Here is a 144,179-nt window from a genome sequence, read left to right as displayed (position 1 = left end):
AGGACCGATTATTTTCTTCCGCGATATCGCGCACCACACGCCCGACTTCTGCGGGTGTAATTGTTTTTCGTGATAAACGTGGGGGATTTTCAGCGCTCCAAATTCTACTGTTTTGACCGTTTACGTAGCCATCCGAATGAAACCGTGCTTCATCTGTGAAAAGTAACGAATCCGTAACGTTAATTCCCTCGCGCAGAAATCGACGGAACCGTTGACAATATTGTAGCCGTTTTTCTTTGTCGGGCTCAAGAAGTCGATGAACCGTTTGAACGCGATAAGGTCGTAATTGTAATCGTTCGGTCGCCCGATGAACAGTCGATTTAGACAAATTAATTTCAGCAGACAAACGTCTGATCGATTTATTTGGCGAGGCGAGTAATCGGTCTTTGATTTCAGCGACTATCTGTATTCAACACCGGCGCAAATCTTTTGTGTTCCTTGTTATTAACAGAACCGGTCTCTCTAAATTTTGCGACTGACCTTAATTTTTGTTTTGTTTTGTTAGGAGCCGGTTTATCTGGGTACTTATGGCGAAACAAATCTTGCACTGCAACCGCCGATTTCGTACTGAAGTACGACTCGACAATGAAAACACGTTCATCTAACGAAAACACCATCTTGTCTCTAGCGATACACTGAACGTTATGATTGCATTATTGTTACTATCGGTAGTGTTCTTCTGCGACGCCGCGATGTTCAGATGTTGGACGAGTCCATTTCAGTAACGAGTAAGGGTAGTAAGCTTGACTTTTGAAATTTCATGGATGGGTTGCGTTTTATATGGGACACTCTGTATATGTATATATATTTCACCTTCCTGTGGACACGATAACTGCCGTTATATTCTGCCAATCAGTTTCAAATTTATACATAAAACATAACAACCCAAAATCTAGGTCGAGTTCGTTAATGGGCAAAAATGGACGATGGGGACGGAGTGTTCAACAAGAGGTTAATTAATTCATTATATTTTTTTACACGAAATTACAGAAGAAAAAAATGCTACTTTTATGGCACAGTGGTAAATATTTCCTTTTCAAATGGAAAGATTCTGTTTTGAATCCCGGTTAGATTTGATATGTATTTCATCGATTTATTTTTTAATTACTAATCACTTCCCTACAAACTAAAAATAAAAATTGGATACTCATTTTATTAATATAAATTTTGTAACGGGTAATTCAAACACTACTCCATTTTCAAAATGTTAAGGTTTAAAAAATTTTACAGAAATATGACAAAACACTGTTATCTTCCATTAAACGAGAAAATGAATGAAATATTCATTTTAATACATGCTGATAATAGGATAAGTGTTTATTTCACATATCCTTAAAAAAATCTATTTAATACCCACCCTTATATAAATATATATATATATATATATATATATATTTTTCGATGTTTTGTAGAAAAATTAAAGAATTTTTTGAACAAACGAATTTAAGAAAAATTGATTTCATCATTTTCAAAAGGTTTCACTTTAAGAGAATACAAGAGTGTAGTCTAAAAAAAAAGATAGACCTAAAACATATATATATATATATATATATATATATATTCTTAGAAAAATAAAAAGTTCTCTGTCAGACTGATTCGAATGTTTTTCGTTTCTTTCTTTATTGTATTTCCGAAAGTTTTGCTATTACAATGAACCTATTCGGATGTTTTTTTTTAATATGAAGAAAAATCATATGATTTTTTTATAGGTTTTCTTTTAGTTAATCAACTAAAAAAATTGTGTATATGGATGATTGTCTGATATTTCTTCTTTTTTTAAAGTTTTCGTTGTAATGATAAAGCGTAAAGACAATGAGACAAACAATTATCCGAACAGAGACAGCTATTAATTGTACAATCACTGTGTGTGTGTGTGTGTGTGTGTGTGTGTGTGTGTGTCTATTGTGTGTGTGTGTGTGTGTATGTATTATGTGTGTGTGTATGAGTGTATATATGTTTGTGTATATGTGTGCGTGGGTGTATATGTGCGTGCGTATATATATATAATAATATATATATATATGTGTGTGTGTGTGTGTGTGTGTGTGTGTGTGTGTGTGTGTGTGTGTGTGTGTGTGTGTGTTTGCGGCTGCGGTTGCTGTTGCTGTTAGCTATACTTATTAGCTGTAATTCATAATTTATTTTCATATGAGAGTCATTAAATAATTAAACACAAATAAAAGGTGCGAAGGTAAAGCAACTGGTAAGAGCATTATGATGTTTCAGAACAGTAACATGGTAATCTTGTGCCGATTTTTGATCAGCTGTTTGATTAAAATTGTTTTTTTTATAACCTCCCAACCTTTTTTTCCAATGGCAATCCTCCATCTGTTTTTCCTTTCTGAGGGTGAAAACGCGGTTAATATTTTCTTTCGTATGGTCATACAATTGCGGACCGCTGTTGTATCAACAGGAAGCTTAACCAAATCAAAAAGACCGAGCATCGGACTAGAAGCAGACGAAATCACCTCCTACCGATCAGCAGGAAAAACCACGATGACCATCTTCTGGGATGCAAAAGGCCCTGTTTTTGCCGTTTGCTAAAAGATCAATTAACAATGAACAGTGTATACTGCTTTGATATGCTTATCGACAAAGTGAAGCCAGCAGTATTGAAAGATGCACCGGGTCTTAGCGCAAAGGCATTATTCTGTTTCACGATAACGCCTAGCTGCATAGGTAACTCAACAAATCATCGAAAAATGTCATCTGCAAGTTAACACCTCACCTCTAACCCGATACATTCCTCGCTTGGCTTCATCCGTTTGGGGTTTCCTATTGTTTGATCCATTCAAGAAGGGGCTACGGTAAGAAGATTAATGACAATAACGAAGTCAAAGAAAATATACTAAATTGATTCCTTCTTCAAGGTAAAGATTTCTTTGCAGTAGTTTTAAAAAATGACTCAAATTATACAACGATCGGTAAGTGGATCATTCTTATTCGGTATTTAAAATTTGTCTACCTAAATCATAAAAAACGTAGAATTTTACATTCTGATTAAATATATTAAAATTTATACAATTTTCATTAAAAAAAATTATTCAACATCAAAATATGGCAAAATTAACAGATTTTTCTTTCCGCATTTTAAGTCCACATAACAAAGTTGTTGGTCTTATAAAGAAAATATTTTACCGATCGTTATATTTTATTAATTTATTTCTGTTTCTATTATTATTATTATTATTATACGTTTTTTACAGATCTTGTTGTTCATAGAGCAAGCACGTGATACAAAACAAGATGTAACTGCCTACGGATTCTTTACTGTAAATAACAAAACTATAATCGGGGTAAGTACGTTTATATGAATAAAGAACATTTCTAGACATCCTTACAAAAATTAATGTTTCATGCATATTAAAAGCATCTTTTAATTACCGTTCGACAAAAATTGAATGTAAACTCATATGTACGTATACAACAACGTTCCGCTTTCACCATTTTGTCCAAAATGACGGTTGTAAAATAGCCTGCTCATCGTATACGGGTAATTTGATTTGACTGCAAACCTATATTCACCGACATAATGATTTAGATAAAACAAATAATCTGTATATGAATTATTACAAGTAATTTATTTACGACGTGGAGGCGCATTATCCGAATTTATCTTTTGCATATTTCTCACATATACGAGGTATATGAGAAAAGTAACGAGGCTGACTTTTTACTTATCAAAGTTTTTAGTTTTTTCAAACAACAATATTATCCTCTTCAAAGTACTTCCCTTGGGCAGCTATACACTGCCGGAGTAGTTGTTCCCACTCCTAGTAGCAGCGCTGGAAGGCTTCAACTGGTAGGGCTGTTAACCGGTCGGTCACATCTTTTGAATGTTCTCCAGAGTTCTAAAATGACGTCCTTTTAAGACGCGTTTCAATCTCAGGAAAAGGAAAAAAGCCACAAGGACTCAAATCAGGTGAATAATGGATTGAGGAACCGAAGAAATGCGTTTTGAGGTCAAAAATTCCCTGATGGAAATGGACGTGTGACACGGGGCATTGTCATGATAAAGCATCCGCTTGTCTGCAATGTCTGGTCTCACGCCAATCACTCTTTTCCTGAGCCTTTCAATCACACCTTCGTAAAACACTTGGTTGACAACAGTTTGTCATGGAGGAATAAATTCTTTATGCACGATACCCCTACTGTCAAAAAAGCAAATCGGCATGGTTTTTCATCTTTGATTTGCTCATTCGACATTTTTTCGGTCGAGGAGATGACGGAGTGTGCCGCTCTTCGCTTTGCCGCTTTTTTGCAGGATCGTACTCAAATATCCAGGATTCATCACCTGTGATCACACGATTGAAGAATTCTTGATGGTAGTCAATCCTCTCAAGAAGATCAACGCACGCGTTTCTTCGATTGTCCTTCTGTTCCGTTGTGAGGTTTATCGGCACCGATTTCGTACAAACCTTTCGCATGTCCAAATCGTCTGTCAAAATTTAATTTACGGTGAAAGCGTTTAAATTTAACCGTTCCCTCATCATCTTATTGTAAAACGACAGTCTGATCTCACAAGAACCCTCACACGCTCAACGTTTTCGTCAGATTTTGAAGTCGAAGGTCTCCCTAAGCGAGGTTGATCTTCAACGTGTTCTCGGCCTTTCAAAAATGATTTGTGCCGGCGGAAAACTTGCGCTCTTGATAAGCGATGTTCCCCGTTGGTCTTTTTCAACTTTTCAAAGGTCACACTCGCGGATTTCCCAAGTTTAACACAAAACTTGATTACACAAGGTCGCTTTAAATTCCGACGCTCCATTTTCGTAACACACAAAAACACAACTTCACTGATGGCGCTGTCAAAAACAACGTGTTAGCTGAACGGAGTTGAAACTTGTAATGAGCATGTGGAAAGGATGAACAAACCGGTCAAGCACAAACCGATAGACACAACGTTGCCAGATCGCTCGCAGTGTTGACAATCTCATTACTTTTCTCACGCACCTTGTAAGCTATTTTTATTTCATACGATAACATTTTTATTGATCATTTTACGATCGGTTTTCACTGGGAAAACGATCGTTCAGTACTTGAATGATTCAGTAAAGTAAGATTACAGGAAGTGTAAGAAAAGGGATAGACTATACTCAATCACTGTAGCAGAAGATTTACGTGTTATTGCTTATGCAAATAAGCACGGAAATTGTTCTACAGGCAGAACCTGCATTCGTGAGTAGCAAAAGTAAGAAAACTATTGTCTCGTAACTAATAAAAACAAGAAAACATTTTGGCGGAAATATCATGAAGAAAATCTTGCAGTTCATTTAAGTAATGTTCGTCAGTTAGGATACGCGACTTCAATAGGTATGAGTCAGATGAAAGCCCTGAAAATTGCTGATGAATTTAATGTTGGTAGGGATTAATTTACAGCTGATCTTAATTTCTGGTTTTACCGATTTTTGCCTGAACAATTTTTCTAGTTGAAGAAAGACGACAATAGAACAGCGGCTACCAGAAGAATACGAAAATGAACTGTCGATGATTCAAAACTACGTCATATGTTCAGATATGAACTGCTAGTTACAAACAACAATGTTTTTAGGTGATGCTGAACTTAGTTTTTTCCCTTCCTTTTCGGAAGGGAAAAAACTACCCTCGTATGTAATATTTAAAAGGAAACATCTACCGAAAGGTAAAGATATTACATACAGCCGATATTATAAAGAATGAATGAATAATGAGTTAGTTCTGGACTGAATTAAATGCGTCGCTCAGGTGCTTTATTAGGAAAAAATCTTTCATACGTACAGTAGATATCTTTTAGGGTCATACGACTTAACCCACCGGGTTGGTCTAGTGGTTAACGCGTCTTCCCAAATCAGCTGATTTGGAAGTCGAGAGTTCCAGCGTTCAAGTCCTAGTAAAGCCGGCTATTTTACACGGACTTGAATACTAGATCATGGATACCGGTGTTCTTTGGCGGTCGGGTTTTAATTAACCACACATTTCAGGTACGGTCGAACCGAGAATGTACAAGACTTATACTTCATTTACACTCATATCATATTTACATATCATCCTCATTCATCCTCTTAAGTATTATCTAAACGATACTTACCGGAGGCTAAACATGAAAAAGAAAGAAAGGGTTATACGACTTATGATGTAAAGTGAAAAGTGATTGTTGAAATATATTTTTTAAAAGGAAAAACCATTTTCAGATGCATGTTCCTTTTTTAATCTGATTCAACGAGTTAATTTTCAACCTTAATTCTTTTTTTGTTACTTTTATATGTAATTATCTTATATCTATTATTTTTTTTCAGCTTATCGGCTTGATTACAACTTATTTCATATTTCGGAAACAAGGCTTAATCGTATAATTGTAGACCGTTAATAAAGAAGAAGGAATAAAATTAAGTCGGTAATTTATTTAACTCGTATTTACAGATATGCAAACAACTCTATTCACTTATCTTATTAAAAAAAAATTATTTTTAAAGTAGAAATTGTTATACAAAGTAAACGTGTGTCGAACTAATTATTAATTGGTTATTTCAAAAATATTCTCCATCGAAAAGAATTATTTTATAAGGCAAAAAAAAAAACCATTTCCATAGGTAATTCAGATATAATAAAACGTTTGACTAATGATAAATAGATATTTAAATAGAGATGTAAAAAAGAAAAAATTGTTATTGATTTTGTTACAGTTTTACCATTAGTTAAATATATTTATCGTTCGTAAAACCTTCAACTAAGAAAAGTTTTTTCTTCTATAATGTATGTTACCCGTACTAATTTTGTATTTTTTATAATTCACTCTATCTCTTTCTTGTTTTTTTTCCGGAATTATTATTATTTCTATTCTGAACTAGCAGATCCGGCAATGCTTTGCTACCGCTAGATTTGAGAATATATATATATATATTAAATGAACACAATTGAAAGTTTGATAAAACATTAACAAAATAAACATTACGGAACTTCTGTTTACCCTTTTCCCCGTTTTTCTTTTTTCCATTTTCCCCTTCATCCGTTTTACCTTTTTCGATTTTTCCCTTTCTCCCTTTTCCCCGCACGTAAATCGGTCTAGCGGTTTTTTAAGTCTATAGCGAACACACATATCGGAAACATTGAAATGGAATCGTAAAATATATAATATAGCGTGTGTTGCTTTTACGTCTAACAGATTTGGTGCATAGCAAATTTCAGACCGCGGAATATAAACTGATTTTTCTCCTGATTTCCAAACTTATCTCGATTAATTCTTCAGGTATTCAAGTGGATTCATATTATGTTTAATTCAATAATTACTTGATAATTTTAATATACACCTCATTAAGTTTATGTAAGTTTTCGATCGCTCTTTATTCCTATAACGTATTAGTACTAGATTCGCATTACGTAGTTTACGTCGAGAGGTTACGCACTTATTATTTTTTACGTATATCTTTGTAGAAGTGGATTACCATTTTACGTAGTGAATTTATCATGTAATCAAAATTATAATTACTTTTGTATAATAAAAAATAAAATGTATTTACATAAATTAAATGTAACTTATACTGAAAAATAAAATTTCTTTTGAAAACTTGAATAAATATTTTTTAAACAAAAATCTTTAAAATTTCAGTTTAATTATAGTTTAACGCCGTTTTTTTTTTGTCTTCAGTCATTTGACTGGTTTGATGCAGCTCTCCAAGATTCCCTATCTAGTGCTAGTCGTTTCATTTCAGTATACCCTCTACATCCTACATCCCTAACAATTTGTTTTACATATTCCAAACGTGGCCTGCCTACACAATTTTTCCCTTCTCCCTGTCCTTCCAATATTAAAGCGACTATTCCAGGACGCCTTAGTATGTGGCCTATAAGTCTGTCTCTTCTTTTAACTATATTTTTCCAAATGCTTCTTTCTTCATCTATTTGCCGCAATACCTCTTCATTTGTCACTTTATCCACCCATCATTTAACGCCGTATTTTTTAAATTTTCTTTAAAGTAATAATTCCATAACGGATGAATTGTTACATTAACAAATGATCTTAGCCCGGTGATCCTGTTGACCGCTAAACTATAATAAATTAGGGGATAAGACCGGAGCCGATAAGAACGAGTCCCGGCGGAGGTGGCCTTCAGATTACCTCCGTTTGAGGCAGGCAATTCAAGACCGAGTCCCGGCTCCCAGGGTGGGGTCGCTGGGCACGACTTGTCGGACCCGGTTGCTTTGCACCGGGGGTTAGAGGCAGGGCAAGGAAATTACCGGCGGGCCTGCCTATCGTGCTGAACTTACAGCCGGTAGGCGGGTTTGTTAAAGTAATATACACTCCCCCCGAGCTGTGTTTGTGCTTTACGCTGATCCGGCCCGGGGAAGGAGATGAAAAAAAAACTATAATTAATCGTGCTTTCACTATAGATGTTAGCATGAAAGTTGGTTTTTAAAATAGATGATTTTAAGTTTAACCTAAGTATTCTGAATGTATCTTTGATATTATTAAATCGATCTTATCTTCGTTATAAAAAAATATCGATAAAATTGTCCAGGATAATTAATAAAAATATTTTTTTTATATTTCACACGCATTAAATTACAAATCAAACAATATTAAAAGAGTTATGATTGTAGTTCTAGATGTAATCTAAATTCTAGATAAAGCAGTACCAATAAATTTGGGATAATAATTCCAGAATTCATTAATTTATTATAAATGAATCGTAACAAATTGTTTTTTTTTATCAAGCGTTAAGATTCATCCATCGAGTAGTAAGAAGGCATCCTATACCGTTAAGTGTTTTACGAAAAGAAAATTCAATAATAAAATTAAATGTAAAATTGTTTAGAAACACTATCGGCTTCATTTGCATTAATGTTTTGGGTGAGATATTAAGTTTTTACACTATTATAAAACTTAGCATATTTATTCATCATTTTGTGACAATACAAAATATTTTTCAGTATTCTTCTTTAGAAGACCGCTTTTAATAAATTACTTTTTAAACTATTTAGTTTTGTTTTTAAAACAAAAAAGTGTTGACCGATAAAAATCCTAGTTTTCCCGTGAAAAAGGTTAATTTTTTCCAGATAGACAACCTACTTATACTTTAATGTGCAGCTCCTCGATACTTCATTGTTATATTAACAATTTATCCTAACCCGGTTATCCTGTTTAATTAACATAGTAATAAAAAAAAATTAATAATTTCCATAAAAAATGTACGAAATTATGCTTACAGTTTTTGAATACATTTTCTTCACGTAAACACTGAATACACTGCATTTATTTAATTTATTTATAACAGTCTTTCTCAAAGTGGGCGATAACGCCCCCTTGGGGGCGTTTGAAACCTAGAGGGGGGCGTTAAGGGGCCCAGAAAAAATGGGGGGCGTTGATGTGGGTTAGGGGGGCGATGTATAATTTGTAGTATTTTAAATTTCACTAAAATTAAAACCCACCTACTACACAATAACGAATAATTCGTTTATATTTCTACCCTGTATGATGTTATAAAAAACTTAAAATACTTAACATAGATTTCGTAGCTATGACGGGGTGTCAAAAAGGCTTTATATCGTACTTAAAAAACAAAATTCCTGATTCGATTGCTGTACATTGCGTTATACATCGACAGCATTTAGTCGCTAGAAATTTAAGCGAACGACTATTTCAATCATTGCAACATGTCATCATAGCGGTCAATAAAATCCGAAACAACTCTTTAAATGACAGATTTTATTTAATCAGCTTTGTGTTGATAATAATGAAGATTTCAACAGATTGATCTTTCACACAGAAGTGCGTCGGCTATCAAAAGGAAATTGTCCGACTCGTTTTTACAATCTGTTTGACTCTGTCATAGAGTTCTTGGAAAACAAAGACACAGAATCGCGCGAAAACCTCATCGCATCAAAGAATGATATCGCATACCTGACAGACCTTTATACATCGCTTAATGATATGAATCTCCAACTTCAAGGCGATGACTTGAACTTAATAAAAACAAAAAATGTCGTCGCTGCTTTCGTAGCCGAGCTGCTCTTACACAAGAAGAATATCGGCAGACGTGAGTTCCATAATTTTCCCAATTTATCAGTATCCTGCAACAACGACGACTTGCTCGTCTACTGCCAACATTTGGAAATTTTCACAGTGATTTCATCGAAAGATTCCAGGACATTTTGAAATCGGAAATACCAGACCGGGTGTTAGATCCTTTTTCAAATGTCAACATAGCAATATCATCCCGGTTGGAAGAACTTATAGAACCGACAACGAACGAGGAAATAAAAGTCAAATACAAAAATGGCTACCGACAATTTTGGCTACAAAAGTCAATTCCGCAGTTGTACCCTGGATTGTGGTCTATCGTTGAACGATTTTTGATAGCATTCCCATCGTCATATTTGTGTGAACGTGGATTTAGCGCTGTGACAACGCTGCTTACTAAAAAGAGAAATCATTTGCAGGTTACCAAACGCGGCGACTTACGACTGTTTTTGAGTAAGATCGAACCTGATATCAACAAATTTATTAAATATCATCAAATTCATCCGTCTCATTAGATTAGTATAAAAACGAAAACCGATTACATATTTATATTGTTTCTTTTAATTTGATTAAAATATATTATTAATATTATAAAGTTGGGTTTTATTTGCTCTCACTGGTAAAAATTTTTAGTTTAGAATGTAAGTTTAAACATCAGAACCGACTAATATAACTAAATTAATTAAAGTAATGAAATTGTGGTTTTTAAGTTTTAGGGGTGTATAAAAAATGGGGGGCGCTGAAAAATAATTGATTTTCAAAGGGGGCGGTAAAAGAAATAAGTTTGATAATCACTGATTTATAGTATATGTGTGTCATTGAAGAGCGGTATGAATGTTTCATAATACTTTTATTAACAGTCAAAAATAAAGGGTTTATTAGGTTCAGACTCGCTCAACGTACACCTTAAATATTAAGCTAGTTGTTCAATTATCAGCAAGAAACAGTCAAAAATATAATTTCAGGTGGTTTGCAACAATACAAATAATATACTGGGTCTTCAGGCGTTAGCATATTCATGATGGATAATCGAGTAAGATCAGATCTGTATTAATAGAACTGATTACGAAGTAGAAGTGTTTAACGTTAAAGAAAAGGAATATTTAATAAAAACGGGTAATCTACCCCTCAAGGTAGTTTATTATCATGTCTTGGACTAAATTTTTCGTTAGAGTGAGAAAGAGAGAAAGGAAGAGCACATCTATTGATACAGAGATTAGAGGGATAATACATGGCAGTGTAATATGAACGAGTATATATAAATGTGTAAAGGGAAAATAATTATGAAGTCATGATATTTGAAAAACAAATATATGTTGATCTTCAGAGAAAAATTAACAATTAGGTTCAAACTTTGTTTTAAAATTTTAAATTATACTCGATTAAAATTAAATTCGATAAATTAAAAAATCGATTACTTTATTTACTTTGATTAAATTTAAATTATGTAACTTGACCGGATTAAACCAAAAGTAAATTTTAAGGAGTTCACGTTGTGCTATTTAAATTACTATTGCTCAGAGTAGTCTGTAAAACTTTACTAGCAAAAAAACCATATCGGATTACATAAGTATTTTATTATTTAATTTTGGAGAAACAACCGTGGTGGTTAGCACAGAAATAACCACGGTGGGGCAAGGTAGGGTGCTCTTCTACCCCCTGGCTCATTTAGTTAAACAAAAAATTATAATTAATATCAATAAGTTATAATAGTATTAACGCGGTAAGAAAGCATGTTTAAATCGTGGCGGGAGCGGTCTCTAGTGAACGAGTGGGGAATTGGCGGTTCAAGGTCTTGAAGATATAGAGAATGTTCGAGGATGGATTTAGCGGGAAATTTGTAGCAATCTAAAATGTTCAGGAAACGCGAAGTCTGTTTTTTGGTTTGTAATAATAGTGATTTAGATGTCGTCTTTATTATTGAAATTTTAAGAAAAATCATACGATACTAAATAAGGAAATAATAACAATATGCCCGCTCTAATAATTTTTAGTAACGATTGAAAATTGTAATCAGCTATTTTTTCAGTTCTCCTAATTAGATGATTTCGAATTTTGAAATGTTTGATTTTACAAATAGCTACATCTGCTAAATGCAAATAATGAAATACCATTTTACAGTTACCATACCGTTTAGTTTTATTAAAAAAATACCATCATTCAGTAACAGCCCTGCGGCAACGCAGTGCCAAATACCTGCAGAGACTTGAAAATCATGCAAACCACTTTGCAATTAATCTACTCGATAACAGCAAGGACGTCCAACGGTTGGGATGTGTCCATGCACTCGAATTAGGATCTGCGTAACAGTCTGAGTCTGACAGGTTTAGTAGTATGGTATTTAATTTCTTTGTTTTTGCAGTTTCTTTTGTTCTTTTTTTTCTTTTTACTCTGTTATTAATGTTTGTTTTTGTGGACGATGTGATGCTGACATTATTGTTTTGTGATTTATGACCGAGCTTGAAATTTCATATTGGACTAAGTTTACTTGCAACAATTTATTGTGTATTTCTTATTTTGGGGGGTTCCTTTAATGACCCTCTTTCACATGCTTTTGTCAGGAGACTTACTTATGTCTCCGGAGGAGAGCTGATTTTAATTATAATTGTTATTGAAGAAAAAAAAATCCAAAATAATAAAAAACATTAAAGTTCGATAACTAATAATGAACGGTTCAAAATTCATAATAATCCAAATTTTTGTTGTTATCAACTTCAATTACTACAAAAACTAAGGTTTTCAAAACACAATGTTGATATAGAAATTTTTAACTTTAAATCAAAACCAAATCGGTTCAGATTAATTTCATTCTGTGTACAGCTAACATTCTGCTAGATTTGACCATTCTACCATTTTGTTTGTGTTTTTTCTACATATTCACTTGTACACTTTTGTACAAATTGAAAAAAAAAATGGCATGTTAGATGGTTTTGAAACCCAATAAACCCGTATTTAGGTTAAGAATATTTTTCACGAACAAAAAACGAATTTTTACTGATTTTCAAAACGCTGTAATTTTGTGAAAAGTTATTATATGGAGACGATAAAAAAAAAAAAACATTTTTAAGGTTGAAGTTTCTAGTAGAGATTCCGTTCAGAATCTTAAATTCTTAATCGCTTTAATTTTTTGGGGAAGCATAGTAGTAGTAGTTATTTCCTGTTACGGAGACAGAAGAGGAAACAACCAGATACGCGAAAGCGATAGCGGCGGAGAAGAAAAATCGAAACAGAATTTTGGTGAAAAATCATGTGGAACTTCGCTACCATCTGGTTATTTTGTACAGAATCAAACGTATTTTGATATCCATGTTATCAAAGTTATAACTTTGCTACGGATGCTGGGCGATTAAAAATAAAATTCAAATACAGCTGGTTGGAGGATTATGCTCCTCAGCTGGCAAACTCCAAAAAATTAAAGGGCATCTTTTGCATTTACTGTGTGTTGTTTCCACCGACTAATGCGATTGATGTTTTGAGTCATTTCATAGTGAGCCCCATTATTCGCTATAAAGACATGCACGAATTCGTGGAATTTCATACATCTCGGTGATAGAAATCGGCGGCCACAGCACAAAATTGTTTTATTGAAAATATAGCCGTTGATGTACACCTGATTTCTGTCCACCAACATGAAATAGAAGCAAACAAGAAAATTGTTGCATCAATAATTTCGACTGTGATGTTTTTTTGTACACGTGACCTACCTTTATGGGGCAAAGAAAATCATGAAGGTGTTTTTGAAGATTTAATCAAATTCAAAATTGACGCTGGTGGCCACATTATATAAATAGCACATAGAAAAAGCCCCCTTGCCAACACGGATTCAAAATGAAATAATCTGCCTGTGTGGCGACCTCGTTAGAGACGAAATCACTACTGACGTAAAGAAAGCATGTGCTTACAGTATCCTGACGGACGAGAACAGTGAAATATCAGGGAAAGAACAACTTTCCATCGGGATTAAATTTTTTGACGAAGAAAAGATGATCGTGAGGAATTTTTAGGTTTTGTAGAGTCGACTGACATAGATGCAAAATCGGCAGCATCTGTAATTATCAACTTTGTAGAAAAAGGTAGGACAAAACGTGCGTCGGACAAGGATACGATGGGTGTTCCAGTATGACTGGAAAGGATGGTGGTGTCCAGATAATTATTCCAGAAAAGTATACGAGAGCGTTATACTTTAACTGTGCTAGTAACAACTGGACTTAGTTGTAAACGGCTTAAATGAAATATATAGCAGCGATACGAAATACGGTTTTCCACAATAAAAGAAATAAAAAGATTCTTCCGAGAATCGGCTCTTCTTCGAAAACATACACCGAATATGCTCTGTGAAACCCGTTAGCATCAAAAAAATAAAAATTTCGCCATATTCAATAAAAATTATGTGCTAATCGTTATAGCGCTTGAAAAACTATCAACAGACGGTAACAATGCTACGAGAAAAGCTGCTTTTCAAATGTATTATGCTGCTAAAAAATCAGAATTCATTGCAAGTGTTTGTCTCATAGCAGAATATTCGACACTCTTAAACCGGTGGCAAACACTCTTCAGTTAAAAAGTGTGAACTTATTTCAATGTGCAAATCACATAAAAAAATCACAGACATCATGAGAAAACACCTTAGATGTTGAAAGTGGATGTGTTAAAGCAAAGACTGCAACGATCGCCAAGCATCTTTGAACAGATTTCAATATGCGGCGGGTAAAAAATCAGCAGAAACATCGTGCGAATCTCCCAACCCAGACTGCTAGCTAGTTTTGCAGAAAATTTCTAACTATTCCGTACATGCATACATGCATACATACATTAATAAAATCTCTCGAACAGCGTTTTTCTGAGATGAACTTGCCCGCATTCTCATTGGTAACGCTTGATATGTTTAGTACAACCAATAGAAAGGAAAATATGTACCAAATACCGAACTGAAGGAGATAGAACTAGCTCGCTAGTTAAATAAACCCAATTGTTCTACCCAATCATATAACGTTCTCTACTTATCTCTCTTGCATAGTCCTACATAACGTGCAATATCGAAAGATCCGTCAGCACCATACGCGGGGTAAAAACTTGGTTACAATCGATAACGGAATATCGACTTTTCCATATTTGAATGATATGTCCGTAAAAAAACCAAAAAATAAATTTGAGAAAGAAATTTTGTCAAGATATAGCCAGAAACCTGAAAGGCTATTGCTGAAATAAGATTTAGACAGGTTTGAACAGTATTGCAATTAATTGTTTCGTTTCTTACTTTTATCCTCCCCCCCCCCCCCCCGACGCTAGGAGAACATTCTGGCTACGCCAATGTTAGTTAGTATCATTCACTAACCACAATTAAAAACACATACTGAGAACATATTAACTTGAAAACAAATACAATTTTTAGTGTAGCTTAAAAAGAAATAGATATGATCTGTTGTATAAGAAATTTTGTAAATACATCTTAAAATGAAACAAACAACTTTTTTGTTACCATAATTATTTTTAGTTTCTTTATTACCTCAAATTTAACTGAATAAAAAACCTATTTCTTTCCCAGTAAGTTTACATCAGGAATTTACTGTACCCTCCCAGCAAGTTTAAATCAGGAATTTACTGTACTCTCCCAGCAAGTTTACATCAGGAATTTACTACATACTCTATCTGAAATAAAATGAAATATGATCTTCCAGTTAAATTTTATCAGCTTTTATTATAAAAAAATTAAAACAGAGCATCTCGCTGTACGATATCACAAAGTAAATGAATTTTCAATTGCAATTTGAATATTTTAACGACTGGGAGAACCTGAAATTTTTCCCTATGCTCTATTAGACTGGGAATTGTATATTTGTTTTTTACACTATTAAGAACTACTCTGTACTGAAGAATAAACGATTTGATTTTGCTGAATGAAAACAATTTTAAAATATGAAAATTTTATCTAAATTTCATACGTGGATATAACTATAGTTCAAAGTTCGTTAGAAATTTAGATGTTACTGGATAAAACGAACGATTCATACTTCACAAACGATTCATATTTCACGAACGACTTATTCGTTCGAACAGTTTATCTAAAATTATATTTGTGTTCGAGGATGAAAAAGGAAAACATTGGGGTAAGAGCCGTGTTAAAAAGTGAACTCAAGAAACAGCTAAAAATATTTAGGATTTTCAAGCTGTTTGTTGTTAGTAGGCTAAATTCATGAACGTTACTTACTCGTAGTTACAGTTGGCAAAAACAGTTAACAAAATCTTGCGTAATGAAACAAACCGTATATAATAACCGTATGTAATATTTTCACGGCAGGCTACAGGCTCCCTTTTTTCTAGTATAAATAACAAACAATAAAAATCGCATAATTGAAATAAAATCGCATGAACAATACAAATACGGGGATAAAAGTCTGGTAAATAAAAACGTTTAACGTTCCAAGAAATCTTTCAAGTTCTGCATATTGATATGTCCTGCTACAGAAATAGAATTGTAAATCAAAGTACAAGTTGCTGTGTAAATCGTAAAATTACCCCCTCCAAAACTAGGAGTACGCATGCGTATTCACCAAGAACAAAATTCAGTCAGCTGCAGAGACGATACAGTCATGGTCATAATTATTGAAAAGTGCTTCTCCAGTTGCACGAATTTTAGGGGGCATATTTTCAATTTTATATAAAGATAATACATGTTATAAAATACACAATATAAACATAATTACACGGTAATTTGCGTCTGACTTGTTGTGCTGACGTTGATAGCGCAAACCCAGTTACGAAATAAAATGCGTACGCGCTTTTATTACTTTTCTTTCTTTCTTTCTTTTTTCTGTTTAGCCTCCGGAAATTACCGTTCAGGTTTTACTTCAGAGGATAAAGATGATATGTATGCATATAAAGGAAGTGAAGTCTTGTACAATCTCATTTCGACCGTTCCTGAGATGTGCGGTTAATTGAAACCCAACCTCCAAAGAACACAGGTATCCACGATCTAGTATTCAAATCCGTATAAAAGTAACTGTTTTTACTAGGACTTGAACGCTGGAACTCTCGACTTCCAAATCAGCTTATTTGGGAAGACGTATTCATCACTAAACCAACCCGGTGGGTTACAGTTTGTATACTGTGTCGATACAGTTTATGCAATTCGAAATTGGGGACGTTCAAGCGGTCTAGGAAGGCGATGGCTGATTAAAAATAGGTAAAAATTATGTTTTCCTGATATTTGAAACTAAAATTAAATACCTACTAACGAACAGCCGATCTCTATCTAGGTGTTATCCTCGATAAGAATCTTCTATTTAAGGAGCACTTTTAATATTCTGCCAAAAACAATCAATAAATTATTGCTATTATCAATAATTATTGTTTAATACATAGGAAGGAGTAAACAGGTTCATTAAGTAATTAAACCTTTAAAAGCTCTTAATGTGTTAATCCATAATATTTAAAAAATTGAATGAGGATAATGATTGCATTAAAACGAAACCCAAATGGAAGAATTATTTTATAAGTTATTATAATTAAAATTAATGTATTAAAAAGATGTTTATGTATCTATGTATGGAGATATTTTATGTCACTAGAAGCCTGCTGTATACAACATTAATACATAAATGACTAGAAAAGAAATCTTTTAACAATCCAATTTTATTATTTAATTTTGATCGCTGCTTCGAAACAATAAATTTCCGTGACATTCTCCAAAAAAAAATTGTGAAAATAGATATTACAGCTAATAACAAGTTTAGATCGTATTTTAACAGTAGGAAATTAATGTTTAACAATGGTCATTACGGTGAAAAGAGATCAGACAATTTCTTTGTAATAATCTATGACAAATCTTCTATCATACCAGAAAGCAGAATTAAGTTTTATGTAAGTTATAATAAATACTTAAGACCCTATTGAATGAAACGTAAAGGTAGCGGGAGTTTCACAAATTCTCCCTTCGAATCGCAGAGCCTGGATAGTGTCCCTTGCTGCTGTATGATTCTGTAATCGGGCGTGTTTAAGAGTTTATTTTTAATGACGGGTCTAAGTTTTAATGTTTTATTATATTTTATGGACGGATTTATTAGCATTCCATATGAGCTTGTACCAGCGAAACACCCTAATTATGATGCTTCCATGCCACTTTTACTGTTACTGACTATTAAAATAGAATTAAACAACATTCTTTTTATAGTGTTAAATTTCTGAATTATATAAATTAAGAATATTCTGCAGTCATTTAACATGTACAAATAATTTCAATTATGAAGATTTTAATTAACAAACGTGTAAAATAATTCTTTATCTTATATTGTTAGTCTTTATTGTATGTTTATTTTTCAGTATTATGGTAACTATGAAGATGGTGTGTGAATATTATATTCAATTGTGTACTTAGCCTTATCCTATACCTTTTATCACCGGGAATTGTTTAATTACAGTTTGTATACTTATTTCTTTTTCCTGTTTAGCCTCTGGTAATTATCTTTCAGATAATGCTTCAGAGGATGACATGTACGAGTGTAAATGAAGTGTAGCCTTGTACAGTTCGACTACTACTGAGGTGTGTGGTTAATTGAAGCCCAACCACCAAAGAACACCGGTATCCACGATCTAATATTCAAATCCGTGTAAAAATAACCGACTACTAGGACTTGAACGCTGGAACTCTCGACTTCCAAATCAGCTGATTTAGGAAGACGTGTTCACCACTACACCAACCCGGTGAATTATAGTTTGTATATACTGTGTGAAGAATTGAGAGGAGAGTGGAGGAAGTGTTAGGAGAAGACCAATTTGGTTTCAGGAAAAGTATAGGGACAAGGGAAGCAATTTTAGGCCTCAGATTAATAGTAGAAGGAAGATTAAAGAAAAACAAACCGACATACTTGGCGTTTATAGACCTAGAAAAGGCATTCGATAACGTAGACTGGAATAAAATGTTCAGCATTTAAAAAAAATTAAGGTTCAAATACAGAGATAGAAGAACAATTGCTAACATGTACAGGAACCAAACGACAACAGTAACAATCGAAGAACATAAGAAAGAAGCCGTAATAAGAAAGGGAATCCGACAAGGATGTTCCCTATCTCCGTTACTTTTTAATCTTTACATAGAACTAGCGGTTAATGATGTTAAAGAACAATTTAGATTCGGAGTAACAGTACAAGGTGAAAAGATAAAGATGCTACGATTTGCTGAAGATATAGTAATTTTAGCCGAGAGTAAAAAGGATTTAGAAGAAACAACAAACGGCATAGATGAAGTCCTACGCAAGAACTATCGCGTGAAAATAAACAAGAACAAAACAAAAGTAATGAAATGTAGTAGAAATAACAAAGATGGACCGCTGAATGTCAAAATAGGAGGAGAAAAGATTATGGAGGTAGAAGAATTTTGTTATTTGGGAAGTAGAATTACTAAAGATGAACGAAGTAGGAGCGATATAAAATGCCAAATAGCACAAGCTAAACGAGCCTTCAGTAAGAAATATAATTTGTTTACATAAAAAATTAATTTAAATGCCAGGAAAAGATTTTTGAAAGTGTATGTTTGGAGCGTCACTCTATATGGAAGTGAAACTTGGACGATCGAAGTATCTGAGAAGAAAGATTAAAAGCTTTTGAAATGCGGTGCTATAGGAGAATGTTAAAAATCAAATGGGTGGATAAAGTGACAAATGAAGAGGTATTGCGGCAAATAGATGAAGAAAGAAGCGTTTGGAAAAATATAGTTAAAAGAAGAGACAGACTTATAGGCCACATACTAAGGCATCCTGGAATAGTCGCTTTAATATTGGAAGGACAGGTAGAAGGAAAAAATTGTGTAGGCAGGCCACGTTTGGAATATGTAAAACAAATTGTTAGGGATGTAGGATGTAGAGGGTATACTGAAATGAAACAACTAGCACTAGATAGGGAATCTTGGAGAGCTGCATCAAACCAGTCAAATGACTGAAGACAAAAAAAATATATACTGTGTCGATACAGTTTATACAATTCGTTCTATAAGTGGGCGATAACGCCCACTAGTGGGGAATAAAGGCTTTCAAGGGGGTGGTAGAAGGACTATAGAAAATTGGGGGCGTTCAAGCGGTCTAGGAAGGCGATGGCTGATTAAAAATAGGTCAAAATTATGTTTTCCTGATATTTCAAACTAAAATTAAATACCTACTACATTAGTAAAAAATCTGATTTGGGCACCACATGACTTCATTGTACGCCTATTAAATTACGTATTATTTTTAAATTGAAAAGTACATAAAATTTTATTTCACAATCAGAAGTTAATCATTAATAAATCCCTTGTAAGATCCAAATATTTCATTAATTAAAATTTATTTGGATATAACTCTGGAACCAATGAAAATAAGTACAACTTCATATCACAATTCAAACTCAAATGTTTTTGAAGTTTTGGCTTTTTTGGACACTTTTGGTTCAGTTGCTATCAAAAAGGGAGTTGCACAACTAGATGTTACAACAGTCCTAAATCCAAAATTTCAACATCCTACGGTTAATTGTTTATGAGTTATGCGAAATACATACGTAACATACCGACGTATAGACGTCACGCCGAAATTAAAATTGATATTCCGTTGAAATGTATATTTCCATTGAAATATGAAAACCTAAATTTTTCGCGATCACAAAAGTTTTTCTTTGTGTTTCATCGAGCGCATGGAGGAAACTAATTTTTTCACCAAACTGCATTAAGATCGTTTAAAGGACTAGCTTTAATTTTTTTTTTGTATGTCTACGATTTTTCTGAACCAAAGTATGCAGTACTTCGGTTCAGAAAACTCTTTAAAGTGCAGCTTTAAAGAGAAAAGACCACTTTTGTTTTTAATCCTGGATATTCCCGATCTACGAAACGTGCTGATGATAAAAATAAATATGGAAGTTTAAAGGGTTTTGATCTAGCTTTAATGACAAATTGTGAGGTTTTTAATGTACCGTTGCAGTTTTGGCTTTGTTCATTTTATGCCGAGGTATTGATGCAACTCTATCACTCCACTCTCAGTTTCATCCATATATGTCAGGTTTTTTTTTTGGTTTTTTTTTGTCTTCAGTCATTTGACTGGTTTGATGCAGCTCTCCAAGATTCCCTATCTAGTGCTAGTCGTTTCATTTCAGTATACCCTCTACATCCTACATCCCTAACAATTGTTTTACATATTCCAAACGTGGCCTGCCCACACAATTTTTTTCCTTCTACCTATCCTTCCAATATTAAAGCGACTATTCCAGGATGCCTTAGTATGTGGCCTATAAGTCTGTCTCTTCTTTTAACTGTATTTTTCAAAACGCTTCTTTCTTCATCTATTTCCCGCAATACCTCTTCATTTGTCGCTTTATCCACCCGTCTGATTTTTAACATTCTCCTATAGCACCTCATTTCAAAAGCTTTTAATCTTTTCTTCTCAGATACTCCGATCGTCCAAGTTTCACTTCCATATAGAGCGACGCTCCAAACATACACTTTCAAAAATCTTTTCCTGATGTTTAAATTAATTTTTGATGTAAACAAATTATATTTCTTACTGAAGGTTCGTTTCGCCTGTGCTATAGTGCCTGTGCTATATTCGGCATTTTATATCGCTCCTGCTTCGTCCATCTTTAGTAATTCTACTTCCCAAATAACAAAATTCTTCTACCTCCATAATCTTTTCTCCTCCTATTTTCACATTCAGTGGTCCATCTAAGTTATTTCTACTACATTTCATTACTTTTGTTTTCAAATTTCATTACTTTTGTTTAAAAACAATTATTTTTATAAGCTTTTTTTTATTTAACTTGCTTTAGTTATAATCAAATCTTGCAACTGCTATTTCTTTTGATCTATCGTATGAAAATCTATGAAATTTGGTACACGTAATGTAACTTCGATGACAATACAATACTACGGTGTTCGAATTTGGATATGACCCACCCCCACCCCACCCGCCGCAGCACTACCACTGCGCTAAATTCATGTAGGTTGCTGAAAATTTTTATTTCGCATTAACTATCGTACGAAAATCAATGAAATTTGATTCACGTACGTAACTTCGATGACAATACAATGTCGGCATTTTGATATGATCCAATGATTTAATCTATATATATAAAAATGTTAAGTCCGTTTGTGTACGGCTTCAAAAACTAAAAATTTTGTGCACCAATTGAGTTCAAATTTTAGCACGATATATAACCCGCATTAAAGATTGTTTTCATCTATTTTTAATTTTAACATTTTTAATTTGGAATTGTAAACCAATCAGATCAATGCAAGATGGCCGCTGTCAAACACAACGACCAAATTTCTTTGAATTATATTTAACGGCTAAAACATCTGTATTTTACTAAAAAAAAAAGATTAACAAAAATTTTAGCACGATATATAACCCGATATAGCACGATATATAACAGTTTTTTTAATAAATAAGAGGCTAATAAATCAGATGGAAATGTAAACAAAGGAAAACCAATCAGATCAATGTAAGATGGCCGCTGTCAAACACAACGACCAATCACAAAGATCCCGTATGGCCGTTGCCAATGTAAACAAAATCACAACTGATTAAGTAACAAATGTCTTTGAATTATATTTAACAGCTAAAACATCTGTATTTTATTAAAAAAAAAAAACAAAAAAAAACACCAAAACAAAAAGAAAAGCCACCAAGAAGGATGACTAACAGTAAATAAATTAAAACACCCAACTTTCTTATAGCCCAGATAGACTTAAGACTATGCAGACAAAAAAAGTCGAAATAACCAAATACGCAGAAAATAATATCCCTATATATGACCAAAAAAATTCACAAATAGTAACACTGAAACCACACAACTAAGTATTCGTTTTTTTTTTTTTTTGTTTTTTCTAACCTCCGAAACCACAGTTATGCATTGCTTCAGATGATGATATGAATGATTTATACCGTATGAAAATGCCATGCCTGACCGGGATTCAGACTCGGAACTACCGGATTAAAGTCCGAGACGTTACCACTCGCGCCACGGAGGCCGGCAAACATATTCGTTAGGAGGCCGAATAAAAACACGACTTACCAATATGGCGTTATGTGTCAAACCAATTTTATACGGACTATAATTACTTTTAATACGTGAAACCCTTTGCAATGATCGAACATTAACTTAAACCTCTTCAAAAATGATTCCTTTTGAACTAAGCCGCATTTTGATATCATTGTTTTTCTACAACACGGCTGGAATTCTTTTAGTTTAATGATAAGAAGCGTTGTCGAAGACAACCAAATTCTCTTCCAAAGGACATAATACTCCGCTAAACTATTTCTAAATAATTCAAATTCGTGTAATTTTATTACATATCGCGTTTTTATCAAAATCTCACCTTTTTCTCAATCGACCTGAGGGGTTTTGTTTTCTTTGGAGACCGTAATTCATTAGTAGATTCGTACTCGAGAATCACGTTGTACACTGAAGCAGCACAACTTCTACTTACGTTAGCAGTTTATTAACATCTAAAAAATCAACGCCGTTTGATTATTCTGTAATTTATAAGCATTACTCTGCTTTAGTAAGCATTACTCTGCTTTAGTAAGCATTTAAAATGTGTTTTTTAAAATGCGAGCGCGAGAAAACAGTTTGTTTAACGGTCAGCTGTGTAGCAGTGACCGCGCCATCTGCCGGAAGCGAGGGGAACACTCACCATACAAGCTAACGACAACCGCAGTCACGTGTGAAACAATTCCTTTCCCAATTACATTGTTTATTAACAAAAAAAAAAACCTATCCACTTGCATCTGGTTCTTAGTCGATCGGGAATGCCAGCACCCACCCGAGCTGCGATCGCTTCAATGTGGATTTACGCCGTGAACAGAGTTACAACATCGGTGATCTTCAGTCAAATGTCCGATCAAACATTCCCAAATTAACGCGTGATCAGAAAGGCATTTATGATTGCATAATGCAAATGATAAATGACGGAGTCGGGGGGGACCTTCTTCTTGGATGGGCCAGAGGAACTGGGAAAACATTCCTCATTAGATTGATTCTAGCAACGGTTCGATCAAAAAATGACAATTATCCTGTTGCGGAATATTAATCGGCCAAAACTCTGCAACGGCACGCGACTTGCAGTTAAGAAATTGACGAATAACGTAGTGGAAGCAACGATTTTAACGTGGCCTTTCAAAGGTGAAGATATCCTCATTCCTCGAATAACCATAATCCCGACCGATACACCATTTTAATTTAAAAGATTGCAATTCCCAATTCGAGTGGCATTTGCAATCGCAATCGATAAAGCTCAAGGTCAATCTTTAGAATTGTGTGGTTTAGATTTAGATGCGGATTTTTTTTTGTTTAAAATTCCCAGTTTGATTTTATTCTAATTTTTTACTTTTTAGAGGGTTTTTCTAATTTGTTTCCTTTTTTTTATTAATGTTAATATTAATATTAGTTCGATAAAAGCTTTTTTTAAAAACTAATTTTTTATATGAAATCAAATATATTTTTGTATCATTTTATTGAATTATTATTTCTCGTAAACCTTTTTTTACCATCACAAGTTGACAATTGTAAATAAATCGATATATTTAAATTAAAAAAAGTTTAAAAAAAAGAAGATGAAGTCGGATTTGAACCGATGTGCCTTCCCCTTGTAAGATTCAAATATTTGATTAAAACTGGAACCGATGAAAATAAGCACCACTTATGATATATTGTTGAAAAGCTCTCGATGAGGGCTTACTGCAGTTAAGAAAAAGTCAAAAATCCAATTTTTTGGATTTGGGCTTTTTTGAACATTTTTGGCCAAGTCGATTGCAATCAAAAGGGGAGGTGCACAACTAGATTTTACAACAGCCCTAAATCCAGAATTTCAACATCCTACTGCTAATAGTTTTTGATTTACGCGAGATATATTCGTACGTACAGACCTCACGCCGAAGCTAGTCAAAATGGATTCAGAGATTATCCAAAATGGATATTTCCGTTGAAATCTGAAAACCGAAGTTTTTGGCGATCACATTATTTCCTTTACTTCGTACAAGTAAGTAAAAAACAGTAATCGGGTGAATGTCCCAAAGATAGAAATATGTTAGTCAAATTTGAAGAAAATCAGTTCGGTGAATATCGAAAAATAAGACAGAGAAAAATTGCGTAAAAGTATTTTTTTTTTTTTTGTCTAATTAACTAGTTTGACCTAAAACGTAAAGATTTAAAAAAATATCTGATACTCATTACATGATCCACCGTGCTTCCTCTTTAATATATCTAAACATTTAATATACTTATATCTTTATTCGCCGAGAAAATAAAATTGTAACCACTCGATGTATGTACTGGATGTTGTGTCATTGAATTAATTAATCTGCTATGCGAGCGTAGCAGGTTAATTAAAAAAAATGCAACTTAAGTTACCAAGAAAACAAATTTTGCATATTAAATCAACTATGACGTCAAAACTTCTGAAAAGTGCCGATTCGTTACTACAGTAACGAATTTTGCTGTTTCTAGCAAAAATAAGCTTACGATACATATATACTCCTACAAATTGCGATTGCGGATTTTTGAAAAAAATAATATTCTATTTAAGAAAATTTTCGCGTAATTATACAGTTAATTATTTTTCGATATTCTATATTGTTTACGTAAACTCGTGAGGCAAGAAAAGAGATTATTTTAAAACTACAAAAAATTATTGTCATTTGTTTTACTTTTGTGAAAATAAATTCATTAAATATCTGTTAAATTGTGCAAGAGTAAATGAAATAACTTTAACATTCAGTATCAGTGGTTTTAACAAAATTTACGAGGACTTTAAATACGGTGAAGGTCAAATTATGCACCAGAAAAACCCCTCACTTATATTGAATTCATTAGTCCCGATATAGACGCTGCTTATAAGGTAGATATATATATATATTTTTTTAGCAAAATTTATCGAAATTATTATTTTTATTAAATTAAAAAATAAATACGTTTTTAAAATTTGTTTTTCTAAAATTAAAGTAGATAATTAAAAGAAAAATCTATTAATATATTTCAGTTAAAATATTTTAAATAAATATATATTTTTAAAAAAATATTCAGCTATTTATATGCTGTAAATCAGTGGCTAAATGGACTGGCGGCAGAAGAATACAACGAGAGTACATTGAAGCCGGTGTATCGCTAAGATAAATAAAAAATATTTATAAAGTTTTCAGAATTAATTTTTTTACAATGAATCGGTCAGATAACCTCTCATAGTTCATCTAGTTCAACAAAATATGTACGTACCTATGTGTGTCGCACTGCTTTTGACCTTACATCTCAGCATTGATAAAACAGATTTTCTTCAAATTTGGCTCAAATATTTCTATATATGGGTCATTCATCCTATAATTTTTTTTTTTTTTTAAATTTGGAAGTGGATGGGGGATTTTGTAAAAAACGAATTTCGATCATCTTTGATGCATTTTAAAAAAACTTTATTAAAGCCAATTTCTTACATACAATATATATATATATATATATAAGCGTGACATATTTTCACGATTTTTACTTCGTACAGGTAAGTAATGTAATCGCGAAAAATTTTGGTCTTCAGATTTCAACGGAGATATCCATTTTGAACTCAAAAACGGTTAGCAGTAGGATGTTAAAATTATGGATTTATAACACTTTTGTAACATCTAGTTGCGCACCTCCCTTTTAGATTGCAATCGAAATTAAAATTAAAATTTAATTAATGAAATATTTGGATCTTAAAGGATTTGTTGTTTTTATTTTTTTTATTTAAAAATATTGATTTACTAAAAAAATATGAAAAAAAAAATTTAATAGGCATTGCATGCGTGTATATGTAATCAATTTGGTGAAACATCTGATTATTTAATATTAAATGAAAATTACAATTAAGAATTGTATTGTTTTTGTATTTTTTTTCTTAGCAAATTCAAAAATTTTATTCAATTTAAAGTTATTGTTGAACATTTTTAATATGCACGAGATTTCCGGTCTTTTTCCAAGATTTCCGTATAAATAAAAGTTAATAATAATTGACTAAGCCGTAATAAGAAAGGGAGTCCGACAAGGATGTTCCCTATCTCCGTTACTTTTTAATCTTTAAATGGAATTAGCGGTTAATGATGTTAAAGAACAATTTAGATTCGGAGTAACAGTACAAGGTGAAAAGTTAAAGATGATACGATTTGCTGATGATATAGTAATTCTAGCTGATACTAAAAAGGATTTAGAAGAAACAATGAACGGCATAGATGAAGTCCTACGCAAGAACTATAGCATGAAAATAAACAAGAAGAAAACAAAAGTAATGAAATGTAGTAGAAATAACAAAGATGGACCGCTGAATGTGAAAATAGGAGGAGAAAAGATTATGGAGGTAGAAGAATTTTGTTATTTGGGAAGTAAAATTACTAAAGATGGACGAAGCAGGCGCGATATAAAATGCCGAATAGCACAAGCTAAACGAGCCTTCAGTAAGAAATATAATTTGTTTACATCATAAATTAATTTAAACGTCAGGAGAAGATTTTTGAAAGCGTATGTTTGGAGCGTCGCTCTATATGGAAGTGAAACTTGGACGATCGAAGTATCTGAGAAGAAAAGATTAAAAGCTTTTGAAATGCGGTGCTATAGGAGAATGTTAAAAATCAAATGGGTGGATAAAGTGACAAATGAAGAGGTATTGCGGCAAATAGATGAAGAAAGAAGCGTTTGGAAAATATAGTTAAAAGAAGAGACAGACTTATAGGCCACATACTAAGGCATCCTGGAATAGTCGCTTTAATATTGGAAGGACAGGTAGAAGGGAAAAATTGTGTAGGCAGGCCACGTTTGGAATATGTAAAACAAATTGTTGGGGATGTAGGATGTAGAGGGTATACTGAAATGAAACGACTAGCACTAGATAGGGAATCTTGGAGAGCTGCATCAAACCAGTCAAATGACTGAAGACAAAAAAAAAAAAAAATTGAACTATTCTGTTTAGTGAACTCTTATACTCTATACGGTTACAAATATTAATTTTTGAACTTATGGTGTAGAATAACCAATTTTTATTAACGGATTATTTGGAAAAAAACAATTTATTTAAAGAGAAACCAAGGGATTTTTACTCTAACTAAAATTTCATTTAAAATTGTTAAATTAATAATTTCAGCAATCGTGTAACTGTCCACTTTTATTTCAGAATTGGAGGATCGTATCTCACTTTCAAATTAAATAAGTTTAAATGAAGTGCTGCAAAAAATGCAAAATGCATCAGATTTTTTATATTTCTTCTCCGATTATCATAGTAGTTTTGAGAATGGAGATACTCGGAATCGTGTCGACTACCAGTGTTAGAATGATAATGCTAGGACGCGCAGAATACAACGCTCAAATCTATTACAATATATACGTATAACATGCAGAACAATTTTTGAAGGTTTTTCTGTTAATCTTGAATAGTTTTATATATAGATTAATGTATATTTAGATAATACATAATAATATAACGTAATAAAAACTGTGTACGTGGTTGTATGACTGCCAGGCGTTGCCGAGAAACTGAGCATTAGCATAATTTTTCAAGTGCGTTGCAGGAATTAATTTGAAATAAATATATAAGTGGACGGGCTAAATCATAAGATTTTTTCTATATTTTTTAAAAATCTTGTCAAAAAATATATAAGCAAATTTTCTACTGATATTTGGCCTCAAGAATTTCCATTCGGATACTTTTTAAAGGATTTTTACTTCCTTGTATAAATTAAAAGATATATTGTGATCGCGAAAAATTTAGGTTTTCAAATTTCAACGGAAATATCCATTATGACGACCCTGAATCTATTTTGACTAATTTTGGCGTGACGTCTCTACGTACGAACGTACGTATCTAGCATAGCTCAAAAACGATTAGCTGTAGGATCTTGAAATTTTGGATTTAGGACTGCTGTAACATCTCAAACGTAACAAAAAATTCCCAAAATAAAAAAATTATGTGAATTTTGGACTTCTTAATTTCAGTAATAAGCCCTCATTGAGAGTTTTTCAACGATATATCATAAGTGGTACTTACTTTCATTGGTTCCAGAGTTATAGGCAAATAAAATTTTAATTAATGAAATATTTACTCTTACAAGGGAGGTAATCGAATCCGACTTTGTTTTAATTATAATTATTAAATATATTGATATATTAATAATTATTAACCTGCGATTGTAAAAAACCTGTACGATAAATATTTAAAAAAATATGAAAAAATATAACTAGTTATTAATTAAATAAAGTTTTATATACTTTTCATTTAAAAAAAATATGTATATGTAATTTAATAGGCGTACAAGGAAGATGTGGTGCTCTCAATCGCATTTTTTATTTTGTTATATTTCAAATGAGCCTCTGATGTATTGACATTCAATTTTGAATCTAAACTGTATAATTTATGATATGATTTTTACTGAAATGGAATCGTTTCATAAAATCTTTTGTTCGCTTCCGCTTTCAGAAACGAAAAACTAATTTATTCATGTTAAATTTATGGATCAAGGCCCTAAATAGAATATGTTATAAAGTTTGTTCTTTAGTGAATTTAAACGCAAGTATGTAATGTCATTCTGTACTTTTATAATAAAATCTTTCTACAATCACAGCGTTAATTTAGATTTATATTCGAATTATTAAATTACACGTAAAACTAGATTAAATAAGTAAATATAGAATCCAGTACATTTCTATGAAATGTTTTAAAGTTTTATTCCTGATTTATATTATATATTAATAATTTTAGTCTATTTTTGCCACGCGAGAGGAAAACAAACTTTTCGTGAAACGAGTTTTTATTGTGCGTTACAAAAAATGAGCGATACTAATTATGAACAACGTTGTGCAATCAAGTTTTGTGTTGCTACTGAAACGTTTCCAAAATTGAAAAGGGCGTATGGAGATGACTTCCTCTGCCCAAAAACTGCAGCCACCATTGATACAATCTAAAACGTTCGCCAAATTGTACTGGACGACCGGGGTTAGAGAGGTAGCAGAGGGTATGGGCATATCTAAAGGACGAATTTTGTCATATATTAACTGAAGAATTGAATATGCGAAACTATGTGCGCGTTTGCTCGCTTTGGGCCAAAAACGCAAACGAATGAACATTTCTAAGGCTCTGCCGGAACGGTTTCGGCAAAACTGTCGGATTTTTTCCTTCAACTCAGAACTGTAGATGAAACGTGGTTCCACCGCTACACTCCTGAGACGAAACGACAGTAAAAACGGTGGACTCCAAAGGGTGAATTTGCTCCGTAAAAGGCGAAGACCGTTCCATCGGCCGGGAAGGTGATGGCGACTTTTTTTGGGATAGTAACGGAATTTTGTTTATCGATTATCTTCAGAAAGGTAAACCAATAACGGGACAGTATTACGCATATTGACAAGCTGAAGGCAGAAATTGCTAAAAAAAGACCGCATTTGAAGAAATAAGTGATTTTTCATCAGGACAATAGGCATGCTCACACTTCGACATTCGCCGTGGCTAAAATTCACAAATTGGATTTTGAATCGGTCGACTACTACCCGTATTCACTAGATCTGGCCCCAAGTGACTTTTTCTTGTTTCCTAACCTTACAGTTTCGCTTGGAAGAACGAGATTTTCATCTGATGAGTCATCGCATACGTAAACGCCAATTTTGTGGAGAAAGACGCTACCTGGAAAATGGTGCAATAACCTACAGTCTTTGTGGTTCACATTTTGTAATTTGATGATCAAGATATAGACACCGTTTTTTTGTATTTTAGTTCCTTGTTTATGTAATCGAAAAATTATAGCGGTCACAATTATCGTTACTGTAACTCTTTGTCGATTAAAATACATACATTTTCACGTTTCATATTATTTTTACTGGTTATAAATATTTTTTTTCAGATCGATCTACTGAAAAAAGGATTCTCCTACGACAATATAATCAAAAAAAATCAAAAACTTATACGCAAGTTCATTGAATATACTTACATCTTATTCAATAATATATATTATTGAAATATTTAAATAATAAATTTAGTAATTATTGCAATTATTTATTATTCAAATAAACAAAACATTACTGTTAATTAGTCGAGTTTAGCGAGTCAAGCGAGCGTAGGTTAAGTTTGGTTGATTATATTTATTATGCTTATATTTTTAATATGTTAATATGGAGAATGTTTAAAATGACCAGTATATAAAACACATATCACATACAAATCATTATAAAACACATCAGAAAGTAACAATCTGGTTGTTACCGCAACCAATTAAAACGGCCAGTATGTTGTAACGGTGAAACATTCTAGTCCTATGTTATTTCCAGGTAATATGTATATATATATATAAAATATGATATCAATTTTTTAAAAATCATTATGCTTTTATGCATTTATATTTTACATTAAAATTTACTTATCAACTTTTGTTATAATTTACAGCATATTATGATAGTTTTCTGTCGACAAGTATGACTGGCACAATGTATATTTATGCCACAATATATCGTCAAAATAGAGAAATTTCTAGATCAACCGATTTTGATAGTAGTACTTCCAGAATACTGGACAGTACTACCGTCCAGTAGTACCGTAAGACCGTAAAACCCTAAGACATGTAAAAAAGGTTTTGAACGTTAAGGGAAATGTTGATTTTTTAAAATTTTTTGAAGCCGATCTTGAAATGAAGAATTAAAAAAAAAATATCACAAAAAATAACTATTTATTTTGTTGTTAATTTAATCAAAATTGTTATGAAGGGAAATTAATAAAATTACAGTAATTACTATTATCTCTTTTTTTAAACACACCCCATCTTTTCCTATCCATTTTCTAAAAATAATTTCTGAAAAGCCAGAATGAAATTAAAAGAAAAAAAATTAAATGAAATTATAAAAACCCACCGTCAAATATTTATATCGATCGTAATAAAAATTTAGAAAAACTATATTCATTCGCTTAAAGGTACGACAGAAAATCTAATTTAATTATAAAATACTACATAAAAGATTACAATTAATATCCTGTCCGAAAAATTATGTATCTATATATCTTTCAAAATGCTGCTTAACGTGAAATAACAGTTTTTACATATTACACAAAGGCACCCGCTGCTGTTACACTCTCAAAGTTAAGAGGATTAGATAAAAAAAAAATCCCTCTCGGTACGCCGGAAGGCGAAAATAGATTTCACCGGTGCTAAGTAGGGGATGCTGGCTTTTCTTCAGCGAAGGGCAGCCATCAGGATCATCTCGGTTTACCGTACAATATCTGGAAAAGCGGTGAGGTGCCCCGGCTTGATCGAGTTAAGGGCCCGACAATTAACTAGAGTATACGAGGGTATGCCGAAAGAAGAATCAAAATGTCGATCGTTGGATCGATGACAGGTATCGTGGGACGAAGCAACCGCAGGAGCGTGGATAGGGAGAAAACATGGAGAAGCAGACTACTTTCTGACCCGATTCCTCTCGGGTCATGGGGAATTTGCGTTTTACCTCAGTCGTTTCGATGTCTGTACTGTGAACAAGACACGACTGAATACACCTTCTACGCGTGCGTCAGGTGGACTGACACGAATAGGAGGTGTGGAACGGAAGAATTAACGTCAGACACAACGATCGATTTTATGCTTCAGGGACCCAGAGAGTGGGGGGCAGTACATCGACTAGTGGCCGGCATTCTGACGATCAAAGAGGTGGCAGGCAGAGAATGGGAAGATGAATATTTAAGTCAAGAAGCTGTTCCGTGTCCGGCAATAGGAATAAATAGCATAACTAGAGTACTTAGGTTTAATGTAATTTAATTTATAAGTGGCGCAGAAGAGAATGTAAATAAATGACAAACTGTAGACAACGAATTTAGGAGACAAAACTTCAAAAGATAAAATTTAACAGACAAAACTTAACACGGATAAAAAAATTAAAAAAATTAAAATTTCAAATTCAGTCGATGCGACAATGGTTGCGTGTGAAAATAGTTTCACACATCTAGCGTACGACAAGCCCCATCTTCTTATAATTCAAGTCTGTTTATTGTTAGCTCAAAAAATGAAAACTGATGTCGCAAATTTATTTCCGCTTCAAACCAAGAAGGTTGAACAAAGCGGACTTGAATTATAAGAAGATGGGGCTTGTTGTACGCTAGATGTGTGAAACTTTTTTCACACGCAACCATTGCAAAGGGGTGAGTTACCAAAAGCTGTGTAAATAAAATTTGATGACGAAACAGTAGTTACAAAAACGAAAGTTCAAGGCGGTTGTGTTCTAATTTGTTTCCTTTTTTTATTAACGTTAATATTAATATTAGTTAAATAAAAGTTTTTTTAAAAAATAATTTTTTATATGTAATCAAATATATTTTTGTAATTTTTTTTCGTTTTTTTTGTATTTTTTTTATTACATTTAATAATGATTAACAGTTTCATAAATGTTTTTCGCCCGCGCCCACATTGAGAATGCGGGCAATAAATGACTATAAATAAAGTTCTTCACGACGCAGCAATCAAATGAAAAAACAGTCGGATTCATTTTTTTACATTTCATACTGACTTTGTAATCGTTTTTCAGTCTATAAAATCTGTCTACAAAAGATAATATTGTAATCGCCTACAGCTTGTAGAGCAGAAAAATTTCCTTAAATCAATCTTTTAGTTTTTGATACACAGTTGTTTTATTTGAAAGATCATGAACAGTACTCATTACATCGACACCTTTTCTATCTTTACACCTGTATACTGCGATGCCACTGGAACATCACTAAATGAAAATTCAGCCCGGCTCATGGTCTTGTCATTTGGAAGAAAAGGCCTACCCTTTTCGGTAGGATTTATTGCCCCGCAAGCAAATATATGTAGATTCTAATTTTTTACATAATGGAATTGAACAGAAAAAATTATCCACGTATGAAGTTTAAGGAACTTTTTAAATACTACTCTTTATCCAAGGCCTATCTGGCCTATCTCCACCCAGAGATCTGAATAGGGGACTAGTTTACCTCCAGAACATTTTACCGAGGAAGCCGCCTCCATCATTGTTATACAAAAATGCAGAGAGCTACATTTTCTTGGAAAAAGAAGCAGCTGTAGTTTTCCATTGCTTTCAGCTGCGCAGTACTCAGAGTACGCAGAGGATTGAATGTAGTTGAAATGACCAAAGTCATCCTGACCTACACCCTAAAAACTACTTAAAGAGCTCTTTCAGGAATCATTCCTTAGTCTGGCTCTCAATAGATACCTCTCCGATACGGTTGCACCTTCGGTCCAGCTACTCTGTATCGCTGAGCACTCAAGCCCCCTCACCATCGACAAGGTCTCATGATTCATAGAGGGAGATACAACGTCTCAGGTTACCTAAACATCTCTTACTTAATTCGATTGAATTTTTGAAACTACAAAGTTTTGTTGAAAGGATTTATAAATATAATTAATCATTCGATTGAACTTAATAAACATCTAAGTTAAATGCTTTAAAGAAATTAAATCGGCATGTGTGCTTTGCTTTTATTAGTTCAATCGGTTTACAACCTCACCCCATAAGGGAAGACAACCAGCTTGTGACGATCCAGATCGCCACACCACCCCCCTCCATTCCAAGCCCTGATTGGCTTTACCAGAGAGGTCATCTTTGTTTGATTTTGATCCTGCCTGATCTTGATTGCGCCTGATCTTGACCCCACCACCCTGCTTATTTAGACCCCACATGATTTTAAACTTACCGCCCCGCTAGATCTTGACCCTGCCTGATCTTTAAGCTCGTCAACCTGCTTATTTTGACCCCAGACTGACCTTGACCCTGACTGACCCTTCCTGATCTTGACCCCGCGCCTAATCTTAACCTATACAACCCCGCCTGATCAAATCTCGCCACCCTGTCTGACCCTGGCTGATCTTGACCCCGACCTAATCTTAACTTCTTCCACCCCGCTCATTTTGAACCCCCCTTCTTTTAACCTCGCCATCCCACTGATCTAACCTGCCTATCTAGCCTCGCCATCCCGCTTGATCTTGACTCCACTATATTTTGCTGTAAGGTAGTGATGCAGTTGAATCTGATGATCGAATTCTGAAAAAAGAATAATAAAAACTATATATATATATATATATACACGAGACACACATACATATAATATATTGTAACATTTAAGCTCTATGATCGGCAATGTTTTATTAAATAAAGTTAGCTATCAAATAAGACATTAGAGAAGATAGTTTTTATTTTTGGAACGATTAGAAAGTTCTAGTAAGTTTTGTTTTACAATGTATTTGAATATCAATATTATTTTGGTAAGGTTTAGTTTAGCATACTTTTGAAAAAATACTGCAATAGTAAAAAGAGCAAAATCTGGTTAAAAATTAAAGTGACTGACCTTGACCCTGATTGACCCTTCCTGATCTTGACCCCGCGCCTAATCTTATCTTATACACCCCGCCTGATCTAATCTCGCCATCCTGTCTGATCTTGACCCTGACCTAATCTTAACCTCTTCCACCCCACTTATTTTGACCCCCTTATTTTAACCTCGCCATCCCCCTGATCTAACCTCGCCATCCCCCTGATCTAACCTCGCCATCCCGCTTGATTTCGACTCCACCATATTTTGCTGTAAGGTAGTGATGCAGTTGAATCTGATCAAATTCTGAAAAAAGAATAATAAAAACTATATATAATATATATACATACACAAGACACACACACACACACATAAGACACACATGCACACACAGAGTGTGTGTGTGTGTATGTGAGAGCAAGAACATATAATATATTGTAACATTTAAGCTCTATGATTGGTAATGTTATATTAAATAAAGTTAGCTATCAAGTAAAATATTAGAGAATATAGTTTTTATTTTTGAAACAATTTGAAAGTTCTAGTAAGTTTTGTTTTACAATGTATTTGAATATCAAAATTATTTTGGTAAGGTTTAGTTTAGCATACTTTTGAAAAAATATTCCAATAGGACAAAGAGCAAAGTCTGGTTAAAAATTAAAGTGACAGCTAAAGAAGAAGGCATTATGAACAGAAAGTCTGAGCCATGAATTTAAAAAAAAAGTATTTACAGAAGCCAATCATTATTTGCAAAGAATTATGTCATCATTAAATTCTAAGATTAATTTTATATTAAGAATGGGTTTTTTAATTACTCTCACAAAAGTTTCTTCTTATACCAACATATGTGCACACGGGCCACGAGTTCATGTTATTAAATAATTTAATAAATTGTATTATACCTGGTGAACAAAAAAAAAATATTGGGGGTTTTAATTTATTATAATATTACTTCTATGACATGTACAATGCTCCTCATTAGCATAACTCTGCCTGGGATCAATTGAATGACACTTCCCCAACTACTGGATTGGTCAGCATGGACCCAATTAACAAAACAAAATTTAATAACAGGTTACAACATTTTACTGTTTTAAAACAAAACACTACACAATGTATACGCAATAAATCTATTTGAAGCTAAGGAATAAAAAATAAAAATACTGAAAATGACAAAAGCATTATAGAAATCTTTCTCGAGCGAGTGATTGTGAATTTTACATTTTTTTTGTTAATAAAAAACACTGCGATAAATTTTTTTTCAACTACATTCATATCGTTTTTGGGGTGAAAATAAACAAACACCATTCATATTACCAAAGTCAGTATATCACAATCTAAAGCTACTACTGAAGTCATATCAATAAACTCCAAAAGAAAAACATCTTAGCATAAGACATAGCTCTTATGTCATAGGAGAATAGGAAGTGTTTGATTTAATATATATATATATATATATATATATATATATATATATCAATCACACATTCACAACAAATTCTCACCATCAAATTCACGGGTTTAATAGTTCAAGATAACTTGGAACAAATATTCAACTTAACATCATCACTGAGTAGTTTATACTAAATGCAGATTTTTGTTAAAATGCATCCACTGGTTGAGATGGGTAAAATAATGTGATAAATGTTTGTACAAATGGAGCTAGAGTGGGGAGGTCTTTTATTGACTGCACATTTGAGTATTGCCAGTCTGTGTCGTGCATTAGCTTTTGAACAAGGTTTTCTAATCGTATGTTGTTTGTTAAAATGCGGTTAACTGTTGAAGAAAGTGTATTTGTGATAGAAACTTAAATAATGTGTTATTCAGAAGGTAGTTAAAAAATTTTGTGAAAAAGATTTGGTGTAAAAAGAAACTGCCCGACACAGGTCAGTTTTAATGATGCAGGTAATATGTAACATTAAAGCGGCAGTTACAAGATCGCATAAACATTTGTAGATATTAAGCCAAGAAAAGAACATTTTACTTGGTTCAGCGCACACTGCAGTGAGGAGAATGATAAATGTTATTCATATCGAATGCAGGTTTTCCACGAGTTAATGCTGATTTTGCTAAAGGGGTACACATTGCTGTGAATGGTAACTTGATTAGAGGTAACATTAACATTTTAAATAAAATGTTTTTCACAGATGAAGCACGGTTTCACCTTGGCGAGTATGTTAACAGTTAGAAATACCTGATCGGGGTGAAAACCCGCACATTTTCTTTAAATCTTTCCTATACCCACAAATAATAAGCATATGTGTGTGGTTTCAAGGTAGCAAATTATAAACCCTCGTTTTTTTTAATGGATCTGCAGTCTACCTAGAAATTATCCAAAATTTCATTGTCTTACTCTAAGTGGATGGGCATGACTGCTGGTCATACAGTTCACTCTACTCTATATTAAGAGTGAGATTCTTTAAGATTTTTTTGGTGGAAGAATCATTTTTAAAAGGTTGTGGGCACCAAGATTCCCTGATATTGACTAATCCAAACTTCTTTCTGTGGAGTTAATCAAAATAAATTTTTTATAGGAGCAATTCACACACCTTGCAAGAAATTCAAGATAAGCATTACCAATGTCATCAGAAAATACACAGGGTGCAGCCAAAAACATGGTCAAATGTGCTTAACAAGTGCAAAGAAATGAGTGGATGGATATCATTTTCAACACCTTCTGTAAATTATGGCACCCTCTTTTATGTTTAATACTCTGCACATATAAATCCATTCTTTAACATGATCTGCAGAAAGTATGGAAAAATGAATAAAATAAACTAATTGTAGCATATCCCAGATTCTTCCTATAACTTCTGCCCCAATCTTAGTGACTAACAATATAATTAAATTTTATTTTTATTACATGAAAAATTGGTTCCTGTTGCTGCTGCTGCTGCTGTTGTCGTTGCTGTCTTCGTCATCATCGACGTGGTCATAGTTGCTATTGTTGTCATCTTCCTGATAACTGTATCTCTTGAAATTTATTTAGTGATTTTTGCATTTTATTCATCTGCTGAGATTGTGAAGAATTTTCAGCACTTATTATTGGAAATTTATCAATATTTGGAAGCCAATACAGCTGTTGTTCTTTTTTTTGGATAAAGTGGGAAATTCCTTGACTTTTGGAGCGACTATAGATATTTTTCCAGATGTAAACATTATAGATAAATTCACTGGTTTTGATGGTTTGAATGTTTTCAGTGGCTTCAATGGCCTCTGTGGTTGCAATGGCGGCTTCAATGGTTGCAATGGCCTCTGTGGTTGCAATGGCGGCTTCAATGGTTTCAATGGCCTCTGTGGTTGCAATGGCGGCTTCAATGGTTTCAATGGCCTCTGTGGTTGCAATGGCGGCCTCAATGGTTTCATTGGTTTTATTGGTTTAAATGTATTTTTTGGTAGTAATATTGATCTGTCATATTTTTTAATGTTCACTACTTGAAATGACAATGGCTGTAAAGCCCTTGAATGATATATCAGTAAAGTACTTTTACTACACAAACCACCACCTTTAGCACGTGGTCCGTTCGCACATGATTTTGAAGAAAGCCCTTGTGATTGTTGTACAGTTATCGATGAAGTTAATGGCCCTTTATTAGATGACCTATTTGCCACCGGAACAGGAGCACAACTGATATCCATTACTGATGGATCTGAAGGACATGAGCATGATGATTGTGGTGGTGAACACTGCGATATAATTTCTTTAGTTGGTTCTCTACCTTCTGGGCACGGATACAATTGTGACATACCCGTTGAAGGACACAGTAACTGTTGTGATATGTTTATCATTGTCGGCATTTGTCCACTCTGCTGCGATTGCTGAATTTGTAACGTGTTTTGCTGTATAAGCGGTGCTTTGGAATCTGCTAAGAAATGAAGCATCGATGAAGTTCTGGCTGATGATGATGTTCGAGTCTGAAAAGAGAAAAAAATTGTACATCTTCAAATTTATAAAAACAATAAATACTACAAACACATGCACGTGCACACGCACTCACAAAAAATGATTCACATAAAATGAAAAACTTTCAGGACATGTTCTGATGGTGAAAATAAAGAAATAACTACATAGAAACAGAGGTTTGGAAATTGTTCATTAAAGAGTATAGGCTTGTGAAAGATTTCATCTTTCAGTAAAGTTAAGCCACTGTAATTCTTGGGACTCAAATGAAGAGATGAATTTAGCGGTTGTATATGAAATCTGACCTCGATAATTGAAAAAAAAAGAATAGTTTCCAGAATTGCATTTTTATTCAATTTCAAGAAATCACTGGTAAAAGACAAAAGATCGGGGTCAAAAAACACACTATTTTATGTTTGGCATAAAATAACTGTTAAATAGATAATATATTAAACTTATTAAACAAAAGTTTTAGAGAATTTGATTCCAAAAAAATTTATCCTTCTTACTATTATAATATTTAATAACTGTTTTACCACAAAGTACATGTACATTATTACAATCAGAAAAAAATTTAAACAATTAATTTTTACACTGAGGTTTTCCTTGTCTTCACTATTAGTGGCAGAATATTGCAATATAATTGAGAAACCTTCATAACACCGATGCTGGAGTTAATGTCATAAAGCCATAGACGAGTATGTAAATTTCATTTATCGGAAACAAATATGATTTAATCAGCAAATCACTCAAAAATATAATTATATAACATACTATATAAACTTACTCTAACTATCCTAAGAATTTAATAAAATCAATGATTAAAAAATTCTTTAAGATCAGGTCACTTCACATTTTAAGCAAACATTTATGTACAAATATACATTCATAGAATATAAAAATATACTTTCTTTGGTAGTAAAAAAGATTATATATTTAAGGTCAAGCATTTTGACAAGAATGGGTCAGACACCAACGTGATTAATTCTTTAAAAATGAACAACTTTATTATTGAAATGAGAAAGTTAACAGAAAGGTAGGACGACAAGTGCCTAAACGTAGCCAGAAATAATCTTGAAAAATAGCATTAGTATATAGTGAGGATACTTGCTATAAAATCATACGGATTATTATATTTGTTTCTCACATGAATACCACCAGCTTTTTTTACTCTTAGTTTCTTGGAATTTGACCCCTTTTAATTTCACAACATGTAAGCAAAATGACATTTTCCATAATGTCTATAACACGGTAACTATCAGTGCTGACTATTGGAGAAACAATAAAATGTTTTAGCTAGTTTCATTGTAACATACCAAAACCGTTTTAGTGAAGTTAATTATTCTCTGTAATCAAGGTTTCACAGTAGACTAATTGCTACCAATTTATTGAATAATTTTGATTCTGTTAATGTAACACTTAATTCTTAAAATTTCATTATCAAAATGCTAAGAAGTTTGCACCTGCTTGTCATTCTCAGTATTTTTATTATTTCTTTGCTTTAAAAATAAATTAGTTACGTATAGTGGTTAGTTTATTTTTAGCATATTAATGTAAACATTGCTGTGCCTTACATTTAAATATATACTTGCCACCGATTCACTTTCATTTTCATTTTTACTTCCATTTTCATTTAAATCACTGATGCCTCCTGAGTTGTCACTACAATTTCCATTCTTAAAATAAAACAAAAAAAAATTATAACATAAAATGAATCATTAATTAAAGATTGAAATAAAATAATTGTTAAACTTTCGCCAGTTCATATACATGATACCTCTCTACATCTACATTCAAAGGTTAATGTTGACAAAAATTAACAAATAACTGGTTTCAGATAAGTTGCTGAATTATCTTGAGTTTAACTGTCCCTGTATAGGCCACTTTAAGGCTTCAGAAAATTATAGATAATTATAGATTGAAGCAGAGTAATCTGGTTTACTGATGAAAATGTTGTCTACTCAATACAAAGCTAAGCTATTAGGTAAGTGTAGTAGATTTGATGAGCTTACTTCAAATTATCACCAATGTCATCATCAGTGGATACATACTTATTTTTAGAGGAAAATTCTGCCTTTCCATTAAATTAAAAAAAAATCAGTTTGTAGAAAGAACTTGTGCCCAAAATTGTGACAACAAATTTTAACAGTTTAGATCACACACTATGCTGTTTATATATCAAATCCTTCAATTTCCAAAAATTGTATTTATAGAAAGCAGTAATTATTACTTGCCCTGAATTATATCATCCTTAAAATCGACATTCATATTTTTTAGGAACAATGGATTTTTGTAGTACTTTAAAAAAAATATCCTCTTAGCAACAACACATGTACAAACGGGCCACAGCCAATATTAAAACACGTAATATTTTGTATTATACCGAGTGAAAAGAAATTGGGGTTTTAATTTGTTACAATATCTCTTGGATGATATGTACAGTGCTGATTTAAGGTTGGAATAAAGAAGCAAAAAGCAAAGTGTTAGTTGCACACATGGACATAGATTGATTCTCTATCTTTCTGCTAGACTGCATTGTTAGCAAAGATGGTGCTTGAAAGCAAAATTAGAACAAAAAGCATTTTGTGTTACTCAGTATGATTACATATTTACTTAGTGAATCTATAATTTTAGTTCTAATTGCGTTCCATACAGTTTTAATTGTGATCCTGTGTCTGGCAATAACATTCGTCAATGACAGAATCAGTTTGAAACAATAGAATATCTGTGTAAAAGCAAAAGTACGGGACAATCGAAGGAATCTGAAGAAAATGTTAAACAAGTCATGGAGTCAGATAAAAGAAATTGGTTGTGATATTTTGGATACAATTACTGTTATTATAAATATTATAATATAATATATTATGTTATTATAAATATTATAATATAATATATTATAATATTATAAATATTATACATATTTTTAATCTTACATTTGCAAATAAACTTGCAGATTTAGTTCCATTTTTCACTTCAGCTCCACAATATATACAGTTGTTTCCTGTAGACGAACTGTCATTTCCATTCTTAAAATGAAAAAAAAAATTATGTAAATAAAAAATTTTTATAAACAAAATTAACAATTATTAAACTGAAATAAGGCGGTAAATGAAATATTCATACATCTAACCTACCAATTACTACCACTGATACTATATTTTTAATACAGAATGATTGCAAAGTCGCGCAACCCAAATTTTTCTGCTTCGTAAGAATATCAATTAAATTTGTAAAAGATATTTTAATTAGGGTAATTATTTATGACAATAGTGTATGGTAGCACTGCTGGATCATGGCCCCGGGGTAACAGTGGGCGTGGCACCAAGCAGTTTGTTTATTCCAAGCAGAAATTTGTTTTACGCAAGATTAATGCATCTTTATTGTTGCGAGTTACTGTCATAGGCACACTTTAAACGGCAAGGAGTGTGGTTGTTACAAGAGGGAAATTGAGATTTATTTCAACTCCCTTGACGGTTAGGTTCGGTCAGCTAAAAGCCCAGGGTGCCTATGCAGTCCAAATTGAATTAGGTGAAGTTGTCGAGAGATGGAGCCTCGATGTTCTGCAACACACGTACGTGGTCAGGGGTGATCTGCCAGGTTTTCCAGGTTGGAAGAAGTTTTTCATCGGTGACAGCAAGTCTGCCGTACTGTGCAGGAAGTCTTTAGACAGTATCTTCATACAGCAGGCCTCTGACACACATCCCATCATCAAGCTTGCCGTGGATGATCTGAATATTGCTGTCATTAGTTCGTACTTTCAGTACAGAGATCCCACCTGCACAGCATTTGGAATGACGGGATTGTTAGATTGGTAGCAGATGTCCTATTCTTATAGGAGTTGATGCAAATGCCAAATCGGCTCTTTGGCACAGTGAGATCACAGATGATGGTGGGGAATTGATCTAAGGTTTCATCACGCAGCATCATTTTGATGTCTTTAATACAGCCAGCGAATCGTCTACCTACATCAGTGCAGTTGGTTTGCAGAGGGCCTTCCATGGTACCAACATCAATGTTACCATGGGTAAGGATATCCCTGTTAGGATTCTTAACTGGTCTATAGTTGATGATTGCGAGAGTGATCATCAGCTAATAGTTTTTGAATTGGTAGGTGGGCTGCGTAATGTCTTTAGGGGGAACGTTCTTGTTCAGCAGGAGAGCTTCCTGCACAGGCATGCAAATTGGCCTAGGTTTTTAAACATTCTTGCGTCCAGGCTGCGAGTTTTTGCTTGAAGTCTGGATGAACACAAATCACAGAAAAACAATCAAAGCAATATTATATATAATGAAGATTGATGTATAAGAGATTTAGTTGCGATTGTTCAGAATTTAAATAACAATTATGATTTTTAATAATAATTATCCCAATATATTCTTTTCATATAACTAAAAATAAATATACCAAAAATGACAATAAAAGCATTTCTTTCTTGGGTGTGTAACAACAAATTTTATTTTTTCTTATTAATAAAGAATCCTGTGATAAATTGATTTTTTCAACACATTCATTTCTTTTTTGAGGTGAAAAGAAACAAATAGCATTCATATTACCAAAAAATAAATCACAATCTAAAGCTACTTTTTATTAAGTCATATCAAGTTCCAAAAGAAAATAATAAAGCTACTTATTAAGTCATATCAACAAGTTCCAAAAGAAAATAAACTTAACATTTTTTTGGGGAATCTTATAATTAAGACAGCTGCTTCACACAGTTGCCCATTTATAGGAGTAGCAACTTTTGGGTAGCACCTCGTGTGTGTATATATATATATATATATATATATATATATATATATATATATATATATATATACACACGAGGTGCTACCCAAAAGTTCGGGGAATTTTACCATAAAAATAAAATAGCTTACCATAACTTATTTCCACTGTCTCCTTCAAAGTAATCCCCCCTTGGACATTGATACAGTGATCCCAGCATATTTCCCATGATTCCATGCATCCCTGGAAGTCTGCAGGTATAAGTGTTCGAAGCACATTCTGCGTTTCTTCCTGAATCTCAATTGTTAAAAAGACGGTCTTTCAATTGAAATTTTATTTCCGGAAAGAGAAAAAAGTCACACTGGGCAAGGTCAGGCGAATAGAGTGGATGGGTAATCACTACCGTCTTTCTGGAAGCCAAGAAATTCCGAACAGCTAGCAATGTATACGCGGGCGCGTTGTCATGGTGCAGAATCCAACTGTTGTTACCCTACAGATCTGAATGTTTGCACCTAATGCTTTCACGTAACCGCTTCAAAGCTTCACAATAGAACATCCTACTGACAGTTTGACCAAGAGGAACAAATTCCTTATGGATAATGCCTTTGATGTCGGAAAATACAATCATCATGGACTTCAAGTTGCTGCAAACTTGGCGTGCTTTTTTTGGCCACGGTGAACTTGGCGACTTCCACTGCAACTACTGCTATTTAGTTTCAGGGTCATACCTGTACACACGTCTCATCACCGGTTATGATGTTGGAGATGAAGTTAGGGTCATCTCTTGTTGAATTTTTCAATTCACTACAGACAGCTACGCGATTTTGTTTCTGGTTACTGTTCAACAGTCTCAGTACGAATTCTGCAGCAATGCGTCTCATGTTCAAATTGTTCGACAACATGCATTGCACGGACCCATATGACATTTGTACAATTGCACAAACATCACGGATTGTTTGTCTACAATCTGCAACAATAGCCTCTCGCACTTTCGCGATGTTTTTTGGTGTTGTGCTTGTTGATGGTCTTCCTGAACGCTCATCGTCATCAACTGTCGTTCGTCCTCTTTGAATTGTTTGTACCACAACAAAGTTTTACTTTTACTCATAGCATTGTCACCAAATGCTTCCACAAACATGCGATGGGTTTCTGCACCAGTTTTTTTAAGCATAAAGCAAAATTTGATGCAGGTTCTTTGCTCTTTAAAGTCTGCTATTTAGAACTTCGCTGAAGCAGTAAAACAACGTTACACCACCGCACAAAAAAGTCAACAATGCAGCCTCTCACAGTCACAGCTGTTGTAACACTGATTCAAAAAGAATACAGTTAGCCACATCGTGCGGCAGCAGGTCGTACCAACAATGGTTCGCGTGCGAAATTCAAATTCCCCAAACTTTTGGATAGCACCTCGTGTGTGTGTGTGTGTGTATATATACATACATACATGAGGGACATTCAATAATTAAAAATACAAAATGATGTAGAAATAAACAGTTTGTACTCTTGTACTTTCATGACTTTAGGTTGGTATCAATGGAATGAGCTGAGAACAGCTGACGAATAAAAATTGCTTTGTTTATAATCTCAATATTGCATTTAATGATATCGTGTCTGCTTGAAGTTTCCACATTAGTTGAACAATATTCAGTGATCTGCTTTTTGCTAGGTGAAAAACCAGCTAAAATCTTTTCTCAAATGAATTTACAGTATGGTGAAAGTTGTATGAATCACAGAAATTATAAGTGGGTAGAACAGTTCAAAAATGATCAAACCTGTGACAAGCAACGTCCTGGCCGGCCAGTTGAAGTATCAACATCCTTGTAATATGTCTGGTCCTGAAGACCGACATATTACAGTTGAACATATAGCAAAAATAGTTGCAGTTGCAGAAAGTGTTAGCACAGTTCATAACACCAGCAAAACCAGTGCAAGGTGGGTCCCGAAAGAGTTAACGCAACAAAAGTAAACAAGACTCGAAGTGTGTACAGACTTGAAAGAACGCTATGAAAGGGAAGGTGACCCTTTTCTAAACATGATTTTAACAAGTGATGACAAAGCACGAAATGGACCAGCTCACCTGTCCAAAAGAAATTCAGAACCCAAGCATCAGCGGGGAAAAGTCATGTTGACAATCTTTTGGGATGTCCAAGGTGTCGTCTTTTGTGATTGTGGAAAATCAACATACAGTAAATAGTGTCTACTACTCAAGACATGTTGATGAAAAAAGTAAAGCCAGCAATGAGAGAAAAACATCGTGGATCTCAAAGAAAAGGCGTGATATATATATTGCTACATAACAATGCTCACCCTCACCCTGCCCAGCTGACCTGAGAAACCACTGGAAAAATGGGTTGGGAGATACTACCTCAACCTCCCTACAATCCAGATTTGGCTCCCTCGTATTTTCATTTGTTTGGTCCACTCAAGGAGGCACTACATGGAAAAAAGTTCAGAAACAATGAGGAGGTCAAAGAGTTTAGGGGAAAGTGGCTCAAAATAACAAAACAAAGACTTCTTTGCATCAGGTATTAAAAAAATTAGTTCATCGTTGAGACAAGTGTATTAATATTGGTGGGGATTATGTTGAGAAGTAAAAGTCTCATTTTGTAAAAATACAGTTTTTCTACATCAATTTTTTTAACATGAGTATGTTCTTATTTTATTTTTATTATTTGAAAAATTGGTTACCTGTTGTCTTTTTGTTAAACTGGATGTTGTCATCAATTGAGACTGATTTTGTGATTTTTGCATTTTATTTATTTGCAGAGACTGTGAAGAATTTTCACTACTCCTGTTTAATGTCATACGCTTAAGATCAAGGGAATCTTTCACATTCTTGAAATTGGGATTGATTATAAAAGAATCTAGTGTATCGGATGAAATTGTTCTAGATAAATTCAATGGTGTCAATGGTTTTTTTAGAAATAATATTGGTCTTTCTCCATTTTGATAAGAGTTATTTCCATTCTAAAAAATGAAACAAAAGACTATTACATAAGATATCAGTTAATGATTAAAAAAAAAATTAAACTAATTGATATTGATACAAACTATTACTTGTTAAAAAGAATCATAGAACTATGCTGTTTGAACAATTAGTTTTCTCTGTTTAACTTAATAAAAAATAATAAACAAGCACAAAATGAATATCAGAGTCGATAAAATTATAACATCAACCAGATCATTAATCAGCTTTGTGTAATAGTATTTTATTTTTCAAAAACTAACAGTTTTATTGTTAAATGAAAATTACATCCATATAGAAATTTACTAACTAAACACAACTGTAACTAAATATGCTTTCATTCTTTCTAGCGTATTAAAAAATTGTTAGGTTTATAAAACCTTACAGTTCCAGTAAGTTTTGTGTTAAAATACATTTTGAATATCAAAATTATTTCGGTGAAAACAGTTTTTCATATCGCTGAAAGAATATTACAATAAAACAAAGAACAAAGACTATGATTAAATAAAATTAATTAAAGATTAAATAAAGTGACAGCAAAATTATTAACAGCAAGTTTGGACCTTTAAGTTATTAGGGGCAGTCATTACTTGCAATGAATTAAGTCATTAAAATCTGAGATTTATATTTTTTTGTAGTAAGAATGGATTTCTAGCGCTTTAAAAATACATACTCTTAGAAGTTAAGCATGTACACATGCCACAGGTACATATTATTTCAAGTGAACAAAAAAAAAGTTACTATACTAAAATATTCATTTTATTTTAACAGATTTAATAGAGCAAAATAACTGGTTGTGATATTTTTCATATAATTAATATTATATGAATTTATTTTAATTTGCATTATATAAATTTTTTTAACTCTTACATTTGCAAATGAACTGGTAAATTTAGTTCCATTTTTCACTTCACTTCCACAAATTATACAATTGTTTCCTTTAGACCAACAGTCACTTCCATTCTGAAAATTAAACAAAAAAAAATTTGTACTAGATAAAAAATTTATCTAAAATTAATTAACAATTATTACACTAAAATAAAGCAATTAAATTAATATTCATATAATTGTAGCGTACCAGTTTTATTATACTGATACTATAATCTGAAGTTCAATTTGGCATTCAGTGATCAGTTATGTTGCTAACATTAATTGCTTGTGGTAAAAGTTAAATTACAAAAATAAAATTAACATGATTGCCACTACATCCACTAAATATTGCCTGATTGGTAATAATATTTTATCTGTCTGTTTATTAAGACCATCATTTCATTTAAAAATTAAGATGTTCATTATTTAATTAAATGGGTGAATGAAACAATAACTTATTAATTTAGAAAGAAATTCTTTAAAAAACTGAGGTAATTATGGAAGTTCTTTGTTACAATATGTAACAAAACTACTCCTAGCTGGAACGAACATTAAGATCACAGAAACATTGTCAAATCAGTATTTATAAATTTTAAAAAAATTTAGTACATGTCCTCATTTTTTTTTAATAATTATGATTTTTACTAACAGTAATCATGCCCTGAGGTAGATAATCCCCACTTCCAGAACGTATAATCTATGTTCCTTCTCTAGGGCAGTAACAGTTGTACATTAAGAACAATACATTTTGGTGGTTACTGGAGCTCTGAATATTTAACAAACATGTGATAATTATTTGTAACAATTATTCTGACCTATTTCCAACTTCATTATGATAGTAGTGGACTATACATGACAATTGTGTTTTTTAACTAAACGATTTTTGAACAGACTTATACCATCTTTAGAGCTGGCGATATGCTGATCAGGATCAACATGACTGCAGGTGTAACAGAAAGCCTTCCACTGTCCACATGCCCCCCTGCAATAGCAAGCATGTAATAAGATAGTGCCCATGTATGTCGATGCATGGGAGCCCTGAAATCTTCAGCGAATAGGGGCCTGGAGTCAGTGCAGAGATTACACATCTGTACTCAGCTAGGACATATGTCAATTTCTCCGGAGTACGAGGCCTCCGTGTTTATTAGCCCTGGAGTGGGAGTGAACCCGTGTCTAGCTTTGTTACAGAGGAGATCAATATTCATTCACGGTGTTTATGGGCACTTTCTTCAGAAGGTGCCCATAAACACCCTTGTTCAGAATCAGCCGATAGAATGGTTCAAGAAAATCTGCCGATTCTTGAGTGCCTGGGAGGTAAGGTGTGCTACTGGTTCTGTGAAGGAAATTTGCAAGACTTCTTACAGTATGTTAGTGAATAATATTCAATCTCAAAAAATTCAAAGTTTTAAAGAAGATCGGATTTCCCTGTGCTTGTGTAACCTCGTAGCACCTTAACTCATCACAAGGAGTTTGGAAGAAGGAATAGTGGAAGAATTGTCACGACAAGGAGTGACTCAATACCGCAGATTGACCATGAGCGGAAATGGTCAACCATTTCACCTCTTCCTTCTGCTTTGCTTGTGTTAAAATTCAACAAACCCTCTTTACCCAAGAAAATACATGGTGGTATACATTGTCATTTTGATATGCAAGCTTTCATTCTGCAACCCGTGCATTATTTAAAGAGTCAGTGTTTCAGACATTGGCAGTCAGATGTGATGGGTAAGAAATTTGCATTTGTGGGGCAGAAAGTCATGGAATGCAATCTGTGCAAAACTCCTCCAGTTTGTGACAACTGAAAAAGGAAACACCATTGTCGTTCAGGAAACTGTCCAAAATCAGTAGAATGAAATCTTTGAAAAAAAAATCAGTAAAACCTGTCAAGTTTTAGCCACCAATGGATACTCTACATAAGGATGTTAAGGAGACATCTGAGACAGCCAAAAACACCAGTAATTCAATCAGTCATAAGGCGAAGGAAGGTATGGCAATGGTACAGAAGTAACTTTGTGAAACGTAGGTCTAATTTGAACACAGAGACTGTTCAGCATAAAACTATGGAGACTCCAAAAGCACAGAGAGCTCAGATAGATAAAGTACTTCAGCAACACAAAATGTCTTCAGGAGTGCATCAAGTTTGGATTGTGAGACAACAATGCTAACCTCTCCATATAGGTTGGTATAACCTGATGCCAGCCACTAAACTTCCCTTGTATCAGAGATGGATGAAGATATCAACTCCGAGGCCTCAGACCCCTGTCATCAGACGCAGAGGCTGTTAAGAGAAAAGAAATAAGAAGGGATGACCCCTAAGGGAAAACCTAGGAAAATATACAATGAGATATGTTTTAAATCAAGATTTCCTAAAGTTTGTAACATTTTTATTAAAAAGAATGTTTTAATAGTTGTTAGTGCTTAATAACAAAGTAGAAAGTTTTTTTTTTTTTTGTTTGAGAAAACGGCTGAAGACCAAAGTAGCTGATATCCATAATCCACGGAAAAAACTAATAATCCCTATGTCATATTAGTTCATAATATAATTAACACAAAAGAAATTAGTAATACTATTGTTGTAAAAATAAATCTGTAACTTAAATGAATCTGTTAGAAAATAATACCAAAATGTATATGCAATAAATTTACTTGAAGCTGAAAAATAAAACAAATATATTAAAAATTACAATAAAACATAATAGGAATTGTTCTCTAGTTTGTAATAGTGAATCTTTACTTGCTTATTAATAAAGTATCTTGTGATTAATTAATTTTTTAACCACATTCATTTCTTTTTTCAGGTGAAAAGAAACAAATAGCATTCATATTATCAAAGCCAATACATCAAAATCTAAAGCTAATTGTCATAAGTCACATCAATAAGTTCTAAAAGAGAAACAATCTGTTTAATATTTTCTTGGGATGTATTTTGTCAAAGTTATCTTAGCATAAACACATACCTTGCACACAGCTGTCCAATTAGAGGACAATTGGCAGTGTTTGTGTGGGTTTATATAATAAGAAGAATCAAGATCAATCAAAAATATATAAATACTCCCTGTAATACACTTTAAATACATTACTCTAACATGGGTTGTAGAAAGTATAGAAAATGCCTGAATACATTTTCATTAATGACTAATATAAGCCAATTTGCCCAATAAAGCTCTCACAGAACATATGTTCTGGGTGAGCTCTTCTACATCCCATTTTTGCTGTATCTTTTGAACTAATGAGTTTCTGACAATTTGCCCCTTTGCTCTCACCTTAGTGACTAACGACATAATTAAATTTTATTTTTATTACTTGAAAAACTGGTTACCTGTTGTTGTTGACTTCCTGATAAAGTTGATGTTATTGTTTCAGACTGATTTTGTGATTTCTGCATACTGTCTGTCTCCTGAGATTGTAAAGAATTAGTACCACTTGTTTTTCTATGCATCATACGCACAAGATCCAAGGAATCTTTCACATTCTTGAATTTTGAATTCATTAGAAAAGAATTTAGAGTAACTGATGTAGACGCTCTAGATAAATTTGATGGTATTGAATTTTTTAGGAATGATATTGATCTGCTTTGTTTTTCATTGTTCACTGCTGGAAATGATAGTTGCCGTAAGCCTCTTGAATGATATGTGAATGAATTCATTTTAGCACGTGGTTGCTGAGTTGTCAAAGGTAACCTATTGGCCGAACAACAAGGTGACTTACACAATACTTTAGGAGTATCGACAGCTAGTGCACATCCACAATTTTTCACTGGTTCATTTACAACTTCAGGAGCATAGCTACAGTCCATGTACCCCATTACTGGTGGATCTGAAAGACATGAGCTACGTAGTGTTGGTGGTGATGGTGTTTGTAAACAGCACTCTGCCATTAAAATTTCTTTAGTAGGTGATCCATCTTGTTTGCATGGATACCTTTGTGACATACCTGTAGAAGAAGGATATAGTAACTCTTTTGACATTACTGTTGATGGCATCTGTTCATTCATAATTTGCTCTTGAGACACCGTTAACGGAGTACGAAATGAAACCTGTTGTGGTTGCTGCTTTTTCAACGTATTTTGCTGAACCTGTAATGCAGTAGAATTTGTTACAAAATAGGTTTTGATAAAGTTTCTCCAGCTAATAGCTGGAGAAGTAAGTATATACTTCTGTAAGGTAATCTTGTCAAGAAAATTAAATCTTCTAGTTACTACACAACTCTGAATTTAATTCAGTTATAAAATCTAATATTATATCAAAATTTTCTGAAATCCAGAAGTTTAATTAAATGATTCTATATAATTCTCGACAGTAGTATAGAAACCACAGGTGGTTCTGCATAAAAAACAGTCATCCTTACTTTCAGAGAAAGCTGGAACATCCAAGGGATACCATACTTTAAACTCCCTATTTCACCATATATTTTTCAACCATATCCACTCTTTTACTATGTAAATTTAACAACAAACGCACATTCATCATGGAAAATAAACTCTCAGGTTCTGCATCAGTTGCTGTATTTTGTTATTTAATGCAGGTTTTTTTTACATTCATCTCAACCGCTCTTTCAACATGTATTTTTTCAGTAAATTCACCTTTTACTATGTGAATTCCTCAATTAATGCACATTCATCATGTAAAATATACCCTCCAATTCTGCATCAATAGTCGTAGTTTGTTATTTAATTTTGTTTATTATAACATCTACTATAGATTGTTGGCATCATTATAATTAGTTTGAGATTCCTCGGCTGCAATCTGAACATTTTAATGATTCTTTATTGTATCAGTTTAAATCCGGTGCCAGAATACCAACTGCGGCTTTTTTATAAAATTAATTGCAAAATATTTCATATAAAGTAATTTTTTCACTACATTTTTTACAATAAACAGCAATCTTTAACTACATTTTCAGAGTTAATGATTCTTTAATGTATAATGTATTTTATTTATAACATACTATAGACTGTTGAGGACATCAATCATTACTCGGGGATTGCCTGCATTGTAGAAAGCTGCCAATTAAAATAATTACTTGTTTTTTATGAATTAACTTTTAATATTATACATATGTGACCTTGATCTATACGCCTAATATATACATTGAAAGCTAACATCAACGAGTTATGTTTATTAAAATCAACACTTCATTATATTAGATGTGGTAGAGCGAATATGATACGACACGTGTCATCCTCAGTACACAGTTCTGGACACAAAGAAAAAGTGTTCAGACAGCCAATTGCATTGCTCGAACGATTCTTAATGGGACCTTTCACCTATCTATTTACAAAGATGATAGAACAGTCCCTGGGACTGAATGAATTGCTGAATGACAGAGGAAAGGGTGGGGCGATCGAAACGCAAAAAAGTTTTGATAATATATATATATATATATAATCTAATTACTTGTTTTATTTTATCAGTTAATGGGGAATAAGCGACTATATTCTCGTACATTAATAAGCATTATGCTGTTGCATTAGGCTTGAAATTTTTTCGGTATCAATATTCTCAAATCAACAATACCTGTTTTTATAGAATCATCTTGTTGCAAATAATCCAACACGTATAATGGATAATTATTTTTGTAATCTGAAAATGTGTATGGCAATTCGATATTTTTATAATATGATTTTTGAAATTCTATAAACATATATACATCAACATCTGATTCCCTCGTAAATCTTCATATGAATACAGGGTTGAATTTAACATCACCATTTTAATACTTCTCATGTTACAAGAATCAAATTTTGATCCGTCTACAAGTTTTATCTTTCCTATTGGTTTGAAACCCTGCAATAACATAAGGCAGTTTGTCCAACTGCGTTTACATTTCATGTTATAAAATTTGTTTGAGGAACTACTGGATTATTCGTGAAGTTCCCAATTTCTAAATTCCATACTCACCTCTTAAATCTCTCAATTTAACTAATTCCAATTGATATTCAGGCGCTGCTTTTAAATACGGTACACTCCAAACAATTTCTGTTATTTCCAATTAGATCTATGATCTGTAACTGTAGCATATATCGCGTTTATGTCGTTATTACTTCGTTTCAACACTAATTCTTGTCTATTGTTTATGATTACTTTTTTATAATCTTCAACAAAACCCATCAACATTGATAATGGTATACAGAAAGTAAAATTACCATCATTGTTCGTGTAAATTTTATTTTCACCATTCAACCACCCAGCTCTTTCAGCCAATGAAAGTAAAGATTTTGTTATTGAAATCGCATTTTCATAATCGTTACACCCATGTTTATAGTGCCAGCTACTTCTTAACCATTTATAAGATACTTAATCTCATCAAATAAAAATGCACTGGCAAAATCTACTAAATCTGATGATTTTTTTCCCATTTCCGCCTACAAGTTTCCCCACAAATGATCAAAAAATAATCGCTGGGAACAGTATATACATCCGGCTGATTTACAGCGATTCTAATTTCTACACCCGTATCGAATTTATTTATATATGGATAGTGTTTGTGGTGTCATTTATATGTTAAAGATTTGTCTGGTAAAAAGTGGTTGTAGCGATAATCATACATGATTAATTTAGCCAAATCCATTATGATTAAACCTACATATAGGTTTAATATGGATTAAACCTAATGCAGGATAAATCCATATTTAACCTACATTAGATTGAAGAAAATAATTATATTTTCAACATTGATACTCCGCCATATAGTTTCCATAAATTTAATACTCTTGGACTTATGTGTAGTATTTTAAACGTATCTTTGTCATTACCTAAACACATATTGATTCGTTTTCTTAAAATTTTAATAGTTTTTCAATAAACACTGCTGATTAGTAGTTTATATACTTTTTTCAATCTTATGTCTTGTACCACACTACGTGTTGAAATTTTTCTCAACAATCTTTCAATCATGGAGATTGATTAAAACAAACAGCTCAATGTATTTTCAACAGCACTAACCCCTGTTGAAGGTATAATTTTAAATTTCTATAATGTAGGACATATTTGCTTTTATCATCTACAGTGCACAATAATTTTTTATACTCTACACGTTTGTCATCACTAACAAACGGAGAAATCATACTGTTGGGAATGGACTTTTTCTCTGGTGTGAGTTAATTTTTGTGTTCATGTAGGTTTTTTAACCTTCGGGACCACTATTAGATGTTGCTTCAGAGGATAAGATGAATGAAAATTTTTGTAGCATGTGAAAATGCCATGTCTGACCAGGATTCAAACCCGAGGCTCTGGATGAAAGACCGAAACGCTACTACCAGTCGCACCACAGAGGTCGACTTGCAGAGGTGTTTAGGATATGATTAATGAACTTCAAAAAAATATAATCCACCTTCGCATTATCTTTCACATCGTTTAATTTGTTTAGCAGATATATATTGATTGACCTGCAAAATAAACTGTTGCATCTATAAATTTTATTGTATTTTATTACTTTATATGAAATATTTTGTTGTTTGGTATTCGACTAGCTAACTTTAGATACATTAAGATTGCAGTTGTGGAATCCTGAACTAATGATGATGTTATCAACAGTATATAGTAGATGTTATAATAAAATACATTAAATAAACTATGAGTATTAATTGCAGAAGCCGAGGGTATATTTTCCTTTATTAACTGCATGGTGAAAGAGCAATTAAGGTAATGCAAAAAACATGTATTAAATAAATAACAAACACAGCAACTGATGCAGAACCCAAGGATATATTTCCATGATGAATATGTGTTTGTTATTTAATTTACATATCTCTTAATTCCACACTTCTATTTCTAATAATTTATAAACAGGTTAAAAGTTTTCATATACTTGTCATTCTCTACATTTTTATAACTTCTTTGCTTTAAAAAAAAAGTTACTTATAATATTTAGCTTATTGTTACCATATTAATCTAAACATTGTAGCGTCTTACCTTTAAATATGAATTTGCTGCCGATTTACATTCGTTTACATATCCATTTTCATACCCATTTCCATTTTCACACAAATCATAAACCTCTCTTGAGTTGCAACCACAATCTCCACTCTTAAATAAAACAAAAAAGAATTATATAAAATAAAATTATAAGAAATATTATAATTGTAATTTTTTTATTTTATTTTATATTTTTATAATTATTTCATAATATCTTAAGTTTAACTGTTCATGTGTATGAATTATTTGCAAGGTTCAAAAAATTATAGATTTTGGAGTAGAGTAATATGGTTTACAGATGAAAATGCTGTCATGCATGCCTACAAATTGTGGATGTCTGATGAGCTTCTCTCTGCCGGTTATCTAGGGATGGACTCAAAGAGGTATGGTTATTGGTACTTTTAGTTAACTTGCAACCAAGAACAATATCCAGGATCACTCAGTAAACTCAAAGTCAATTCTACAGGGATTTCTATTCGCCAACTAAGGAAGCTTGTCTCAAAAACTTGTCCATTGGTAAAGTAGATCAGGAATCCTAACTGAATCAAGGGAATATGGCAGGGCATAAAAAAACTTATATTTATATCCTCCAGTACTTATGTATATATATAAATGTATATGAGCAGTCCATTTACTTTGCAGAGTGGGACAAATAACATTATACTGAAAGTATAAAAAGGTTGAAAAGTCTAAATAAGCCTAAAGATGTAAAGTCTAAATGTAAGGAATTACAAAATGTGTAAAAATAAAAAAAAATTTGTTTTTCTGTCACGCAGAAAACTTTCTGAATGCTTCTCATAGAGATCATTTCATTAAAAAAAAAAATTTAATTATGTATAAAATAATACATAAGGTAAGAATACGGCTTACTTGACAATAAGTAACCAAGTATCCACCATAATCAAATCCTAGTGTAAACAAAATTAAACTTCTTACATTTTTAACACATTTAATAGTTGTTTAAAGTACCTGTAGTAAGTAACATCATTACAATTATCAGAAAAAAGTTTTTAACAATTACTGAATCTTTACACTTAACAAAAGAGCCAGGAAGTTTTCTTTGATTTTATTAATAGTAGTAGAATACAACAACATAACTGAGGAACCTTCATAATGTGCAATGCTGGAGCTAATGTGGGCCAGCAAAGTGAGGAGAGTTTTCTCCCTGATACTGGAGTCAGGATGTCCCAATTGCAAAAATTCTCTTAATTCCACACATCTATTTCTATTAATTTATAAACAGCTTAAAAGTTTTCATATACTTGCCTAATATTTAGCTTATTGTTACCATATTAATGTAAACATTGTGGCGTCTTACCTTTAAATATGAATTTGCTGCTGATTTACATTCATTTGCATTTCCATTTTCACACAAATCATAAATGTCTCTCGAGTTGCAACCACAATCTCCACTCTTAAAATAAAACAAAAAAGAATTATATAAGATAATATTATACGATAATTTTATAATTGTAATTTTTTTATTTTATTTTATATTTTTATAATTATTTCATAATATAATATTCATATTTCATAATATCTTAAGATTAACTGTTCATGTGTATGGATTTTTTTCAAGGTTCAGAATATTATAAATTTTGGAGTAGAGTAATATGGTTTACAGATGAAAATGCTGTCATGCATGCCTACAAATTGTGGATATCTGATGAGCTTCTCTCTGTCAGTTACCTAGGGATGCACTCAAAGAGGTATGGTTACTGGTACATTTTGTTAATTTGCAACCATGAACAATATCCAGGATCGCTCAGTAAACTCAAAGTCAATTCTACGGGATTTCTATTCGCCAACTAAGGAAGCTTGTCTCAAAAATTCTTAGAACTTAATAACCTTTCTTAGAACTTATGACACATAACCTTTCTGACACATTTATGGTATCAGTGACGGTAACAAACTTTCTTTTCTGAATGAAAGTTAAAATTATATTCTGAACGGATAACTTTGGGTAAGTCCAGTAACTAGAATATATAACCCAGGTTTAGTGACCATAGTCTAATAACCATGAAACAAATTTTCATAAAATGTGAGCCCCTGCACTCAGTGAATAATCTATTATAACCTACCAGAGGTCATACATATCTTATTCCTGAATTATTATAATGCATGAAATTACTCTTCCCTTCTTAATCAGTATCATGTTTTATTGCTTTTTCTGAAATAGAAATTTTTCTGTCATATTTCCTATCATACATTACTCTTTTAAGTTGTATATCACATTGAGGGGTAATAACCCAGAACCAGGTCATTATAAATATCCCATTTTCCAGAGAAAAAAATTTCTTCTTTTTATATTTGCTGCAGACACGCAACCAATCAACTATTACAACGTTCACAAGATATTTTATTGAAAATATTTGTAACAAAACTAATACATACGGATCACAAATTGCTGCCAAAGACCCAAAAAATCATGTATAATACACGCTTTAAAGAACTGACAGTAGTTGTACTACTACTACTACTACTACATATACTGGTCTTTTCTTTCCTACTGGAACGATAAAGGATAAACAACTTTCAAGACTATTACAAGATGCATCACTTATTTAATTGGTAATGTTTTTCCGGTTTATGAATCTCTATTGATTAATTATAATTATGGTATGTCTACAATTCATAAAAAAGGATACAATGTCACACATCATCTTCATAAAGTAATGCTTTAAACAATCATCTTTAAAGTAATGCATGAACAATAAAATGCTCGAGACTTACTGTTTTACTAAAGAACTTACTTCTACGGGGTGATGGTTTTATGGTGATTATGTATGCAAGTGCAGTAGAATATAGAAAAAACAAAAAAGATAACTACAGGATGACAATGTATTCTCTCATGGAACCACAGGCTAAAATTTAAGATTAATAATTGCAATGGAAAAAATTATAGATAGGTTACAGAACCTACCTGCAGTGAAGTTCAAAATGTAAGAAGACTAAACCGCAACATAATATGCTAATGGAATAATGACTAATAAATATAAAGTTGTAAGAAAAGTTAATCATATATACTCCAAAATAAAATTATATTTACTCAAAAATGGTATGGTCATTTTTTTACTTAAGTGTCATAAAAAACAACATACATCACTTCTAAGTGTGAACTACAGACTTTATGAAAGGTGTGGATTGTGGAGATCGTTATTTTCTTACTATCTAAAGGAACATAAAACACTTAATGTTAAGTAAAAAATGTTCCTTCACGTTCATCAGATTGTGCTGGTCAATACCCAGTACTTTATAAAAATACAAAAGAAATTTCACTATGATTTTTAGCTGGCTGCTGAATCGCTTCTTCCATTTGATAGTAATAGCAAGAGTCAATAACCTAACACACCACACTGCAGCACAGAGGACACTGCACTATAAAACCCAAAGAACATGATTAAATAAAAAAATAAAAAAAAGCAATGCAGGAAATGCTTTAATAAACAACAAAAGGCTTTTTATTGTTTATATAAAACCTGTAAAAACAAACCAGGGTTGTGCTCTGGTAAATATTTCAACAGCTGAGCCATTTTAGCTCTATATCTAAGCAATTATATTATTTTACTCAAGGGTACAAGCTAATAAACCTAATTTTTTTGCCTTTTTTGTCTGATGTTTTCCTTGCAATCTTTAAAATGGATGAATTGATTTTTATGAAATTATGTTGATACCAATTAATTTGAATTGATCAAGGAAGAGTACGGCTGGCTATCTAGGGACCTGTATTTCAAAATTATAATCAAGAGTAGAATCATTTCTTTAACGTTATTAGTAGGAATCATTTTCTACTGATGTACATATTTTCATATTCTCCCTTCTTAATTTTCTTCTTAATTAGTATTCCGTTGTAGCATAGCATTCACAAGCAACACTTTTCCGGGTGTTTTTTTAGCTTAAATTCATAAAAGGAATGGAAAATGTGAATTAGGGTATTATTAATCTTTTTAATACAAATGTTACAAGATACTTACACATCCACGTGAATTTACAAATCCATTTTCGGAATAAGATTTTTTTCCACCACATACTTGAAAACTTTGTCGAGTATGCGGTGGAAAAAAAAGTCCTCCATTTTGGTAAGAGTTACTGTCATTCTAAAAATGAAATCAAAGACTATTACATAAGATATGAGTTAATGGTAAAAAAAAATATAATCATAAAATTAATACCATTACTACTTTAAAAGAAATAGTAGAACTATACTCTTTGAACAGCAAGTTATCTCTGATAACTTTGATAAAAACATAAACAAACAAAAAATGAGTGAATGAAGTCAATAAATAAAAATGATTACACCAATTAAATCATTACTCAGCTGTGTTTAGTAATTATTTTACTTTTCCATAAAACTAAGTTTTATTGTGACATGAAAACTACATCCAGTGTTACACTGCACAAAGTTACTAAATAAATACAACTATAACCACTGGTATTTTATCATTTCTAGAGCTTTTGCTTTAAAAATATTTTAAGCTTTATAAAAATCTCACAAAATTTTTCTAAGACAATATCGATAAAAATATGTAGCAATATTATTAAACTTTTTTTTTCAGTTATGTTGCTTATATAACTTGAAGCACACTTGCAAGTTCCGTATATTCTTTAGTAATCTGGGATCAGATGTATCCCTGTCTGGGATCAGTCGAATGATATTTTCCCCAACTGCTGGATTGGTCAGCATGGACCCAATAACAGAGCTTGTTTTCAGTGGTCTCCAAGACATGCAGACCTCCACCCATTTGATTTTTTTTCTTTGGGGTTTTAATAAGGATGTTGTATATGTGCCTCTGCTACCTAATAAACCCATCCAATTTAGTTTTTTTGAAGTATTCAATGTGAGCACTTTTTATCACATGGCCCACATACTACTGATAGAAGAGTTTGTTCCATACTTTAGTCAGCATGTCTGGAGTAATAGAAACGACATCTGCTTCATCCTGAATTCCAAGTCAGATGGGTTTATTAGGTAGCAGAGGCACATATACAAGATCCTTATCACTTCAGACACGCTGAAAGTATGAAACAAACTCTCCTATCAGTAGTAATATGTGGGCTGCATGATAAAACGTGCTCACATTGAATAGTTACAAAAAACTTAAAGAGTTACTCTTTCATTTTACCTGTGATTTATTATTGTAAGTTAAGATTAGATATATTAAGTAGCTTTAAAACCCTGTTAATCTTTTTTCCACTCTGTATTACAGCCAGCATCTTAAAATTTCAGTATAAGTAAGTAGGCTCTTATACATTTTCTAATCTGTACTGACTCTTTAAACTTGCTTATGTTATATTGCCAGTCCTGATATCCTTTTACTCAAAATGTATTGTTTGAAATTACTGTACTAAAATATTCCTCTTCTTCATTTTAATAAATTTAGTGGAGACAAAAGAAATCTGTAGTGATATTTTGAATATAACTTATATAAATTTTTTTAAGTCTTACATTTGCAAATGAACTTCCAAATTTATTTCCAGTTTTCACTTCAACTCCACAAACTAAACAATATTTTTTTGCAGACAAACAGTCATTTCCATTCTGAAAATGAAACAGAACAAAAAATTTGTATTGTATAAAAAATTTATTTAAAATTAATTATTAGACTAAAATAAAGTGGTTAAATTAATATTCACATATTTGTAACCCAGTTATTATACTGATACTATAATATGAAATTCTATTTGGCCATTCAGTAATCGGTATTAATACTAACTACTTGGAATGAATGTTAAATTAGAAAAATAAAATGAATGCCATTACATCCACTATGTATCACATTAATAAATTTTATACTTCATTAACAGATAAATATAATTAAATAACAACTATAATTCTTAATAGTAATATTATAACAATTCATATAATTAACATTAACAGGTTATAAAGTATTTTTGTTGTAAAATAATCCATTAACTTAAAATGAAATTGTTAGAGAATACTACACAATGTATGTAAAATAAATTTACTTTAAGTTGGAGGACTAAATATATTAAAAATGACAATATTAGAAAACAGCAATCTTTCTTGAGCGTGTTAACAGCAAATTTTACTTTTTCTTACTAATGATTCCTGCAATAGATTAATTTTTTCAACCGCATTCATTTCTTTTTTGAAGTGGAAAGAAACAAATAGCAATATTATCAAAGCCAATACATCACATTCAAAAGCTACTTGTCATTAGGTCACATCAGTATGTTCCTAAAGAGAAAAAATTTATTTATTTAATATTTTCTTGTGTTGTGCACTTTGTCAAAGTTATCTTATTGTAAAGACGTAGTTGCACAGAGCTGTCCAGTTACAGGAGAATAGGGATTGTTTGTGTGCATGTATTTATATACTCATATATCAAGAATCATCAAAATCAATCAGAAATAGACAACAAAAACTCACTATCAAACTCATGTGCTTAATAGTCAAAGATAATTGTAATATACTTTTTTTAAATACATTTTTCAACACGGGCTACAGAAAGAATAGAAAATTGGGAAACGTGTCCAAATGCATTTTCAATAATAACCACTATATCCCGACTGCCAATAAAGCTCGCACAGAATAAATTTCTGGTTGTTTCTTTGGCCTCATATTAGTGAATTTTACCTTAATTAACTAAATCTATTTTTATTTCATGAAAAATTTGTTACCTGTTGTTGTCTTCTTGGTAAACTGGATGCTGCCATCGATTGAAACTGATTTTGTGATTTTTTCATACTATGTGCCTCCTGCATATCAGATACACACATCCTAGATAAATTTGATGGTATACAGTTTTTTAGTAATATTGATCTGTTTTGTTTTTGATTGTTCACTGCTGGAAATGAAAATTGCTGTAATGTACTTGAACCATATGCAAATGAATTCATTTTAGCACATCGTCCATTCATGCAATGCTTTGAACAAGGCCCTTGTGATGGTTGCCGAGTTTTCAAAGGTAACCATCTATCGGTTGAACAAGTTAGCTCACATGGTACTTTAGGACTGTGTGAGCAAACTTGTTCAACCTTGTTATTGACAGCTACTGCACATCCACAATTTTTCACAGGTTCATTTACAACTTCAGGAGCATAACTGCAGTCCATGCACTCCGTTACTGATGGATTTGGAAGACATGAGCAAGGTTGTGATGATGGTTGCTGTTGAGACACCATTAACGAAGAATGACATGAATTCTGTTGTGATTGTTGCATTTTTATCGTATTCTGCTGCACCTGAAATACAGAATTTGCTACAGAAAGAGGATTTGATAAGGTTTCTCTGGCTAATAGCTGGAAAAGTAAAATATACTTCTGTAAAATAATCTTGTCAAAAATAATTAATTCTTCTAGTTGTAAAAGTATAATAATGCTGTTGACTTCTACCAAACTCTGAATTTAATTCAGTTATAAAATTTAATATTTTATCAAAATCTGCTGAAATCCAGCAAGTATAAATTATATGATTCCATGTACTTGTTGCTCATAAGAAAAGTAGATCAGCAATACTAGCTGAATCAACTACACATAGCATTTCTGACCTTCTGTTTATATGAACGTTCTTCTTTACTACCACCATTTACTTTTTTCTTCATATTTAGCTGAAAGTTTGTTTCATTCTTTGTAAATCCTTCAGTACTTGTATCAAATTTTTTTTAAAACCATATTTAAAAGGAACCTTAACTACAAATTTACAAACAACAAACTAAACAAATTACATTCAAAAAAGGAATATGTGTGCCCCACACACACAAATACAGGAGATTATATATATATATATATATCCAAAGTAGGAGTTATGAAGAATGTAAACAAACTTACAGGCCATGTTGCAACAATTTCTACTAGTAAAAATAAAGAAGAAAGCTCATACAGAGGATCAGAAATGCTTTATAGTTGAGTATGGGCTTGCGAATAATTTCCCCCTGATTTGGCTTCTTCAGTAAAATTAAATCGGTCTGCAATTCTTGGTACCCTAATTATGGAATCAATTTGGTGGATTTATATAAATTCCAACCTGAAAAATTGAAAAAAAATAAACTCCAAAGTTGTATTTTTAGTCATTTTCATAAAATTTCAGGTTAAAGATAAAAGATTGGAGTCAAAAAACACTTATGTTTAGTGTAAAATAACCCTTTCAAATAGGTGATAAACACATTCAGCTTTAAAACAAGACTTGTAGAGAATTTGATTTTTAGTAAATTATATGAATAAAGTCCACAGAAACTATAACCCAATCTTTTGTCTTTTACCCCAGAGCGCTTTTACATGTGCCATATTTGACACCCATAAATTACTACCATTTCTCAAACCTGAAAAATTTGAATGCTGGTCGATTCAATTCAAAGATGAGGTGAAAGAGTCATCTTTGAAAAGCCTCTCTTTTTTAGCTAATGAATAAAAAGAATATGATAAGCGTCAAAATTTTATAAATGGTCATCTTTTATTATCATATAAATTTGATTTTGGAAACTGTTAACAAAATCCCATTTAGTTAAGTTGCTTTCCCCATGATAGTAATGGTTGGTGCTCATAAAACAGCAAGTTTCTCTCATCAACAGACCGAAGTTTTATTTGCAGAGCAAATATCAAATGTATTTCATATGATATGAATTGCAATTTACATTCAATGAAGAAAGCAGTTGAAAATTTCAAATTTCATTATTTCAAATAAACCTGACTTTGGTTTGTTGTTTAACTATTTACAGGTTATGCATTTTCATCGAACCAGATGTATGGGAAATTTAATCATTTGATGTCATCAAAGATTTTTCAATTTAGATTATGTACAGCAAACATGAGGTTGATGGTTACATTTGATTTTCTATGACCTCCTTTAGTACCCCACATTTCATACATCTCTATCCTTTTCCGTACAGTTTTACCTGTTCATGTGTTTTACTGCCGTAAGTATTACAATCTACATTAAGTGTTTCAAGCATCTGCTTCTAATTCTAAAATCTGTATTTGATAGCAGATTTTTTTTTATCTATCTTCCTTTTAAAGTCTATATTAAGTAATGAATTCTTTGCAATTTTATCTCCTAAATTACAAAAACACTTCCATTTCTGTTAATAGAATATTCTCCCGTCTAAATATATAATTCCTTATTAACTTTCTGCAGTCACCACAGTTTTATAAATTAAATATATAACAAAATAGAATTCATTCTTTTTTCTTAATTTCATTTATGGTAGTTAAATATTATTTTATACATAATGTGATTTAATCAATAACTCAAAAATAAAACTACATAGAAATATAATTATATAACATACTATCTGTTTAAGCTACATTATAACTTAACTTATAAGGCTATCGCTATCAGAAAATAATTTATCTGGATAAATATACTTCTAAACCCATCCTCAGAATTTAATAAAAACAATGATTAAAGAAAATCTTTTCCGATCAGGTTACTTCCCAAATTTTAAGCAAACAACATTTATGTACAAACATATTCATAGAGTATAAAAATAAACTTGGTGTAATAGTAAATATATACATATGTATTTATTATATTTTAGTAATAATAATATATACATATACTACACAAATTAAGAGGTAAAAATATTTTTAAAATTCTCATAGGAAATCAATATTCCTCTGATCACCAGTAGTTTTCCTTTTTCATTTATGTTAATAACCCTGCTTCTATTACATTTACCTAATCGTGAGCTCTAAACAATGATACTTTATGCAAATGCAAATTTTTTTTCGTAATACAGTTATGAATGATGATATTTTGGTTTGAAAAATTACAAGAATCAATAAATATAAACTGACTTCTGCTTTCACAGCTCACATACGTACATGTGTTGTTGATGAAAGAAATTAAAAATAGAGTTGGTGGAAGGGGATGGACATTCCCCTCGCCTAGGCATCTATGTGTCTCTGGTTAGCAATACCTATCCCAGGATAAGGTCAAAATGTCATAGCACAAGACACTACCATTAAATTTCTCACAAATTAGAGCATAAATACCTGCAAAATCTTGACTAGACTGCATATGCATTTTGGGGATATGACATTATCATGTACCAAAGTCTATAACCGGACCAGGAAATAAGTCAAATAGCCAGATGTAGAAAGAGTCACAATATTTAAGACAAGTGTATTAGATGGCAACATTCTTTATCAATCTGTGACCTCACTGAAGACAATCAGCACCTTATGGTTGATGAAATTTTTTTGGAAATGGCTACCAGCCAAAAAAGTACCCGTTCTATTACTACAAAGCATGTAGGGTCTGCGGACTTTGCAAGGTGAGTTTCAAGATTTTCGACCCAAAATCACAAACAGGCCTGGCAGAAAATTTGCTAAAGGCTCTTGAATCGATTTTGACAAAGTGAAATAAGTTAATGCAGAATGAAAATTTTTATAATCATGAAATTATGTAAACTACAAATCAAATTATTGAAACAGAAGAAATAAAAAAAAAATGTTATTCATTGTGATGTCATGCATCACAGATATATCTGAATTTGGTATTCCACCAAGTGGAAAATAAGAAAACCATTCCTTTGTCCAGGGACTACAGTTTTCTTATTTGGGGAATGCTTATAAGGTCAAACTAACAGGCTGAAGTAACTACAAGTAAAACCAGGCTTTAAATCCTTTTAAAATAGTAACAACATATATGTTGTAAATTTATATTGCAGTAAAGTCATATACACTAACAGTAAATAAAAGTGATCTTCAAAAGAGTTAGCATCCACTTTCGATCTGCTGAACAAGTACTGTAAAATTCTTCTAAAACAAATAGCGAGAGGTTATATGATTCCTCCTGGATCAGTCTAGGTTCAAATTTTCATTCAAAAGTGAAAAAAAATTTAAATTACTCCAACCTTGTTATTTTATGTCTAAGAAAAGATGTTTTCAGAAATTCATTTTACATATAAAAAAATTCAATTGTGATACATGTAAGCAACAAGTGCAACAGGGATCAGTCAGAGTTACTATGTCTGAAAGTAATGAATAGTTATTACAGAATAATAATGTCCCTCATTATTGCCAACAGTTAACAGAATGATGGCTTTAATTTTCACTTTTTCTAATAAACCTATCAGAAAATGTTTCTTGTTTTTGAGAATGGCTGTGTTAATTTTTTGAAATACAATATTAACACAGAGTACAAAGCTCGGGTCCACATGATCCCAGAAATCACAATTATTATTTTTTTCAATTATTCATTTTCAAAAGTTTTTAACCTTTTAGGTATTTTACAATTAAACATTAAGAACAGGATTCAATCACAATTGGCAAAAAGTATGTCATATTTTTTGTAATAAACAGTTTGAAGAGAAAGATTTCTTACCTGGGTCACGAAGGATCCAGGTCAGTAACCTTTCTTTCTTTTACCTGTTTAGCCTCCAGGAATTATCATTCAGGTATTACTTCAGAGGATGATATGTATGAGTGTGTAAATCAAGTGTAGTCTTGTACAGTCTCAGTTCGACGACCATTCCTGAGATGTGTGGTTAATTGAAACCCAACCATTGAAGAAAACCGTTATCCACGATCTAGTATTCAAATCCGTATAAAAGTAACTGCCTTTACTAGGACTTGAACGCTAGAACTCTCAACTTTCATATCAGCTGATTTGGGAAGACACTATTTCACTACTAGATCAACCAGGGGGGTTAACCTATAGAAATCTAGGTTCTTCTAGGATAATAGGCAAATAAATTTGATTTTAGGTTATGAAGTTACCTAACTTAGTTTGTTTTTAGGTTATCGGTTAACAGTTACTAGTGAGCATTTGTAGTGTCAACAGTACCTAATCTAAAATGAGTGAATTCAAAATATTTTGAAATATACAAGACAAAGTAATAATAACTACAATACGAAGTAATTTACAATACAAAGTAGCAATTCGGAAGTGATTAACATCGTTCGAAGTACCTTAAAGATTTAGGAATTAAACTATTAGAAGCAGCAATAAACCAAAGAGCCAAAGAAATTAAAAACACTGGAGGCAAAAATTACAGAAATCACATAATTCAAGCGATTGAAATGACAGGAAGAGAAATAACAATGAAAAATCTCATCACTTCCTTGTACGCCTATTAAATTGCATTACACTTAATAAAAAGTACATAAAATTTTAATTCATTAAAAACTTATATTTTTTCTTTTTTTTGTTGTTATTGAATCATTATTCATCGTAAAGATTTTTTTTAGTGGTTAATAAATAAATATATGTAAATTAAAAAAAGAAGTTAAAAATAAAAGGAGATGAAGTCTGATTCAAACCGATGTGCCCTCCCTAAAATCCAATATTTCATTAATTAAAATTTTATTTGGCTATAACTATAGGACCAGTGAAAAGTACCACTTATAACATATTGTTGAAAAGCTCTGAATGAGGGCTTATTACTGCAGTTGAGAAAAATACCAAAATCCATTTTTTTTTTTGGATTTGGGCTTTTTTTGACACTTTTGGTTCTGTCGATTGCAATCAAAAGGGGAGGTGTGCACAACTAGATGTTACAGCAGTCCCAAATCAAACATTTCACCATCCTACGGCTAATCATTTTTGAGTTATGCGAGATGTATACATAAGTATGTACAGATGCCATACCAAAACTAGTCAAAGTGGATTTAGGGATGGTCAAAATGGATATTTCTGTTAAAATCTGGAAACCGAAATTTTTCACGATCATAATACTTTACCTTGTACAAGGAAGTAATAAAAAAACAATGGATTGTGGATCACACAAATTTTCAATTTACTTGAAAATGAATTCCAAAAAATGGATTTACTACCAATAGGCAAAATAAAAATATCTTGAACTATAACTTCAAAATAAAACAAATTAAAACCCACAAAAACTGATAATAATATACCTATTGAAAAACTTATTCTTGTACAAGCGAAGTGCAAGACACAACCATAGAAAATGCTAGTAGCCATTTAGAACAATGAAATGCTGCCTATCCTTTGTTAAATACTAAGTACACATTGAAATTAATTATATTTTATCAGAATTTATACATAATGCTTAGTATAAGACTTGGAAGCCAGGTTTGAACAATACATACAGACCTTAGATTTAGACCTCCTACTTATCACGTTTCGCTCATTGTAATTAAAGAGGAGGGTAATTAAGGTTATTCATTTCATCTCAGGTGATGAACTGAAGAATGCAATGAGGTTGTGGATCAAGGAAAGCCTACCAGAATCCTTCATTGACAGAATGAAAAAACTGGTTCACCGGTCAGATGAAATGTGTTTCTGTAAATTGTGACTTCATGGAAAAAAAATCTAATTTTTTGAAGCAAAATAAAATGTACTATTATGCCATATTTGATTTATTTGCGATTTATGAGTGACTGTGTATTACATCTCTCATATCACCTAATTTCAATTTTATATATAGTTGTATCCACAACTCTATCAAATCATTGATGATAAGATTATATACAAAATCGATTTTTCATAATTATCAATTTAGGAATAAAATACTACACGAATAGATTTTCATATTTTCTCAATAATATAATATTATACAAATTATTGTGACTAGATCATAGATAATAATTATTTTTATAATTCAAATAATATAATATTATACAAATATATACTAATTTAATACACTGTTTAAACATGATTACAATGTATAATATATACCCTTGGAAATACTCTAAGCTAGTATATATAATGCTACAATTTTAAATTTAGATACTTTAATAAATTTTTTCCTACTTTGTCTGGAAGAAATATCTCTAAGAGTAATTTTATCCGTGATTATCCAAGAAATTTGTATTTGTTAATGAAATTTGTGTAGTAAATTATAAAATTTTTAAATATACGTATGACTGTGTCAATGTCTAAATTATGAATGAATACAATAAAATCTAAAATTTTGTTGTCTAGCAACAGTTCAATAATCTCATTTAATTATCTGTTTTATTATTTTTCAGAAACATTTTTATAACGTATATAATGCAGCATTTTTTGCGACCAAACATCCGTTTCTTCACTCCTACTAAATCATTTTCTCTCTCATTTCGGAAGTCTTGGACATCATCTGTATGGTCTCTAGTTTAACACCTTTTCTCCTACTTTAATATACCGGCACATTCTACGATGTGAATGTTTTTGGATTTCATTTTCTCCATATCAATTTCAAACTTATTAATTAGGTTATAAATATGTCAAACATCCATTTCCTTTACTCTCTACCTATCATACTGATTCCTACAACTCCTTTAAGTATATGTTTTCATTTTGTTATAGATGTATTTTGGTTAAGTGTATTTGTAGCTAACGAGTAGCACTCTTGACATTTTAAATTCAGTATTTTAACTCTTCTTTACTCTTTCCTGTGTTAAAAATTGTGTAATTCTGACATCGATTAACACATTATAGCGGTATTTTTTAACGCATGTAATTTTCATGCGTTACAAGTTCCCATTATCCAGTGTTCACGTTTCCACTGATGTGTTACAGAAACGATTATCTTGTAAAGTTTTGCCTCTTCTAACGATATCTGTCATTTATAGAAATATAAATACATGTAAAGGTCATAATTAACCGGCTCTGCATCCAATATGTTAACCTAAGATCCATCCTCCTTAATCAACAAATCCCTGTTCCATTGATGACGAAAAATATGCCATTCTTTTTTGTGCTGATCATAACTTTCTTAAGATTATAATTTACTTTGTCCTCATACTTAACAAAATGCATTGTTTATAATAGGTCATCACCCACCTTTATTTACTTCAACATTCTTTTACCACTTCACATAAGGTAAGGTTACCTTACCTTATGGTTAACATTATGTTAATGGTTAACATTACTATGGTAAACCCTGATGACAATGACAAACCAATCTTTTTGAAGCCAGTATATATCATTTATAAATGTTTTCAGAGCTTTTACTTAAATTCCACTGATATTATGGTTTCTAATAAATTTTCTACATTTAGTATAGAGTTACTGTAAAGCTAGTTATGTCAATTAACACTTAAGTAGGACTGGTTGTGGTTTAAATTTAAGAATCTTGCTATATTCATCCAGAATACCTTTCATATTATCGCCGAATGATTTTGAAGGCACATGGCACCTTAGAATGTCATGGTCGCCCTGAAAAGAGCTCTTCAGATTTTTGGAGTGGTGGCCCTAAAAAGGACCGTTAGTGTATGTTTGGTGGGGTAGCCCTGAAAAGGGCTGTCAGGTCTGTAAGCAGGTCTTCGATGAAGTCGGCTCTGCCTGGCGGGAGGTAGTCAGGGAATCTGTGGTGATGGTCCCCTGAGCCCTGCATAATCAGTTGCTGTGCCATTTGGTTTTTATATAATCGCCTATGAGTGGTGGGAGGGTAAATTATTTTCAATACAGATAAATTATGTAAAACACAAATAAAATACTAAAATGTGTTTTTTTTGGATTTTTTTTGTAAAGTAATAGGTGATTTCTGTTGTATTTTTGGCCATAGACTTAAAAAATTTTGGCTGTAGCCCAGATGTTTGGGTATTGCATCGGGCTATTGTATTACCTAATATATAAAAAAAGAATTTTAAACAAATGTACTATATTGTATCACTTTCAATGTATTTGCTTTGATAGGCTGGAAGGAAACAGTAAGTCATCTAGACACTCACCAGATAACCGATTATGAAAATTTAACTACATTATCTTTTAAGCACCAGTAAATAAGAAATATAAAGAACATTCCTAAAAATGTAACTTTGAACTAATGATACAGTAGGCCTATCATCTTCAATTTCCAACTTGTATGTGCAACTAATATTTATTGAAATTCGTTAATAAAAATTCTCATGTTTTGTATTAATGTAAACCTTGCAAAATGAGAATTAAAAACAATTTTCTAAATATTATACAAGAAATTAAGTGAATAAAAATAGTAATATGTGTATTATATTAAAAAATCATAACTGCCTACGATTTTTAATTAAATAATTAAATAAAATTAATTAATTAATTAATTTTTAATTCCATAATTCTTGGAGCCAGTACCATTAAAGCAGTGTGGGCTGGCAATTCACACAGCCATCCAACCTCCTAACCTGGATCAAAATCCCCAGATGCCCTGTTGACAAGATAGAAAGCTAAGCTACTGCAATCAGGATATTACTTAGGATCCCTACAATGGCTGACCCTCAACCGACCTGCTGCTGTCCCTGGACAGCCATTACCAGTAATGGTGCTGAGCAGAAGTTAGACTCACAGCACAGAAGTACAGGAATCACTGGAAAATAGTAATACTGTTAGCATCTTATTTTTTATTTATTCGTACGCATTTGTTATGTACGGCTGTTATACATAATTATGGTTTTATGTAAACACATTTTATGTTTTCTGGTGTAAGTATATATACCTCTGAAACATAAAGTGGAACACATTAAAAAAAAAAAAGTTTTGATGTGAAACATCATAACGAGAGCAGGAAGATGTAACAAATGGAGTAGGGCAGTTCTGATCCAGAGAGAACTTTAGTGTTTAAATGCTGTTCAGTTAATTTTATTTTGTTGTTTTCCACATATTTATTTTTTCCATGCTTTCATGAACTAGATCAATTATATCTGTTGTTCTACACTATGTACAAACATAATAATTTTTTCCAAATGTTGAAAATTTATTCATCTACGATATGATAGAACCAAATAACGTTTTTGGTATAAGGTATTTTTTTAAAAATTAATTATAACAATGAACTTGACTCTTCATTATAAACAAAAAAAAATTAAATAGTTCCCTGTAAACTGTATAATTTTAATCTATTCTTAGAATTCATAAAACTAAGTTAGGCCTTTTAATGACACTAGTTTTGCTGTTATAGGTTCAATACCAATGACGTTATGAATTCTCAAGCAAATCACATTTTTACCATTTCAACTCCTACGTCAGGGGTTGTAAATAACTATCGGGGTTAAAAAATTATGCTAAACATTACTCATATGTTGTAAACTCATGACAAGTTGTAACTGTTAGTCTTATATTTTAAAAAAATAAGTTTTAACATATACTATTCCCCCAATATGTTTTACTTGTACACAGGGTTAAATTTTGTTTCGATCCGACAAAGGGATACACCGAAAAGATTGTGTATTTTATATTTTCTAAAACTGTTTAACCATTAATAAACTGCAGAATCAGACCAAAGTATTTCTGTAAATGAGATCTTACTTGTATTTAGTTTTAGGACTTTATATACAAACTGGTAATAAAGGGGAGCACACATTGCTTCCTCCAAACACTAGGGTCTCCAGAAGGCAAATTCCTGTTAGGCTGAAAGGCGCTAGCACCGAAAGGACTCCAGAGGACAGAATGAAAGGTAATTATGCAGGGAGTACGAAGCTCATATACACCTAGTCTCCCACGATCAGCCCCAGTCAATTATTTATCATCGGTTTAAAGAACCAGAACGCAAATACAAAATCCGTCCATAAATAAAATACATAAAATCTATAATCGCACACTAAATAAATAATGACCCACCCGATAAAAGAATGACACACCAGCAAGGGATACTTGTCCAGGTTCTGCAATTAGTAGTGAAATAATAAACTCTCGCTAACCTTGCGTTCTGTTACAAACAGGTAAAAATCAGAACCTGATATCACACCAAATATCATTAAAAAGATTTTATAATATATGTGTGTGTGTAATATATATATATATATATGTGTGTGTGTGTGTGTGTGTGTATGTGTGTACGAGAGAGAGAGAGAGAGAGAGAGAGAGAGAGAGAGAGGGAGAGAGACAAAAATATAGTTAATGGAGACCACTGTAAAATATGATTGCCAGGATGCTCTTCATCGTCCAAAATAGTTTCAATGAAGTCATAATGTTTCTGTTCAATATGTTTGTGACCAATCACTGGAGGGATTTTTATCATCTGCTAGCAAACCAAAACAGCTTTTTAATGCCCCCTTTGATGTTAAACTCCAAGCTGACCCCCAGCTATCATTTTTTCAACTCCGGCAAACTGTAGACAAAAACCTTCAGTGTTAGAAGAAGGTGCGGGGATTGTGCTTCTGCGAATCTATTAATTATTCTCCTAATCTTGTAGCTGTTGAAAATATCTGCTGAGGTATTTCCAGCGATGGCATACTGGCAGAGACTGAATTGATGACTGTGTTGTGTTATCAAGCTAAGAGGGTCTAAAAGACAATCTCCAGTAAAGCCCATCATGGCTATGAACAGAGGGTTGGTATGGCAATCAGGATCATCACAAGACAGGTGTCTTCCCTTATGACTCTTTGCCGATCCCAATCGGTGTCTCCTCAGCCCCTATTACTAATTTTTATTTTGTTTTTACTTGGTAGAATATTATGTAAAGGTGCAGCCAATTGAATATAATTAAGGTATCCAGAATAAGGTAACCTGATACCAGATGGAGATGTAAAAGATAACATAAAACCGTTGTGGAAATTCCTAGATAATGAATTTTCTAAAACTTTTTTTTTAACCGATAAATTTTTCTCATTTGTTAATCAAATGTGAAAAATTTCAAAGAAAGTTAATTATCTTCTTACTAACATTATACAGAATTTTGTTTTACAAACTCTGTATATTAAATTAAATATAAATTAAATTCTATTAATATAAAAATCACGTAAACATTTTACCATAATTTTATTATCAAAGTACTATTACAGGATTCCATATCCTCAGTCATGATGAATCCATTTAATTGAACTGCATATTAAATAAAGATATTAAAAATGGTGAAATGTCTGTTACATTACTATAATGTTATAATGAAAATTGCATATTAATGTATTACATGAGTGCTGCTTCATTGTTTTTATAAGACCGTATTCTTTAAATACTGTCAGATGGTTTATCAAATTGAAATTTTGTTTTTTATTTATATAAATAATATTTTTCTAATATAATTAATTTTATGTCATTTTTATTAATTTCTAATATTTCAAAATTTGTATTTACATCGGAAATATTATGTTTATTGTTATCAGATAGTTTGCCATATTAGAAAAAACTAATTTATTAGTTTTAAAGGATCTTTTGTTTTTCCTTTATGAATATCACAATCATTTACATTTAATTTTATTAATTCCACACAAGTTGTTGATTTTATTATTATTATTTTGGGTTTTTTAAATATCTAATTATATGGTTATTAGGTTTGCATGCTGGTTTAAATACTTCTTTACTGTAAGTTTTAGTAATGTTTTCAATGATATAATTAATATATAAACACTTTATGTATATGATTTCACTTTTTTGTGTCTTGTATATAAGTATTATGTAACAAGACACACGTTGATTATTGTAATTGTTTATAAGGTAGTTATAATAATATAATATTATTAATTAAAGTAGTAACATATTCATTTTCAATCGCTATATGTTTTATGTTTATTTTGTTACTTAACATTTCTTTTTATTATATGGTTTATTTTAGTACTTCTAATTTTTAATATCTTTATTTAATATGCAGTTGAATTAAATGAATTCAACTGACTGAGGATAGAGAATCCTAAAAAGTTACTTTCATGATAAGATTAAGGTATGTCTTACCTCAATATTCTGTACTAGATGCGTTTTATGTTATTAGAATTTAAAATAAAATTTAACACTACAGAAAAATAATATGAATCTTAATATGAAAAGTATAAAAACCGTTTACCAACAAGTGTACCGAATTTGATAATGCTTCTTACCTTATGCTTATTATTTTTTTTCTAATAGCACTTTCATAGTTTTCCCTCATTATCGGTTAAACCTTTTCTTCCAAATCCATAATTACAGGAACTGACAGTGTAGTGAAGTAGTGAACTCCACTATTTTCAAAGAAAGCAACTCTGTATGTTACCTCTGATAAATCTGGTGCTTAACAGTTCAACAGAGCCAGAATAGAGAGCTGAAACAGATAGCCTGATAAAACAAAACAAAAATGATATAACAGATTAATACAGTATGTTTTGTTGTAAAACAATCAATTTTGTACACCATTTAAAATCAGTGGAGAAATGGTTCTCTACAGCACATGTAAACTAGCATTCACATTTAATTTTTAGAATGAAATATACAGAATCCTGTCTTTTCACAGTACAGGAGGGATTTTATCTAGAATAATGAAATGAGACTAAACCGAATAAGAAAGTATTTTTGGAAAATATGTGCCGTCAGTATTATGAGATATAAAAGTTTCAGGACATCTGCTTAGCACCTGTAAATAATTTTCACAGATTACAAAAAGGATATTGAAAATTATCTCAAAAATATTACATTTAAAAATTTTATTTTTTAAAAACATTCAATAATATTTTTTATAAAATATTAGTTGGTTGGTCATTTTATCTAGAATAATGAAATGAGACTAAACCGAATAAGAAAGTATTTTTGGAAAATATGTGCCGTCAGTATTATGAGATATAAAAGTTTCAGGACATCTGCTTAGCACCTGTAAATAATTTTCACAGATTACAAAAAGGATATTGAAAATTATCTCAAAAATATTACATTTAAAAATTTTATTTTTTAAAAACATTCAATAATATTTTTTATAAAATATTAGTTGGTTGGTCATTTATAGTTGGTTAAATGGAATATTACATTTTTATGTATATTTTTAAGACAACTTTCAAAATCTTACTGATTAAAGATATTCTTTACTTATTTTAAAATTTAAAAAAAAAATGAATTTTGCAGAAATTCAGAAATAAGAGAATAAAAGTACACAGAAAATTTGATTCAGTCTCTTGGGTACAAGAATAGAAAGTAACAAAAGTTGAGTTATAAAAGGAACCTCACCTAAATGAAAAGATAAGTAAGAGAGATGAAAAAGATGCATGATTGAGATAATACAAAATAATCATTTATGGAACTGTTAAAAAAATGGTAAAATTAAAAAAAAAGGAACAAATAAATACTATGAGCAGCATATTTGTAAATATTCTTATATCAAGTTTTCATGACATGTGAGAAATATGGCTTAAGTCTAAACACCAAAAAGAGTAAATACATGGTCGTCAGTAAAGATCAGGTGAGCGGAATCATTTCACAAGCCAAGTGTGAAGCTGTAAAGGATGAAAATTCTGATGAAAGATATAAAGTATTACCTGGAATACCAAAAATACATAACCTGATATACCTATGCGACCTTTAATTAATTTCACAACTGCCCCTTCTTACATCATCTCTCAAATAATAAATAAAATACTTAGAATCAAAATGAATTTGGATTATAAATATAACATAAAGAATGAATACAAACTTGTAAATAAATTAAAAGATTTAAAAATTGGGGATAACACCAGGATCGTTAGTTATGACATAAGTAACATGTACTCCTAGCATACCCATAAATGAAACAATCAACATAATAAAAAATAAATTAATACAAAATCATGAAGACCCTTTATTTATTGATAATATTATCGTTAATAAAAATATTTGCCAACAGAATTATTTTAAGTTTGATGATAAATTTTATACTCAAGAAAATACCTTACTAATGGGCTCTCCATTGTCAGCCATCATATCTGAGATTTGTTTTACAAAAAGTAAAATTGTTTATAGCATTACTTATGTTCATGATATTTCACTTTGAACTAGGTAAGTTGATGATATTTTTGTGGTCTGAAGACCATTATATAAAATGAACATTTAATAATTTTGAACAAGTTAAATTCTTACCATAATGAATTGAAATTTACTTTTGAAATTGATAAAAATAAGAGAATAAATCACGTAGATGACTGTATCGAAATAGATAATAGGAATAAAAATAATTTTAAATAACTTTGACCGATCATATTCATAAATATTTCCTAAAAAAAGATGTCTAAAAATTGAAGAAAATTGTCTAAAGAACAAATGATGCTAAACAAACAGGCTCATTTTTTCATAAATAGGCACAGCTTTGCATTGTTACTTTTGGGTGGCAGTATCTGAGGGATTAACTTCACAGTCATGTGAATGATGGATGCTCATGTGTATGGTTAACATTGTTTCTTGGTAAACCCAAAACCAGATTACAAAATTAATAAGTATTCACGGATGAGTTCCAAACTATTAACTAGACACAGACTGATTATAGGCAGTGATAGCAATGTCTATCTACAATGTTGTAATATGTAACCGAACATGTTTAAACATGACCGATTAGTTTAGACATGTGCAATTATGGTACTTGTGTATTATAATGGTGCCACAATATTTGGAAGGTTATAACCGGCACAACTGATGAGTTAAATAACTACATTCTACTTCTTAGGAACAAGACGATAAATTAAAAAATATTTGTTAAGTTAATGGTGAACTTAAGTAAAATGTGTGCGCTTAGAATTAGGGATCTTCCAGGGTATTCAATTTTAATTCAACAAATTTTCAAAAATTTTACTGCATCATTATTTTTGATTTTGATGATATTTGGTATCTGATAACTAACCACCTTGTAGTGGCTAAAGAATATTTTTTATATTTTTAAAAAATGTTTCTAGAGTAATAGACTATTTTCTAACTTGCAACAGGTAAAAACACATTTTTGTCACTTTCTCCATGAAACATTCTTTTATTTTACATCTTACAGAGGTCAAAAAGTGCTTTTTCGAAAGAGTAAAGTTGGAACTTCATCTTAATGTACTCAAAATTAATTTTGCTACATAACCAAATCTAGTAATGTTTAATGAAGTTACACGTCATTTACAAATTGTATTTTTTTTTTAAATTTTAGGCCCAGAATAAATGAAGGGCTAAGGGTAACAGGACTGTTTTTTACCTTTTAACTCTTAGGTACTAGCAGTACTTATAAAAAAAATTGGATTGTTACAGAGTGCCCTTCATTAAAAAGAAAATGGCAACCGATTCGTAAGATTTTTGTAAATGTCTCATTGTTGGTGCCCAAAAACCACAGGTGGGACAGAGGCAAAAATCTGAAATCTTTACAGCAGTAAGTACTTTTTATGTACTTGTTACTCAAACAGGTTGACGAGTAATGAAGCCATCAAAACCACTAAAAACAACATTCCTTCTAACTATTAACAATGTATCCAAAAAATTTTCAGCATGTATTTTTTCAGATAATAATGTAGGTCTACTATACAAAATATTTTGATATGACTATAATAGGGCTTATATTCTGGATGGTTTGTTACTTAAAGTATGACTCACAAACACAAAAGTAAATACACATGTATGGACATGAATGTTTGTGTAATCCTGAATGTAAACATTGTAGAAGGCTCAGTTACTGTTTTGATTTCAGTGTCATATCTTGTATTGTTGCTAGTGTTAATACTGTGGTTAAGTATTATTTAACCACTTATTTATAAATAGCAATGAACTTATTTATGCAATAAATTTTATTTTTAATTTTATTAATTTGAGAAACTTTTATTTTAGCTGTAGAAAAACTGGGATAAGACAAAGTGAGGTGCAATTGGTAGTTTTATAATTTATACTAACTGTATTGTTAATGTTAAGAACCCTTGCACTTTATAGAAATGGATTATGGAGTGTTCAATTGGCATTCACACTGAAACAATATGTCACAAATTGACTTACAACAGATCTTTAGTATTGCACAATATTCTAGAGTTTACTGAAGAGCAAATAACATTGATATCTTTAAGAAGTGGATGTACTGAAAAAAATATATGTGCTTTTCATAAAACAGATTATTTAGATAAATATTTTCATATCATATCTCTTTGACACTTTCAATAACCAAACCAAATTTAAAGTTAATTCCAGACAGAGCACTGTGTACAAAATGCTTAAACAAAATACAAAAATCACAAGACGATACAGAAAGCAAACCGGAATGTCAAGATATATTTGAGCCTCAATGTGTTATAATCAAGTCTGTGAATAAAGCTTGTTTAGCAGTTGGAATTTCCTCTCTTACAGTTCAAAAATTATCGAGTAGCACAAAGGAACCAATTTAAAACAATAGTAGAGTCAGTTCCCAGTAAATTAAACGATTCCTTTGATTTAAATATTTCTACAGAAGAAACCAGTTTAGTACCACAGAAGTATGCTGATTTAGGTAGGGAATATGAAAAATTAAACAATCATTATATAAAGGATAAATTGATAACAATTACATCAAAAAAAAGATAAAATTAATATTTTAAGTTTATTACCAAGCAGCTAGAACATACAAAAAATTCAAAATGAGTTTAGTGTTAGTATTTAGCCAGTTTCCAAACAATTAGTCAAAACAACTGGATATACACTGACTCATCTCTCTTTGGTAGCACTTTTAAAAGCTTTCTTTTTCTACATCTTATCCTTGCTGTCTATGTAAAAATGACTCCAATATAAAAAGAGTCAGTCAGTGAATCATTAATTTTTACAACAGGATAATTTTAAATATATTAAAAACAAATCTGGCTATGAAATCAAGCAGTTCACAAGACAAATGTACTCTGTTAACTGAAATGAGTCATTTCATAACAGATGTGTATTTAAGAAACAAAAAAAAATCACAATAACAGTTCAGCATTTGTTTCTATACTTTACAAAATTAAGTTCTGTAGACTATAATTATTGTAACTGAATCCTGTTGTCAATAAAATACTTTTTTTTAAATAAAAAAAAACAGCGTGATATAAGAATCATTTTTTATTCTAGGCCTAATAATACAACGGTAATGATCCGATACTTGTATCTGGAAACTTCAGACAAAAGACAGACACTACCACTATGACACAGAAATTCATGGCAGTTAAGATAGCAAATTAAAAAAAAGATAATACTGATTGTAGATTGGTGAAAAAGTGGTATATACAGTTTATCAGAAAAGGTACACGCTTAAGGATAAAAGAAGCGTTAAGAGGTATTATAGAAAAGATGAGAAAGGCAGAACTGGCTGATGGGAGATGTGACACAGGCTTAATGAATTTAAAGATGGAAGGAAAATCTTGGTTAAATATTTAAGAAAATGTTAATATCTTGAAAACCATGAGATATAACTTGCCAAAGAAAATAATAAACCTTGCTAAAGAGATGTAAGAGTGCAAGACATTCACCCAGGAAAGTTGACAGAGGTTTAGAGTAAATAAAGGTGTCATATTGCAGTGAGTACTTTCATTTTAAATATTTTTGATGGTAATTGATGATTTGCTGAGATAGGCGACTGATGATAAAAACAGTGGTGGGATTCATTCAAGAAAATTTACGATCTTGACTTTGCTCATTAGATATGTACACTACCACCTCATAATTTTGTTAATATGACACAGACAAAATAAATCAGTTTAGAAAAGGATTCCAGCTACCATATCATTAATTGAAGAAAAATCGTAAATCTTTATGTATAAATTTTGCACCAGGAGATTCTGTCATAGTTACCTGATTGAAAATGACAGGTCCCAATAAATTAGTACTCCACTGTTTTTATTAACTGCAAACACTTGTCATCCATTATCAAGAATTCAAGTTATTTAATGTTTGTGAATGTTGTAGACATTTTTTAATTGAATGATTATGCTTTGAGATTATGCAGATTGTATATTTAATTGGTGCATTAAAGGCGATTGATCTAGATATGAATAAGGGAAAATGTAATAATTACATTTTTCTTTGAAGAAGAGAATTATTCTCTTATTCACTCAACAAAAAAAAATCTACTTACCGTAGTTTTACAACTAATAACATCGTTCTAACTCATGTTGATAATGCAAGAGATTTTGGATTTATTTTTAAATTTTATTTCATTATTTATTTACAGATGTCTAGGCTTTAACATAAGGATGGGGTATACTTTTATAACATTCCCCCTTCTATACAAAATGTGATTGTCCAACATTGGTCTCAAATTTGCTTCAAACATGTTTACCATTGTACACTCTGACTTACCATATACTCAATGTTGGAGGCATTGCAAAGTCTCTTTTTCAAATGCAGTAGTCTTCACAATGAAAATTATACAACTGGCATCTTACCTTTTTCTTCATCTTATAATAAATATGATGAAGACAAGAGACCGTGGTAAAAACTGAATAATGAGTTAATAGAGCAATGCTAAAAGAAAAGAAGAAATTGCTTTTTGAGACCGCTCATATATAGAGAAATCAGAAAAAACAGGACAGTACAGACTAATGTGGTAAAATGTAAAAACAGTAACATGGGATAAGTATAGGAATGGTACACGCACTAAAAAAATCGCCAGTAAAAATGGTAGTGTTATAGGATGAGGAAAAGATATTTGAAAGGTGGAATAAGTGTACAGAGGAACAACACTACTCAAAAGTAAGCAAATGATCTTATAAAGGCTAAAATAAAATGAAAAAACCTTAAGTAGGACCAGCTAAACTACAATTGGAAGTTTTATCAACATCAAGAGAACTGATTAAGTCTTAAAGGAGGATTTCAACAGATTACAAAATAATGTAATCAGATTTACAACAGTGAAATGTAGTCAGATTTGTTTTAAAACAATCACGATTCCATTTCCCTAGAAGCATAACGTTAAGTTTTAATCTTCTTTTCAACATAAAGGAGTAAAAAAAAAAATGAAGTACATGATTATATAAAACGAAATAGATTTACAAGGAATAGAGGGATTACAGATGTGATTCGGCTAATCAAAACTATTAATAATAGGTATATAGAGAGAGATAAAGGAATAAGTATACAGTGTCAAATAGAAAAACTAATGTAAATAATTAAAAGATAAAAGAACACATATATAATCCAAATATACAATATTAATTATAGAATTGCACTGAATTGGAAATTGGTTATTAAAATAAAGGATGCTCAAATTGAGTTTAACCTAGAAAGAGAAATAAGCAAGGATGCTGCCTTTATTTAATATGTAGTTGAAGATATGGGTACTTACGTATTAACGCCACTGCAGCTACAGCTTTATTTAAAAACAAAGTAGTCAATCGGATTTCGGTGGAAAATGAACAGTCTCTTTATTAATTTTAATAAATGGTTATTTATATTTATTTATTTTATAAATATAATTTAACCAAACTTAGCCTACGCTCACTAACCTTGACTAATTAACACCGTAATTTTTTGAGTATTTATTTAACAAAGTAGCCAATCGAAATCCCATTGACTACTTTTTTTTAAATAAAGCTGTAGCTGCGGTGGCGTTAATACCTAAGTACCAAAATATGATAAAAAATGCTCTAGAAAATGAAAGAATAAATCTAGGAGAACGGAAAATAAACTGTAAAATGTTTACAATGATTATACAATTTCTTTTTTAAAATGAAGCAAATGACATTCATAATTATTAGAATACATTATTACAGAATAAAGTGAAAATGAATATTAAGAAAACAAAAATAATGAGTTTAGGAGAAAATAAGCCCATAAATATCTGATAAAAAAAATAACAGTTGAAGTAAAACAATACTGATATTTAATAAGATGTCAAAAAAAGATTGTAAAAGTGAAAATGAAATAACAACAAGCAAAGAAATAGTTATTATGTAGTGGGGTAGTTGATGCATATGAAGGAGGGACACTAGGGGAAAAAGGGAAACTATGAAATCAGAAAAAAAGGCTAAAATTACTTGAAATAACTGTAAGGAGGAGAGATTGGATATTAAATGAATAGATGGACTGAAAAATGAAGATGTAATAATAAGATTGTTTACAAGAATAGAAGTTTAATAAAAAAAAAATAAGAAAGCCAACTAACTGGCTGGGATACATTCTGAAAGGAGAAAAATTGGTTCAAACAGTGTTTTACATTCTTGGGTGTCTATAACCAGAATAAACAAAATAAGACTGATTTGAAAGGCCTTGAAGACCTCCTATGATTTCAACATAATTTTTTAATTGGAGATATTAACATAAATAGTAATGAAAGAATAAATAGTATTGGTAAACATTATCTAAAATTACTTCTTTCTTTCTTTTCCTGTTTAGCCTCCGATAACTACCGTTCAAATAATACTTCAGAGGCTGAATGAGGATGACATGTATGAGTGTAAATGAAGTGTAGTCTTGTAGTCTCAGGTCGCCCATTCCTGAAATGTGTGGTTAATTGAAACCCAATAACCAAAGAACACTGGTATCCATGATCTAGTATTCAAATCCGTGTAAAAATAGCTGGCTTTACTAGGACTTGAACACTAGAACTCTCGACTTCCAAATCAGATGATTTGGGAAGACGGCGTTCACCACTAGACCAACTTGGTGGGTTAACCTCTAAAATTACTTGGTATGAATGAGTACAACTCCTAATTTAATGTTGATAATAGAGGTACTGAGGATGATGTATTGATCATGTTTTCTATAAATCAATTTTATATAAACACAATGTTTCTAGTGCTATCATTCTGACACATGTTAATGATCAAAGGGTTTTTGCCATTTAAGGACAGAACTCAAAATAATTTGTAAAACATATTAAAGAGGTCCTGGATTAAGATAAATTAAGATCATATTTATATGAACATGACTGGAGGGAAATTCTTGATGATATTGATTTACATTTTAAAAACTTTTTTGATATTATATTACAGTATATTAATCAAATCAAAATCTGTTATTTATTTTACACCATGGATAAAGTTGGGCTGTGTATACCATTTCTCAAAGAGACGGGTTGTATATAAGATATGGCATAAAACATACAGCCACAAAATTAAGACTGAATACATTAAGTTTAAGAAAAAAATAGCACATGGTTTATGGCACTAGACAACATTTTAAAAACAAGAGGGAATTACCAGCAAAAAATCAGTGAATAATTTTAAAAAAACCAGTATACTTCTACGTAAAATATATGCAAATGTTGTACTGCAAAATATATTATATATATTGCAAAAATATATATTGTATATGCAAATGTTAAAAGTAAATTGCTAATATTTCTAATGAATATGGTTCTTGGACCTACTCTAGAATTTTTACTAATGTCCTACTTCGCATAATTTTTTAGGTAAAGCTACATCTTTTGCAGATGATACTGCTCTAATATATTCACAAGAATCTTGATAGTGATAAGACTGCAAACTACAATGCAAAGTGATCTGGATAATTTAGCTTGTAAATTGTATAATGTAAAGTAAGTAAATTAGTTCAAATGCTTTAAAAATCAAATATCTAATTTTTACTTTATCATCTGCTTCCTTATTAGTTCCATTAATAAACCATAATCAACTTAAGAAAAAAATAGTTGCGTGGATTATGACGGCTAAAAAAGAATATTTTAAAAATGAGGGAATTTACCTGCCTACAGATAGTGGAGAAATTATAAACCAGTATACTGGTATGTCTAAATTACAAATAAACTATCAAAAATATGTATAAATAGTAATGTTTTTGATGAACATGAGATGGTTAATATTTTTTTTATGAATACTTTGTTGGGAGTATCTAATGAAGTTATCAGTAGCACTGGTACTTTGAATGACAGAATTATCATGATCACTTTAATTCTCCCATTCCACTTAAATCCTTTGGCTATATACACATATAGTCTGTAAAATGGTAAATTTCCAGGTACCGATAAGATCTCTTCTGCTTGTGTTAAGGAAATTTGTGTTCAAGTAATCCCTACCTTATCTGCCTGCTATATAAATAATAGTCTTGCTATGGGTAAATTTCCTTCCACCCTGAAATCAGTAGAAACTGTTTCAGTTCATAAATCAGGATCTTTACATGTGGTTGGCAACTATTGGCCCATTTTACTACTTTCAGTTTTTTTTAAACTGCTAGAAAAAGCAATTAAAAAAGTTAGTTTTTTATCTAAAAATAAATTTTTTACTCATGTCAACTTGAGTTTCAGGAGGGCGAGTACTGAATTTCCAGTACATGTTTCTGTATTATTTCTTGATACTTATAAAGCATCTGGTACAGTTAGTCATCTAATTCACATTTATTTAAAATATATAGCACTGAAATGAGTTATAGAGTCTATAGCACTTATAGAGTTTTGCACGAAGTATAATTTAGTAATTGCCAACACCCAATTTAAAAATCATAATAGAAGAATATACACTTGGAAAAAGCCAGGCGATACTGCAAGGTATCAGATAGATTATATCATGGTTAAGCAAAGATTTAGAAATCAACTCGTTGACTGCAAAACTTACCCTGGAGCAGACATTGATAGCGACCATAATTTGGTGATAATGAAATGTAGATTGGGGTTTAAAAACCTGAAGAAAAGTTGTCAGATGAATCGGTGGAATTTAGAGAAGCTTGAGGAAGAGGAGGTAAAGAAGATTTTTGAGGAGGACATCGCAAGAGGTCTGAGTAAAAAAGATATGGTAGAAAATGTAGAAGAAGAATGGGAGAATGTTAAAAAGGAAATTCTTAAATCAGCAGAAGCAAACTTAGGCGGAATAAAGAGAACTGGTAGAAAACCTTGGGTTTCAGACGATATATTTCAGCTGATGGATGAACGTAGAAAATATAAGAATGCTAATGATGAAGAAAGTAAAAAGAACTATCGGCAATTAAGAAATGCTATAAATAGGAAATGCAAACTGGCGAAAGAAGAGTGGATTAAAGAAAAGTGTTCAGAAGTGGAAAGAGAAATGAACATTGGTAAAATTGACGGAGCATACAGGAAAGTTAAGGAAAATTTTGGGGTACATAAATTAAAATCTAATAATGTGTTAAACAAAGATGGTATACCAATATATAATACGAAAGGTAAAGTCGATAGATGGGTGGAATATATTGAAGAGTTATACGGAGGAAATGAATTAGAAAATGGTGTTATAGAGGAAGAAGAAGAAGTTGAGGAGGATGAAATGGGAGAAACAATACTGAGATCTGAATTTAAGAGAGCATTAAAAGATTTAAATGGCAGAAAGGCTCCTGGAATAGACGGAATACCTGTAGAATTACTGCGCAGTGCAGGTGAGGAAGCGATTGATAGATTATACAAACTGGTGTGTAATATTTATGAAAAAGGGGAATTTCCGTCAGACTTCAAAAAAAGTGTTATAGTTATGATACCAAAGAAAGCAGGGGCAGATAAATGTGAAGAATACAGAACAATTAGTTTAACTAGTCATGCATCAAAAATCTTAACTAGAATTTTATACAGAAGAATTGAGAGGAGAGTGGAAGAAGTGTTAGGAGAAGACCAATTTGGTTTCAGGAAAAGTATAGGGACAAGGGAAGCAATTTTAGGCCTCAGATTAATAGTAGAAGGAAGATTAAAGAAAAACAAACCAACATACTTGGCGTTTATAGACCTAGAAAAGGCTTTCGATAACGTAGATTGGAATAAAATGTTCAGCATTTTAAAAAAATTAGGGTTCAAATACAGAGATAGAAGAACAATTGCTAACATGTACAGGAACCAAACAGCAACAGTAACAATTGAAGAACATAAGAAAGAAGCCCTAATAAGAAAGGGAGTCCGACAAGGATGTTCCCTATCTCCGTTACTTTTTAATCTTTACATGGAACTAGCAGTTAATGATGTTAAAGAACAATTTAGATTCGGAGTAACAGTACAAGGTGAAAAGATAAAGATGCTACGATTTGCTGATGATATAGTAATTCTAGCCGAGAGTAAAAAGGATTTAGAAGAAACAATGAACGGCATAGATGAAGTCCTACGCAAGAACTATCTCATGAAAATAAACAAGAACAAAACAAAAGTAATGAAATGTAGTAGAAATAACAAAGATGGACCACTGAATGTGAAAATAGGAGGAGAAAAGATTATGGAGGTAGAAGAATTTTGTTATTTGGGAAGTAAAATTACTAAAGATGGACGAAGCAGGAGCGATATAAAATGCTGAATAGCACAAGCTAAACGAGCCTTCAGTAAGAAATATAATTTGTTTACATCAAAAATTAATTTAAATCTCAGGAAAAGATTTTTGAAAGTGTATGTTTGGAGTGTCGCTTTATATGGAAGTGAAACTTGGACAATCGGAGTATCTGAGAAGAAAAGATTAGAAGCTTTTGAAATGTGGTGCTATAGGAGAATGTTAAAAATCAGATGGGTGGATAAAGTGACAAATGAAGAGGTATTGCGGCAAATAGATGAAGAAAGAAGCATTTGGAAGAATATAGTTAAAAGAAGAGACAGACTTATAGGCCACATACTAAGGCATCCTGGAATAGTCGCTTTAATATTGGAAGGACAGGTAGAAGGGAAAAATTGTGTAGGCAGGCCACGTTTGGAGTATGTAAAACAAATTGTTGGGGATGTAGGATGTAGAGTGTATACTGAAATGAAACGACTAGCACTAGATAGGGAATCTTGGAGAGCTGCATCAAACCAGTCAAATGACTGAAGACAAAAAAAAAAAAAAAAGCACTGAAATTAGAGGTTTAACTTTAAAATGGTTATCTGGAACGCAGAAGTTAGTGCATAATTGAGGGTGATTGTGTAAGCAATAACCTTCAGGTGAATTGCATAATTCCCAGGTTCCAATTATTAAGAGAAGGCGAACGCCGAGATGTATATACTGCGGAAGTGAGGATACACCTGAGCACACCTTCTACGTATGTGAAAGGTGGGCTGAGGTGCGTCGCAGGTGTAGAACGGAAGGCCTGACGCCTGAAACGACGGTGGCCCATATGCTCCAGGGGGAGAGAGAATGGGAAGAAGTAAGGAGGATGGTGGCTAGCATCCTGAAGACCAAGGAAGAGGCAGGAAGAGAATGGGATGTAGCCTAGGAGCCGGGTATACACAATGTCCCTTGGTTTGACGATAGGATCTGTGTTAATTTTTAGGATATCATTGTTTCTATCTTTGTTGTATGCTAAGTATATCTGAATCAGTTATACTTGATGGTCATCATGTTTCACCTGAATTTTGTAAATGTAAATGTCTTTGTTTTTGCTGCTCGCAAGGGTAACACATGTCGCCTATACCATGAAGTTATTGCACAGCGAGAGAGTGCATCAACACTTGGTGCTTCAGAAGAACTTTGAACCTAATGTTATTACACTGTGCTTAGATACCTGGGTCCCTCCAGGGCATAAGGGCAACCAGTCTTAGGGAATTGCTTGTTAGTTTGTTTCTCTGTTTCTTTCTTTTTTTGCTTTGTCATCGTGTTGCATATGCTGATGAATTAGTTTTAGTTTTAAGAGTTGCTTTTTTGTCCCATATTACTCAGACTACCTGTTGGTCACGGAAGAAGTGTGGGATCAATTGTACTGATTATCTGCAATGGCTATTGCACTGGAGATTTCAATGACTGGAAAAGTTGACATTACTTATTTAATCGACTTTTATGCCCTTGTCAAGAGAAGTTTCTCATAGGATATAAGCTTTAACTAGTTTTAGGGATTTATTGTTTTCACTGGCATTTATGTAGCTGTTTTATTCTGGCTGCTTGTGTGTGTCCTTCTTGTCACTCAGCCAAGATGTTATTGATAAGTGCTACTGTCAGCCAACACCTGGTTTGCCAGAAGAATGGGACTTACCGATACAACACTGTGTTTTCTAATCTTAAGGATAACAGTTTAGGGAGTTTCGTTCTCTTTTTTGCCAGTTGCCCATGTGGATGTTTTTGATTTAGCTTTAAGGTTTTTCAGTCTTGTTTCCACTTACATCATGATGTACTTTGGAGCACGACTACACAGCAGTACCTGCAGCATCAGCAATGCCTATTGCTGGGAGATCTCAAACTGATGTTAAAAGAAAATCGTGTTATATTAATGCGTGTTTCAATTATTAATCGTGTTTAAATAACGTCATGTGAGGGGCTCCCGGTAGCGGCACTGACAGTTACCGTTGCCGAGGGCGTTGGGTGTGCCAAAGGACAAGAACAAAGACAAGGAGGGGGCGAATCGTGATCGCCGTGTAGGGCCGTTAAAGCAGCTCGGATGCAGAGGTCACTCTGGCTCCTGCATTAGGTTTAAAGTTTGACTACCAGTTTCAAATTAATGAAACTCTTTCTTCCAAAATGCCTTATGTAGCTAATTACTGCCTCATTACTATTTATTATTGTTTAACTTTAATTAGTAAGCTATAAATAAACAATATAGACAAAGAATTAAATCATATCAGTCACATATTATGACACATCTAATACTGAAGAGTAAGCCTTCATGGACAAAATTAATCATGTCTGTGCAGGTCAAAACATGTAGCTGAATGTGTTGTTTGTATTAAGCACTGGATTTAGGAATGAATTAATCTGGTTCAGTCTTATTGATGTCTTAACTTTGTTAACAGTGCACTGTCATGCCTCAAAATTGTCTAAATGATGTGAATGCCTTTTGTTATGTATGTAGTGAGTTTACCATAAAATCAAATATAAAAAATATTACATCTTTAATTAAAAAAGCATATCGTTTGTACCTTCAGTGTAAAATTGGTGATCAGGGTAAGATGCGGGGTCCTCATACAGTATGCACTAATTATTCTGTGTGATTAAGAGAGATCTAATTGTTTTGAGAGATCTTGTATGTTTTTATTGGTATTATTAACAACTGCTTTGTTTGCGTTAACTTTTAACAGATATTATTTGAAATTGAATTGCAATTCAAGCTGTGTTGCAACAATGTCTTCAACACAGCAGTTATTTCATATTTTAAATCTTAGATTGATGTAAACATCTCTTTTACTTTACCTTTTCATTGGTCATTGCTCTGTAACCCATAAAATGAATGATAATTTAAATTTTAATAAATTATTTAGCATAGTAGTATATAAATGATAGCAAATCATTTGCTATCAAATCAAATAAATTTCATTACTAGATCAGGATTACACTTGTTTAGATCCATTCCTAACCTTAACGGTCTGTATAATTAATTGTTGAACTTATAATAAATTGTTAATTTCCAAAGAATGTTTTTTTCTGTATTGTTATCTAAAATATGCAGACCTATATTGATACTTGTCACTCATTCATAAATATTTGTTAATCAAAACTTGTGCTTTATATAACTTTTAAAGCAGATGAAAAATTTCTTTAATGTTTCTATCGCTCTTCATAATCAATTGAAAATTATGTGAATTGAAATAAAATGGTAAATTCAATAAAAGCCTTACATTGTAAATATATAAGGACTCAAAAATAATATTTCATCATAAAAAGGTATTTGTAAATTTGGTTCTCAATAGCAAAATCTAATTTTTATTTATTCTTATAAGACATTTAAAATCTCCATAATAATTTATCTCTTAATATTTTTAGATATCTTCTCTATAAATAATTTTTTCTACCTTGAACAAAATGTTTAAATTCTAAACTATTCTCTACTTAAACTTTGTTTGAATCGTGTTTTTTAATTCTGAAGTAGATGTAGGAATATATGGAATATTTGACGGGAATAAATTTGAAGAAAACTTGTTTGCAAATAATATCTGAGGACCTTGTATTAGGTCCATTCTCAATACACTTTATTTCATTTTGATGTGGGGTCATGCAAGAAAGCCTGTCTCAGTAAGTTACTATTAGTTTGTTTTAAGTTGCTGTACTTATAACATTTCCTCCTGTCTTTTTACAATGTCTGAAATGACAATTACAAAGGCATAGATTACTACTGTAGAAAGAACAGTTAATTAAAAATATAGTAGGGGGTATACCAAAATGAAACGACTAGCACTAGATAGGGAATCGGAGAGCTGCATCAAACCAGTCAAAAAGTACCTCTTGTATACAAATTGTTTTGGATAATAATAAAGATAAATTTAAATATGAATTGTTGCAAACCCAATTCCAATGATTAATAATATCTGAATCTCCAATATCATTTCTCTGGTATTAATTATGAATTTAAGTATTGAATTGTAGAACCTTCAATAACCGTGTTTGAGGAGCAAAATATGTTTTGAATAACTAACCGCTTCGGTGTAATATCTCAGTTAGGTGTAATTAACCTACATATTAACTTTTCCGGTTCATATTTTGTTGTCAATAAAAGACATTGTCCAGTTGATGATTAAGTATTAATTTTAATAAGTTTAATTTTATTAATTTTAATAAGTAATGATTATTACATGTTAACATTTAAATAATTTTACATTATTGATAAAAAAGATACATGTTAATGCGTGTTTATGTTGACAGTAAGAGCTCTAAATTTAGGCTGAACAGTACCTTAATAAAAATGAATTACTAATATTAATTACTGATATGATAGGCTAGCTGAATATTTACTTTTATAAAAGAGTAAGAAGAATGAAACAGTTTATTTATTTATAGATTTATAAGAAATATTAAGTAAATGTCAGCTGTTGATTTGAAATTTGTAACAATTTAATACTTTATCAAGTAGAAGAAATAACTAACTAATAAAGAAGAATTGATACTTGAGTCTGAACACCTATAAACTATAGCAACTAGGATTTCTTTAAATGTTTGGTTAATGGTGCAAGAGAAGATGTCTAATGATCCTAATAACAAACAGTAATAGATTAGGAAAAATGTACCACAGCCTCGATTAACGTAAAACTTATAACCAGGATAACGAAAAATTTATAAGTCATTTCATTTCTGTTTGTTTATTTTTGGGGTATTATTTTGCCGGTATTAGAATTAGAAAACAATGTTAGAAATGTTTGGCTATACGAATTAGTTAATTTATTTTGTATAAATAAGAGTGCAAATTGTATTATAAAATTTATTACGTGATAAGTATGGGTACAATAGGTAAACTATAGTTACAAAAATAATGATACTTATTTTATGCTATATTAAAATAATATAAAATTACTTACCGCAGTCACCGAACTGTGTATGTAATCAACCCGTGATGGCCGCTGGATTCCAAACTGCACATATGTAGTATCTTTGTCGCTCCCCACCACTGCAATTACCGTCGCTCCACAACTAATTTCTCAACTGCCACAGCTAAATAATTATGAAAGTAACAACACCATCTAAAATTTCCTACACTGTAGTTTCATTTCTCATAATAACGATCGACCGACCGACACAGACAGTTTAATATTAAACCTTCCTTTGTTATTGAAAGTAAACACATTCGCATAAGAAATTTTACTATGTTGCATTCTTTTTTCAAAAATGTTACCTCGCAGCTTACGGGAATGCATCGATTAACAAAAAAAATTTAACGTTACGTATTGGTGAAATAAAACAAAAATACTAAATGACAATCGGAATTGCCTTAATCTACATCCGGTTGGCTCCATTCAAATTTAAAAAAGGAAATATTAAATATTTTAATTACATTTAACACGACCTGCTTCCAGAACCGTGTAGGATAACAAATGTCGAGACTTAACACAACTTCATTTATCTTCAATAAGAGTCTGAAATACTCCTTACTTGCGCATGCGTTCCCCCGCTGATTTGAATCTGAATTAATTCTGAATTTTGTTACAAGAAAATCTCTGGTAACTCGAGTACTTAAAACAAGTAATAATTTATACGTACATTTTACGGATAAATGAAACATGTAAGTCCGGGAGAGCCGATGGATAAGATCAGTGATTATTTTACAAACTATATTATAAAACTTTAAAAATTAAAATAAACAAAAAAGTTATTTAAGATTTGTTAAAGTTCTCGTAGATTTGTCATCGCTTTTAAGTCGCAAAATATTTGAGATATGGAGGTCCGAATAATCGACGTTTTAATAAACAGTTATCTCAGATTATATTTAATTTGAATCATAATTAATCTCTGAATCATCTACAAGAAAATCTCTTAAATAATTCGAATACTTCAAGAAGTATTCGAATTTAAATTATAAATTTAAAAAATCGCATGAAAACCACCTTTCATTCATTTACATAAGGTGAACTGACATATGCGAATTTCGCTCGCGCTAGTATGTCGAGAACGGTTGGACCTAGACACATGAAACTGCCGGCTATCGTTCCAGGAAGTTGGAAAACACACTTTCGAGTAAGCCTTTCAAAATTTCGTTAAAAATCGTCTGTGTGGACCATTTTTGAGATACGCCCTTTTTTTAGAAATCATTATTTAATATAAGATATACCCTTTCTTATGTATAATATATATAAGATAACGTCATTAGCTATCATAAAAAAAAATCAATTTACAACCTTTATCACCTATCATACCGATTTCGCTGAAAGTAATGATGCCCGATTTTTTTTTTCAAAACATCGTTATCAATTTAAAAGTGATCAGAACTTTTAACTGATGATTTTGAAGTTTAAACTGACATTATAGACATATATTACACTGTCGTTGAAAGTAATGATGACCAAACATCATAATAAATTTTACACTGTAAAACAGTGGTTCGTACAATTTTAATGAGTCTGATTAGGATTCGAATATGATATCCTAGGATTAATAACCCAAGCTACACTACACTACACACAAAAAAAAATTTATCTGGACAAAAAATATTTTTAAAAAAGATTCGAAACTTCAGTCATCGTATTTAATCACTTTTAATACAAGAGATTCAATTTATTAAAAGTAAAAATAACCTAACATTATAAAAAAAAAAGATGGCTTCTGAACAATAGAAGGGAGGAAAAATATTACTACTGCGGCTAGTTTGTACGTATGGTGACTGAGAGAGGGGGGAGAGAGCAGAGAATGCAGAGAGTGTGAATGCATTTGACTCTCACGTTCTCTCCCTGGTTCGCGTCGAAATTCATCATAACAACTATGTAGATCAAAATGTATGTTACGTTGATGAAAAATTATAATTGATTATAATATTATTAGCTGTTTCCATTATATTCAGCGATGTAAAATAAATCAAAAAATCTTACATAATAATATTATCTAACATTTTCTTTCTGATATTAATCTTTTAAAAGTGATTAATATATTAAAAGTGTTATTAAAGATTAACGTTGTCATACAGTAAATAAAGTTATTTCTTCACGATTTGTAGTTGTTTTTAAAACCGTTATCAAATTTTGTTTATTTGATTATTTGTATTTAGAGAATTCAGTATATTTAAATATATTTTACGTGAATCTGACAACCGTATAGAAAATAATTCTACGTGTAAATGAGGTAAGTTCTTTCAAATTATAATATTTTGTAATAAGAAATTAGTACACAATTAAATAATGTGATTATATTGGTTAACATATTGGAGGAATTTGGGAGTTTAATGAACTAAACATTTTATTTTGGCAAAAATGATCTTTTTTAGGTTAGCCAAATATATTTTTAATCTTGTTATTTTAATTAAAATTAAGTACAGATTACTTTATAAAAATATGTAACTAAAATAATTTGCTTTCAAGTAAGTACCGATACACTATAAGAGGGGTTTTGCTGAATCTTTTGTAGACTAAACGTTTTATTTACGTATTATTTCTATTTAAATGTGCACTACTTATTAATTATTTCGGGTTTCAATATTCTATTGAAGTTCTGTTTTTTGTTTTAAAAATTTAGATTTCTGTTTAACAACAAAACCGTTTGCCTGTGTCTACATTTGGTAATTAATAAATTAGCTATCTATTTTAGAAAGATAAATTGCCTTTGTTATTCATATGAAATACTTTACAAATATTTTCTCACTTTTCTTGAAATTTACATTGATATGTTCTGTAGATCAAAACGGTCGGTTTTTATGTTACATGGTCAGATTTATTATTAATTTTTTTTCGACAAAAATTTAGCCAAAATGTTTGTTCTAATTTCTTTTTCATTTTTTTTTACTTTTTTTTATTAAAAAATGTATGTATTTTTTTTTTACATATTTTATTTGTTCTATCTAATACATAATTATTAAAACATAAGAATTTTAATTAAAATACGTATATATTTAATTTTTAAGTGGTCACCTATGTTTCGTTTTTTAATTATATAGTTAATATAGAATGTAAAGTATTACGTTTTTGTATTATATTTTAAAAAGTAGTATTGAATAATTTGTTTAAAACCCCTCTCTCGGTCGGTCACTCTCTCTCACACTCTCTCTTTTTCATTCTTTCTTTCTTTCTCTCTCTCTGTGTGTGTCCTAATCCTTTATAAACATCAAATTATTGTTGATTTTTGTTTGATTGTTTTTGCTTGTATTTTTGTGTGAGTTTCGTTTTTTTAACGAATTAGTACAGTCAATTTGTATTTTTATTTGAAAATCCTTACCTACCGATTGATGTTTTTTCCATATGTTAGGGGTGATGAGGGAAGCTTAACTCCAGATTTTAATGTTATTCAAATGTTATTTTTTAATCGTTAACAAATGTGCCTAAATAAAATATGACCTTAATTAGGCGAATCTAATTAATTAGTTAGCGAATAATGTTTGTCACTGGATGTAATTCTGAAGGTAAGACGTAATAAAAAAGTTACTACGGGGGAATTTTAACTCGTTTTATTTCTATCGCGATTTTTCCGTTTTTCAAAATTTCATTGCTCATAATTAAAAGGCGAGAGCGTTGATCGACAGATGGTTTTGTCGATTGAAGGCCACGTTTGGAATATGTAAAACAAATTGTTAGGGATGTAGGATGTAGGGGGTATACCGAAATGAAACGACTAGCACTAGATAGGGAATCTTGGAGAGCTTCATCAAACCAGTCAAATGACTGAAGACAAAAAAAAACGGTAGCATAAAATTATATTCATTTTCTATTGTAAACTATCGAATAGATTACCAGTTATTTATAACCATTAGTCGCTTCTGTGTCTCCTTTAAAGCAAAGTCTTTTGATCTGTTGCGCTATCTCTCTCTCTCTCTCTCTCTCTCTCTCTCTCTCTCTCTCTCTCTCTCTCTCTGTGTGTGTGTGTGTGTGTGTGTATATATATATATATATATATATATATATGTTTGTGTGTGTTGTGTGTGTGTGTGTGTGAGAGGGATAAAAACAAAAAAAGAAAGGCTGATGTAGTATAGTTGGTAATTCTATTTTTATAAGTACATAAAAAACATGTCTGATGATATGGTCAAGAATAAAGTTAAACTCTGTGTTGTTTTGATGGTAATATTTAAAACAAAAAATGCTGTTTAGTCAATTTTCAAGGACAAAAATGAGTACGTGCTACATGAAATAAGATACACACACTATAGCTTATAATAAAAAAAAAAAAACATACTGAAACGAGTGAGGGAGTAAAATGAGAAAAGAATAAGCGGGGTATAGAAAGACGTGACTAAACTGGACACACGTTTAATCTTTTTAACTGTTTTACAGTAGCAATTGTTCAGCTTTGCGATGAAGAAATAAATCAACACTTGTTTTATATTATTTTAAAAGTTAGTTTACCCCTAGTACACGTATACATATAAATTATTTTTTATATTTCAAGCACAAATAACAATTGTGGTTTTATTGTAAGGGAAAATATTATTTTCTACTAAATAGTTGTATTTAAAAATAACATAATTGTGTTTCTATTTTAGTTCAGTTTAATCAAGAGCAATTCAGAAATAATATTATTTTTAAATAATCATACTAATATTTGGTAAAACTCATCACATTTACAATACGGTAAGCGTTTAATTAAATTGTTTACTTTTACGTATTTTTAACTGATAATTATTTTAAACAAACATAATCTATACTTCTAATCGTTTTTTTTTTAAAGTAGGATTATCGCTTCGCTGATATTTATGGTAGAGTAGTAAAAACTCAGCCTTTCACCTAGAAGATCCAGGATTGAAAATCATTTAGGCATAGTATTTATTTTACAAACTACAAATTTCCTTCCCATATTCCCACACACAAACTTCTAACTAACGTAATGATTTAATTATCTTAAAAGAAAAAGGTGTCTGTTATAACAAGAACTTTCGTAATCGTTTTATTAGGTTATTAAATTGCCTGAGTGTTTTAATTATATGATAATTAAACTGTAATACGTAGATAATCCACCTTAAAAAATATTTATAAACTTTAGTATTTCTTTTACTTACAGTTGTAATTTATATTTTTATTTTCTCAGAGAATATAAATTTATCCAATATTAAACTTACAATAGATTAAAATTTATTGTTAACCTACGTGAAAGTTACAAACATGATTTTTACGAAACATATGTAGTTAAATAATATTAATAAATAAAATAATAAACTTAAATATTATCTTACCTAAAAACTGTACAATTACAATAAAAATAGATTATCAGTAAATCAAGTAAATATTTACGCACGGATTTAACTTCCTCTTTCAACAGAAATCAGTAGTTGACTGCTAAAACCATACTAAGCTAATTTGAATTTTTCGAATTTCTTCACTGCAAATGTTTTAATAAAATGATTTTATGAATTATTTATTCTAAGGTATTTAATTTAAATTAAAAAAAAAAAAAGAAAATAATTTATAACCAAATTAATTTTATATTTACCAATTTTCATTATATTAATTGATGAAATAATAATATCTTTTCCATCTTAGAGAACATAAAATATAGCGAGTAAACTCTTAATATCGTCGACCAGTCAAAAACAAAGAAAAGTAATAAAGTTGTTTGTAAAACTTCTAATGTCGTGCCAATTAAGAGACATTTCTCAGTCTCATCAAAATCGGTTACTATTATGCATATCGTTTGTATGGTAACTGAAGAATTTTCTAGAAAGGAAATCCACACAGTTTAGGACATTATTTTAAATTTATGAACATTTGATTTAATTTATTGTATACAACTTTTTTTTTTTAATACATCGGTTTAAAATTAAACATTTCTTTTTTTTCATTTATCGTTTAATGAAAACTAAATTAAAATTTCAACATGATTTTTAAAAGTACCTTGCTACAATTTATATGATGCACTTTTTTTTAGATGAAATCTCGTGTTTTAATAATATTTTTCAATTTAAAATCTATTCTAGTTATTTAATAATCTTCCAGTTTACAATTTTTTTTTATTCAAAATAAGAAGGGTGTTTTAATTTTTTTTTTCTTTGATGTTGATACATCAATATCGCGAAATTTTTATAAAATTAATTCATCAGTTTTATAAATGAACTAAAATAATTTTATAAAGGTAAAATTTATAAAATGACTTTAATGTTTTAAATAATTATATAGGAATGCCTAATTTTTATATAAAATCTAGATACATTATTTGTATAAATAGTAAATATAATTTATATGTATTTGTTCTTTGTTGCGCTTCGCTACCATTAGTGGCCTACTGAAAATAAGTACAAATTTCTTAGTACAATGAACATCTCACAGGAACTATCTTAATTTTACTGTTTTATGTATTGAATACTTTAATAATTATTATTACTGAAACAGGAAATGTATTTTAGAAACTGTATTAAAAGAGAAATCTATATTTTCTTTTGAATTTTTTTTTTTTGTCTTCATCATTTGACTGCTTTGATGCAGTTCTCCAAGATTCCCTATCTAGTGCTAGTCGTTTCATTTCGGTATACCCTCTACATCCTACATCCCTAACAATTTGTTTTATATATTCCAAACGTGGCCTGCCTACACAATTTTTTCCTTCTACCTGTCCTTCCAATATTAAAGCGACTATTCCAGGATGCCTTAGTATGTGGCCTATAAATCTGTCTCTTCTTTGAACTATATTTTTCCAAACGCTTCTTTCTTCATCTATTTGCCGCAATACCTCTTCATATGTCACTTTATCCACCCGTCTGATTTTTAACATTCTCCTATAGCACCGCATTTCAAAAGCTTCTAATCTTTTCTTCTCAGATACTCTGATCGTCCAAGTTTCACTTCCATATAAAGCGACGCTCCAAACATATACTTTCAAAAATCTTTTCCTGACATTTAAATTAATTTTTGATGTAAACAAATTATATTTCTTACTGAAGGCTCGTTTAGCTTGTGCTATTCGGCATTTTATATCGCTCCTGCTTCGTCCATCTTTAGTAATTCTACTTCCCAAATAACAAAATTCTTCTACCTCCATAATCTTTTCTCCTCCTATTTTCACATTCAGCGGTCCATCTTTGTTATTTCTACTACATTTCATTACTTTCGTTTTGTTCTTGTTTATTTTCATGCGATAGTTCTTGCGTTGGACTTCATCTATGCCGTTCATTGTTTCTTCTAAATCCTTTTTACTCTCGGCTAGAATTACTATATCGTCAGCAAATCGTAGCATCTTTATCTTTTCACCTTGTACTGTTACTGTTACTTAAAAAAAAAAATTATTTAATTATTTTGTTAGATCTTCACTAAAAATCACATCCTATAGAAGTTTATACTTTTTATCTTCTATCTTTGTTCTGTTTATTATTAAAAAAAGCTTAAGTTGACGATCCTGGGTTCGACTCTCATAACATAATCACATTTCAAAACACAATCGCATTTTTAATATTTATAAAATACTTAGTTTAGAATCAATTTGGTCTCCATACATTTAAATTTATTTATAAAACCATTAAAAAAACAAAAAAAAAACTTATATACTGGAGAGATGAGGTTTGATATTATCGGCTTCGACACCAATTTACATATGCTTATACGTGTATTTAAAATATAAAATAAATAAATAAAAATGATAAAAAAATAAAAAGTAGAATAAAAATCTCGGAGGGTGTGAAAAAGAAATAAACCGAATGGCTTTACTTTAGACAGTATTACACATTTGTAAATTATTATTATTGTTAAACGTGCTTTATGCAGCCGCGCGTTCGAGACGGCAGTTGTGTAGTTTAACCTTGAAACAGTTGTACGTCTCATAGCAACTGGAGTAGTAGACAGCGCGTCGGCGAGCAGTTTTGTCTACGATAGCGCAGTATAATTTGTAAAATTATCTCTCAACAAATAAAACGAATATTTATAACCATTTCTTTTTTTTTTTTTTTAATTTATTTGAATCGTATTGACAACATACAAAGTATATATATATTTGTTCCTTTCCTCGGGCCATCCGTTATGTATTTGCTTCACAAGATGAGATGAAATGATAATTTTGTAGCGTGTAAAAATGCCATGCCTAACCGAGATTCGAACCCGGGACCTCCGGACAAAAGGCTAAGACACTATCACTCGCGCCACGGAGGCCGACAAACGTCAGTTACTATTCACCCAATTTTATTTAGGTTATGATTTTTAATTTTTCATGTTATGAATTTTGATAATAATGTAAGATAACGTAACCGGAAATCGAACCCAGAATTCTTTACTATACAAAAAGAACGTTAATTCAGATGCAACGTCACTCTGACTGGTTTAACAATACATACGAGTAAGTTAATAAAACATTGTGTGTGTGTGTGTGTGTGAGCGCGCGCGCCCTCCATTATTCTTTAATTACGCAACAGACTTAAAACTTGAAATTTTTTGTACATCACGAATTCATTCTTTTGATTTCATTGACCCAAAAAATGTACGGGAAGAGTATTTTTTTACAAAAAATTTACTGCATTAGAAATTAAATCAATTGTCACGCTTCACTAACAGTCAACACATAATACGTATTAAAATGGTAACAGGATACAATTTTCTTGTTTTTTTTTTTTTTTTTTTTTTATTACTACCGTTCTGGTTGACAAAACAATGTACACTTCATTTTACTTTATCAGATTAAATGTATCACAAAATTGATTTATATTCAAAAGGTTCTGGATCCGAATCCCGTTAATTTTTTACGTACGAAAATATTTATCTACCTCACTGTCATAATTAAAAAAAAAAAAATTGATGTGGGACACCACATGACTTCCTTGTATGCCTATTAAATTACATATACACATTTTTTGCTTCATTTGGTATAAACTTATTTCATTTGAAAGTGAAATACGATCCTCTAATTCTTTAATAAAGAATTTTTTGATTTTTTTTTTCATATTATTGAATTATTATTTATTGTAATTTTTTTACAGTCAGTAAAATGATAATATAATGATTCGTTATTAAATTAAGAAAAAAAATTATAAAAATTTTACCATAAGTAATAAATAATTTTTTTTATTCATTTCCTTACTGGTTAGGTTGTTGGAAGATTTATTCTATGAAAATGAATTGAATAAGATATAAGACAAATGCAACGCAGCGATTTATCTGATACCCAACTGTGGCGAGTACACAGGCAAGGCGGGAAAAAAATCAGTTTAAATGGCAACATAGCTCTGTCATAGCATCAGTAAATGTTAGAACTGTGTTTTATGAATACAACTCCCTATTAACAATATTAATGTCTGTACGTTAACGGAAGCGAACGGGTGTCTTACATAATTTTGAAGTAATTTTCAGTTTAAGTAAACCTTATTATCTCTTTATAAATAATATATTAATTAAATTATTTATTTATTTGTATAATCACACACGCGCGCACAATTTTAATTATATATATTGAAATGTATTACTCTGTATAAATTTATTTTTTTCTCATTCAAATTTGTTATAGCAAAACCTTTGTAATTACAAAAATAAAAACTGATAGAATGTTCTAAATTTTTTTGTATAAACTTCGTTAAAATTTTATTGGTAGCTCCGTTCCTTTATATATATATAATTTAAATAAAAACTACTACCAAAGCCGATAAATTTGAAAAATATATTTATACAAATTTATTAAAATGTTATATCTTGCTTCCTTTCCAAGCAAAAATTAGTTGATTTTTTGTGTTATTCCTAAGTATATATTGATTTATAAATAATTAACGACACGAACTGATATCGGTGAACAAATGGTAAATTATCTGCGAGTTGCACCCAGGAGCCTCAGTAATCAGTATATTTTTAATAACGATACCGATACGAATTTTTTTCTTGCTAGTATGCTTCACTCTCGTTACCAGACTTAAAACATGTAAAATTACATGTTTAAAAACCTTTTGTAACATACTTTTATTTTCAAACGGTTTTTTTTAAACACAAGAGTCAACACTATAATTTATTTATTAATCTATCGTATTTTTGCGTTTTAAATTTTGATTAATGATTAAATATTTTCATCAAAATAAGTACAGCGTACTGTGAAAATAATATTTGCGGAACAGTCGATTATCCGGTTCTTCATACCTAATTATTTTCTAATGCAATTAGAAGAATTATATATATATTTTCTATTCAAGTATTTTACAAAAATAATTATTTTTTAAGTGTCATTACCTGATATAATCGTAGTACTTAGTAATTTAATATATTATTGCATATTCCTCTTCAGTGATTTTAAGCTTTCTATCTATCATTGAGGATATTTTTTCATACTTATCACATGAAACTTTATATATTTTCAAATACGGCTATAAAGAGTTCCTAGGCTGTAAAATCATTACTTAATACCATTCACAGGTAGCAGTTAACAGCTTGGAAAGCAACATAGTATACCTGATTACTTTTTTATAGTCATAATTTATTTTTCTCAGAAAACCATTAAACTTCATTTAAGATAATGCAATTCTAATTGAAAATAAAAATCTGAAGCAAAATTATAGCATTTTTTGTGAAAAAGTTATTTATTAGATTTAAAAAATACATTTTTAAATAAATTGTATTGAAAATAGATTAAAAGTATTATAATGTAAAAAACTATTAATTCTAAAATTAAAACTAATGAATGCAGATAAATATGGAAGTAATAATAAAAAAAACCTAACATTAAAAAAATAAAGAGGTTGCTTCTGAACAATATGGAGTGGAAGAAAACAAATTTATTTCCTTTGATAACTTTGTACGTAGTGGCGATTGTCGGAGGAAGTGTGTACAGAGAGTGAAACAATATAGCTTAATTGCTGTGTGTGTGTGTGTGTGTGTGCGCGCGCGCGCGCGCATCACTCTCATTCTTGTTCGTCAAAACAATTCTTGTCAGTTCGTCAAAACAACTGCTTATGTCAAAATGTGTGTTACGTTGATGAAAAATTACACTTGTTTATAATATTATTAGCTGCTTCCATTATATAAAACAATGTTGTGAAAATAAACAAAATTTACAAAGTATATTAGCTAATACTGTATTTTTTGTTTTGATAACTTATTAATTTAATATAAGTGTTATTAATGAATAACATTGTCATAGTTAGTAAATATGTATTTCTTTACCATCTATAGTGACGTTTTTAAAACGGCATGAAATTTTGTTTACTTGAATGTTTGTAATTAGCCTATTCAGTATATTAGCAGTATTTTATATGAATCTAATATAAACAACCGTTCAGAGAAGAATTTTACATGTAAAGTAGGTAAGTTCTTTCAGTAATAATATTTAATATTAAGAAAAATAGTATACAATTAAATAACGTGATTTGCATGTATGTTAATATTAATTACAATGTTTATCGGAATACTTAAGAATTATCGGAATTGAATGAACTAAATGCACACTTTGTAAGGTTTTAAAAAATTATTATTTTTAGCTTAAACAAATATATTTTAATTTAAATTAAATAAAATTTATATAGATTACTTAATAAAAATATATAATAAAAATAATTTGCTTTCAAGTAAGTACCGATATACTGTTCTGATTTTGTTTTAAAAAAACGTAGGTTTCTATTAATAACAAAATCTTTTGCCTGTGTCTGCATTTGGTGATTAATAAATTAGCTACCTATTTTAGAAATTGCCTTTATAGTTCAGTATGAAATGCTTTACAAATATTTTCTCACTTTTTTCAAACTTACATTGATGGTATAAGAATTGTCGGCTTTATGTTAGCCGGTCAGATTTATTATTAACTCTTTTATTCAACAAAAATTTAGCCAAAAGTTTTGTTCAGATTCTTTTTTCATTTTTATTTTTTATTAACAATTCTACAACATAATAAATGAAAGCAACTTTTAAAATTCACCTGTATGTGTTAGCTAAAGAACATAGCCAACGGTACATAAACGGGTAATGCCTTTTAATTTAATGCAACTTACTCTCACTAATTAGATGGATATTAATGTTATTTTAATTTGTAAAGGAAGGTCTTTTGGTGGTATTATTGTTTGTTTTTACAAATAAATAAGGAGAACCGTTTTCATTTTTATTTAATAAAGAATTACATGATGAAGATACTTTTCTTTTTTGTTGCTTAATTACTTAATTGTTATTTATTAATACTAAAATCTAAATTTTGTACATTTATACAGCCTGAAATAATTCTGATATTCATAATATTTCACATAACAATTACAAAGAATTATTTGGGAAACTCAAGCTAAAAAATAATATTTGTTTTTACTTTCCTGAGGGCCTTAGTTCATGCCTTGGTGGTAATCTGTTTTCTTCATTTCTATACATTTATTTTCTTAAGAAAATAAATTTTATCAAGATACAGGTTTTTCATCTTCTTATTTCTTGCTAACAATCTTTTTTTCATCGGATAGCATTTTTTATAGCTCTACAAACATTTTAAATAAAAAATCTGACTTTAAATAAATACACTCTAAAATGAGAAAAATATCTTTCTCTTTAATCTTTAAAGTCTATTTAAATCTTAGCAAATACTAAATTTAATCTTGCCAAATCTTAGATCAATAAGAATTAGTTTATAAAAATGGTTTATTAGTGTTCCATACAACTGACTCAAAATTTAAACTGTTTAATTTTTATGTTAAACAAATAGGCCGTCTAACATTTTTTTTTTTTTTTAAGTATGAGGAATTGGCATTGATATTTAATTTAATGGTACGCCTGTATTTAAACTATTCTGGTGAAAGACCATTATTGAAGAATTAAACATTTTTTTATTAATAATATTTATTTGTATCTTCCAATATTTTAATGGGTCTTAAGCCAAAATTTATGATAATTTATTTTCTTTACATTCTTTACTTCATTTTATTTTCTACCTATAAGCATAATAAGAGTTCATAATAAAGTACTATGTCATCTGTTTTGGGAAAATAACAGCGCTCCAAAATATTATTAATGATAATATATTTATTTTTGGTAAAAATGCACACTTTGTACATATGATTTTACTTTCTACATACAATAAAATAAAGAAACAAGACTCCAAAAAATGACCTTCATGACTGAATGGTTGTCTCCAACTGGAAAGTGCTGGGTTTGAATCCCAGTCATACTTGGCGTTTTTCATAAGCTACAAAATCATTTCTTTAAAGAAAACAAGGGTGATACCTGCAATTGTAACTCTTAACCTGAAACTGTTTACTTTTCTATTATGGTACTAAATACTTTGCTATATCGTTGATACAAAATTAATTCCATACAATGCCATATGGTTTTTTAAGCATTCAAGCCCGTCTTTCAGTGCTTTGAATCTGTTTTTTTCCGTACTAAATTTTTCTCCTTCCTACAATTCTAGTTTTCTTGTTGCTTGAAAAGCTTGAGTTTGAATAATTAATCCTGAAATAATATATTTTTGATTCATGCGCTCATAAACCGTTCCCAAACAGGCATAGTTAAGTTCATCATTATTGAAAGTTATATTTTACTTATCTTCATTTTCTTTTCAGTCGTTCAAATGATTTTTTATAGATTAGATTTACGTTTACATTTTTCTGTAGTTATGTTAAAAAAATTAAAGTAATTTGATTTTTAGTAATCTTAGAATATTGTACATCGATAATTATTGCATACTGATTTTCCTCTTAAGTCTGTTAAACTTATTTCTAGGCAGTTTATTGAAAGTAAAAATCCTTAATAGTAGTATTAGGAGTAAAATCATTAATATTAAAAAAAGTACTTTCACAATTGGTGAATCAAAAAAAAATGTACCATCTTACATAAATCATAAGAATTAAATATTTAAGTAAGTCATAAAGAATAAATAGAGTATAATGGAGTTTATCTTAAACATTTGAGTAAGTAAGATATATTTGTTATTAGTAACAAGATCTTTTATAACGGTTTAAAGTAGGTTCAGGTTCATTTTTTACCAATGGTTTTACACTGTTTAAATACTGTTACAGTTTAACAATGTAGTCATAATATATACTTTTTTTATGAGAAGACATACAGTAAGAAGTGACTAATTTTTGTGAATAATATTAAATAAGTTTTATGTTTATCAGTTTACTGTAATACTGGTGGATGACTTTTGCAGAAAAGTTAAGTAATAGCACTGCTGGTGGAAATGACTGTCAGCTAAATGATGGTCAGCTATATGGCAATCTCCTATATTAATGTGCTTCGATGGAAGTATGTCTAGCCAAAGTGAAGCCACTTGGCTCATGCTCGGGGGCTTTTGAACTACAATAATAAGTTAATTATTACAAAATCTGTTGCCAACAAACAAAAGAGGTTTGCCAATTACTTTGTCTAAGTAAGAGTAATTAATATGTATAGTCAAAGTTATCAGATGCGAGGGGCCTGGAGGACTTTCGAGCATCTGGTCTGAATAATTAATAGCATAGTTTTTGATATTTATTTTGTATCTTTACAATTGTTAATATTACAAAAGAAAGGTGGATATTGTCTACCTATGTTATTTGAAAGATTTATTCATTGATTCTTATTGTTTACTCATATCATATTATTTACATTTAAATTTGGGCTCCTTGCGGATCTACTCGGCTCCTGACGATTCAGCGGCTCCATATACAGTATTTAAGCAAGCTCCTTACTTCATTCTGGCAACAGAAGAAGAAAAAGAACAAAGAACCACAACGTGACTCACCGCCACCAACTGGAGTACGGTAGAAGATCCCATCAGAGAAGCAGTAGGAAGGGCAGCCAGAAAAGAAGGAGTTCTTTAATTCTCTTTACCAACTATCCACCTTCCTTTCCAAACCTACAAATTTGCTTCAGCCAGCACATGCTACTCCCTCCGGAGAAGGGAGCGCATTGCTTCCTCCAAAAACTAGGGCTCCTGGTAGGCATATTCCTGCTAGCTGGAAAGGGGTTAGCACCGAAAGGACTTTAGCGGATGGACTGAAGGGGAATTACGCCAGGAGTATGAGGCTCATACACACTTAGTCCCTCATGATCAGCTCGGTAAATCGTTTCACTGGTCTATAGGATTGGAACGCAAATACCAAATTCATCCATAAATAAAACATGAAAATTTATAACCGCCACCAAACAACCAATAATCTGCTCGATAAAAGAAAGACCTGCAACAAGAGACTTTGTCCAGGTTCTGCAATTAGTAGAGAGACAATATAAACACCCGCCTTCCTTGCATTCTGTTCTGTTTCCGGTAGTCCTGTTCCAGTCTCTGACTAAGACTTATTTCAGTCAATACATTTATGGATACAATAATTTGTATAAAGATTCAGATGTATAGGAATAACTACGTAAGACTCAATTTGTTTAAATGAATCAGCACCAATTTTTGATATACATTTTTATTTGTAAGATTCAAATATCTCATTAATTAAAATTATATCTGGCTATAATAAGTACTGCTTATGATACATATCGTTGAAAAGCACTCGACAAGGGCTTATTACTGCAGTTAAGAAAAAGTCCAAAATCCAAATGTTTTGGTTTTTGGGCTTTTTTGGTCCAGTCAATTGTAATCAAAATGGGAGGTGGGGTAATTGTAATCAACTGGATTCAGGGGTGGTCAAAATGGATATTTCTGTTGAAATTTGAAAACAGAAGTTTTTCACGATTACGATACTTCACTTCATACAAGAAAATTTTTCTGTAGATATTTAGTAACTCTTTTATATAATTTACTTATAACCCAAATAAATGTCATAATTAATGACCAAAATGTACATATCACTAATAATAATGAAATAACTAACTATTTTAATGATTATTTTGTAAGTGTTAATGAAGAAGTTGTGACCAAGATTATTAAGTATTCATCAATCAATTTATCTAACAGTGAAAATAAAAAAAAAGCATGAAGTAGTGTATTATAAAACCAGTATCTGCCAATGAGATGTTCTCATTATTTTACAATTAAAAAAAATATATATACTGGATACATGGTATATATGAAAGTGCATTGAAGTTGATTCTGCTATATTGCTAAACTGCTGGTGTATATAATCTTATTTTCAAAGTTGTTAATGTCTAACTCCTAATTTTAAATTAGCTTAAATAACTCCTGTTTTAAAATTTTGAAATCATTAACTTGCTACTAATTACAGATCAATCTCTTTATTCTCTAATTTCACTAAAATATTTAAAAACATTATTGCATAGCACAATTGTTACATTTTTGGATAAACACAGTATAATTTATAATCTGTAATTTGGCATTGGTAGAGGTGTAGAAACTCAAAATGCATTTGAAAAAAGTAATATAGTGTGTTATAGGGGTAGTCAACCAAACTTTTGACTAAAAAAAAATTATTTTTCATTTATTGACTCATAAAGAAATATATTTTATTATCGATCGTTGTTGTGTGAAATTTTATCTTTTTAAACAAAATATTTGTCGATTTAAAAAAAAAAAATTCTTGGGTTTTAATGCACTGCCTATGTCCAACGTGAGCGGAAAACGAAAGTGAGACAGATAGATTTAGAGGTATAGTTTTCATTGTCGCACAGTGCAGCGCATGCGCATTGTACCTAACGTACTGTCCCTTCAGAAAGTGATTCCATAAAACTTAATTGTAGTTAATATTAAGTGATAAAATCTCTTAATTCTATTTAATTAATAGAAAAATTTCAATGCTTATGAATATTAAATAAATGTTGAGTTAATCATTGTATCATATAAATGTTTTTATAAAAACTTTCTACAATAACTTGAATTATGAAAGATAACTTGTGATTTGTGATGAGAGTTCATCACAAACATTTTGAATGGACTGTAGACAAAAGAGGTAGGTAAACCTCTAAATCAGCTATCTTTGTTGGCGCGGATTTCTAACGCTAGTGCCCATTCCAATATTTCTATATTTCAGTGGTTTTAATAGTAACAAGCAGTTCATTTAGGACTGGTTTTAAGCTTATTTTGTGTTTAGTACAATTTTTTTCTACCTGATAGTAGCACTACACCTTCACTAGTTTACTCAATTGTGTCGTTTACTTTTGTTTATTGTGTAATATTTTGACAAATAGTTCTGGATTTCTGACGGAAATTATTTACATTGTATCATTGTTTTTTATTCCACCTTTTTTTAGTTATTTGGGATAAATAAGGTGGCATTTTTAAAACATTGTTCGTATGTGATTGTAGTATTTAGGTTATAGGTACAGACTTTTGTTTTTTTTTCTTTTTTTAGTTTACATTTGTTATAATTTTTATTTGATTAGTTTATTAATGTATAAATTAAATCATTATATGGAACCAACAAAACAACGTACTTCACAAAAACATAAGATGAACTCAAAATTCAAATTATGAACGAAAAATATTTGGAAAAAATCTAGTTGCCCTTGTAGCTCCTGAGATTAAAGATAATTAACCAAATGATGGCCCTTTTTATGAAAGTACAGGTGACATTAGGACAGAAAATATTGTGCATGATATTGTATGCATGAACAAAGCATGTATACATGATATTTTGATGTGATCTGTGATGTGAAGGGATGTTATCTTAAAATAATTCGCATGAAATGAAATAAAAACTAAAATATCAACGAAACGTTATTTTTGTCAATTTTCGCAAAAGTGTTTTTTCTGATGGAGTGAAAACTTGCAAAAAATACTTTCTCTATACATCGCAGAGCAAAACTCCGTTTATTTCGGTTAAAGAATTTGTTTTCTAGGTTAAATTGTATCTGATATACAGTGTTTCTTGTAAATGACAGTTATTTACCCTAGGAGGTTGTAAATCAAATATGGATATGATTTTTTTGTAGCATCATTTCCATTTAGATACTAATTAATTTTCAAAACAGAACAGCAAAAAAAATCCCCCCCAAAAAAAAATTGGGTTTGACCACCCCTGTAATGAAAATGTAAATGGGAAGAACTCTTTACTGTAGTGTTTATTGGTCTGGTCTTTGATACTGATTATTTTTCGTATGAAATTTTATTTGAAAACTTAATAAAATTGGAATAAGAGTTGTTACTAGAGAATTTGTAAAGGATTATTTAAAAAATAGGCAACTGGTAGTAAATATAAAAAAAATACTAAAAGTGAGCCTTTTACAATGAAATGCGAGTACCTCACAGTACTGCCTTAGGACCACTTTATTATTTATATAAATGACATTTTTAGTGTTAACTCAGATGATGATTCCATAATTATTTCTTATGCAGATGACACAGCAGTATTATACTTATCTAATAACTGGAATAAAGGTAAAATATAAGTTACAACATCTCATAACTGATAGGATATTTCAATCTAACCAAATTTTATCTTTTAAATGGACATAAGACAGTTTGGATAATTTTTTCCAGTCATCTTGATTTTATACTCTTTTATTTTAAATTAAAACTAAATAATGAAAATATTAAAAGGGTTGAAAATACAAAGTATTAGGAAGTGTTTGGAGACTGGATTGTTAAAATTACGAATTGCAATTTGTTATTTGAAAACATCTGAGATGGGATTTTATATAGCAAGTTTATTACAAAGGACAAAATTATGTATTGTATAGGCTAAAAAAGATAATTAATACAGATAGTTTGTTTATGGTCATGTATGGATTTTTTTATACCATTTTGACATTAAAGATAATTATATGGGAAAGTGTGAACAAGTCACTTTTAAAAATCTTATATAATATTGTATACATATCAAAGTAATAACTGAAATGAATACTACCAATAGGCTTATTCTATTGAATATGAATAAAAAATACCCACTTCAATTTTTATATTTTCATTTTAGTCATTTGTCGAACTTATATCTACAAAATGTTTCGATTAAATGATGTAAATTTTTACAGTTTCCTTAATTTTCTACTGAAAAAAAAAACCATGTTTATATAAGTCTGTTATATATTTCAATGAACTTCTGAAGCCATATTAAAAAAAATTAGAGAATTGTTTGAGAATAAATGATGTATTGAAGAATAGTTTTGTTTTGTTAATTGATAGTAGATAATTATCTCATCCAACTATGTAATGAACTAGAAAATTGTATTTTGATAAATTTACTATGTGTATTGATAAATATTAATTTAAGTCTTTAATAGTTAAGAATTGTATGTAAGATTTTCATGGTTATTTTTTCAGGCTGTGTGAAAATACCAGGATAAATATTGTATGTAACCTTTTGCATATATATGTTATGTTATTTGTATTTATGACTTGATTTAAATAAAAGTAAAATAAAACAATGATATCTGTTTGTCCCAGAGTGAGAACAGTTAGCAAGCAACTTTGAACAGTTTATTTTTATTTTGTTATTATACGATATATATGAAAAAATTCCAGATCCTAATTGGGAATCAAAATCATTTCCAGCCGATTTAGATACTAGAGTTATTAACAATTATACCAAATTGCCACCCAAGTTGATCATAAAGACAGCTGAAATTATTTTGGAATAAGTTATTACAATTATGTTATTAAAAAATTTGGTTTAGTTTTATCATTACAAAAGTATATATTTAAAAAATATATAGAAATTTAATTAATTTAGGTTGGGTTTCAGGCCACTTATATAAAAAAAATTGTAATTAAACGAATGAAAAAAATTATTCTATTATGTTACATAAATTATATAACACTTACTTTAGACATGGATTTTTAAATGATTATATTTGAAATACTTATCTGCTACAGTAAAAGACGAACTTATAGGTGAATTAACATGCATTGAGTGTTTTAATATGAATCCCCCTTTCTATAACATACACAGGTGTAAACATGAATGTGTTCACACGTACAGGTTTGTGTACTTGATGTAATGCTACAGTAACATAAAAAAAATGAAAGTAAAGCCTTTAAACAGTAGAGATTTCTCTCACTTTAGATTTATACTAAAAAAAAGAAAAGAATTCTGTAAAATGTTGAAAAAGATAAAAATAATTTGAAAATAGAATGTTCTAAAATAGTTCACCAAAAAAAGACAGTTTTATTATTCATGCACGCGTGGACTACATCCACTGATACTCATAATATATTATTAAAAAATAAAAACCAAAATATACACTACATTGAACATATCTGAGTAAATAGAATATGTATAAAACTTTCTTTAAATCTGTTTTTGTACTTCTTATCAAGTAGTAAAAATAGAAAATAATAAAAATGACGAAGCAAACAAAATGGTTTGGAGTATTTATAAAAAGATGTTACATATACGTATTTCTTTCAAATCGTTCAACTGTTCTCTTCCAGTTCATGAAAAAATTTGTAATGTATAACGTTCATTTTAAGATATATTATCTAATATAAAAATTAATCTTTTGTTATGTTTTTTCTAGAAGTATAAAGATTACATTTTAATAAGGTTTGTTTTTAAATTATTTATTTTAAAACAAATATTTTGTAACTACAGGAAATTATTATTCTGAAAAAAAATTTAAAATATCTGAAATTTTTTTTTTGAGTAATGAAATTTTCAATTTAATTTTCTTTTATTTGGGATAAATTGAAAACTCAGTGGTTCAGTTAACCAAAACCCCGAGTCAGTTAAACAGTTGAAATATACATTTAATTTAAAAATTAATTAATAAAATTTAATTAAGAAAGTCATGTGGTGACCACATCAGATTTTTTATATAAGATTTTTACAAAATTGAATAGTTTTTTTTTGTATAAAATTTGTTCATAAGTTTAAAAATTAAATAAATGAAGCATTTTATATTATTACATCAATTATAAAATTGTTCGATTCACTGAAGTACTTTTTCATATTATTGACTGTTAGTCTAAATAAAAAATAAAAGAATCAATAGTTTATAAAATTTTATTAAAAAAATTTGTATTCTGTACAAATAATTTTACATTATAATTAATTATAACTAAAAGCTATTTTTTTTGTTTTTTGTACAAAATTTTAACTAATAAATATATTTTTTTAAATTTTGTTCTCATATTTTAAATTAAAGCTTAATTTTTGCAATTAAACCTTGAGTAAGACTTGATTTTTTAAATTAACATAAGACTTCAACTTTTTTGTTTTATTGAACCTTGGGATAAGACTTCTGATTTTTTAAACCAAAGCTTGACTTCTATTTTTTCTAAAATGCTTGGCAAGACTTATAATTTTTTAATTTGAATTGTAAACATAAAACTTTAAAGTGGATGGTTAAGGTTACTCTCCTGTCATTAAAGTTTGGCCATTTCTTTTCTTTTATGTAAATTAGTTTAACTTTTATTAATTTGTAAATAACACTTTGTATTATAGTCACAGTAGGTGCTTCAGATTCTATGTTTTTCCTTTGTTTCAATTCCCTTTTCTTGTTTGTATTTTAAAAATCTATTTCTATTTAGTTTTTTTATTCTGGATTAAACTTTTCTGAGAAAGTTTAATTTTTTAACACTTAGTTTTTGCTTTTTAACACTTAATAACATTTTCTTATTTCTTTAAAGTGTCTTATGTTTTTTTTTTATGCATGTCAGTTGCTAAATTGCTGATTAAATGAAGGTTAAGATCAATTTTACTTTTCTTTGTTGTTAATGTTTTATTTAATACTTTTATAATAATTCAGACAAGGCTATAATGTTGTCGTATATCCCATCACACACATTAAAATGTGTGTAATAATCTATGAGTGTGTTGTGAGCTGCATTAAATTTTTTTTTTTTTTTAGGTTTGTCATTTTACATGATTTTATGTTATACTCCGTTGTGAACTAATTGTTTAATTTCAATATGTTTTAAGTATATTTCATTCTTTTTCTCCTTCATGTTGTAGTCCTCTACAAGATGCTGCCTGTAAAGGAACCAAATTTTATTTTAAAAAGAGTTCTTTGTATTTTAAACATTACTTTAACTCACCATCAACATACTGCTGGATTCTAATACTCTACTCAAAGATTTTTTCATTGTTTATAAACTAACTGGAATTCTATATCTTAAATAGAGACTAAGTGTAGCAAATTTTGACTTTCCTGGCTGTAGCGGAATATGCAGCTTTAACTATAATTGAAAAGTATATAGATCGATTAAAATAAAATCTAAAAAATTGGTATTTTTTAAGTTTTGTGCTTTACGGAGACATTTAAAAAATAGATTGTAAATAATCTGTGATAAAGATCTTTATTCCAATGCTCCCAAGTCCTAAACATCTATTTTTGTCAAGACTGATGTTTGTATGTACGTATGTATGTTGGTTTGTATTTGGTCTTATAACTCTGGATCCTGTTGACTTTCTTGAGACTCAGACAGTACTACCTTCAGGGGGAAAGAATGTATTAAATTTCTGCAAAAATTGGAAAAAATGGTAATGCAAAATTACATTTCAAATCTTTACTAGGGCCCTTAGCAAAAAACTTTTCTTACACAAGTTGAAGTTGTTTTTATCTAGTTCACAAATTACCAAAGATTTATATTTATTATTCATCTCCTTCCCCAAAAAATGACTATATATATATATTAGCTATATATTTCCTCAGAAAAGGAGTTTTTGCATCTTTTTCCTACATTGATAGGCCTTCAAACCACTGAAAAACTTTTTTGTCCATTCTACTTCAATGGTCTGCAGTAACAAAAAACTTTTTTAATTTTTTAAAATTTAAATCCACCTTGCAACTTACCCATACCATCTTAAATGTAAACATTTTAAATTTTGATAGCCCTTACTCTTTAATATTTCTTGAAAGAAAAATTAGCCAAAAATTTTCCGCCTTCCTAGTAAATAACTAACTTTGCTTATTTGGAATTATGGCTGTATTTTTTAAATAGATAATTTTTTTAATTTATTTTCATCACTTAAAAATTTTTTTTAAAAAAGTTAATTTTACTTGAATGCTTCAACTTTAGTATAGCCCCCAACAAGAAAAAAAAAACAATTTTTTGGCAACTTTTTTTTTTTTTATAAAAAATAATTATTTTATCATAATGATAGAAATAGAGCTAAAAATTATTGAATGGTTATTTTTTGAGAAATAAATTACATAACCTTATTAACATAGTCAGAAAAGCTATTCTCATTTTTAGCAGAGTTATTTACTCTATGTACAAATTGTATATTTTTGAACAAAAAAAAGAAAAATGTAACGCTACTGTAAAATTAGTAAGCGTAATAAAATTTCTCTTATGAGTGAAGTAAATTGAACCCACATGTATGATAAAAACTGGGGTTGAGAAGTGTGTATTTATAATTGTAAAAGCATTCAGTCTTAGCTTTTTACTAAAGCAAGACTGAATGCTTTTTTTGTTTTAAATAAAAACAAAAAATTCAAGTTTTTAAGTTTAGCAGTGCAACAAATTGCAAAACACTAAAGCACTATAGCTGCTTTTGTCACTGTCTTGGTGTCATTTGCTTTTTAACTGTGTTAGTGAGAAGCAGTTAGTGAAGTTGACGTAGTTGAAAACTGACTACCTGCAATTTTGTGCTACAATTTTCCACTCGTGTTGGGTGTTGATCAGATTTTAGAGGAAATGACTCTTGTGCTTAGAGAGAATTGTGCTCATTATAAAATAATATTTAGGTGGTACTGAGAATTTGAATGAGAAAACTTTTGCCTTGGGAATGTTCCAAGTTCAGGTTAACTGTCTTCATCTGTGACCACGGTAAACATTGCTGCAGTATGAAAAAAGCTTGAGACAGAAAAGCATGTGACTTACCACCAAATATAGGTGTCCTCGGGCATTAATGTCTGCAATTCATACTGTTTTATGAGATTACCTTCAATTTAGAAAGCTTTGTACCCTTTGGTTGCTGCATAACTTGACTGACAATCAGATCTCCCCGTGTGAACAGTGTTGTGACAAAACTTGGCTGTACTATTATGATGCCCCGACCAACTCAGAACAAAGTGTGGGTGTTCAAATATGAGAAAATCCCCATCGGTGAAGAAGAGACTGGTGGCCATATTTTTTAGCCTGAGAACGGTTTAAAGTTAGTCGTCAGAAACTCATAAGAGAAATTACAGGAAATTGGTGTACTGAGGAATGCCTGCCTAAAGTTGTCAAAGCTCTCAAAAAGCTGCACCCAGATTCAAGGATGGACATGATTTCTTCACCATGATAATGCTTCAGCACACTAAATATTGGCGAGCAAAACTGTTAATCCCTACAGTCCTGACCCTCACTCCATGTGACTTGGTGCTGTTCTCTAAGGCGAAGACCAGAAGAGAGACATTTTATCAGTGATGATGACCTCCTAAGGGCTTGGGAAGATGAGTGTGTCCAGATCTTCAAAAAAACGTGGTAGAGTTTCTTTTAATACTGGTTTTGATGGATGGAGAAATATATAATGTGTGGGTGTATTATTTAGAAAAATTATTAAAAAAAAAGTCATTGCAAAACTTTTCTAGTGCCTTTTGTGTGTAAAAAATGTTTCATAAGACTTGCTGAGCTCATTAAAATTTCTTTTCCTCTCCTTTCCTTTTAGATTAATTTTTATATTCATTAACATTTCGTATAAATTATCGAAATTTGTAACAATTAAAAATTTATTTATTTCAGGAAAAAATATACAATGAAAACTACAGAAGATATAAAAAGTTGTTTAAAACAAATGGGATTCGATATTTCTAATAAAATTAACATAAAAATAAAAGCAAAATTATTAATATTCATTTGTATTTATTTTACAATAAATAATTTAATAAAATTTATTAAATATTGGGATAATTTTTATTTAAGATTTGTTGCGTTAGAAGATTTAAATGTTAACATACCATTATCAGGTTTATTTTTAGAATATGTGTTAAAATCAGATAATATGATTACACTGCTATCTATTATCGAACAGAAGTTCTTTGATAATCTTACTAATAATAATGCATCAGGTAAATTAGCTCAAGATAAAAAAAATATCATTGAAAAATGTATAATAAATGAAAAGCAATGGTCAAAAAACATTTCAGTTGCAATAAAAATTTTTATTATAAATATAATTATTGTAAAATTAATATTTCGTTATATATTATTAGTATATAAAGGCAGTTATAACTCGATAAATGATTTACCTCTTTTAACTGAATGCATTTATCTGTTTAATTATAAATCAATAGAAATATATTTAATTGTATTGTCGATACAATTTATATTTATTCTATCAATACATCCATTAGGATTTTGTGCTTATACATCAGGTGTTATAAGTATGAATAAAATCAGTACTGAAATGAAATTACTGATAGTGTCATTTGAAGAACTAGATAATAAATTTAAATCTATAAATTATCTGGATAATAATAAAAATAATGAATTGAAAAACTATATTAAAAAGTTGATTTGTCATCACCAATATATTATAAGGTATGCTAAATGTTGATTGATATTTTTTTTATACAACACAAGGGCTGTTATAAAGGTATTTTTCACATACAAATTTGTAAGCGCATATTTTTTTTTATTGTAAAAATAACTAATTATTTACTTAAATTATTTTTTTATTTCTTAATCTTTGTGTGCTCTTAAATGTTCTAAAAATCATTCATTGAAATTACCTATTATATAAATAAACTTGCATTCCTGTCGGGTCTTTGGTTAGTTGCACTTCCCATCAAAGTCAGGGGTGTTTAGTCATTCAGGGCTGTGCCCCCTGGATTCCCCTATATTCATTAAACTCAAACTTAAGAATAATAGTGATAAATAAAAATTAAAGCCCGTTCAGTTTATAAGAACTGTTAGTGTATTGTAATTTCTTCAGAGAAACAGTTTGGTCAAAACAGTACCCACTAATTTGTTTTTAGATTTCTGTCGCAGCTGTGCTCATGAATTATACAATCAGAATTACAAACATAAATTACCGTCATAATGTTACCAAATCTCATAAAGGTTGGTTCAATAGGGGTAACATAAAACAGCAAAAATGTAAAAAAAAATTGTTTTTTTTTTACCTCTTAAAATATTAAAATTCAGGAAACCCAAAAGTGGTTTTTAGATATTTATCTGTAGAATATCTGCAAGACCAAATCAAGGAAATATCTTGTTATAGTCAGAGTAGGATAAGATTTGCAATCATTGTTTGAGATTTTTTTTTTTTTACCTTTTTTCGCCCGTTTATGGTGAATTTCAAAAAATCTAGAAATTGCTTCTAGATTTTCACAAGATCAAGTTTATTTTCTCATTTTTACTTCCTTGTACAAAGTAAAGGAAGTATTGTGATGGCGAAAAATTTCAGTTTCCAGATTTCAACGGCAATATTCATTTTCACCATACCTGAATCCATGTTGACTAGTTTTGGCGTGACATCTGTACATATGTATGTATCTCGTGTAACTCAAAAACGATTAGCCGTAGGATATTAAAATTTTGGATTTAGGACTTTTGTAACATCTAGTTGTGTACCTCCCTTTTGATTGTAATTGATTGAACCAAAAGTGTCCAAAAAAGCCCAAAATCAACAAAAATCTGGATTTTGGACTTTTCTTAAATGCAGTAATAAGCCCTCATTAACAGCTTTTCAATGATATATAAGTGGTACTTATTTTCATTGATTCTAGAGTTACAGACAAAATTTTAATTAATTTAATATTTGGATCTTAGAGGAAGGCACATCAATTAGAATCAGACTTCATCTCCTTTTTTTTTAATTTAAATTTATTGATTTATTCATAATTATTAACCCGTGATTGTAAATAAAGTTTTACAATAAATAATTATTCTATAATAATTTTTTTAATGAAATAAAATATTATGTACTTTTTATTTAAAAAAAAAAAAGAAGTGATTTAATAGGTGTACAAAGAAGTCATATGTTGTCCACATCAGATTTTTTAACAACAGATTCATAAATAATAATGTTACTTAATGTTACTCCATTTTAATCCCTTAAACTCAGAATATAAAAAATTTAGATATTTATATGAAGATTATACATAGCAAAGATCTAGTTGATATAGTCATTTGTTACTGAAGATATAAATTAAAAATATAGCTTGGTTTAAAAAAGATTAAAAAATCTAACAAAATTACAAAAAATCTAGAAATTACTTTTTAGATATTCACATGAAGATTAAACCACACACCAAAAATCAAGTTAATATGGTTTATTTGTTACTTAGAAATTTAAAAAAATAGAAAATTTCATTGTTACTCCATTTTAACTCTTTAAACTCTGAATTTCAAACAATTCCTTCTTAGTGTGCATTTACACTATATGAAGAACATGTATACAAATTACACATAATTTTTAAAATCTTATTATAAAAAGGATTGTAGTGTCAGTCGTAATTTAATTTATCTTCAATACTTTTTGCTGGTCATTGATGAATCAGTCAGTTCTATATACACACACACACACACACACCATGTGTCCCACGAAGATGTATACACTTTTGATTTAATACTACTCACCCATTTCCCCACCGATTCTGTTGAAACTTTATAGACCTTTTAATGATGTTTCTAAAAATGTTCATTAAAATTTTCAACCTTCTAGGTTTTATAGAAACAAAATTGCTGCTTTCAAATAAAAATAGATTCATCTGAGAATATAATACATTCATGGCAGTCTGCATCAAATTCATGATGCTCAATAATATGCAAACAAAATTTAACTCTCCTATCTGGATCATCTTCCAAAAGATTATGAACCAGATAGCCTTAAAAAAATTTATGTTATTCCTTTTTCCTATTCTTTGGACAGTCAGTCGATTTTGACTCACCAGTATCTAAAGAAACTTTTCTCATTAAATTAGGTTTACATGGAGATCACAGTATTGAAGCACACATTCTATATATTTTCCTTCATCAGTAGATCAGTTGTATTTTTTAACTGCACTGCCAGTTTCAAACGACTAACACTTCTACTTATAAATTGACATTTTGGTTGTGGATCAACATCAGGAAATTCAGCTGTGAAATATAAAACGGACTCTGGTAAATTGTTAGATGCAATGACCCGTGCACAACATTTAACTTTCTGCTCAGTTGTAAATCTCATTTTAACAATTAAGTGTTTACACAGGAGAGTGAAGCAAGGTTATGACTAATTATTAACTTGTTTTATTCAGTTTGAGCTGTTTAATATTACATCATCTGGTTTTAATGATTTTTACCAACTATTTTGTAGTAAATGAAAAATATGGTTAATCTGAAACTGATGTTTTTATTTGAAAGCTGTCATTTTTTCAAAAAATCCTAAAAGGTTGAAATTTTCACAGAACATTAGAATCTTAGAATTAGAATCTCCATTAAAAGGCCTGTAAAGTTTCAATAGAATTGGTTTGGGAATGGGCGATTGATCCTAAATCAAAAGCATATACCTCTTTGTGGGACAAATGTGTATTTTATATATATGTATATATACATATGAATGAAAGAGCAGGCAAAATATTACATGATTTTCCTGGCTGTTAATAATAAAAATTAATAGAGCTAGAGCTAAAGAATAAAAAAAAAACAGAATATATATTTTTTAGAGGTGGCAAATAAGTTTTAAGTAAAGGTCTTATAAAAATATTCATGTAGGTTAAGTTTAATAAATTTGCTTAAGTAAATTTTTCTCTAAATCTAACACTACCTTCAACAAATGTTAAAACAAGAATGTAAAATGAAAAATTTTCCAAAACCTTTCTGTGTGTACCATCCATTTAAACAAATTCTTAGTTAAAGAAATATTATAGGCTAAACAAATTGTACACATTTCTTGACAGCTCTATATATGAAGTATAAACTTGAACAAATTTTTGAAACATATTTTAAATCAATGGGAGATAGAATGAAAAAACAAAAAAAAGGTGTTTCAATTTTTGGAGGTGGAAGTTGATTGAAAAAAAATTGTATTCTTTTATATGCACTGTAGGTAACAATTTGTTATAAAAATGTTTTCTTTGAAGAAAATCGAAATCGGTTTTTTCATAATATGCCCCACCCAGTGAATGATTTTTGAAAAAAAAAATATGATCAAATATTTGAGACAAATTAAAAAAAAAACTGATTTGGTTAATCTTGAGATTAAAGGGCCAAATACAATGCAACACACGTGTGTATGCGTGGTTTTTTTGTTCTAGATGAACTAGTTAGCCCCAAAAATGTAAAGATTTGTAAAAAAACTTGATACTTCATTTTTGGCATTATTACCATACTTTTCTCTTTAATATAGCTCAATGTTAATAAAGTAGGGGGATTCTTAAACTACTTTTCAATTATTAAAAAAAGCAAGATGAATTTTAAAATATAATACATAATACATGCATTATTTACTTTGAAAAGTAATACAATTTTTATTTTTTCAGAAAAGTAAATGAGCTCAACAACTCTTTAGCGATTACAGCTAGCATTTTAAATGAAGGAATATGTTTAGTAACATGTATAAATTTATATTATTTTATTGAAGTAAGTAAAATTTATGATAATTAAGTAAACTATATTTTGGGTAGTAAAATTTATTTATAAGAGAATCAAAGAATCTTTTTAAAAATAGTAATAAACAAAAATTTCCATAATTTTTTTGAGTAACTAAAGAGAGAGAAATGAAGTTAAATAAAAGGAAAAGTTAACATTGATTTATTTTTTGTCGAAGAGTACAGGAAGAGATAATAACAGGTTGGGGTGGATTCGAATTTATGTAGTGAAACCATTTTGTTTATTAAAAGATTGAAATGATTAAAAACAAAAGATAGAATCGGTAAGTTACCAGAAGAATTAGATTAACAAATAATGTTTTCCAGGTTATAATGAATGGAATTATTCTAAACAAATATAGCAGGGTATTAGATAAGACGCACAACTACTAATAAAAAGTTACGATGAACAAAGAAAAATGTTCATTAATTAGATTAGAAAAAATTAGTAACTTACTTACAAGTACTTTAAATCTTTTTAAGTAAATACCTTAATGTACACAGTTTCTAGCATCTCTCCACTCCTGGAAGACTTATTTTTAAAATTATTTGTAGGTGCTGTCATAGTTTTTTCCAACTATTGTTCCTTGAACATTATTTTTATCTTTGTTAAAAGTAAAAAACATCAGGAGTTAAATCTGATAAGTATAGTTAGTTGGTTTTTTAGGATCAGTCAAGTATTTCTAAGTGACACAAGCTAAGTATGCTGGGAATTATGGTGCAATTTCCACCTGCCTGAGTCTGTCTCTGTGCACAGTGCCTTGTAAATAGTGAACTTTAATCGTTTCTTTAAATGGTTTTTCCTATTGGGTGGCATTCATCACAGACATGCCATCATAGTTAATAGATACAGTCATCATTACCTCTATCTTGCTGTGAACTTGCTAGGCTTTCTAAGATTGGGGGTTTTTGAAGGGTTTTCTCTACCCTCTTTGAATCTTTTAAACCATTAAAAAAAAACGTGTGAAATAAGGTGTCATTAACAGTTTCTAACATTAGTAGGTTTTCCCAATTTTTTGATTGAATTTAATGCACTTAAATTGTTCCTTCCTTTTTGCTTTTAATTAAATCTCATAAGCCTTGTAATCCATTTTGATCAAGACAAAAGTAAGACATTATTGTAAGTAACGAGATCAGAAGTATTGTATGCAATAAATTGTCATTCTTGGCATGGCGATGGACATATTTAAAGGATTAAGAATGAGGAGAAGAGAATACAAAGAACAATTGCGGCAACCTAAGTGTATGAAAGGGGACAGGTACAGATAAGGACCACAGAATAGAAGGAATGGACAAAATAGCAGATGCGGTTGGAAAAAGTAGGGTTAATTACTTTGGACACTTATACCAAATGGATGGAAGAAGACAAACTAAAACTATTTTCTATTTAAATAAAATAACAAAAAAAACTAGTGAATGGAGAAAAAAAATTAATCATATTGTAGAGTTGGACATTAAATACAACAGTTCTGGATAGAGGAACAGTCAAAATGTTTGAAGGTTTTCAGGATAGTTACAGAAGAGGAGGAATGGTCAACTTAATGTAGAGAATGGAAGCAGTGAGTCGGAATGAAGTACTGGGGGGATGTAAGATTGGGAAGAAAAGTAAAGTTAAATAAGGATTGTTATACATGGTACATAAATAGCTTGAATGAAAAAACTGAAGAAAAAAATAATTACACATTAATTGAGGCAAGACTAGAGTTCCTCTCCCAAAACTTTCAATTTCAATAGTCATATTATATATCCTTTTTTGCCCGACTGATTTTTTTTTTCTATAGAATAGATTTCAGTGTTTTTTTTTATTAGACCTCGGATAATTATTATCTATAAGGATCATATGAGCAATATGTAAAGGTAAAGTAAAAATTGTGTGACAGATAAGATTAAATTCTTGAGAATATTTAGGTATTGGACACCAGAATTATAATTACAAAAAAAAAATACAAAATATAAAAGATGATAAATGAAATTGTTGATGTATTACTGTGTTGGTGAGTAGGGGGTAGGAATACTGAATAAATGGAATGCAGATGATGGACAAGAGTTGGGTTGGATATATATATATATATATATATATTATCTTGTGATTGCAGTTTGACAAGTATGTTGAGAGATATCATATCATAAAATTGTTTCAAGTATTGTATTTATTCTAGTAATTCACACTCCTGAATTTTTAAAAACTATTTAAAAATAAAATATTCATTCAAATAAAAATTATTTTCTCACTGATTTTCACATTTTTGTTTCATTATAAACCTATGTAAAATTGTTTTCTCACATAAATCATGCACCTACTTTTAGGTAAAAATTTTCAGTCAAAAAGTGTATGAATTACATGAGTAAATATGATAAAATTTTTTAAACTCTTAAATAAGTGTTCAATATGTGTCAATTAGTAAACTCTAAGTAGAATAAAAAGATAAAACCCTAAAGACACACTGAAGTCAATAGAAGAAGAATTCAATTCTTCAAACACAGTCGAGAGACTACTACAAAACCTTCAAAAATCAGCCCCATAAATACAAATTCCCCCCAACCCTACTAATAAAGAATGAAAATGGTAAACTTTTCACTAACAATAAAGACAACGCAGAAATCCTGGCTAAATATTTCAACAAACAACTAAATTGTGAAGAACTGACAGAACTCCTAAACTTCAACGCCAACACCCTAATAACAACACCACCAGAAAACATCAACCATCCCACTAGAAAAGAAGTCTGCGAAGCACTGGGTGAGATGAATTACAAAACAATGGGAGAAGATCAGACTTGTGTAGAGATCTGGAAATATGCCCTTGACTTGTATAGAGATCTGGAAATATGCCCTTGACTTGTGTAGAGATCAGCAAAAACTGCCCTTCATCAACAGCTTGTCAATATCTGGGTCAAAGAACTACCAGAACACTGGATGACAGCACTTATCCATCTGCTACATAAAAAAGGGGATAAAACAAACTAACAATTACAGGGAAATCTTACTTCTAGACATGAGGCCCTTCTTCCTTAGGTACTGTAAAAAGAATCTGTATCTATATTTTTACATACTTTTTCATTTTTTTTAATGGATCTTTTTTAAAGAGAATTGCATAATTTTCCCACCAAAATTTCAAAATAACAAGTTGTTTTTTTTTTTTAGTTTTGTAGAAAAATGTGTAGAATATTAAAATTGCAATTAACATTAGTGAATTTGTAATTTAAATGTATGAGATGATTGGCAGATGTTAACTGTGTTTCTATGAAGGACTATTAAAACATTGAGGGGTTTTAGCAGCAAAATAATCTTCTTTATTTTGCTATATGTTTTTGTTCATGACAGTCAGTGATGTTATTGAATTTAAAACTTTTTCGATTACTCACCAAACAAAAATTGTTTTAATAAAATGTTTTTAAAAACCGTTTCTCCAGGTAATAGTGTGAAAATAGTGACACCAATCACTGAGGATAATTACAAATATTATGTAATTACATGTAAATACAAATCCACCAACATCTAGAACAATCTGACGTTTTATAGATATACATAAAAGTGCCAAATCCAAACCACATTCAAACATTATTATATAAGATATATGTATTATGTAATGAGATTGATGCTAGAATCATGTTTATTAATATGCGTTATAACTATTATTTGTCCCCATTCCCATTTATACACTGATGGTCTCTTTTTTTCACTGGTCAAAGGCGTAGTGCAGGTCAGTTTCTTTCATCTGTCTTAATACATTATGTTCCTTTAAATACAGGTTTCACTTAAAGCAAAAATCACATGGTGGCAAACCTGGCAAATATGGAATATATTCAAGCACAATAATGTGTTTGTTGGATAAAAGCTGCTTCACAAAAAGTGCTGTTTGAACAGATTCATTGTCCTAATGAAGAATGGAACTACCTTTCCTCGGGTCAAGATTTTTTCCTAAATTACATTACATCAAAAAATGTAATGATCATGGCTTTGATTGTGAATTTATTTTGATGAGCTTTTTTTATTCTTACCAATCCTCAGAATGTCATTATGTCTCAGCATCAAATAAAAGATCCAGGTTTCATCACAAGTCATGATTTCTTTTTTAAATGATTGGGATTGACACCAAACTGCTGCAGCATGTCATTGAGAATTTTCTTACAGCATTCTTTTTGCTATGGCATACGAATTGTAGGGAATGTCACGGCAAAAACATTTTTCATGTTGAGATCCTCATACAAAACATCATGTTGAGATCCTCATACAAAACATTTCACACTAATGTTCATGGTTTCAGCTTTATTTAGACAATGAGTGGGTGATCTCAAACAATTCTTTAATAATTTTTTTCAATCCTTTAAGTAAAAGATCATTCAAGGGATTCAATGTTCTGATGTCCTTCTCTGAATATTTTGTGAAACTCAAATACACATGCACAGAACTTGTATTCTTCCTTTTAGATGTAAATAAGCATTTGACAACATTCCATCAGAGTTTTGTGTAATTTTACTAAAATTTTAAAATGGACACATTGCTCAACTTTTAAACTTAGCATTATCATATCCAAATTCTTTGTCAAAGAGGTCATAATAAGTTCTCATTGCTTTTTCTAAGAGATAGAACACAATCTCATTATTTTAATAGGTACACCTCCATGTAAACATATAATGATATACTAAATGTATAGGTGTAATTAAAACCCAAACTAATAGCTGAATCCAGGATCAGTTGCAACAGTCACTGAAGTTAGGTTAGCGAGCTGTTGAAAATATTATGACATGAATTTTCAAAATATATTTATTAAATTTGCTATTTGATTTATTGTTAAACTGGTAATAGTTTTAAATAATTTTTATCAACTAACTTTGACAAAAACATAATCTTTAAAAATATTCTGTTAGTTATTTTGGACTTAATTTGAACCCTCTCAGAAGATTTTAATCGTCTAACTAGGAAATGCTGTGAAGAGTATTTGTATTTTGTGTTTATGCATAAAGATTATGAAATAGTATTTCATGACTATTTATTTACAGGTTTCTGATGGCGTATTAAAATTAAAATCAATGTCTGTGATATTTGTTGCATTATCTTTATTACTTTTATATACAAGTAAGGGACAAGATATAGTAAATGAGGTAATATTAATAATTATTATTCAAGTGCCATACATAATTTTTATAAACTTTCTGATTTTGATGTAATTTTTTACTTTCCTGCCCATGTATGTACAGGTTATATAGTGTGGCCATACAGTATACTGTGTATTGAGGTTTATTCTAATTGGGTCAAATTTTGCATATTTGGTTTATTTTTTACAGATATTCACTTTTCATGACCCTCTACCCTCTATAACCAAAAAGTAATAATTTTAGCAGTGAATATTCCAGAAGGATATATATATATATTTGTCAGTTTGTTTTTGCTTGATATCTCCAGACTGAATGGATGAAATTTGGCTTGATAATTTCTGTAAATGGTGCAGTGATACCATTTAATTTTGGATATAATCAGTCAGAGAACCAGGGAAAACCAGATTTTCCACATAATTTTTAACTCCCCTTTGGTTTTGATGGTATTTGGTCTTGAAATGCCCAAAAAGGGATGAAAGATAAATTTTCCTCCCTTTTTTTGTTGTTTCTGGACTCTGTCACATTTTTTTATTAATTATATAATTCCATTATATTAGTATACCACTTCACTTATGTATTGGTAGAATTTCATTTAGGAGTTGGGGATAATGTGCATGAATTTTTCCCTTTTTTTATCAATTAATGTTTTTTACTTATATCTTTTGGCTGCATTAACTAATTTTTATGAAATTTTTGTATGATGACTTCTGAATATAGATCATTGATGTCATTTCGTTTTGGATATAATCAGTCTAGCTGTTGGAGAGTTATGTTCACAATGGGTCCTTTATTTCCGTATCATAGTTTAACACTTTGAATCTTAAGCCATTATTATGTAATTCCTGGTACCAGAAACCTAGGCATTTTTGAAGTATTTTGAAAAAATTATTACTATCTTCATTATAAACAAATTAATAAATCTTACTTGCTTTGAATCATCACAATTTGTAGTTTAATAATATAAAAGAATTATAATTTTGTTAATAATTAATTTTGTTATAATTTTAGTAGTAAAAAACTCACTTTCTAATTAATAAATAAAATATTTCAATATAATAAGAAAATTTTTTTTTTTTTTAGGTTTAATTAGCTCGTGTATGATATAGTTTGAAGCAGTCTGGTAAACATTAAGCAACCTCACAAAAGGGGCTGGTTGTCATCAAACAGCTAACCCAGTATCTCATCTGATTGCTTTGCAGACCCACTATTTCTCTTTCTTTTGGTATCTTTATTGGTCTTAGGCTGAAACGTAGATGTAGATGGACCCTCATCAGGAAAACTTTGGGCATTGTTAGACCTATTATCAGTATTACCATCACTGTCAGATAAATATGACTCTGCTTCAAAATTTGGATCTTAATCCTCATTGTCAATTTCTCTTTCAGATCCAGAATCAAATATTACCTCATTTAGAATTTTAGACAAATTTCATTTAAACTTATCATCAGTATCGGAATCTGACAGAAGATCATTCATCAGGTTTACTGTTTGGATTGTCTAGGCGATAACGTTCACTCATACTGAAAAAAAATATTTACTTAGATTAAATAATAGATATTAGAAAATAAAACAACAAACATAGCTGGAAAAGTAAAAAGAATACACATTAGAAAAAATAATAGCATGTAAATCAAAAAGTAAACAACACTTTACCAACATAAAACATACGAATATTTTCCTTTTTTTACTAAAAGGAATAAAAGAACGCAGAAATTCTTTTACTAATAAAAATTAAACATATGTTGATATTTTAGTGAGATATCAATGTAAACACATGACAACATCAAGGACTGCCTCGAATGAAATGGCCATAACTTAGCTTTTCGCCAGCAAGAAACACATGTTGAATAAAATTGTGTAGTTTCCAAAATATCTAACAGATGGCAGTAAGAGCTACTCAGAACCATTCAAAATGAATTAAAAAATTATTGTATGTATCCTACTCATGAGAATAGCCTGCGTGCCGGTTGTAGTAGAATTAAATGTAGGATGCATGCTAACTCGGGCTTTGGTCATTCATCCACATTACTCTACACAGGCTGTACTAGGGTATAGGATTTAAAGTGTTAATATTCCACTTAATTTTCCTTCTAAGAAGCAGTCTCATAAGGACAAATCATTTGGTAACCAATGCTGCACAACTTTCCCAGATTTGCAGAAAAAATTATGCAACTGTTTGATGGATTTTTATTTCGTTTAATTACAGCGTCTTACTCTTGAAAAGTCTTATGTTTACTAATATTTTACTATGACCACAATGGTTTTTTGATGATCTGACAATCTTTTTTTCCACCCTTGAAAATATGCAGCGATTTTCAAGAACAATAAGCATCCCACCAGTCTTACTAAAAATAATTTAAGGGTTGAATTAGTTTTCCATTGCCCTCTTCATTGTCACAAATATATGGTTCAATGACCAAATTTCATTGCCAAATCCATTCAAATGCTGATGACATTCAGCTCCACATGTAACTCCTTCATTCTGGAGTTCAGGTTTATCAGAATATTATTTCTGTCAGAGAAAACCACACTTATTGATGCCACTTATACCTCCTGTGATTTACATTAGTAATGTGCAGAAAAATATTAAACAGTTTGACTCTGACTGTTGCTTCTCAGAAAAAAAAATTTCTTTGCCACTGTTTTTTACTCCCCAATTGTAATACTACATAGCATATACACTGAATCACCAAAAAGAACTCTCAGCTAACTCTAACAATGATTAACGAATACAGATAATGTAAATATCTATTGAATATTTGCAGTTGCTGAGAACAGATCAGTTGCCCTGCAAGCGGTGGCTTTATCAATATTAAATATGCTGTAAGCTAATTGGTAAGATTGAAAAGTTTTAAAATCCAAATAAGTTTTACTCATAAATATAGTTTAATATTAAAGTGCAGAATAAAAAGGGTCATACAACTGTCAAATCTTGTGATAAAATGATGTATGGTATTCACTAGCATCAACTGAAAGATCCTGAAGAAACAGAAAATGTTTTGAGAAAGATATTTAAATGAAATATTGTTTTTAAACAGAAAAACAAGCAGTTTAGTAGTGTAATGGAAAATTGGGTCATTAATATTTACAGTTTAATAATTCAACCTGTTTTTTCCCAACAGTTTGTACAAACAGTTGTCTTTTTTTCAACAATTTGTTTGTTTTCGTTTGGCAAAAACATCAGAAAAACCTGCCTCTAATTTGTATACATTACAGCATAAAAAAGATTGGGACAGGTAAACTAAAGCAACAAATTGATACAGTTCTTTCTACAGTGAAATGATGAATTATACCTATTGCTTCAACTGTAAGTTTAATATTAGAATTACTATTAGCAGAATGATAGCCTTGGTCTGCCTTTCATCTGATAGTTTCTGAGTCCGCATCCCAGCCAGACTTTGTATTTTTTCTTGGGCTATAAAATTTCATCTTTCATAAATGATTACAACTAACTGGTTAGTCAGAAGTTATTTAAAAAGCGAGAATGAATAAATAATTTATTTTTCAGCCAAAGAAGTAACTTCAGATCTGTAGTAATGTATAATGTACATATTTAATAGGAGTAAATAAACAAAGTGTGTTTACTGTAATAATAAAAACATAACTTAAAAAATTATTTAAATAATGAAATACTGATCTCTGTGACAGAGTGATAGCGTTTTGGATTTTCATTTAGAAGGTTCAAGTCCCAATCAAGCTTGATGTTTTTCATATACATATATTACAAAATTTTGAAACACAAACCTCAAGTTTATATGATGAATTAATTTATCAATCAGGAAAATGTTAATTACCCTATTTGTTTCAGTCGAGATATGTCTGAAATATCTTTTTTAGATTCACAGGAGATATCCTCTCTCACTGTATGTTAGATAGTTTGTTTTTTTATATGAAAGAGTCCATCTGCAGAAAGAGTATGCATTTGCCAATTGTAATTCTGATTATATACAGAGAATACTCTTCGATACAGCTAAAAGCCAGATAAATTGCTGTTTTTAAAAAGACTGATTTTCTCTGTTTTTAAACGGTTTTTAAAAATGGTGTCCTGCAGTGGACAATGAAAACAAGTGTATGTGGCTGGTAAGTTATAAATAAAATACATAATTACTTATATTTTATATTTTTGTTGTGATGTTTATTTATTAAAAAAAAATAAAAAATTTGATACAACACTTGTTACTTACAATCATGCTATTATAGATTAGCCATGAAAAGTTTTTTTTTGTATGTCACCTGTAGGTGACATTAGGTTCTAATGTATATTTCAATGTAAATATTTTATGTAAATGTAAATCTGATACAAATTTTTGTTTCCATATAATAAAAATGAAACAACTCTTCATAACAGATAAAGTAAAAATTATAGTTAATATTATTCAGTGATTCAGTCAATTTTCTCCATTTTTTTATAAAACAAACTTCCTAAGCTAACATGGCTTGTGTAAATGCAAGACATTATTATTATTATTATTATTATTATTATTATTATTATTATGTGATTTTGAATTATTTACTGAATTTTTAGCCATCTTTCTTGCTGTAATTTTCAGAAACTTTGAATAAAATTATTCACAACTTTCAATATTTGAAAAGTTATTAACAGTGATGGTAAAGTTGTAAAATCTTAGCAGCACTATTATTTTTCTATGAAATAATTTCATATGAATATTTTTTTAACAATACTTTTTTTTTTGTTACAGATAATGCTCATTTGGAGAAATTCATATAATTTGCACTTGATGGTAATACATCAGATGCTAAATTGTCTGACGATGATCATGATCATAGATACTTTGATACACAAGATAGAGGATTTGAAGATGGGAATATTGATAACGAAAGCAGTAGTGATTATAACCAATGTACTACATCTAAAAATGGCTTGTGCCGATGCATCAGTGACAGCTGAAAGTCCACCACAAGGAAGAGGCTTCTTCTGGAAGAAAACTTTGAAATTTGATCTGCTCTCTCTTGTGCCAGATCATGTGGAGCCTCCTATGAATCCGCCTAACTTACCTCCCTGAAGAATATCTCAGTAAAAGTACCTACCTCAAGATATATATATATATTACGCTAAGTAATCTCATCAGTCAAAGATATTTGATTGATGAGATTGCTTAGTGTACAATATTAGTGTTGGAACCATGCATTAAATCATTGATGTGCTGAATTATCGCAAAATGTGTTTGAGATGAGTTCCAAGACAGTTGACTCAATCCCATAAATATACCCGGATTCACATTCATTGTAAGCTCAAAGAACGGTCTGAAGCAGAAGTTAATGACTTTCTATATAATGGAACGTGGATGCACCATTTTGAGGCCAAATCCAAATGGCAAAGTCTTGAGTGTAAACATCCGGATTCGCCCACCATAAAAAAATTCAAAACTCACACGTCAGCCGGTAAAGAGACGTTGACAATCTACTGGGACTCACAAGGCCTAATTTTTAGTGACTATTTAGAAGAACAACAAAATACGGTGAACAGTGAGTACTATTCTAACATGCTCCAATAGAAAGTGAGACCCACAATAAGGTGAAAACATCAGGGCAATCTCAAAAGGTGTGATCTCTTGCTGACAATGCGCACCCCCACATCAATCAGAGAACAGGAGTAACACTCGAGAAGTTGGATTGGAGATGTTGCCACATCCTCCTTAAAGCCCAGACCTCACCCTGTCCGATTTCATTTGTTTTACTCGTTCAAAGACGATTAAAACACCTGTTGTGTTTTTACACAACAGGAAGTTTGATGACAATGAAGCAGTCAGAAAAGCATGTACCGCTTTTATGATCGCTGTTAGACTACTTATGGGTTCGAATAGAAAGCTCACAGATTCTAATAGAATAGAAATGGTTCTAATAGAATAGAAAGCTCACAGAATGGTGGGACAAGTTTCTAAATATTACTGGGACTATGTTGAAAAGTAGTGTAAAGTTCATTATTGAATAAATAATTTTTTCTGTACATCACTTTGTCCTGTTAATTATTGAACATCCCTCGTATTATAGATGTACAATAATTAGAGAAAAGTAATCAAAAAAACTTAGTTAGGAGGTTAAAAAAGAAAAGTAAGATGTGATATATTAAAATATTTATCAATTTTGTTCTTTTTAATTGTATTTTTGAAAATTACCTTCATATTTGTTTGAAATAAATAGATGAACTTGACTGTAGAGGTATGTTCTCTTCTTATTCGCACTGACATGATTTATTGGAGTTAATATATATTGCAAGATAATTTTTATGGTATTTTATTTTCTTAGTTATTCTGTTTATTCCAAAATAATTTTTACTGCAGAATTTAAAAGCTTATAAAATGGTTTGATTATTGGCTGGTCACAATTATTTTAACTAAAGATGAAACCCAGCCTCAGAATCAATGCTGCCGATGGTTGAAAAAAGACTCCAAATGTATATAATATTTCAAAAGAAAAACAGATAGGTTAATTTTGTTCAGACAATCCCTATAACAGTATAGTATTTAGTATTGTATCGTAGAAATTATCAATTTATGATACATTGGTTTACATCAACAAGCATATATATTAATCTAAAGCAAAGATATTTTTGAATTTATTTTCTTAAAAATGTAATCTGTGGTTATAGAAAGAAAAATATTTTTATAAGTTTTTAATCATTTTAATTAAGTAAAAAATAAACTTTTTCAGAACTTTTAAACAGGATTTAATGTTTCAGGGAGAAAATTTACGAATGATGTTATGGAATTGTTCATGGGTAGCCAAGCCAGTTTGGTTTAAAAAATCTTTACTTATAATGATGACAGTTGCTGAAAAGCAGCTTATTGTTAAACCATTTGGTTTGTACAATCTAAATCTTCAAAATTATTCAAAGGTATGAATAAAAAAATTCAAGTCAGCAAAGGATTGTATAACTTTGCCAACTTTGCTTTTGATAGATTTTTATTTTAAATACACAATTGGTTTTTAAATATTAATGACTTTGTTATGTAGTATGTGTAATAGAATTACAGAAAAAAGGTCAAAATTTTCAATAAAAAATTGATCAAATGATGTTTTTATCTTAGAATTACTCCCTATTAAAAGTATAATTGAGAGAAATATAAAAATCCTTAGTAAAACCTTTTGAATCCCAGTTGACTCTGTAAAATAATATTTTATTATAAAATTATACTGTATATAGAGAATTTTTTAAAGTTTGCTAAAAAAAAAATTAAAATTTCTAGTAAAAATGTTTGGGTCTTATTTGACTCTGTTACTTGACTGCTACCCCGTAAAACATTTTTAATAACAGTCACTACCTTAAAAACAAATAAAGAATCAGAAAATATGAAAAACAAAAAGAAAATGTTTAATTCGTAAACCTCTTTTTTCAATAATGCTGGAATACATATATATATATATATATATATATCTGTAAATCTATTTCCTTGCTGACTACTCAATTACTTATCAACACACAGCCCACACTGTTGGACCTAGAAACTTGAAATTTTGCATGTAGCTTCCTATAGGGGTGTAAGCACCCATTAAGGAAGGATCTTTCAAAATTCATCCCCTAAGAAGGCGAAAAGGGGTTATATCCACTACAGACAGGATTAATTCTTTCCTGGTTATCATGATAACAGAAATATAATGAAGTAAAAAGATCAATTTCTTTTTCTTTAATGAATATTTTTAATATAGTTTGTTTTAAATTTAAAATCATCTGATTAAATTTCACATGAATCCAAAATGGGTTAAAAATGTTGAATGATGAGAATATGGTTCCTCATGAAGTTGACCCCAAGCAGGGTGATTCTAACAATAAATAATTAAACATACTTTAAGTGCTTTATGCATGGCTTCCATGCATAAATCAGTAGTAAGACATTAACGACTAGAATGCAAACAGCGCTGTAGATTGTTTTAATATATTATTATTATGGTAATTAACTTATATTAGCGCATTTAGTGATTGTTTATTAGCACAGTTTTGATTTTTTATTTTGGATGTTGATATTGGATTGTCAAAATTAAAAAAAAATATGCCTTCAACAAAGAGAAGTAATCTTATTCAAATACTGTTAAAAGTATCTCAGTCCTCTGTAACAGTTGAAGAAGCTACGTGTGATTCTTGGTTAGCTGCTGAACGAGCGCTATACCCATACTCAAGCTGTAGCTTTGTCTACAGCAGAAGCATATCAGAGCTTCTCCATCAAGAACGAGGGAAGTGTTGGAGGAAAGAAAGCTTTTCAGGCTTTAATTTTTATTTATCATTATTACTTTCACAATTATGAGGATAACAAAATCAGCTGGTTTCAAGGGGGTGGAGCTCCCACGCAAGATGGGAAGGGTGAGTGAAGCCCTGTACTACCCTGACTGGCTAGTGTATATATAATCAAATATTTATGCTAAATCTCAACCTTATTGGTCACTGGGTTTTTAAGATATGAGACAAAAACTGTTTAGAAACAATGTTAAATATCCCCATCCGTAAATCTGAACGACTTAGAAGTTTGGAATTTTAAATAAGTACTTTAATTTTACTAAAGCTCAATTTGAGTTGGTAGGATGAGAGAAATTCCATTTTTCTCATTCTTGTTTGAGTGGCTAACTTATTTGGATTATTTCTCCCAGACATTTACGTTTATTGACTTTACTGATTTTCCATATTTTGTATTTAAGGACTTATTTAAATTTTTGAGTTGGTCTTGTGTTTAGAGTATATTGCAAATTAAAAAAAAATATTTTTGCTTAAAATATCATCTTTAAAATATTTTCTTGTCTGCGGTAGGAGAATGTTCAGTCTCTTTCTTGACTTTTATGTATTTTGTTATGAAGAAAAAATATTCTGATGCCATCACATTTTTTTATCACTTCCTAGAATCTTTTAGTTCTGTACTTGTCAGTATGGATTAAGCTCTACCTAGCCCTAGACAAAATAAAAATTTGGGACCCCTCATTTATATAGGTTACAGAAAACTTCAAAGAAAAATTATAGGGTAGTTGGGGAAATTCCCTTTTCAGCATTTGAAAAACAAAAAGAATTAGACATAAGACAAATATTTGTGTTCTGTCTGTTGGTTAATGTGGCCTTAGTATGAGGTAAATTGAAGGTTTTTCTACTTAAAAAGATATATATAAAATATGTTAATTCTGGGATTTCAGACCCTTAATTCGATTTCCGTACATCAGAGAGTAGACAATTCTTTATGAAAATATGCAGCAAACAGCTGGAAAAATTTATAAAAACAAAAAAAAGAAAAGATCTTTCCTATCAGAATAGGCTGGTGGACAGATTTTTTAATTTTTTAAAAAGTTCTATAATTTAATAAAAATGGCTGCAAAAACAGTATGGCCCTTTCTCATTAATTCAAAGTATTGTGTTCACTCAATTACATGACAAAAGTTCCTTGTATGGTTTGATATTGCTGGTGACTAATATTCTTTTTAGAAAAGATTGTTGTGCATTTATAAATTAAAAAAAGATTATATATTTATTAAAATTTTTAAATTTGTATGTATCATCTAAATGATTCATAGTTACAGGTGTCAACAATGATTTGTCAACCTCATTTTTTTATTTGGAAGACTTGTTTCGATGTTTTAAGAAGCCCCAAGATAAGTTTGAAATTTAATGTTTACAGTCCATTCAGATAATAACTTTTGTAACTTTCGAGTATTTTTACATGACTGACTTCAGATATAGATACATTTTAACCGTATTAACCGTGAAGAGGATAACAATGAGTAGTCCATTATTTCAAGCTAGTTCATTAATAAAAAAGAAAATCAAGAGCAGTAAAACTGTATTTGTTCAGTTTTGGTAATCTGTAGGAAAATTTGACTTTTGCCAGTACGCATTTAAAAATAATTTCAGTGTACAATCATGTACACTGTAATTAATTGATCAAAATTAAAGATATGTATTTAGATATGAATGCTTTAAAATATACCAAGTAAGGTGTTTTAAAATATATTCTGGACTGTATATTTTGTATAATGGGGTCACTTTCAATTAGTTTTGTAAGTCAATCTTTATGTTTGTAAACAATCATTGGTAGATAAAATCAACTTTCTGAATCTACTACATAAAAGTAACTTCTTAATAAAAGCTAAGTTTTTATTATATACTAACTGATTGAACTCCCTCTGCTTGCCCTTTCCATTTAGCCAGGTGGGTCCATATCTTAATCCCTTGTGTTCATTATCCTCATTCTTGTGAGAATAATACTGATAAATTACAATTTATAAAAACTATCAGTTTATACAACATAGTAATTTCTTCAGAGCAAACAGCTTGGTCTTACAGGACTTGAAACTCAGAGATCTGAAACATGCAGGTTCAACAATTGTCAGTCCCCATCCTAAAAGTAGTAGTTAACCAGATACCCGTCCTTCATACGGATAAAAAAGCATTTTGCACAGTTCTTAGGATCATCCAACTAATACCACTAGGAGGTGACCATATTTCATTCCTCGTTTTTTTAATTTTTATTTTATGTTTTTTAGTGAAGTAACTGGAGGCAAATGCAGTCAGTCGTATTGCATTTACACACATAGTAACGGTGGCAATGTCTGTTGGTTGAGCTGCCACACAGTACATTTTCACACATTTAATCTACTTATCCCAATAACCGAAAGACATATTGAAAAAGACAGAGACCTTTTTTTGTAGAAAATTTATTTTAAAATACTTAACCGGTCTCCGAATTTGATTTGACCTACAGTTTGGCCATAATAAATCTCAATATTGGCAAGGAACATGTACTGGTTATTATTGCAAGTCATTAAAACAATCGCTACATGTTCTTTCTAGGTAAAATCTGTTTACTTGCTAAATTTCAGCCAATCGGTTATGTAGGTTTTGCATGAAATATTAATACAAGCACTACTAGATTTTTGTATTAATACGATAACAGATAAATATATATATATATATATATATATATATAAACTGTGCTGTCTGTTTTTAAATATATAATAATTTATTTAATTTATTTGCATTATTGCAAAAAGTATATCTAAACTAAATGTAATTTGTAATTAGTTCTTTTGTTATTACAGGTTCTTAACTCTGCATTCTCATTTTATAATTTACTTAAATCATTTAAAAAAAGCTGATGTAAAAAATACGTTAAAATTTTTCAGATCACATATTGATTTCTTGTTAAGTATTTACATAATTCTTCAACATTGCTATCAAAAATCTTTTAAATTAATTTTTATGAATTTTTTAATATATGTACATGTGAAATTTACAATACCTGAATTAGATAAGGGCACATCTTTAAAATATATTGGAAGCACACCAGAATTGACAATTATCTATACACATCTAATCTCCCTCCCTTAAAAAAAATTAAGCTTTTCACATGTATGTCACTCAATATAATAAAATATCTAGGATGATATACCTATTAATCACACTTATAAACAATAATTTACGTAAAACACAAAACAGAATTTTGCACATATATAGTGATAAAAAAAATATATTTTTAACATATGTTAAGCTATTATTCATACAGAATTTCAAATAGTTTTAAGAAATGTAAGATGTTGGTTGCTGATATCTAAATTACAAGCAATATACTCATGATTAACGAATCTTTTATTCTGACAATGTATAAAAATACGTTATAAAAAAATAATGTCAGGTGGAACAGTTAAAGTTTATGTTAATAATTTAAATTACATGAAATAGTGTTAGCAAGATACAAAACATAAAAAAAATCATAAATCAGAAGGCCTGATGAAAATTATTGGAGCACATATTTATGTACACTTTGAATGAAGGAAGACGTAAGTTTTTTAAATGATAATTTTAATTAATATTATTTAAAAACTTATCTACAGAATAATATTGTTTCTATGAAAGAAGATTTTTCAAGGATACTTTAAACAAATTTCTTGGAAACTTTTTAATGGTTCTTAAGTTATTAAAAATAGGAACAGAACGATTGCATGTGTTAAGTTTACACAGACACTCTTCTCTTGGCTGGTTTGATAAAAGTGCATATTGTTATTTTATATAACATATTTATATAATCAAAATCCACTTGAACAACTCAAGTACAGAATTACAAAGTAGATGAAATGACTACCTTTTTTTTATTCCAAAAGCATTTTTGCAGGATCCTGCATCATCAGCTGTATATAAAATCACTTATCAAATATAATTTTTTTTTAAATTAAAATTAAAAGGTTAAAATACAGTCATGTATATAAAAACATATGAAGTCAATTAAATAAAATTATTTTACTTAATTGACTTCATTTGTTTTTGTATATATAAATGTAATATTAATAATTTTAATCTTTTAATTTTAATTAAAAAAAAACAAAAAATTATGTTTGATATGTAATTTTATGTAAATATGTCTTATACACAACTGATGATGCGCGATCCCACAAAAGTGCTTTTGGAAAAAAAATAAGGTAAGTGTCATTTCATTTACTTTGTAATTCTGTGCTTGGGTTGTTCAAGTTGGTTTTTGATTATAAAAATACAATATACTAGTACAGAGGAATGTGTGTCTTATAAGTATTGACTAGAAAAATCATATATATATTTTAAGAATAAATCACTATTCAGTTTACCAAAGGTTGCACGTCTTTGAGAAAGTTGTTATATTTTGTTTATTAGATTACATTTTTGTTTTAGTAACAGCTGTAAAGATTTCAAATATTTTTTTTAAAGTCTGTATTAATAATTAAAAATAAATAAATATATGAACTTAATATAAGGGTCAGCCCACAGATATTTTTTATCCAAAACAAAACATCATTTTGGTACTCCTTTTCTATAGAACTTATAAATTTAAAAAAAAGATGTTGATACAGAAAACAAAAACGTTTTTGTGTCTTGGACATGTAGCCACTATATTAAATGAAAGCACTTAAAGGGTTTGCATTTACTGTTTGCTCACAACAAGAATAGAGCTCTAAAAAATGCAATAGGAACGAGCTACTATCATGTGTGTGTGTGTGTGTGTGTGAGAGAGAGACAGATGTTAAATACGTGTATTTGAGAGAGACAGATAGACAAAGGGGATTGTTACTTCTCTCTGTCATTTGATATCACCATATATTTAATTATTTACAAATGTTAAAATTCTTGTATCTTATTGTTTAAATTGTTGTATTTCTTTATATTTCGTAATCTTTCATTAATCTCAGAATAATTACAAAAGCTTTTTAAAGACAATATTTTTGGTTTTTCTAAATTCATTTTCATTCATTGTGTTCTGTCATTATGGCAGGTCTTGTCATGACCATTCTCCACTTTATTCTATCTTCCACCAATCTTTTTGTCTGTCTGTGCTTTTCATTTTCTTTAATCCCATTTAGCCTTTGAAATCGTTTTCTTCCTTTTCCTTTTACCAAACCCACCATCTTCTTCTCGTACAATGTCGCAGCCAATTCCTTTGCAACTGTCAATTACACTTAAGATTCTCCTGATCTCTTTTATTCTTTCTAATACATTATCATTTATTACACAATCTTGCACCTGACATTAATCATTCTATGTCACACTCACATCTCAAATACCTCATTTTATCTTTTTTCCATGTTTCATAGCTCCATGTAGCATGACACTCCAAGTGTAACATCTTTGCAATTTCTTTCTGCAATCCCAGCTCAATTTTCCACAAAACAGTTTTCTTCTCCTATTAAATGCTTCCTTACTTCTATCTATCCTTGTTTTTAACTTCTGCAGTACGGGGTAGGTCTTCAAAACCTGCTCGAATACTCAAGATTTATTTAAGTCATTTAGCATTTCAGTTAGCTTTGTTTCACTTTGATACCACTACCATATCATCAGCAAATTGTATACATTCCATTTTCCTTCTTCCAACTGCCACTCTTCTTTTGCCATTAAAATGCATTAAAACAATCCCTTTAATTATCTCTTCTAGATATGTACTGAACAGAATAGGAGACATGTAGCATCCTTGCCCAATACCTCTTCCATTCTATCTTTCTGTCACATCATATCCCACTTTAAATTTTATTCTCTGGTTACAGTATAGTTCTTTTAACAAATATTTGTTTGCATTCTACTCTTTTCTTTTTCAAGATTAACATTAATTTATCCCATTGTACTCTGTCGAAGGCCTTCTCCAGGTCAAAAAATGCAATATACACCTTTTATCTCTTTTCCATTTATCTCTCCCTTATCACTCATAGCAGATCCAAAATTAATTAAATATTCCTTTTTCTTTTGATGAACTAAGGTTTGCATTGAAAACTTCTTGTGACACTTCTCCTGAAAATGATAATATCAGGTTCAGTATGTGATCTTACCTCCTAAATAGTGCATCTACAATAAAATATTCTCTGACTAGGTGTGTCCAGATTCCTGGTTAGTTGCATCTCGTACTGAAACCTGCCAAAGATAAATCATGCTCTTCCCTGAAACAGCCTAATTGTCCTTGAACAATGCAGTTTCCATCAAGGTAGATCGGTTATCGATCATGTAGTTTCCCTGGAATCCGTTATTCAAAATGCCTTCCTACTTCGCCAATGCCTGCCTGGTTGCAGTTTTTTTGATATGCAAAAACCGTACAACAGCTTGGAGGAAAGGAATTCTTTAGAAACTGCATGAATGTCATGTACAAGGAAATCTTCTTGCATTTATTAGGGGTTTTTTAAGTAGTCAGTCCTTTTGAGTTTGAGTTGAAATGACATCTGAAAGTTTCACACTAGAAAACAGAATATCACAGGGAAATGTCCAGACTGTTACCTTATATGCCATAACCATAAATAGTATAACAAACTGCTTGTGAAAACCTGTTATGTGTTCCTTATTTGTTGATGATTTATCAATTTACATAACATCTAGAACTTTAGCTACTAGCGAGAGGCTGCTCCAAAATACAATAACCCATTTAGAATCGTGGTTAAAATGACTGGATTCATGTTTTCTCCAGAGAAAATGAAATGCATTTGCTTTTCACTTTTGAAGGAAGATACTGACCCTCAAGTGTTTTTACATGGTGAACCAGTGAAGCATGCTCACAGGTCAGATTTTTAGGAATGTGGTTTGACGAACAACTAACATGAGTATCACATTTAAAGGAGCTGAAAGTAAAATGTTTAAAAATATTGGACATGCTGAGAATTTTATCTAATACTCGATGGGGAGCTAATCGAGTATGAATGTTGCGTTTCTGCTGAGCTCTAGTCTGTTCCCACGTGGACTACAGCTATGTGGGTCATTCATCCGCTTGATCCATCGCTCTTAGAATGCTAGATGCATTCCATCATTCATTCATAACTCTTTCATGGTGCATTTCATTCAAGACCTGTGGTAAGTGTACTGGTGGAAAGTGGTGAGCCTCCCTTTCAAATAGATAGAATCAAATGATCTCTGCTTACGTAGCTGGTATTAAAGGACAATGAAATCATCCAAAATTTGATATCGTGTTCTCTATCCATCATTTGATTCGATACTAAGATCAGCTGAGATCTACTTCTCCACTAAGCATCAAAGCCTACTGCCTTTTCTCAGCTCTAAATGCACAATTACCCCCAGTCCTTTCAAGTTATTACCCCCTTTGGTCGCCTTCTCTTGTTAATTACTGCTTTGATCTTTGTCAGTATAATCAACAGAACACAAATCCGGTTATTTTGTGAAACAAATTTTATAATATTATAAGTAGCCTTAATCCTGATGCTTCAATTTATACGGATTACGCTAAAAATGTTAATTCTGTGGGTTGTGGTGGGCAACAAAACATACATGTTTGGCCTCCCCCAGCATCACCAGTATTTTCATTGCCCAGATCTTTGCTATTAATAAGGCCTTACATATGATTACTCCAACATTTTGACGTGTACTTGTTTGCTCTGATTCCATGACTGCCTTATATGCAATTAGTGATGTATACTCTAGACACCCTGTTTTCTATGAGATTCAGTGCGCTATTTTACAAATGAAACACCATAATACAACTGTGAGCTTCTGCTGGATCCCCAGCCGTATTGAAATTTCAGGCAATGAGGGTGCTGGTAGTGCAACAAAGGAGGCTTGTTTGTTTCCAGCCTCTTTTCACCAATTGTGTCGCTTTGAACGATCTTGCCTATTAACTGAAGAGGGTGATTTATGATGAGTGGTAAAGTGAATGGAATGCTAACATGAACGATAAACTTCTCCCAGTTAAAAATATTGTGTCACGTATAGTTCCTCATGCAGGTTTAACCAATGAGAGGAGGTTATTATCTCCCGTTTGCAAACAGGGCACACTAGGCTCACTCATGGATATCTGATGACCCAAACAGATGGACCAGTTTTTGCTTGCTGCGACTGCAAATTGAAAGTGCACCACATCCTTGTGGATTGTATTTGTTATGTGGCATTGTGTCAGAAGTTCAGCTAAGGGCTATCTTATGTTTTACAATTTCTTAGTGCTGTCTGTTTATATTCAAATATATAAATTACTGCAGTATGTTCAAACTATTCATGCTAGTTGCTGTAAAGCAAATGATAATTTTAATATATTCAGATATATAATGTGATATATGTTTGTGTTTTTATTTTGCTTTTAGCATACAATACAGGCTTTTTACTTTGAAGATGTATATTTGCGATTCAGGTTTTTAGTTTTTAATTGTTCATTTTTTAACATTTATTTTTTGTAACAAATATACAGTGTTTGGGTGGTGATAAAATGAAAGCATTATTCAGCCAGAAAAATAAAAAAAGTACTTTTGTTGCATGAGATATTGTGCAGTGTTTTGATATAGTCGTGTTTTTCACAATTTTTTGAATTTCTTTTCTTTGCAATTGGTACCATTATTGCTTCAAAGAATCCCTAGGCCACTTCCCTTTTTCACATATTTCATTGCACAGATTTAGTAATATCATCTCTCCAAGAGCCTTAAATAGTTCAATTGCTATTTCATCACATCTTTCAGCTTTTCCTTATCATTCTAATACCCTCCTTTGCTTAACTTCTTAGTATACTGTAACCCTTTTGATTTTGTTGGCTTTAATCTCTTCTTCAACTCCTAGATTTATTTCTCATTGCTTTTCTTTTAACACATACAAAACTCCAATGTACTCTTTCCATCTCCTTTTCACTTCTTCCCTTTCTATTACTGTTTTCTATTATTTTTCTCTATTTGATACATTTTACTTCCTCTCTTGTCATTGGAATCCATTTTTGAAACTTTATATATTAGACCATATCACCCTTTGTTTTCCAGGTTTTCTATAACAGCATATTTTTCCTAGAGCCATCTTACTTTAGCTTTCCCAGTTTCTCTTCTTAATTCATTATTTAGTTTACTGTATTTCTTTCTACTGCTTTCTCTTTGTATATTTTTCTCTTTTCATTCATCTTGTCTAACATTTGCTGGTGATCCATTCTTTCTGTATTCTATTTCTGTCTTTAATCCCTATTATCTCTTCCGCTGCTTCTTTCAAACTATTCTTTATTTGTATTCATTTGTCATCTGCCTCTACTTGGTTCATCACTACTTCTTAGTCTCTCCACCATCTCTCTTTCCGTTAATTCTGCTGTTTCCCTGTTCCTTAGTTTCTCCACATTATAATAACTACTTTCTTTTCCTTTTGTTATTTTCTTGAGCTTTATACTTTTACTTTTACAACCAGTGCGATGTGATCTGCAT

At 30.6% G+C, this 144,179-nt stretch overlaps 2 protein-coding genes and 1 long non-coding RNA gene across 13 annotated transcripts; 2 read left to right on the top strand and 1 right to left on the bottom strand.

Annotated features, from left to right (window-relative positions):
• The first annotated feature begins 25,343 nt into the window (after nucleotides 1–25,343).
• Nucleotides 25,344–31,734, top strand: LOC142333018 (uncharacterized). Its single transcript, XR_012758490.1, has 2 exons — nucleotides 25,344–25,847; nucleotides 31,389–31,734. It is a non-coding gene; the product is annotated as an uncharacterized LOC142333018 (long non-coding RNA).
• A 6,370-nt stretch (nucleotides 31,735–38,104) lies between these two features.
• On the bottom strand, nucleotides 38,105–92,567 carry LOC142333277 (uncharacterized). 2 transcript variants are annotated; one of them, XM_075380288.1, is made up of 13 exons: nucleotides 92,182–92,567; nucleotides 75,272–75,471; nucleotides 62,285–62,848; nucleotides 61,089–61,181; nucleotides 59,617–59,739; nucleotides 56,961–57,056; nucleotides 55,640–55,753; nucleotides 51,046–51,801; nucleotides 47,730–47,822; nucleotides 46,583–46,861; nucleotides 42,108–42,200; nucleotides 40,749–40,850; nucleotides 38,105–39,188 (listed from the first exon to the last, which is right to left on the bottom strand). In XM_075380288.1, the coding sequence occupies exons 3-13, from the start codon at nucleotides 62,825–62,827 to the stop codon at nucleotides 38,316–38,318; spliced, it is 3,165 nt and encodes a 1,054-aa protein (XP_075236403.1). In that variant the 5' UTR covers nucleotides 62,828–62,848; nucleotides 75,272–75,471; nucleotides 92,182–92,567; the 3' UTR covers nucleotides 38,105–38,315. The 2 variants fall into 2 exon arrangements, with proteins under 2 accessions (XP_075236403.1, XP_075236404.1); XM_075380289.1 differs by lacking the exons at nucleotides 56,961–57,056; nucleotides 59,617–59,739; nucleotides 92,182–92,567 and having other exon boundaries at nucleotides 38,107–39,188; nucleotides 75,272–75,482.
• A 1,703-nt stretch (nucleotides 92,568–94,270) lies between these two features.
• On the top strand, nucleotides 94,271–139,714 carry LOC142333031 (uncharacterized). 10 transcript variants are annotated; one of them, XM_075379816.1, is made up of 7 exons: nucleotides 94,271–94,432; nucleotides 96,780–96,867; nucleotides 111,296–111,323; nucleotides 121,369–121,468; nucleotides 126,480–126,581; nucleotides 131,276–131,616; nucleotides 133,276–133,415. In XM_075379816.1, the coding sequence occupies exons 5-6, from the start codon at nucleotides 126,510–126,512 to the stop codon at nucleotides 131,597–131,599; spliced, it is 396 nt and encodes a 131-aa protein (XP_075235931.1). In that variant the 5' UTR covers nucleotides 94,271–94,432; nucleotides 96,780–96,867; nucleotides 111,296–111,323; nucleotides 121,369–121,468; nucleotides 126,480–126,509; the 3' UTR covers nucleotides 131,600–131,616; nucleotides 133,276–133,415. The 10 variants fall into 10 exon arrangements, with proteins under 10 accessions (XP_075235931.1, XP_075235935.1, XP_075235929.1 ...); XM_075379820.1 differs by lacking the exon at nucleotides 96,780–96,867; XM_075379814.1 differs by lacking the exon at nucleotides 111,296–111,323.
• Nucleotides 139,715–144,179: the final 4,465 nt, after the last annotated feature.

Source organism: Lycorma delicatula, chromosome 12, assembly GCF_047948215.1.
Source record: "Lycorma delicatula isolate Av1 chromosome 12, ASM4794821v1, whole genome shotgun sequence".
NCBI classification, from domain to species: domain Eukaryota; kingdom Metazoa; phylum Arthropoda; class Insecta; order Hemiptera; family Fulgoridae; genus Lycorma; species Lycorma delicatula.
The sequence above is the reverse complement of the archived record's forward strand: the minus strand, read 5'-3'. Positions and strand labels throughout refer to the sequence as shown.

Coding starts and splice junctions, on each gene's coding strand:
- LOC142333277 (XM_075380288.1), bottom strand. CDS start 62,827: ATGCAACAATCACAACAGAATTCATGTCATTCTTCGTTAATGGTGTCT. Junction 55,754..56,960: donor CAGCAAATTCATATTTAAAG/GTAAGACGCCAC, acceptor GTTTTATTTAAG/AGTGGAGATTGTGGTTGCAA. Junction 46,862..47,729: donor TTACCAGTTCATTTGCAAAT/GTAAGAGTTAAA, acceptor TTCATTTTTTAG/AATGGAAATAACTCTTATCA.
- LOC142333031 (XM_075379810.1), top strand. Junction 121,469..126,479: donor ATTTATATTATTTTATTGAA/GTAAGTAAAATT, acceptor ATTTATTTACAG/GTTTCTGATGGCGTATTAAA. Junction 126,582..131,275: donor GACAAGATATAGTAAATGAG/GTAATATTAATA, acceptor TTTTTGTTACAG/ATAATGCTCATTTGGAGAAA.